The sequence below is a fragment of the Zootoca vivipara genome, chromosome 3 (assembly GCF_963506605.1).
Source record: "Zootoca vivipara chromosome 3, rZooViv1.1, whole genome shotgun sequence".
NCBI classification, from domain to species: domain Eukaryota; kingdom Metazoa; phylum Chordata; class Lepidosauria; order Squamata; family Lacertidae; genus Zootoca; species Zootoca vivipara.
The window spans coordinates 72,337,180-72,461,622 of NC_083278.1; the positions used below are offsets into that span (position 1 = coordinate 72,337,180).

At 42.1% G+C, this 124,443-nt stretch overlaps 5 protein-coding genes across 7 annotated transcripts; 3 read left to right on the forward strand and 2 right to left on the reverse strand.

The window, feature by feature from the left end:
* Positions 1–3,782: 3,782 nt before the first annotated feature.
* Positions 3,783–5,906, reverse strand: LOC118081910 (rab proteins geranylgeranyltransferase component A 2-like). Its single transcript, XM_035108492.2, has one exon. It carries the CDS (start codon positions 5,898–5,900, stop codon positions 3,915–3,917), a length of 1,986 nt encoding a protein of 661 aa, XP_034964383.2. The 5' UTR covers positions 5,901–5,906; the 3' UTR covers positions 3,783–3,914.
* An 8,588-nt stretch (positions 5,907–14,494) lies between these two features.
* FAM89A (family with sequence similarity 89 member A) lies at positions 14,495–36,509 on the forward strand. The gene is made up of 2 exons (XM_035108487.2): positions 14,495–14,904; positions 27,554–36,509. The coding sequence occupies exons 1-2, from the start codon at positions 14,623–14,625 to the stop codon at positions 27,710–27,712; spliced, it is 441 nt and encodes a 146-aa protein (XP_034964378.1). The 5' UTR covers positions 14,495–14,622; the 3' UTR covers positions 27,713–36,509.
* Positions 36,510–36,946: 437 nt separating this feature from the next.
* Positions 36,947–51,209, reverse strand: ARV1 (ARV1 homolog, fatty acid homeostasis modulator). The gene is made up of 5 exons (XM_035108486.2): positions 50,895–51,209; positions 43,090–43,209; positions 42,331–42,484; positions 40,723–40,947; positions 36,947–39,482 (listed from the first exon to the last, which is right to left on the reverse strand). The coding sequence occupies exons 1-5, from the start codon at positions 51,207–51,209 to the stop codon at positions 39,376–39,378; spliced, it is 921 nt and encodes a 306-aa protein (XP_034964377.1). The 3' UTR covers positions 36,947–39,375.
* A 73-nt stretch (positions 51,210–51,282) lies between these two features.
* Positions 51,283–82,473, forward strand: TTC13 (tetratricopeptide repeat domain 13). Of its 3 annotated transcripts, none has more exons than XM_035108483.2 (23): positions 51,283–51,535; positions 52,796–52,890; positions 53,364–53,439; positions 55,047–55,117; positions 57,692–57,757; positions 58,879–58,971; positions 59,697–59,813; positions 60,780–60,890; positions 61,608–61,690; positions 62,204–62,345; positions 62,837–63,011; positions 65,302–65,458; positions 69,342–69,472; positions 69,900–70,032; positions 71,114–71,206; positions 73,287–73,370; positions 75,138–75,222; positions 76,590–76,699; positions 77,595–77,730; positions 79,804–79,883; positions 80,386–80,464; positions 81,521–81,600; positions 82,320–82,473. In XM_035108483.2, exons 1-23 carry the CDS (start codon positions 51,283–51,285, stop codon positions 82,429–82,431), a joined length of 2,562 nt encoding a protein of 853 aa, XP_034964374.2. In that variant the 3' UTR covers positions 82,432–82,473. The 3 variants fall into 3 exon arrangements, with proteins under 3 accessions (XP_034964374.2, XP_034964375.2, XP_034964376.2); XM_035108484.2 differs by having other exon boundaries at positions 76,593–76,699; XM_035108485.2 differs by lacking the exon at positions 71,114–71,206.
* A 2,983-nt stretch (positions 82,474–85,456) lies between these two features.
* C3H1orf198 (chromosome 3 C1orf198 homolog) lies at positions 85,457–113,484 on the forward strand. The gene is made up of 4 exons (XM_035108482.2): positions 85,457–85,936; positions 99,363–99,413; positions 108,328–108,855; positions 109,913–113,484. Exons 1-4 carry the CDS (start codon positions 85,589–85,591, stop codon positions 109,967–109,969), a joined length of 984 nt encoding a protein of 327 aa, XP_034964373.1. The 5' UTR covers positions 85,457–85,588; the 3' UTR covers positions 109,970–113,484.
* The last annotated feature ends 10,959 nt before the right edge of the window (positions 113,485–124,443 follow it).

The window sequence follows — 124,443 nt, forward strand, 5'->3', positions numbered from 1 at the left end:
TCAGTCGGCTTCAGGCCTGGGTATGCACTGAAACAGCCTTAGTGGCTTTAAATGATTACATTTATCTGGGAATGTTGCCCTGTTAATTCTTCTTTATCTTTTGGAGGTATTTGCCAATAGTGTCCTTTTGGAGTGCCTCTGCAGATTGGAAGTTTGCACCTGTGTGTTACAGTGGTTCCACTCCTACATACAGAAAGTAGCATTTGGGGACACCTGCTGGTTTCCTTGGTGTTTATGGTGCAGGGTCCCACATAGTTTTAGTCTGCCCCCCTTGCTGTTCAACATTTATGTGAAGCTGCAGGGAACTGTCATCCAGAGATGTGGGGTGTCATCAGTATGTGGGTAACAGCCAAGATCTCTTTATTCCATCTGAATCAGGGAAGTCTGTGAAAGTGTTTGACAGATGCCTGGAGGCAGTGGTGATCCAATAAACTGAGGCTGAATTCTGATAAGATAGAGACACTATGGATAGGAGACTATTTGAGTTCAGGAATTAGGGAGATGGCCTGTTCTGGATGGGGCTGAAGGAACAGCTACATAGCTTAGGGCTATCCTCAATTCAAAGCTGTCGCTAGAGGCATAGGTGGCCTTGGTAGAAACAAGTTTGTTTGTCATCTGTGACTGTTCCTGGACAGGGATAGCCTACCCTCAGTTATCTATGCTGTAATAATGTTATGAATGGATTATATTCAATGCACTCTATGTTGGACTGCCCTTGAAGATAGTTCAGAGGCTGCAGCTTGTGCAGACTGTGGTTACCCAGCAGTTAAGCAGGGCAGCTAGATGAGATCACATAACACTGACAGCATTGCTGTGGCTGTCTGTCCTCTTCCCAACCCTCTTTCTCACTTCCTACTCTCCCAGTTACTCCCACTGCTCCACTTATTAGGCAGAAGCAAGAGTGTGTTCATTTTCTCTGTCTCTCTTTTTCTGGACAGCTGGGTGCTGTCTGCAAGTGTTCACTATGAAATACGGTACCTCTGAGCCCAAATGGGTACAAGAGCATTCTGGGGATATTAGCATGCGGGTGGTTGGAGGTCAGCACTTTGCTTTGAAGTGAGCCCAACTCCCAGAGGTGCTTTTTTTTAAAAAAGGGGGAACCTCAGCTGGCATCTGTGGGCCCCAGGCTTACAACAACTGATCCAATTCACCAGACATTTCTCCATAAAATATGACAAGTGGCAGTTAAACATCACCCTTGGAATCATTTACCTTGAGCCCTGAATCTATGCTGCACAAGAGCTGCAGTAAATTTGGAAAGGAGGGAAAACCTTTTGTAAACTGTAACTCAAATTTATGATTTATTTCCCCCCTTAATATTTATAAGTGAGTTGTCTGCTTCAGCTTTTGTTTTCTGTCTGAGGAAATTTCTGTAGACATGAAATACTGCATTTGTTTTTGTTTGTTTGTTTGTTTTCCCGATGGATTCATTTGACACAAGTTTGACTCCAACATTCTAATAACTTGTTCTAATAACTAATCCTAATATGTAAAAGAATTACCTATTTTTCAAAGGTAATTTTTTTACCAAGACAAGATAAATTAAGGGACTGCCTATGCAAATAATTTAGCTAGCTTCCTCTGTGAAGGGAAAAGCACAGCAGCTGTGACTTGATTCCAAAGCCGGCACATTTCCAAAACACACAGAGAGAGCCCAATAACAGCAAACCATGTCCATGTCAGGAGAAAAAGATACATAACCCAGAATGAACTGAGATGTCTGCATATAGAAGTGATAGGACTGAGGATAACCAACCTTTAATTCTTAAAAGAACACTTTCCCCCTCAATATATAATTTGGGAATGTTAACTGATATTTTAAATCTGACTATCAGCAACATAAATATATAGCTGACAGTGATTAAAATAATGAAGTGTGCTATGTTTCTTTTAAACAGATTTATTTCCTTTTAGATTTTAAAAATTGTTTTTAAGTTTCATTCATTTGATTTCTTCTTCTTCTGTTTTTAATATTTTGTTGGGAGCTGTCCAGAGTGGCTGGGGCAGCCCAGTCAGATGGGTGGCATATAAATTTAATTATTGTTATTATTATTCCTGTTGTTTCAATTACAGTATTAAGCACCTGCTGAAATTTCATCTATTGAAATGAACAAGGCTTGAAACTGCTTAACTTCAGCTGGATCAAGATCATGAGTTTTAATGACAGGTACTGTAGAGCTGCATGGCTCTGTTCCACAATATACATGGTGTTGCTTCAGTTGAAACAGCACAAATCACTGTTTGTGCTGCTCCAGATGAAATAACTTCTCTGGATCAAGCCATTAGTCCTAATGCACACAAACCAACTCAAATCAAGTGCTTCAGCATAACTGGACTTAGGATAACAGTCTCTGATTTGGGGCACCAATCATCCTTCTACTCCTTTATGGGTCAGCAGTTACCTTGTTCTGTAAAATTTAATTTCTGGCATGTAATTTATCTACAGATTTAAGAGATTATGCTTCTACCTCAGATAACCTCTGCTCAGCATAGAGGCCTGGTCCTTGCTACAGACCTCCCTGAAGAGAAAAGTCTGCTCAGTGTCACTAGGATAATGAGACAAATACCTTTTTAAACCCTGCAGGTCTTATCTTTTTGCTTATCTGCTTTCGGTAATCAGATTCTCCAAGTCTGCTACTGTAAATCAACCTGTACTGTTGACAGCAAAGAAGCTTGTTGCTACATAGCTAGCAAACTAGGTCCTGCAATAGCTGTCATTTTGAAGAGGAAAATAGTTGGTTTCCACCAAAGGTTCTGGAATGGGCAGACAATTCCAGGAAGATTTGAAACATCCCTTAGAGTTGTGTTCAGTCGAGTCTTGCTCAGACCCACTGAAATTGATTAACCTGAGTTAGTCATGTCCATTAACTTCAGTGGATCTACTCTGAGTAGGACTAGCATTGTAGGACTAGCATTGATTACCACCCATAATGTTTTCATTTCCAAAATAGCAAAAGAGGCTTAGTTAAAACTGTTAAATGACCAATTCCTAATATTGTGTTTAGATGTTGTGCTGTCACTATGCAGTGGTGTGTCTCTCTCCCCCCCCCCCAATTTCCTTCTGAAAGTAGGGCAGGTTTTTTTTCCTTGACTATTTTCAGGTTTGTTTTTTTAAAAACAACAACAACCAGAAAGTACAAATGATAAAAAGCCATGAAACAGAACATCATATAAACAGCAAGAATAGCCCATCTGAACTCAGAATTTTAAAACCATTAAATGGGTAATTCCCCCCCCCCCAGTCAGAAACCAGAGTTCTGACCATAGGATGTTATCTATCTCCTCCCTTCGAACTCTATGCCTATGAGGTGTGTACAGGTTTGCAGCAGCAAAGAACATTGCTGCTGCAAACCTATGCTGTGCACACTTTCCTCGGAGTAGTTCAATGGAATACAGTAGGATTTACTGGGCAAACGTAAATAGAACTGTACTGTATAAACAGTAAAGAGACTATATAATGACTTTGATAGAACTGCCACCAGCTTCCTCTCAAAACAGGAAAGAGATCAAGTTTGAGTTGAAGTACCATATTTCCTATGGAATAAGATTAAGGCTTGTTTCCCCCCTGAAACCACCCAACTCTTCAAACCATACTTTTAAAGGCTACTGATAACATTGGTAATGTATGGCTCACAACATTTTTATGGTGTGGAAAATTCCATTTCCATTCAGAACAAGATAATAATCCTTCATGAAAAGCAATCTAGTTTAATACAATGAAACTTAATTTCCAATGCTGACAGAGAATTAAGGTTTTTGTTTGTTTGTTTGTTTTAATATATCCCCTTGTGTATCTCAGTTGCTGGGGTTACATTTTGTGTATGAAAAACTGGTTGGTTGGTTGCACTTTGGACTGGGTCAAGCTTCCCCAGATACCATGGTGAAATGAGTTCAGTCTTGGCCTTGCCATCCATTCACTCTTCAGAGGGTCTTTCACTCTCTTCAGTGCTTTTCTCAGGCAAAGTCTCTGGATTGGCCTCAGATGGATTACCAAACCCAAAATCCTCTGGCTGAATCCCATCTCCATCGTAGATGATATCTTCTGGATTTGGGGGTGGTGGTGGGCAGAATTCCTCACTGGGAAACAGCTCTTGAAAAATGGCCTCGGCCTGTTTGACAGCACAGTCATTTCCCAATGCGTTGTCTGGCCCAGAACAAACATAGATGTTGGGAGGCAAATTGGCATAGGATGTCCTGTCTACACCAGATGAATCTCTCATGTTGAAATATACCAACCAGAGAATCTGAGGCTTTTGCCCTTCTCCTGCGCCTTCACTTTCTGTTTCTATACTTTCACTGAACAACTGGCCCACAACAGGCTCCAAATCTTCTTTAGCAGTTTTAATGGATGAACAAGTTAAATGCACCAAATATGTATTTTTCATGCATGTCATGGTTGAAGAACACAGTTCTATGAGGCAGACAGCAGACTGACCTGCCTCCATAGGTGGGACAGTCAAAATAGAAATCTGCTGATCTGAGCTTGCCTTCAAAATCGACCGATCAGTAATAAGAACTGCTCTGGAGATCTGCCTGTAGGACACATTTGCACAGGTTTCCTCTGAAAAGTAACTATCTTCCACAACAAAATAGCTGGCACTTATTCTTTGACCAAAATGATCAATGACTGCCTTGCACCTTCTAGTTTCTTTGTCCACCACAAGGCACTGCACAGGATGGCGGAGACAATAGACACCGCCAAATACAGCACACATCCGGCAAAAGCACTGTGGGATCTCTCCTTGGCCATACAAAGGAAACAAGAAGGGAGTGTTTCCATAACGCCCAAGGCATTGGAGGAACTTCTGAGTCACCTTCAGGCCATCTATGGTGTAGCAGTCGGCCTCCGAGACCATCGCAATGGAATGCAAGATGAAATGCTGCAGATTGGGAGTCAACTTCTGGGTTTTTAAGTAGTCTGAGAATATACAGTCCTTTTGACCTTGATATTCATCAGGGTGCTGCTCATAATCCAGACAAAATGTAAGAAATTTCATCAGCATTCTTTTTTCCACCAGGGTCAACTGTTTGCTGTTGAAGACGTCCGCTCTAGAACATGGAACCTGCTCCACTTTGCCTTCTCGAAATGCAAGAATCCGGGTGACATTTTTGAACTCAGCATAGCGACTAACATTTGACTTAATTAGGAGGTCAATCAACAATCCTCGGGAGTACAGTAACTTAGAAATTAAATCAATATTAAATCGTCTCCCTTCTTTAACAATTTGAGAATAAGTAATTTTTATTGGATCAACTGCAGCTTCCACTATTGATGCAGCTTCGTTGTTTTCCACTTCCAGTACTGACTGACCAGGTGTTACATTGCCACAGGGTTTCTCCCCCAGAGAGGTCACTTCAACAGCTTTGTGGTCAGCTGTACATTCTGGTTCACTTCCTGCAGCACCGCTAGGGAATGTTTCTTCACCTTTGGTCCCCGATGATGGCTGATCCTCCAAAGGACAGCACTCTTCTTCAGCCTCTGGGGTGCCAGAGACCTCCTCTATAACATCACTAGAAGCAGAAGCAACAGAGGCAGGGGCCTTCGGAAGTGCACCAGCTTCTTCCACATCTTCAGCAAGATCCTGACTGGCATAGCAGAAATCTTCAACATGCTGAATTGTTTGATCTGCCTTGTTCAGAGGAATACCTTCTTCATTTTCAAGGATCAGTTCTTCCCAGGGGGTATTTCCCTCACAGGGGTCAGCCGTTTTCTGGTTCTCTTTTATCCAAGACAATAATCTAGAGAAACTAAAACTTGCCCAGTTCCCTCCATAGTATTGTCTTGAATCCACATGGAGAACCCGCTGGCCACTTCTTGAACATGCGGCTGCTATGATAGATTCAGGCAAACCCGTTCCTATGACCACCACATCAAACTCCGAGGGCAAGTTATCTGCCATCTTGGGAGGAAAAAAAGAAGAGAGAATTAAGGTATTTAGAAAATAAAAGTGTGTGCAAGATGCCTAATAATTTATTTGGCAGAGTATTACCAGGTCTTGAAAAAAAAAAGGAGGGGAACGTGGGATGGAGAGAATGTGTGTGTTCAGTTACTTATCCCTGCCTCCTGATCTCCAATTTGCATGTCTTGAAATTATCCTAGTTGGTCATGATGCTGTAATTACTAGCTTGCCCCTTGAACTAAGTAAATATATATTATGTAAACAATGTCCTTATACTGTCCTAGTCTAAGGAGATGGTGGGCCAAGAGAGCATAGCAAGAAGGCAGGAAGGATACAGATATGCTAACTGGAGTTTTTGATGGCTCATTTGCCTCTATACTAACAAACTCACTTGAAATAAAGTGAAGGATCCCTGCTGCTTCTGCTGTTTAAATGCAGCCAGACTCCGCCCCCCCAGCGAGCCCTATTGGCTGGCTGAGGGGTATGACGAGGCGGCGAGGGGGGTCTGATGCAGGGGGCCGAACTCGCCCCCCTGCAGACGCGGGAAATGGGCCCTGCCCGCAAACCCTCCCCTCTGGGAGGAAAGGTCTCGTCTCACACTCTCTTGACTCAGCTCGTTAGCTATCAATAAGACTGGCTCCACAGACAAGAGATTTGGACAAAATTTGTTTGGACTAAATTAGTAGTACAATGATGCCTCCTGTTACCAAAAACTTGGATAAAGACAATGCTTGGCAGGCCCTTTAAAATGAAATGTCCCATAATTCTTGTGCTACAACAGAAAGCGATCTCATCTCATCTTACAGAAAGACTGCACTTGGAACACGCCCTACTTCTTGATCTTCAAGTTCATGAGGGTTCAAGTGTGCGCAGTCCCATGTTGCTTTGGTTCTATAGTTCGCTTCTGCAAGGTCACCTAAAATTTCTGTAGTAACCCTGGATCTGAGGGTCACTTCCCAAGGGTGGGAAGAGACCAACAACAACTCCTATATGCCAAAAGGCTGAGGAGGAGGAGACAGATCTGGCTTCCAAGGTGCATGCAGCAGTGGCAGTGGCAGTAGCAGCGGGCAATGAAGCCTGAATTTGTTGCCCCTGTGGATCTTGCCATCTAAAGTGGTCCCCTCAACTTGCCTCATGGGTGGGCCGGCCCTGAACCCTACACAAAACAGAAGATATGATAACATGTCTAGGCATGAGCGTCAAATTTTCAGACACCCTGGATTTTCCCAGTAATTCTCCTGGCTCCATGGAAATCAATGTGGTGCACCTATCTCAGGTATCGTATTGCACAGAATGGAAAAAGCTAATTAACTTTTGCCTTCAAAATCTTTACTGCATTATGTTTACGGTTACCAAAAAGTCAGACAAGGAGAAAGGTACAGTATATATCCCTTGCTATGCAAAACTACGAGCCCACTCATCTATTCCTACCCTATGTCTTCTCAGCAAATGCATGCTATCTCAGGAAATGCATGTTTACTGCAGGGCTCAAATCTCCATTTACTAATGTTTTTCACTGGGTGACCTTGGGCCAGTCACCATATCTCAGCCTACTCTACTCCATGGAGTTGTTGTGATGATAAAATGGAGAGGGGGTGAACCATGTACGCCAACTTAAGCTACTTGGAAGAAAAGTGGGGTATAAATGTAATAATAGAAATCATTCTTTATTATTATATTCATATCCCACCTTTTCTCCAAGGAGCTCAAGGTGCCATACATAGGTCTCCCCCTGAGTCTGTTATTGGTTCTACAGGTATTTGTCTTCACACACCCACACAGGCAGTCTAAGGTTCCAGCAAAAACCCACTCACTTTTCCCAACTACAATCCAGAGGTGCACTGATTCACAATAGATTCACACACTCTGAATCATGCTTTTAGAGTCTGCACTGAATTAGTAGCACTGCCAACGCCATGTTAGACCCACACCACACTGAGTATACCATTGAACTGGCAGGAGCCATTTATGATCATGATGATAAAGCCTTCATCCTTCACTCTTGTTCTTAGTTAGTGACATGCAAAAATAGGTATGTACCACCAGATTAAAAACCACTAAGAACTTGATACTTTGGGCAAAGGATGTAGGACATAATATTATGTTGGAAGATTGGGAAAGGTTGTGGAGACAGAATATGAAATTTACTGCGTATAATCTTTTAAGAGAAAATTTAATGAAGATGATGTATAGATGGTATCTTACACCAGTAAAATTACCTAAGATTTATCATAATCATGATAATAAATGTTGGAAATGTAAGAAAGATGAAGGATCTTTTTATCATATGTGGTGGACTTGCCCACTAGTAAGGGATTTCTGGGAGAAGATTTATAACGAGTTAAAGAGTGTGTTGAAAAACACATTTATTAAGAAACCAGAATCCTTTCTACTGGGTATAGTTGGAAAAGAGATTCCCAAGAAAGATGTAACTTTCTTTTTGTATGTTACGACGGCGGCAAGAGTTTTTCTAGCTAAGAACTGGAAGACTCAAGAAGTACCAACAGTGGAAGACTGGCAAATGAAAATGGAGTACATGGAACTGGCTGAGATGACCGGGACCCTGCGTGACCGGGGAGAAGAAGTGATAGAAGAAGATTGGAAAGATTTTAAAGTTTATTTTTAAAAATATGGTAAAATTGTATATTGAGATTAGATTTAGAAGTCTATAGAAACTGCGGGTATGAGAATTATGTTAAATAATTTGGAGAAATAAGAGATTTGAAATAGAAGTTTTAAATAATGAATTGGAAATTGCTGAAGATGAATGAGAAATGAACCGCAGATGGGGGGAATTCGAGGAAGTCCCCTTTTACAATGTTAATGGAAAAGGATTCATGGTATTTTGATGTATGGTATTTTTTCTGTTTGTTTTCCTTATTTGTATTTGTTATTGTTGTTTCTTTTGTTTTTTCTTTTCTGTATGTGTATGTTATGTTTTATAATTGTAAAATGAATAAAAATTATTTCAAAAAAACAACAACAAACCACTAAGAACTGTTGTGCTTGCATTGCTCACATAAACACTCTTAGGGTAGAAATGCACCTTAGAAGCCAGTACTTTCTCAGAAAATGTGCTGAATTATCCTGCTCCCACTCTGTAAACAAAGTCCTGTTCCTGACAGAGTTATCTTGAGCACTTCCTGCATCTGCCAGTGACTTTCATTTGTGTGAAGTGAGACTGCGGAAATGGAGAGGGTAATGATGTCTGGACAGAAATTATACTACATCATAGAATCATAGAACTGTAGACTTGGAAGGGATCTGGAAAGTCATCTCGTCCAACCCCCCCTGCAATGCAGGAATCCCAACTAAAGCATCAATGACAGATGGCTATCCAACTTCTGCTTACAAACCTACAATGAATGTCCATCACCTTCCGAGGGAGTCCATTCCACTGTTGAACAGCTTTTACAATCAAAAAGTTCTTCCTGATGTTTAGTCGGAATCTCCTTTCTTTTAACTTGAAGCCATTGGTTTGGATCCTAGCCTCTGGAGCAGGAGAAAACAAGCTTGCTTCTGTCAGTGTTTGAAAAAGCAAAGGTTCTGACTTCCTTTGTCTCCTCAGCCTGGTCCTCAGACCCTTGTCAGCATGAAAGAAGAGTGTACACCAACTGTACACACATCAACACTACCAGCTTTCTCCAACCAACCAGTATACCTGAAGGAGCGTCTCCACCTCCATCATTCTGCCCGGACACTGAGGTCCAGCACCGAGGGCCTTCTGGCGGTTCCCTCGTTGCGAGAAGCCAAGTTGCAGGGATCTAGGAAGAGGGCCTTCTCAGTGGTGGCGCCTGCCCTGTGGAACGCCCTCCCAAAAGATGTCAAAGAGGAAAACAACTACCAGACTTTTAGAAGACATCTGAAGGCAGCCTTGTTCAGGGAGGCTTTTAATGTTTAATAGATTACTGTGTTTTATTTTTCTGTTGGAAGCCAACCAGAGTGGCTGGGGAAACCCAGCCAGATAGGCGGGGTATAAATAATAATAATAATAATAATAATAATATATTATTATTATTATTATTATTATTATTATTATTATTATTATTACCACCCACCACACAGTACACAATCAATGATCACTCTATATATACAGGCATATGTAGGTAAAAGCTTGCATGAGTCATGCAGGCTGTGCCGATTCATTGTAGGGACAGTGACTCGTGCTGACTCAGTTCCTTTTGTATTAAAGAAACAGCAGCTAATTTTAAGCCATGACAGCTTCATCTTCCATGTGACAACCCTTCAAATATTTGAAAATGGCTATCACATCTCCACAGTACATGGCTGTCATGAGCCAGTCAGGAGTAGATCAGCAATAAAAAACCACTGGTGTCAGTGAAGTTAACTCTTTATTGAAAGACACTAAAACAGTGCAGGCCTAGTGATCACAGCAACTCTTCCCAGTAGGTCTTACTAAGGTTCCTCCCCTGGTTCCTTCCCCAGCAGCCTAAGGCTCTGGCATCTTGCCTCTCTTTGCTCCACCCTCTTCATTTCTCTCTGTGTTCTGGGAGACGGGGTGGGGTGAGGGTGGGGAGCTGGTCATAGCAGGAAGGGGAGACTCCGGCTTATACAGCAGCCTGCCTACACTCAGCCTATTGACCCCTCTTTGCTTCTACCTCAGAAATCACAACTGCACTCTGCCAGAGCCTGTTCCTGCTCACTAAACCTTGTTACCTCTTCAGCTTCTGACACTCCTCATCCCAATCTTCTCCACTCATCGTTGTCCAACCACCAATCCCCTGGCTCTGAGCTTTCTTCACCTGGAGGTTCCCTTGGGGGTTCTCCAGCTAGTGCCTCCCACTACTTCTCTGCATCTAGCCAGCTCATTACAATGTCCAACTGCACTCAGCTTCCCCCTGCCCTTGTATAATGAAACCCAGGAGCACATGATCACTTCCTCCCAAGGTTCCTAGTACTTCCACTTTATCAATCAGTTCTCCCCTGTTGGCGAGAACCAGGTCCAAGATAGATTATTCCCTTGTCGCTTCTTCCACCTTTTGAGAAATGAAACTGTCAGTGAGGCAATGGAGGAATTTGTTGGACCTTACATTCTTGGCATAGTTTGTGTTCCAACAGATATGGGGTAGTTGAAGTCTCCCAAACTACTGTATCTCTCCTTTTTGAATGTTAGGTAATCTGCTCCAGGAAGGCATCTTCTAAGTCTCCAGTCTGGCTTGGAGGTTTATAGCAGACACCCACAGTAAGGCTAGTGTTGTTTCCTTCTCCTACAAATGTTACCCATACACCCACAATCTGCCTTCCATGCTCCAAGTCGTGGATCTCTTCACAAGTGTACACATCCTTTACATATAATGCTGATACTACTCCCTTCCTGTTTAGTCTGTTTGTTCTGATATACTGTATACCTTACCATTTCTACATTCTAGTAATGCCTACTAGGTCATATTTGCCATACTGTATTGAGAGCTCAAATTTGTCCTGCTTGTTTCCCATACTCTGTGCATGGGTATAGAGACAACTGAAACCATGAGTCATTCCCTCCAGCTGTTTCCTTCTTGTAGTTTCTTGCCATTTATCAGGTTTCTGTAGCACTGCCTCAGTTTCCTGTGCATCAATGAAGCTATTATCTCCAGTATCAGGTGATTCCCTGTCATCTGTAATATTGTCTCCATCCCTCTCAGGATTTAGTTTAAAGCTCTGAAGGGAATGGGAGAACTCAGTTGCTCTTTGGAAAGTAGTAATTTTTCTGCTCTGAAGCAGTTGTAACAACTACGCCTGAGTTGTAGGAATGAACACAACACATAGAACTGCATAGGTTGCATCAAGGTTATGTCTTGGACCAAAAATGGTAATACAAATGTTTTTATATCAGTTAATATTAACAGCCAATCCACATGTTCCTTTGATGCACTATGGGTGCAATCCTATACTTGTTACACTAAATGAGAGGTAATGTGATATATTGGAAGCCTCACTATGCCTACACAACACTAGATGACAGATACAGCTGCACAGAGCCTCAGATATAATGGTGGGGCACTCTGTCTGTCAATACAGATGTAGCATTGATGAATGTTGTTAAAAATGGAATAACTAAAATAGGCTAGAATCATGCTTAGAATAGTGGTGGCACAGGGAAGGAACTATTTGGAAATGGTTTGCATAAAACATTTTGCCTCCGGAAAATCTGAGGAAATTGCTAACATATCTCACCTTGGGATGAGACACAAATATCAAACAACAAACTTGGCTTCACCTTCACTTTTTTCTATTATCTTGCATATTCCATTTTCTTAACTATTCCATTCACAATATCCATTCAATCTAGCTGCTCATTTAGGTATACTGAAATGCCCAGTTATGAAAGTACTATGTTGCTGCATGCATATTTTACTCAGACTAGAAAACAGTTTCCTGAACTTTTATCTATTTCATGCGCCAAAACATCTGGGCTCCAAATGTGTCATTGAAATCCTGTTTCCGTTGTTTCCTGTGACTGAACATTGACACTGTTGTCTCTGGGATTGCTTTCAGTGACCTAATCCAAAATTATTTGTTGTAAGATAAAGTAAAATGTATTTTTGAATTTTATCATATTACAGTTTACATTTTAAAATTAAAAAAACAATGAGTAAACACAGCAGATTTTAAAGCAATGCAGCAAATTAAAAACAATTTCAGCTAACAATTTAAAAAGCTTTTTCAGTGGTGATGCCAAAATAGTGGAAAGCCTTCATAAAGACTTACTAGCTCCGTTTCATTTTCTGTTTAGATCTTTTCTTAATACCTTTTTATTTTCATAAAAGTTCCCCATGTTAAATAATTTGCTGCTTTTAAACAGGATGGGGAGCAAAACAGGGCCAAACATAAACAATTTAAACTTGGATGACATGGTACTACATTCAACTACTTTAAATAATACAGTATACAAATATTTTCACTTGCCTTTCCTTGGACAGCTGCTGCCAAATTAGGCAGTACTTGGCTAGTAGAACAATGGCATGGCTCAGTCTAATTTATAAGGAAGTTTCTCACACCCTAATTGTGGGATTAGTCAGCAAATGTGACAGTGTCCACGTGGTAGAAAGATGATGCAACATGGTATCTTTAAAAGAAAAGAAAGTTGGGTCCTGCTTCACATACAGTACTTACAACTGAATGCTAAATGTGCATAAAAAGATTCAGAGTTACACTTGCCCTTTTATTTCCCTGAAGCAGATGTAAATGCTTCTCTTCTACAAACATTTTTAGTTGGAGCATTGCATGTTGCTTTGTCAAAGGCAACATACTTTAATTTCTTACCCACAGCATGCCCTGCTTCAAACACTCCCTTCTAATGGAATAGTCAGTTTAGAATAATCCCATTTCTCCCAGTACCATTCATTCATTTATTTAGCATTATTTGTTTGGTTTGTTTGATTATTTATATTAGTTGTTAATGTATTGTTTATTTATACACACATCAATACTGAAGGCATAATGCATATATAACATTACCCATATGCATACAGGCAACACCTGTTTAATTTTATTTCTCTCTTTCCCCCCCCCCCCCGCCCCACAACCCCAATTTCTAAAGGAATCCTTGCTAAAGGAAAGTAGCTACTCACTTATCACCTTCATGTGTTTTTGGTACCATTACATCTCATTTATATCCATCCCCTTTGATTTACCTCAGATAGGCCTATGCCCAACTGAGGAAATTTTTTATCAGTGTTGCATGCATGCCCCTCTGCTGAAGAGAAAGAGCTGCTATCTCTGCGCAGGATAATCCCTTAGAGATTAATCTTCCCCAACCTGGTTCCCTGCAGATGTGGCTGGATCAGATGAGTTTCTAGTCCAAATTATCTTGAGGGTGCGAAGGTTAAGGAAGGTTGCCTTAGATATTTATTTATTTATTTTAAAAAACCTTTCCCTCAGTTTTTACTTTGGATCTGCCTGGCCTATATTTTATTTTGTCCTTACTGTGTTTTTTTTAAAGCAATAAAAACAACACCACATGAGCCACCTTGTTTAAACATAACAAATAATAAGAAAACGTTTCACATTCACATCCCCCCCCAGCTCTTAATTTACCTCAGACTCCCCACATTGGGGCAATTTGATTTTTTTGGGGGGGGGGCAATTCGAGAATGAGTTATTAACAGTGAATGGCCTTTTAAGCTTCCTCCACTGAATAGGCGTTCACTTTTTGAATCATAACAATTATGTGTCGGGGGGGGGGAATCAGGATTTTAGAGATGCTTAGGTGGGGCATGGCCAAAAAAGGCTTGGAACCTTTTTTGGAACTTATTTATTTACGACAGCTCTTAATTTACCTTGGACCAAATTGCCTTCCCCCCCTTCTTTTTTTTTTTTTTAAAAAACTGCACTCTCTTGCTAAACTATTCTTTCTCAGCAGCCCCGAATCCCCCTTCCTCTCTCCTCCGCTTTATGACTAGGTGAAGAAAGCGAACCCCTCCCTGCCGCCGCCGCGCACTCCCCTAAGTGTTTCGGGTACCATTTTGCGTCTATTGTGCCTCCTTCCCTCCTTCATCTCCGCCCGCCCTAAGCCCGCCTCTTTCTCCCTTTCGCGGCCTGTCCCTGTTGCGAGGGCGGGCCGAGCGGGGCCGGCAGAAGGGAGGCGGGGCCCGAGCAGAGCCGAACAGAAGAGAGCCTTTCTCTGCGAGGGAAGGAGGCGGCTCTTGTTTTCTTTCGCGGCAGACTTCGCTCAGCTGGGCTGAGGTGACCGGCTGGCCGCCTTGCCCCGCCGGGTGCCATGAGTGGGTCGGGGCTGCCCGGAGGCGGCGGTGGCGGCGGCGGGTCTGGGTTGCCTCCCCTGCCGAAGAGCCTGAGCGGCTTGTTGAATTCTTCTTCGAGCGGGGTCGGCCCGGGCGGAGCAGGCGGGCGCTGGCGGGACCTGGAGCGGCTCTACGCGCAGAAGTCCCGCATCCAGGACGAGCTGAGCCGCAGCGGAGGCGGCGGAGGGGGAAGAGGATCCCCGCGGCCGCCCAAGCCTCCCAACCTGGACGCCGCTTTGGCCTTGCTGCGGAAAGAGATGGTGAGAGCACCCGCGAGTTTTTGCTTCTCTTTTTGCGTGTTTGTGCTTGGTGCGAGTATTCCGCCCCACCCACCCCCTTTCTAAAACTGCTCCATATTTGAGTCCCGGGACCTGGCTCGAGAACATCGCCTCTGAGCGCGTGCAGAGTTCAATTCCGGCGCGTTTGCAGGCGCCGGGCGGCTGTTGGCGATTTCTGCTCCCCTTGCGTGCATGCCGGTACGATGCACACGGTGGAAAGAAAACCTTTTGTCTGTGGCAGGCAGGATTCGAGTTTTCATCCCAGCTCCATGCGCAAAAAAGGCAAATGCTCTTCTCCCCTACTGTAATAGCAAGAGGTGGCACCCCAGTTGCTGGATCTGCTTCCCAAAGGAAGTGAGATTGGCCTCGTTTAGTTGGGCAGCCGAGGGGGCAAGTCCTAAGTCCCCTTGCCTGTGAGTAAGCACATGGGTGTGGCCAGTGCTTTTTTTCCTGGGGGTACGCATACCCCCTGAACATTTTGTGAATCTAAGTTTGGCCTCATTGAGGGGCAGTATTTCAATAGGAAAATGAGAGTACCCCTAAACATTTTTTAAAGAAAAAAACACTGGGTGTGGCTGGGAGGGCAGCTGCTCCCATTCAACAACAACAACAACAAAAATAACTGAGGTTCTGCCCCCCCCCCCAAGCCTGCCCTCCCAAAGCCTGGCTATGTCCATCAGTAAGCACCATTCAATTCTGGGGAGATACGGTTAGGATTGTGCAGTAAAACACTTTTCCACCAAACCCTTATGTTTACCTGTTGCAGACTCGTTTTTTTTGCTTTCTTCTTCTTTCTTTATTACTGTTTTTAGTTGTAGAGTTTTTAATTCTTGTAAATTCCATTTGGGGCTCCCTCTTAGGTCTGAAAGGCTGTATATACACATTTTTAAGGGATAAAGATATAAAATCTATTTTTAGATTTAAAAGCGATAAAGGTGGAAACTGGAAGCTGTTTTGCTTATTAATCACTATGGCTACCTTAGCTGTGCTGAAGACCTTGGGCGGACCATGTGGAATTTTTATATTTATTTATTTACCTTTTGAACAGTTGCGAAACTGAGGAGTTCAAATGGAGAATTGCCAGGAGGTAAAGGGGGGTAGGATGGGGGCTGCCATTCTAGAATGACAAACCAAAAGGATGCATAGAGCTAGTTGTGCATTCTTTGGGCCTCAGCCTGTGATGGTTACCCAAGTTGCAGTTAATGGATGCAAGACCTATCTAGGGATTGTGACTGAAACATTCCTCACGTGAGAGAAAGAAAAAGAAACTCAAATGAAAAGATTGGCAAACCCAAAACCAAAACCTCGATAGCATCTGAAGTATGTCACTATTATCTTCCCTTTTAAAACACTTTTCTCATTCTGTCCTTCTCTTTATTTCCTTCTAAAATAAAGTACTTAAAAGCTATTTCCTCTAAAAATGATGTTTTTCATTCTGCGCTCCTCTAGTCATAGTTGCATATTGTACAAGCACACACCTGTTCTTTATATTCACTATTTGGATAAGAAGTATTTTGTTCTGTTTCAGAACGTGGAATGTGACTTCTAGTAGGCAGGCTGCTTCTTTCCCACCTTTAACTTGTCTTCTTAAATGTAGGTTAATTGTCTTAATGGGCTTTTACTTTGCACAGGATTGGTACTTGGGCTGTGCACCAGATTGCTTACAGCAGCAGATTCACATTGGTTTTTAAATGCAACTAAAAACTGAAGTGCTTCAAATATTGTTACACTAGTAGATCATGTAAGCAAACAAAGTATGGGCTAGTTTCATTTTGAATATCAAGCATGGCTTTTTGTCTTATAAACCTATAAATCAAGTTAAGAATGAAGCCTTTCATTGTCCCAGAAAAGCTTTTGCAAAACCCACAATTTAAAAGGTTTTCCCATTTTAAGTGGTACACATATGCCTTTAATGAGACAAAAGCTTCAGGTTAAACAAGCAACATTTCCCTTAGTGAAACATGACCGAATTATTAGGTATACAATCTATATGATTGTAAATTATGGTTTTGTATGTCGTGCCTTTTTTCCTTTCCTTTTTTCTTCTTTCTTGTTCTAATTTTCTTTTTTCCCTTTTTCTTTCTTAATCTTATGTATGTATGCATATATATTTGTATTTTAACCCAATAAAGATATTTTTTATATAAATCAGAATTATTAGGTATGCAAAACCTTTCCTTTGAATCCGTAACATGAAACTTCCAAAGGCGGATGTGAGGGACAGGGGATATCGCGAAGTCCCTCCCCTCCTGAGTTCAAGCCCGTCCCCGAGCAAAGGGGAAAGCAGGGAGAGTTCCGATTCCAGTGGGGAAGCAGGAAGTCGTGTCCGAGGCTCAGGCAAGGTAGAGGAGCCAGGGTCCCAGGTGGGACAGGAAGGGGCAAGCAAGGGGGGAAGACCCATCCCTCCAACTCCAGAATTACGCAGGAAGAGGAGGGGCAAGAGGATGGGTCTGCCAAAGCTTTTGTGTTGGAGAAAGACGCGCCAAAAGCCATTAGGAGGTTCTGAAACCGACTGACAACATCGCTCCGTGTAAATAGCAATGACTTGAGCACTGTAAATACGCAGCACCAATAAAAGAATAAAATGCAGAGCTGCGTAGCGTCGTTACTCTGAAGTAGTCCACTCCGGCCACTGTGACAGCAACCTCCTAATCATTTTTGGGCTACTTCGGAGTTGCCGGGATGAGCGTGTCCGAGGCGGAGAAGTGGCGGCAGATCGCTGAGCAAGCCCAGCTAGAACTGCAACAGCTGTCGCTGCAGGCGCAGGGAGAATTGAAGGCAGCTAAAGAGGAGACTAAGAAGGTCCAGGACGACCGGCTACAACTTGCGGAACAGGTGAGAGAGCTCCAGGAAAAAGAGCAGCATTTAAGGGCGGTGGCGGTAGACCTCCAAAACAAGCTGGATGCAGAGAAAAACAAGGCGGGAGGGGCTCCCCAAGTCCAAGTGCTGCCAGGAAGGAGAGCAGGGACCCTTGTAAGCAAGTTCAATGGAGACCCGAAGGAGTTTCAGGGCTTTGAGACTGAGATCGTGTATGCTCTTGAGCTGCACCAGCATGAGTTCCCCGATGATGAGCACAGAGTAGCGTTTATTGTGGAACATCTCACCGGAGCAGCCAGGGAGTGGCTAAGACCATTAATCGCAACCAAGAATCCTTGCATGAAAAATGTCCAACAATTTCTAGAAGGTTTGAGGACGATGTATTCGTCCGATAGTCATTTGGACCAGACTAAGGAGGAACTGCATAATTTACGCCAAGGAAATATGACAGTTCGCGCATATTGGGCGAAATTCACCATGCTGGTGCACAGACTGGGGTGGGTTTTGGATTCGCCTCCCATGCAAGCTGCGTTTTACTTGGGTTTGAGCGAGGAGGTGAAGGATGAACTCTCGAGAGGTCCAAAGCCCAGTACTATGGATCAGCTGAGCAAAGCAGCTCTGGCGGTGGGGGTGAGGCAGGAATCCCGGTGGAACGACAAGCAAGCGACGCGCGCAAAGCGGGCTTGGTTCCCACGGTCGCAGGAGAAGCCACTCCCTCAACAACCCTTTCAGGCCACGCCTGGAGCCAGCCAGGACCAGGAGCCCATGCAGATTGATAGCGCGCGCGCGCGGGCTTTTCAAACCCCAGCGGCGCCAAGACGCAAGGAGGGAAGGGGCGAGAATTGCTTTCTCTGCAACTCACCCCAGCATCTCGTCAGAGACTGCCCACATCGCAGGGAGTGGCAAGGAAAGGCGGGAACGGTGGTGCCCTCCCCCACTGACGCAGCACCACAGCAGGGAAACGGGAAAGCCTGGCTGCAGGAGACAAGGGGCAGCAGCCAGGCACAGTCAGCAGACAACAGCCCCAGCCCGCCCACCCGCACAGAGAGGTGCAGAGCCAGCCCACCCCTCCCAGAGCAGGAGTGGTTCTAGAAGTGACGCTAACGCTCCCAAATGGCTATCCCCTGACGGTCCTCGCCTTAATTGACAGTGGGGCGTCCGCCAACTTCTTCTCGAGAAGCTTTGCAGAAGAGCACCAAATCCAGCTTTTGCAGTTGGATTTTCCTCTGCACGTAGCAACTATTGACGGCAGGGAGCTGCTGGGAGGGGCCATCACACATCAAACCCCCCCCATGAGAATGACGGTGGGAAGGCACTCAGAGACACTGGCGTTCAACGTCACCACCATCTCAGACCCCCCCATCGTCTTGGGCATGAGCTGGCTGGCGCGCCACGACCCCTCCATCAGTTGGCACCAGAGGTGCATCACGTTTGGGTCAGACTTTTGTCTGGAACATTGCATGCAGCACCAACCAGGGGAGGGGCCTCCGATAGCCACGGTGGCCACCATGCATATCAAAGGGGGTGAGGCAATACCCAAGCAGTACTGGGACCTGCAGGAGGTCTTCAGCGAAGCGGAGTCCGACCACCTACCCCCGCACAGGCCTTTTGACTGCCAGATCAACCTGGTGCCAGGGGCGACGATACCCCCAGCCAAGCTGTACGCCATGTCAGACCAGGAGCTGGAGGATCTGCGCGCTTTCATCGACAAGAACCTCAAGCGGGGGTTCATAAGGGAAAGCAAGGCAGCAGGGGGCAGCCCGGTCTTCTGGGTGGACAAGAAAGACACGCAACAGCGCCGTCTTGTGGTGGACTTTAGACGGCTGAATTCGGTGACAGAGCCCGTGGCTTTCCCCATGCCCAGAGTGGATGATCTCCTGACAGCGGCACGCAGGGGCAAGATTTTCACCAAGCTGGACCTAAGGGGGGCGTACAACTTGATCAGGATCCGGGAAGGAGATGAATGGAAAACCACGATGTTCACGCCTCTGGGCTCTTTTGAATATCTGGTGATGCCCTTCGGTTTGCAAGGGGGCTCAGCATGCTTCCAGGCCTTCATGCACCACGTCCTGGGGTCCCTCCTCTTCAGGAAATGCTTGGTCTTCCTAGATGACATCCTTATCTACTCGAATGACCCAGTGCAGCATGTGAAAGATGTCAGAGAGGTGTTGCAACGCCTGAAGGAGAACCACCTGTATGTGAAGCTGGAGAAGTGCAAGTTTCACACCAAAGAGGTGGACTTCCTGGGCTACAAGCTGTCAGACAAGGGGCTGGCGATGGACAAGGACAAGGTGCAGGCCATCCTGGACTGGCACAGCCCCAGGACGCGCAAAGATGCCCAACGCCTACTAGGCTTCGCTAACTTCTACAGGAAGTTCATCAAGAACTTCTCTCGCGTTACGGCTCCCATCACGGACTGCCTGAGAGGCAAGCAGAAGTTCAAGTGGACACCAGAGGCGCAAGCAGCGTTCGAAAGCCTCAAGAGAGTGTTCGCCTCAGACCAAAACCTGTTCCATGTGGTGCAGGACGCGCCCCTACGCATTGAGACAGATGCTTCTGAAAAAGCTGTGGGCGCAATTTTGTTGCAACTGGACGCCAACAGGGAGTGGAGACCCTGTGCCTTCTTCTCCAGGAAGCTGACACAGCCTGAACGCAACTACACAGTGTTTGATAGGGAACTTCTTGCGATCTACGCTGCGTTCCAGCACTGGCGACACTTCCTGGTGGGCGCAAAGCACCCCATCCAGGTGTGCACAGACCACAAGAACCTGGAGTTCTGGAGAACTGCCAGGGTGCTCAACCAGCGGCAGATACGGTGGGCAGAGTTCTTCTCGAACTTCAACTTCTCCATCCACTACATCCCGGGGGAGCAGAATGTCAGGGCGGATGCCCTCTCCCGCAAGCCAGAGTACATGGAGGAGGAGGCGCCACCAGCCCCAAGGCACATTTTCCCCCCGTCGGCATGGTCCTGCGGAGCAGCTGTGGTGAGCGAGGCAGAACTCACAGCACTGACGGCAGCGGATGAATTTGCCAACCGCATCTTCAGAGAACTGAGAGGGGGGAGGGAGCAGGCAAAAGACTTTGCAGAACGCAGAGGGCTGCTTTTCTACAAGGGTGCGCTGTACCTACCCACCACCCAGCTTCGACGTACGGTCCTCAAGCAGATGCACGACAACCCTACAGCGGGGCATTTTGGAAGGGACAAAACCGCTCACCTAGTCATGAGACACTTCTGGTGGCCAGGGGTGCGGGAAGATGTTCGAGACTATGTAAGGGGCTGTACCACCTGCCAGCGGGCGAAGGTGGTCAGAGCAGCGCCACCAGGGTTGCTGGAGCCCTTAGCCACACCACACAGGCCGTGGGAAGTGGTGTCCATGGACTTCATCACAGATCTGCCTTCGTCCAGGGGTAAGACTGCAGTGTTGGTGGTGGTGGACCTTATGTCCAAAATGTGTCACTTTATACCGTGTGCCAGGGCAGTCTCGGCAGAAGAGACAGCCAAACTGTTTGTTGATCACATTTTCAGACTGCATGGATTACCTTTAAGGGTTATTTCGGATCGTGGCCGCCAATTTGTTTCCAGGTTCTGGCGGCGGCTCATGAACCTCCTGCAGGTGGAGGTCAGCTTGTCGACGGCTAGACACCCGCAGACCAACGGACAAGCGGAGAGGGTCAACGCCATTCTGCAGCAGTACCTGAGATGCTACGTCAGCCAGCGGCAAACGGACTGGGTGGATCGCTTGCCACTAGCAGAATTTGCCTACAACAATGCAGTGCACGTCTCCACAGGGGTGTCGCCCTTTAAGGCCAATTACGGGCGCGACCTCAGATCTTTCCCAGAGAGGGAGAGGGAGGAGGAGGAGGAGGAGGGCCCACAGGCTGAGGATTGGGCAGAGGAACTGGAGACGGTGCACCAGCAGCTCAGAGAACACTTGGAGAGGGCCAAGGAAGCGTACAAAAAGGGGGCAGATCGCCACAGGCGACAAGGGGAGGTCATCAGGGTGGGGGACAAGGTGTGGTTGTCCTCGGAGGGCCTTCCCACCAGAGGGAGGTGCAAAAAGCTGGCACCCAAAAGGCTGGGCCCCTTCACGGTCACGCAACAGGTAAACCCGGTGGCATACAGGCTGGCACTGCCAGAGGACATGAGGGTGCATCCAGTGTTTCATAGATCGCTGCTGTCGCCGTACAGGGAAAGCAGCAGGCTCCGAGACAGCGAACAAACCCCCGAGGGAGGGGGGGAGAGGGAAGGCAGGGAGCAACTCCATGAGGCCACGGCCATCCTGGATTCAAGGTGGGGGGTGGGGGGACTGGAGTACCTCATGGCATGGGAGGATGCTCCACCGTCCCAGAATGAATGGGTCCCAGCCACTCAGATACAGGAGGAATTCTTGGTGGAAGAATTTCACGCCCTCTTTCCCCACAGACCCAAGCCCTGGCACATGGAAAGGGAGGGGGAGGAGGAGGAGGCACGGGAGAGCAGCTCACCATGGCGCTGGGAAGCGGAGTTTGAGGAACCAGAGGATGAGGTATGGGTGTCACCGAGATCCACCCAGTCAGAGGAAGGAGCAGATTGGCAGAACGTTTTTACCCCCACCAGCTCTGACGCCACGGACTTTTTGGGATTCCCGTCCGCCCAGGCGGAAGGGGGGGGCTCGCAGGACTGGGGGGAGGTATTCACACCAACGGGCTCGGAGAGCACTGAGTTCTTAGGCTTCCAGTCGTCACCGACACATGGGGGGGGCCTGGGGAGGGGTGAAGGAGAGCTTGGGAGGGGGGTGGATGTGAGGGACAGGGGATATCGCGAAGTCCCTCCCCTCCTGAGTTCAAGCCCGTCCCCGAGCAAAGGGGAAAGCAGGGAGAGTTCCGATTCCAGTGGGGAAGCAGGAAGTCGTGTCCGAGGCTCAGGCAAGGTAGAGGAGCCAGGGTCCCAGGTGGGACAGGAAGGGGCAAGCAAGGGGGGAAGACCCATCCCTCCAACTCCAGAATTACGCAGGAAGAGGAGGGGCAAGAGGATGGGTCTGCCAAAGCTTTTGTGTTGGAGAAAGACGCGCCAAAAGCCATTAGGAGGTTCTGAAACCGACTGACAACATCGCTCCGTGTAAATAGCAATGACTTGAGCACTGTAAATACGCAGCACCAATAAAAGAATAAAATGCAGAGCTGCGTAGCGTCGTTACTCTGAAGTAGTCCACTCCGGCCACTGTGACAGCAGCAGAGATCTGTGCCTATCTGGCACACCCCTGATTAAGTAATCTGGAGCTATCTTTTTTCCTGCTGGAGGAAGGAAGCTGCAATGGTTGACAAGTTTTTGTAAAATTAGGATGTCAGCTCACAAATACGCACAGCATGTGATCACCCTAAATCTGGCTATTTTAAGATGTGATTAAAAGGTATTTTCTCTTTGCAGTATTTGTAGGATAGTGGTGCTGTCAATCTGCACATGGTCCTTGGAAAGAGAACATGAAAGCATCATAACATTGTCTAGCTGGGGCCACATGTGGTGTACGTATAGTGCACTGTAAGTTAGGATCCCGAAAACTCCCTTCAGAAAACAGTAAACTATCACTTTAAAATACATAGTATTAGAGTCAGACACCTTCTCTTACACATGTCCTCCTTACATTCATGACAGTGCCCACCAATCACAATGTGGCATGCTAATGACACTCTCAGCTTAGCTGCACAAGGAAGAAATCATGTGTGGTGATGGTGAAACATCAACATCACCTTGCCCAACGACAGATAAGATGCAGTGAGGCAAACACATACTAGAGTGCCCTTATCACTGTGAACCACTCTGGTGCGTCCTGTCCAAATCCCATAACTCGGATCCCTGCAGGTGCCCTTGCACCATGCACATGTGTTGGAAATCAGCCTTAGGACTGGAAAACATACAGGAAGGATGGGCATTCCCTGGCATATCACCCAGCCTCACTTTTGCATGGTGAACCTTTGGCTTCCCCTTGGCAACCGTTCAGCCCCTGATGGGGAAAGAGTGCCTTTGTGAGAAAGAAAAGAGATATTTTGCATGGTAGGCGGAATGGAGATACCAGGTGGTGGCTATGTAAACAGAGTAAGAAGAGCTGGGGCAGTGGATTTTAGCTCTCCATTAGCTTCAGTAGGAATGTTTTTAATTTACAAACAGCCAAGCTTGGGAAAGATTCGAAAACCTGTTGTTCCTCCTCCTGGCGCGCTGCCCATTTTTTATCACTGTGCTGGTGGAATTGCACCTCGTAAGCCTGGTGCCATGCCAGTGTCAATCCCCATCACCACTGTTCATCATCAGCTAATACAAAGAGACTGACTGGTATTTTGACACCCCTCTGATCTGCAGTACATGGTGCATAGCTTATTACCGTAAGTTTGGCTACTACAATTTGAAACTCTAGATATTCCTGACTAATGCCTTCCTAGTAAGAAGGTGTATTTATGGAATCTAGAGCCTGGCTGTGTGGTTTCTATTTAATGTTGAGATTATATGTCAAAGTTAAAAAACAAACAAACCCTAATTTGATGGTATCACACCCTCCAACATAAATCTTACTTGTATCTTTTGGATAGAAAATGAAATTGTATGTTCTGGTAAGAGATATAAACCCAATTGTTCAGATTGCTTTTCTGATGGTAACTAGCCTGCATATTTGTCTTGCTCATCCTTCGCCCACTTTTACTTATTATTCTTAATCTTGCCAACCCCACAAATACCTGCAGTTGTTGTTTACCTGTGATTCATTTCTTTTTTCCTTATGAATAACTAGTTGAAATGTAACACAGCTAGCCTTGCAAGTTAGTTTTGCCCATTAGTGGGATGTGAGTGTTTTGCTTTGAATGGCAAATGAGAAGTCACCACTAGATCCACCTTAAGGGAAGAAAAGCAAGCTTAATTTCTGGTAGTAATATCATTTTTTTAAAGACAGAATAAAATAATGTGCTATGATCTTGGACACTGCAATGCCTATGCTACTTTTCTTTCTCTACTTCCGGGGGATTGGGGGAGCCTGGCATCAGTTGTGTGAAAGGCAATAATGAATGTGGTGAGGTGTTTGATTATATTCATATTATTTTCCTAAATGTCCTTGTGAAAAGCTGCCCGTATAAGATGAAGGTAGTTGCATATGGCTAAAAAACAGAAGTCCTATGGACCAAAAAGTTAAATACATTAAAAAGAACATTCATGGCATAGTGTAGATAATACAAAGTACTCTTGTCTTCCACATTAATTCAATTCTCCATTACTGTGTACCGGTAGGAAGGAAGGAGGCAGGTAATATATGATGAAGCAAGCCCTGAAAGAAGTTCTGTAAAATGCTCAAAGACTCTTGTTATACCTTGGGCAGTTCCTGTATTTAATTCAAGAATTTAAGCATTCAGAACAACCTGGCTTTGTACTTAATTCCTGTCCTTTAAGCTACCCAGATTCTGATGGAGCAGAATGCTCTCTTTTAAAATGCTTGTGTGAAAAGCTGGGAGTAAATAGGATGGAATTGTTGTAGTAGTTGGGTGCCCTCCACAAGTGTTATAGCAAGCAAGCATCAAACTGAGTGTTCTGTTCTTCGAGGGGCAGACACGCCCATCCAGGATTTTCTGGGCCCATGTGGATTATGTATTTTGCCTTACTTGCAAAAGGGGGCATACATTTGCATATGCTTTGTGTCATACACAAATTTGTTTTTTTCTTTTGTGGGGTGGAGGACCATAAGATAAATCGGGGGCCATACAGGAATAACATGTCTGTCCAACAGAATGGGTGGTATCCAGCTGACTGCTTCCATTAATGCAAATATTTCTCCCTTTCTTTCTCCCCTCCCCCAATTTGCTTGAGGAACCCCCAGAACAGATATGGTGTATGGGGGGTGTAGGGAAAGGAGATGGGGAAGTTCTGGATTTCTATATAAGGAAATGCATAACCTGTTAAATAACTGCTTGCCATATAGCTGTTAAAGGCACAAAAGCTCAGTTCTCCCTCAATGCTAACCCTAAACCATGCAAAGAACTCATGTTCCATGATTTGTAAACCACTTATGTTACTGTATATCTGTCATCAATTAATCTTAGGCTAGCAATACCTCATTCAGTACAAGACCAGACATGGTGTTTCAGCTGGCTGGTGGTGGGGTCACAAGAGATTTTAAGTTTACAGTACAGTTATTTTGGTTCAGATGCCTATTCTTGGGTAAAGATTACATTGTTTCAAAGGAGGAGTGTCTTTTAAGAGCATATGTTACAGCTATTTATTTGTACCTAGTAAGCACAACAGTATTACCACCCAAGGTGAAACAGCCATCTTTTCTTCTTTTTAAGCAAAAAGGAGTAGTTGATCCTTTGACATGAATATATACTGTACACTTAAAGTGCAGCACCTTGCTCTCAAGAATCCCCCCCAGTTTCTTTCCCCCATGAGTAGAAAAGCAATCATCTTCCATGTTGCTGCTACACCTCCCCAGCTTCATTTCTGTAAAAACAGAAGAGATTAGAAAACACTGAACTACACTGCAGGGTTGTTATACTGTATTAACTTCTGCCTCCCCGCTGTCCAAGCAATAAAAAGTCAGCAACATGACTTTTTTTGCAAGGATGCTATAACCCACACTTTCCCAACCTTACCACACCCTCTCCCTGAAGCAATATGGATAATGATGGGTTGTATTTATATTTGCATTGGTAGGATTTTTTAAAGTTTGCATACTGGATGGAAAAAATAAACGAGTTCAAAAGAGAATGGGCTCCCTTCTTTGCTGGTACTTTTTGCTTTGGGGTAGACATGTTGTTGCCCAATCACAGCTATGCTAAAATCCTGGATTTCTCAGTTATTTTCTTTGTGCAACAACCACTTATTTACCAAGGAAGATGAACAGGCACCCTCAGAATGAACCAGACAGTCCCTGGGGAACAGTTGAGTCATACAAGTACTAGAGAAGAAAGACCCCAACACAGCTTCAAAATGAATGTGGAAGTCTTTCCCCATCGACCCTCAATTTCTCAAGAGCACTTGTCAGTCAGAGCTCTGTTTCATGCATTGGGTAAAAAAAAAACACACCACTGAAAGGCAGGAATAGTATCATATCTCACAAAGCGATTGTTTTGAATGGTACCTACACACTTTGCTTCATCGTTTTCATTCTACAAGGGCTAGAGACAACCCTCCCCCCAACCAATCAAATGGAAGTGTGGAGCATGGGCCTGATGCAGCAATAATCCCTGCACCAGTTTGTCAGAATTAGGTTCTGTTGATTTCATATGAAGTAGAATTCAAAGCATATCCGGGAGGGGGGGGCGGCAGGAACACTGAATGTTTCCTCAATTCATGCTCTCCTTCCCATGAAGTTGCTTCTCTCCGATAGGGACACACTGACTAGAACCTTCCCCCAGGAGGGAGTTTCAGTCCCCCTTCTCCCACCAGCCCAAGGTGCACCTTAAACTACATTTATTCCCCCACTTTATAAGAAATTGGCAGTGACCCACTTCTGACACAGGTCTGTGCTAATGACACCTGGTTTCTCCTTAATGCAGCATCAGCCTATGGTTACACAGATCGTATGCTATTAAAGAGGGCATGGTAACATGACTTAAGCATCAGGAATGTTTTGCCACGCTGCCTCCTGCATACTCCAGCTTCCCCCACAGCTGTTTCTTCCTTACTTTGGCAGGGTGGAATCTCCCAAGTAATTTAATTATCCTGCTCATATTGTGTAATTGTCAGGTACAACACTGATCTTCTGGGTGAAGTCATTGTGGGGAGCAAAATGTGCAACTACCAGCATTTTAGAAGTAAAATTAAGCCATAAATACTAATATGTGTGTTCTCTTCTACAAGGTTGGTCTCCGGCAGCTAGATATGTCATTATTATGTCAACTATACTCCCTTTATGAGTCAATTCAAGAATATAAAGGTGCCTGCCAAGCTGTATCAAGTGCAGACTGTGCATATGCTCTGGAAAATGGCTTTTTTGATGAAGAGGAGGAATATTTCTAAGAACACAGCCGTTCCCTGGAGTAGAGCTGAGATCATCGGCGTCTAATTGGAACTTAAAGTGCATTCCTGCCTTGTGCTGAAGAAAAGACTCTCTGCTACTTTGCAGCCCATTTATTTCTGGAATGCTGTCAACCCGAGTTACACATTGTGTGAATCCCCCTTTAAGGAAAGCCATGTGCAACAAATTTTAAGGCGTCCTCAAGCATGTTTGACAGGCCATGTCAGTATAATTTGTGAACTGGGTGTTTCTAGTTTGCACATGTTGGAAAATAACTTTCTATTAACCGTTGCTTGGGATCATGTAAGGAAGAAATGACATCTGGAGTGTTCTGACATGTAAAACATTAGTAGTTATTATATATGTATTTTGTAAACATTTGAATAGTCTTTGAACTGATTTAAACTTTTTTTAAAAAAGTCTTGTTAAAAACTCAGAGCTTTGAGGACCAACATCTACCTTCTCCAGTACTGTACTGTATTAGATACTTTTCAAAATCTCAGATACACTTCTAAAAGCCTCTTACCATATTTTTTCTATCCCAAAGTTTACAAATGTTAGGACTCTTACCCTCTTTCCCCAGTGATCCAGTTCACTCTTTCGCTCACGTAAGTTTTAGCTATTTTAATCCAATCCATTTAAAGTTTTGTAACACTTGGTATATTTTTACACAAATACAGTGAAAGCATATGGGTCTTCCTTATTGTGAGCTTATATAAGTGTAATTAGATTGCTTATTCAGTGAATAGTAATATAAAGTAAATTTGACAAAAATTGAGACCAACAGCAGTATTTTATACTCCTTAATGCTTGGAAGAGAGCTGTGAACTTTGTATCTTTTAAATCCAAAGGATGTGTACAAATTATTTGTAGGTTATTCTATGCAGCTTTGTTTTTTTATACTATTGTAACAGAAAACTCAAGCTTGACCTGTAATTTATTAAACTTTATACCAAACATGGTGTGTGTGTAAATAAGTAAAATTATCTAAGTACAGGCAAGCCTGCCTCCTTCACAAATAAAACACAAACTGCCACCTCAATCATGTTGTCAGGTTTTGCACAGAGGGTGCTTCCATGAAGGAATTTTCAGGGAACCAGTACAGTTGTACCTTGGACCTCAAACACCTTGGCTCCTGAATTAAATTGGCTCGCAAACAATCAAAACCCAGAAGTGAATATTCTGGTTTTTGAACGATTTTCGGAAGTTGAACGTCCAGTGTGGCTTCCGATTGGCTACAGGACGCTCCCGCAGCCAATCGGAAGCCGCACATTGGTTTTCGAAAGGTTCCAGGAGTTGAACGGACTCCCAGAACGCATTCTGTTTGAGAACCAAGGTAAAACCATATCAGGATGGTCACCTGTGAGACTAGATACAGAGTAAGTCTGTTTCAATGGGACTTAAGTGTAGCTATTTTAATCTGGCTGTAACTTAGAAATTCTTACTACTATACCGGTATGTGTAAAGGTGGTGGAATTTGCTTGGCTTTGGTTTTCCACCATGTACTCAAAATATATAGCAGCATGAACACTTGAATAGCTAGTTTAACTAGTGATCCTGGAATCGCTATCAAGTAGGGCCTTTGTTGGTGACAGTGCCCACATATGGATGCAACCAATGAATTTCTAATAAAGGCACAGCCCTAGTGCAGATTCTTGTATTGCAGACACCACAGTGTCCCCAATCCATCAGTAACTTGGATAGCAACACGTTCCCAGGGCTACCTGCAGACACTGGTCTGAATCTCCTTCACGCTTCACACAAGCATTGTTCTGGAGCACAATTCACACAGCAAGGAAGTGGAGCCCAAGCAGCAATGCACTTACCATACATAGTTTCCTGGGACAAAGCCTGAAGTTCTATCCAGGGAGAGAAAGACTTGTCAAGTAACCAGAGAGGTGCAATAGCAGCTGTAGACACATACTAATGGTAACAGCCTCTAGTGGCTTTGCTGCTTGTTGGGAAGCAAGAATATGCATGCTTAGTTGAGCCAATTGGGAAGATTGCTGCATAGACCAATAGCCTATTGTCTGCTGCATTTGGCCCATTCCAACCACGTCAACCCATGTGATGAATCTCCCCACTACCCTTGCTATTTTGCCTGATAGGTGAGCCTTGCTGGATAGCAGTCCACATTTCTCCATACAGTACTTCATTCCTCCCTCCCACCCACTGCAACTGCTTCCTGAAGTCTGACAGCAGCATACACCTTATTTACACATTCTGAGATAAATGCCCCTTCACAGGGAATCTGCATGTTGTTGCAAGACTGGGTTTGGACCCAATCTAGCTAAGTTTTCTGGATAGCCAAAGGACATTGTGGGATTTAATCATAGAATTGTAGAGTTGGAAGGGGTCCCCCAAGGGTCATCTAGTCCGACCCCTACAATGCAGGAATCTCAACCAAAGCATCCATGGCAGATGTTTTACATTTACTTACAGGTATATATACCCCACTCTTCAACTCTTAAAAGGCTTCCACTTGGGAAAGAATGCTCTTTCCAGAGTTGTTGATGGGGAATTTGGTATTCTGATGCACTTTACATATGTATATTCAACCAAGCTGCAGGGGGATATAATCTTTTAACAAGATAGTCTTTTTAACTAGACTATGTGCCAAGATACACACTTGTTTACTTAGGAAAGCCTTGAACTTATGCAGGCTTTTGCAATACCAAAAAAAAGCAAGGGAACTGTTCTCTTTAACAACATATCTGTAAAATGTAAATCCTGCTGTTGAGATTCCTATGAAACTACACAAAGTTCAGATTGCTCAACTTTGTTGTTTTGGTCTGTTTCCACATATATTGAGCATTCTTTGGAGATTCACAAAAACAGCAGGATCTCAGGAAAGCAACAAAATGGCTTCCTGCTGTGGGCTTCCCTCTGTTGTCCAAAAAAAGAAATCAATATATCTTGTGTCAATATTTTGAAATGTAGTTACATTTATTTGGGGCGAGCTACAGAGAATTCATTGGGATAAGCTACATTTAATGGCCTTATTAGTGTCTTCGGCAGTTAAAAGACTTATGAAGATGTTTTCAATTTAAAAAGATGTAAACTCCAGTTTTTCTTATGAAGCAAAAATACAACAGGGAAAGTGTATCATTCAATGCCAAATTAATGTTCAATATCACCCAGCAGCCTGCCCCTCCCACCCAAAATATTGCTTTTAAGACTACAATATTATACACATTTTTCTGGCAGGCAATCCCCATTAAATACAGGCCAGGCAAACACCAAGGCTTGGAGACCAGTAAACTGCTCACTGAGCTGGCTATGCTACCATTTTAATTTTGCATGGGATTCCTGGCAAAGCCAGATGCCATGCATGTCTGTCTCTTATTCTGGCCTCCCCAGGAGCCCTGTTGAGAGAAAAGAACCTGTCTGTTTTCTCCTCCATTTCTGCAGTGCACAGATGAGTTGTCATGGAATGGCTGGATGCAGAGGAGTTGTCTGGGGAACCCCCCTAGGGAACCCCCAGGGGAAGAAGGCTCCAAGCTAGGGGATTGGTGGTGGGAAGACAATGTGTGGTCAGTGGGAGGAGAAGACTGGGAGGAGGAGTCAGTGGCAAAAGAGGTGACAAGGTTTAGTGAACCCAGGGTTTAGAAGCTGTGGCAGAGAGCAGCTCAGACTGACTCTACAGTGGAGGCTGGAGGGGAGAGTGGCCAAGAGGGATAGTAGAGACAGATTGCTGATGAATCCAGGGAGTCTGCCCCTCCTGCTGTGACCTCTCCCTCCTGGTCTCCCAGAACATGCAGATGAAAAGAGCAGAGATTGATTGCACACATACACAGTATCAGATTGCTTGGGAAATAACCTGGAGAGGAGGGAACTCAGTCCTCGCAACTTCCTCACTGGGGCAAGACTTGCTGGGAAGAGTTGCCAGGATCACTAGGCTTGCTCTGTTTTGGTTTCTTTGAATTAAGCGTTACCTTGCCTGACATTGTGTTTTTTATCGCTGACCTACATCTGACTCTGGCAATGCTCTGTATAGATTTCATAGAGTGTCGATATTTGACATTGTATTGTTGTACTTGGTCATCGTGTTGCCTTGGATATTACCTACATCTGACTCCGGCTCCTGACAGTATGTGAATTTTACCTTTATAGTAGGCTAGTTTCTATACACATCCATCTCTATCTTCAATCTAAGACAGCAAGAAACATCAGAGTTCAAGGACACATCCCAGGCAGGAAAAATACTGGAGGTACAAAGCAGGGCTGTTGAGGGATGTGGCTTGGGGAGAGTCCCAAGGACCTAACAGCCCTGGAAGGCCACATTTGCTTCTGCAGGGCCACTAGATGTTAGTGGACTACAGCTCTCTTCACTGCTGACCACTGGTCATGCTGCTTGGGGCTGATAGTTCAGCAACATCAGGAGGCCCACAGGTTCCCCACTCCTGGTTTAGTATTTCATGCAAAACAGGCCAGTGTTAACTATAGTACAAATTAATGTACTAAGGCTGAATTCCTATACTTGGGAGTAAATCCTCATAAACTCAGCAGGATTATTTCTCAGCAGTCATGCATAGTATTGCACTGCACTTCCCCTTATTTGGAAGTAAGTTTCATTGCACTCAGCAAATGTTTTGGAAGGAGAAAGTGTTTTGACACTAAATGCTATCTTGCCCCTTTTTGCAAAGTCAACTTTTCAATATTTAATTCATGTTTTATTGTGTTATGACCTCTTGCTTATATATAAAATGTCTGCTCTTAAGTCTGTGAGGTTTTATTTTGGGCAGGATCCCTCCCTCCCCTCACAAAAATGTTTGTTTATCTCATCAGTCCAGTGTCCAAGCACACAGTGCTACCCCTCAAGGGTCAAAGAGACCATTCAGTGGAGTTGAGAGGACTGGCTCATGTGCAGTAATTCAAGGGTTCATTTTAGACTTCCGGAGCTAGGCTCTGTCACAAACAATAATTATGCCTGTCTGAATTGTGCCAGCTATTGCTTAAACTGTTTTGACTGGTTAAACACAAGAGCCTTTTGAATCATTTAGAATCCGGCAGAGCCAGAATGGCTGTATCAAGATTCCAAGAGAAGGAGAAATATATATTTTAAAATCCATCTATGGCTCTTTTTGTTCAAATTCATTCAGCCTAGTCACTTCTGATTTAGAATGTACTTAATGGGAATCAAGCTGAAGATTTTAAATTAATCCAGTGGAATTTTGCTAGATTGGTAATTAAAACGACATGTTAGGATATATTAAGGAATGTAAGATTAATACACTTACACTTGGAACTTCTAGTATGGTACTAAAAGCAACCCTTTCAAGAAGCTGAAATGCAGCATAATTGATACAATGCCTTTTATTGAACCAGCTAGTCTATAAACCTGGAAGAAAGGATTAGAACTCCATACTTTGAAGTAAGTTTAGGTGTCCAAAGGGGTGGTGGTACGGAATAATATACTGTTTTATGCCAACAGCAATGATCTGTCCTTGTTGGAGGAAATTAGGTCATAAGCTCACCCACAAGTTGGCAAGCTGGGGGGAAATTCAGCAAACTGATAATTAAATATGGTTTTGCTTCCTGTGCAATTTGGTTTGAGGTGCAATCCTAGGCACACATACATGAAATAAGTTCACCTGAACTTTGGATTAAACATGGGTAGGATCAGGCTGTAGGGATCCAGGTAATTTGTAATTCACTTAACATGTAGCTTTAGATCTTTGGTAGGCAGTGGTGGGAATGGCAAATGGTGGGAAATTTGATTGAAAGCGGCGCTGCTAGCAGAGGGACTCGGGAGCAGTGGCTGTTTCACCAGTGATATATCGCTGAGTGAAACCACTATCACACTCTGCCTTCATATGATGCTGTTATAAGAATTTTGAGGTCATATATATATTGTTCATAAAACATGTACATGAATGTACAGAAACATGTCTGAAGCAGCACAGGAGGACAGGCCTGACTGACACCATCTTGACTCTCTCTCTCTGACCAGGTGTTCCTCTGCAAGGAAGAAGGGGGGTGGGGGGAACCTTCTCATTGTCTCAGGAATTAAAGTGATAATCCCTGGCATCCTGATACCTGGGTGCCAGACAAAAGGGTGTGATTAACTTGGCTGGGAAACAGGGAAATGTAAATATCTCTCTTTTTTGTTGATTAGGTTTTGGGGGCAGGGGGCAGGGTCCAGACTGCTCAGATTACTGCCACCAGACCTCCCCTTTCATGATGTACCTATGATGAATCTAGGGAGGGGGGTCTTGGGCTACACCCCTTCTGTGACATATGGATGATGCTTCTGGGGGTGGGCTGAAACCAATTTCAAATTTCTTTTTAAGGGCAAGACACCTTTGTTTGGGGTTCCTTCCTTGTTCTCCTGTGTGAGGGGAAGGACCCTGTTGCAACAGTGAAAATAAAGGCTTTGCTTCTCAAACTTCTCTGGTTGGCCTCTGTTATATTCTCCAACCGATGGAGAACCCAATAAGGGAATAAAGGCAGATTTTTGCCTAAATCAATGCAGAGGGAGAAACAAGATGTATTGGCGAGGCTTGTTCCTCCCTCTGCATCTTTTAACTACTCCACTGAGGAGTGTGCAGCTGAGCAGTTAAAGGAGCCCGCAGCCCAGCGCTGGCTCCTGTGAGCTGGCGGTGGGGTGGGGGCTTTATGAAGCGGCTCAGCTGAGGGGCGTGCAGTTGGTTCTGCCCACTCGCCCGTGAGTAGGGGGAGCACCGGGGCTGTCTTAGCAGGGAAGGGGGAACCTTCCTGATCCCCAGCTGAGCTGCGCAAACAAGCTGTGTTGCCCCAGCCTGTGAGTGCCTGGGTGAAACCAGTTCCCAAGGTGAGAGCTGGGGCCTTTTCACCAGGTGCCCTGGTGCAGGCCAATGCAGCTTGCTTTTTCAGTGTCGTGGTTTGTCGACAAACCAGTGTTTGGCTGGCGATATTGTTGAAAAGCTGGTATTGCCCAGCCCTAGTGGCTAGATTATAACCTTCTTCCTGACATCTACTTAGAAGGGGTTTTTTCAATATGGGGGCTTTGAACTCCCCCTCCCACTTAAACAGCAAACCTGCCCACCTCCATATCACTGAGAAACAGCTTTTGAAACTGAACAAAGCTTCAAAAGCAGTTTGGACAGCAAATCAGGTCAGGTTAGCATATCTGAAGGTTAAAGATTATACAGGGTCGAGGCTTCCGGGTTCAGCGCCAGCGTCGATCGGCGGGGCTTTGTCTCGTCTCCGAGACGGCCCGTCTCTGCTAGGAGTGGGGAGGGCAGCGAGAGCGACGCTGCGCCCCTTAGAACCTCGGGAAGGGCGTCCCGAGGGCAATTTGCTCGGCACAGACCCAATCCGGACTCCCCAACTCTTCGGCTAGCTCTAATAAGAGCTCCGGAGCGAGGAGGGTAGAAGTCGCGGGGGCCATTTTGAGCGGCAACGTTATTCTAGCAGGGAGAAGCTTCAAGCCGAAGGCGGAGAGCGCTGGATTCTTCCGAAAATAAAACGATTGGAAAAGACTGTAAGTAACTTCATGATTTGGATTATTATAAAACAATTTGGATCTGGGAGAGAGGGGAGAAAAGAGGAAGCCACCCCCCCCCACGGCAACAAAAGAGACAGTAAATAGAAACCCGAAGCCATAAACAGAAGATTTACAATTCAAAGGATCCCTCAAAGGCATCAAAGAGAATCTCCCCTTTGATGCAGGGTGAAAAGGGGAGAGAGACTGCGGTTTATGACTGCCCTGCAATTAGAGGCACAGCCTAAGAAAAAAACCTTTCCACTCGGGAGCCGGCAGCCCAGACAACCCAGTGAGTTGTCAGGTTTTATAAGTCAAATTTTACTTCACTTTGTATTTCTGGACTTTGTGGAATTTCTTTTTTGGCTTAAGTGTTTGTGAAATGTGAGTTCGAACTTTATTGTCAATAAGACTTGAAGAATGCAGCCAGCTTGTTAAAATGGAGTCGAAAAATAAACTGTGATCATATTCCACCCCACGTGACAAGTTTTGACCTTGGCAGGACTGAAATATGTCAACAAAAAAGTGTTCCCCTGAGTTCCAGCGGTCTGTTTTGACCTTAATGTGGGAAACAAGAATAGAGTTATGTCAAGAGGAGACACGACGGCAAGAGTTACAGGAAAAATTCCAGGAGGTGATGGCGGAATATGATTTTTTAGGAGATGAAGCTTTTGACGCTGAAAAAGATGAATGTGAGAATGACAATGATGGGGAAGGAAAAGAAGAAGATGAGGATTGTGATGATTCAACACAAAATGAAGCACACCACGAAAAAAATGATGACTTTACTCTACAAAAAGTTGGATGGAGTGCCCTGCTTTTGAGGGGGGCACGATTGGTATCATTGGAACTCCAGAACGCCCACAGGGAAGAAGGAAAAAATATGCAGAGAAGAGAAGAAATTCAGGGGTCCTGTATGGTGGCCTGGATGACAAAAGACTGTAAACAGGGGGTGGGGTGAAGGGAAAGTGATGTTGTGATTAAGGATGGATTAACAGGTTTATAACTGGTCTGCTGATTTTGGAATTTGCTGGATTGGGGGGGGAAGCCGGCAATCGGGGATGTAAGGTTAAATTGAGAATAGTTATAGTTTTAAAAGTGAATGGATTTTGGAAAATGTGAAAATATGGAGGCTTATAGAGGGAGAAAAAACAAAAAATTAGGCACGGGAAGAGAAAATGGGAGTTTGATTTCTCAGTGATTTGAATATTAGATGAAAATGTTAACAATTGATTTATAAGTTGTATAAGATGCAAAGGTGTATTTTTATAAAGTAAGAAACTGTTGCAGATGATAAAAAAGGGATGAAAACCGGGGAAGGGGGGGGAGGGGAAGCCCACAAAATATGGTTTTACAACTATGAATGCAAGAAAAATTTTTTGTTTTGTATTGTTTTTTCTTTTTTCTTTTTTCGCCCTTTCTTTTTTTTTCCCCTTTTTTCCTATTTCTATTTTTCTCTCTTTTTTTTTTTTTGGTATGACAATAGATGGTTGGATGGATGTCCTCCTGCGTACTGCCCTGGTTTGCTGGAGCTCCCTGGTGGCAGGGGGGGGCTTTGGGGCCAGGGGAGGGGGGGGAGGACAGAAACCCAAGCATAAAATGGACCATCTCTGACTGTTCACATACATGGGATACTTCTGTGGCAGGGGAGGACCCATGTGGGTGGGTAGGAAGGAGGTGGAAAAGGGGTTTAAGTATGTACCTTTTTTTTTTGCTTTTTTGTATTTCGTAAAATTAATAAAAAGTATGTTCAAAAAAAAAAAAAAAAGATTATACAGGGTCATCACAAGTCCCTTGAAGGATACCAACCATTTCTTAGATCCCAGCAAAAGCTTTTACAGTTATGTGCTGAGGAGAGATAGGACTGATTGTGATCTTTTACTGTTTGATTTTATATGGCTTTGTTGTTATCACAACTTCTTTCTTTAAAAGAAGTAGTGCTGTGTACTGTTTTATATATTCTGTTTTGTTCTTTCAAAGATGTAGGCCATGGAAAGTTTCCAGCCCAGCATGGGGCTGACCGAGTTCTGTCCTCAAAGCTGCTGAGGATGGAACAACAGATGGGAGGCTGGGAAGATGCATTTTGTTGACACAGGCTAGAAGCGGCAGTTTATCATTGGTTTAAAAATATTTGTGACATTTTCAAATAGTAGTTTTTAGCTATTTTAAAGTGACCATTTCATTATTTTATTCCTTTTGTAAACCACTCTTTTTTTTTAACAATCAAGTGGAATATACGTTATGAAATAAATAATAATAATGGCATGGACACAGATTATTGCCGTATGGGCTGTGGATATCCTATCTACAGAAAAATTCCCTTAAGTTCAGTGGTAAAAAGAGGATTCCTGTGCCACTCTAGATACAGGGACCACCAGGAACATTTAGTCTTTAGCCTAGTGGTTGCCTTTAAGCATAATAGAGAACAGCTGACATTTGTGTCTACGTGAGAAGATCATAGACTCATGAAGTGTAGAGTGGGAAGTGCTGCACTTGAGAACAACACTGCAATGGGGCAAAACTTCTGTGATGAACCTGCCTCTGACCAGGTATTGGCTTTCCATTTTTTTCTTCTGCTTTCTGATTTGGTTTTAATAATTGAATTTTATTATCTTAGCTTTTATATGTAACTACTTGATACTGGTAGTTCATCATAGAAATGACAAGTGACATATAAATTCTCAAAATAAAATATTCTTTGAAATGAAAGGCAGTACAGAAATGTTACCCCAAAAAGCAAGGGTATATAAGGATATTAAACATCAACACAAATTCCTAATACATATACCTCTAGTTCTGAGTCATCGAGTTCACTGCAAAGTTTATCAAAGATATCAGAGGGCTTCCTGTTGAACACCAAAATTCACCTAGACCATCTTCATATTTGAACCTCATAATTAAATATAAATAAAACAGATGCCTCAGCTTCTATGAACACAATTCCATGGAACAGAACTGCAAAGCTATTGGGTGGGCAGCTCCAGTCATCCTACCTAACCAACGTGGTTTGGGGTAAAAAAATTAATACCATATAACTTTCCAAGTACAAGCTATTGTTTCCCAATGTGGCAGTTAATTACAATTAATTTTGGGAGACAATTATCTATTCCAGCTACCTCCTGTTACCATTGCCCTAATTAAATACGGTATGCTATCGTTCACAGAATGAAGTTTTACTGTACATTCCAAATACTGTACACTTAAATCATACATAGGCTCCACTCATATGTACCCAGGTAGAGCTTACTTTTGAGTAAACATGTGTAATAAGGCTGTCAAGTTCATTTTCAGGGAAACATAAGAACAGTACAATTCTTTATGCACTTCCAAGTTCATTTTCAGAGAAACATAAGAACAGTATGCACTTACTCAGAATTAAGTTCCATCACATTACTCTCAGGTAAGTGGGTATAGGATCACTGCTTAAACCTTTCAATAAGAACTTTAAATATGCCTCTTACATCAACATCAAAATTAAGAGATTTAGAAATGAAGCATCTTCATCATTTGAGAATGTATCACCATCAAATTAAAAATGTGATTATCCCTCAAATAAGTAGCACAGCGGCCAGCAATATCGAAGCAATGCCCTTGCAAAGGAAGCAAGTGCTCCAGGCTTATACTTGTCTACTCAGAAGTTAGCCCCACCAAATTTAATGGGGCTTACTCGAAGGTAAGTAGAGGATTTCAGCCTTAACTTTAATGCAATCTGTGTGCCATGTCATAAGCATTGCTTTGCTATTCATTCTGATGTAATAGCTTTCAAAAGGTGGTCAGACTAGGTGTCATAGGGTATCATTTTGTCTCCATTTCCACATATGCTCCCCCTGCCCTCAATAATGAAACTACTAATCAAGCTTTTTAAAAATACAAAACACTAAACAGTGTAGTAGAAAAATGGACCACAACTGGATCCATAAATATCTGGGACAGCAGTACCACCAGTCCAATACATTTTTGACAAATGAAAAATACTGAAGTATGTTATAGAACTAACTACATTCCATCAGTGCATCATTCCACTCTTCATATTACTATCTCCTCTTCAGCATGGAACGTTTTCTTTATGTTCACTGTCTCTTTACCACTGCATTAATAACAAACAGGTAGTAAACAGTGGCAAAATAAATGACTCAAAAAACATCATTTCCTTTATATCTTCAAGTAATTCAGCCTAAAACAAACTAAATCAAGATTGCTTCAAACATTCCATCCTATCCTCTGGAACAAGTTGATGATAGCATTTTCAAAAATTAATCCACTCACAATAGCCACCAGACAAAGTTTTCGGCTTGTATTCAAGGTAACTGCAAAAGAAAGGAAAAATGGGATGGGTCAAATTCCTAGTAGTTTTCCAACTGTGGTTATGAATGAATTAGTCTGGACAAAAATCACATTTCTAGTTAATGAAATGGCTATATGAATGATTATATGAATAAAATATGCAGGACTGGGAGCAGTTGTGTTAAACATTATCACAGTTGCAAACTAATCATTTAAGCAGGAGTGAGCAACCTTTGTTCCATCAAAGGCTGAATTCTTCTGGAGCTAATCTCTCAAGGCTGCATGCAGTGGGGGTCAGGACTTATCACCCCCCCAATCTGTTAATACTATCACCACCCCAAAACCTCTCTATCCCTCCCCCTCCAATCTCTCTCCCTCTCTCTGCCACTTCACTTTTGCCTCCCAAGGGACCACAACTGCACTAAGGAAAAATGACACAATTTTGGCCCAGCATTCCTTTCTAGTAATCTAGACATTTCTATGAGATCTTTTGCAACCCAGCTCCTTCCCAGTGATCCAGCCTTCACCTTACTGACAGGAAAATGAGAAAGAGGCAAGCCAGACTGACCCCAAAGCACAGTAGAAAGAGTGTCTTTGCAAAGGAGACTGTATTACTCTACCTACCATGCTCTGCGATTTGGCCCCTGCCTCTCTTTTGTTCTTTTTTGTGGCAATTACCGGTATATGATTATGAAAGAACTGCATTATTTTGGGGGTGGGTGAAGAAGCAACACTGTCCTTGTGCCACCAGCTAGATCACTGGGAAGGAACCCACTTTCCCTAAAATACTGGATCTGTGATACAGAACACCTCTATAGTTGCTAGAACAGACAAGGGCAAACAGACTGGTTTACCCAAGTATGGGATGTCATGCATATGAACAAACTAACATGATATTTAGTACATGTTCAAGGAAAAAGGAAAAACTGTTATTTCTTTGGATCATTGTGCAACTATTGTTGTAATGTCAGTCTTGCTAGAACAAAAGATTAAGCTTTCAGTCTTTGCTATCTTTTGCACACTGTACAGATTTCACAATTATTCAAGTCTGCTGTCAGGCACTCCAATCTCTCTTTCTAGTTTCCACTCTTCGAATGAAGTTTCCTTCTTTGATGTTTTACATCTTAAGGCTGAATGCCTGCCTCATGCAGTCAAAACCAGGAAGCTGGGGGGGGGGGCACTTCTATGTCTGGACTGAACAAATGTCCCAATCCTGACTTGCTTTACAACTTAACTATACTACAAGAGTAAAATTAGGAATACCTCTAATTGCTTGCAAGTTTGATGTCAAGACGAACACTTTAATGAGCAAGAGGCACAAATAAGTATAGTCATGTTCCCAAATAACAGCTGGAATCAATAGAAGTTTTCCATAGCTGGATAGCAGCAATGCTTTCAGAAGAAAGGTGAAATCTGCCTTGGTTGTCAGAACTACAGCTCTTGCTAGCCACAAAGCAGTGAAGATGCCAATCAAAAAGGCAGTTTGTTCTGTATGAGAGAGAGAGAGAGAGAGGGAGACAGACAGACGTAGGGAGATTAAGGCATTTCTTAAATAGTTGGTCATTAGAAGGTATACCAGACATCTTACCACATAAATTTGCAAGGTGCCTTTAAGTAGTTTTCTGTGGAAAAGAGTACATTTTGGATTGGATTAGATGTACTGTAGCATGATGTATGTGTGACATTTGTTAGTTACCGGTACTTTACCTTGCCCAAGGCAACTCAAAGCAACTTGCAAACAAATGAACAAAAAACCCCACATAGATACATTAAAACCAGTTGCAGAGGGGAGGGGGAAACCCCAACAACTTCAGAGAACAAGCAGAGTTATGGGGAAGGAGGCAGTCCCTAGGCATCATGCTTTGTGGAAGTTTAAGATGTGATAACCAACACTTTGCACTGTGCTTAGAAATGGGGAGCCAGGCATGACTAAAATCAGAACTGGCCAGAAACATGCGCAAATGACACACCAGCTGAAGCTGAGCAAAAGTACTCCTAGTCACACAGTCACGGAATATCCAGGAGCAAAGCTGGGTCCATGAGCACTCCAAAACTATGAATCTCATATTTCAAAGGGAGTGCAGCCCCATAGCACCTCTGTCATGTCCAAACTGAGTTTCAGCTTATTTGCCTGTATGTAGCTTATCAGTAACCTCAAGAAATGGTCCAAAGCCTCCACAGCCTCCCTGTGAAACGTTAAGCTGATGAGAGAGCTGCACATCATTCACACACGAGTGACAACCAACTTCAAACCTCTGGGTAACCTCTCCTATGAGTTCTAAGGTGGATATTAAAGAGCATAAGGCACAACCATGAACCCTATTAGGCACCACCAGTCATCCCAGTGCATGTCAACCCACCACCTAGTTCTGCTCCCAATCACAATTTTGCAACTGGCTTCAAATGGTGGATCCTGGGATTCTAGTGGGAAAAAGTAGAACTGGAAGCCTGAGACCTGCCCACCTCAATGCAGGTCGCTATTGTTCCAATTTGAAAAGAGTCTGAGAAACAAGTAATTTTCACAAGGCTAATTAATAGGGGCTTTGGGCTGAAAATGGATTTGGGCTCTGTCTCCCAGACCCAACCTCAACATTCTCTGCTGTAAAATACTTGCACTCACAAGTGCCCTGCAATACTTTTTCATACATAACTACCCATTCAGATTGATGGAATACAGTCAATTCCTGATTGTTGAGCATCCTCCAAGCAGATTATGTGAAGTCAAGTGAGACATTATGGAAAAATAAACTAACAATGCAACACATCCGTTATACACTAATAATTACAATGCATTCAAACCATTAAAAATGTTTATATAAAAAGAATCTAGAAATAATATTTGCAGCAATAACAAATTATACTGGATCTTACCCAGAGACGCTATCCCAAACATTCGATAAAAATCCCATTCCTTGGCATATCTAATTAAATCATCAGGATCAGTGCTTTGGCTTGAATCCTGTAACTGCAGCCATCTGATATAAGCCTCACAAAGCAAACAGAATATGCAAAGCTTCCCATGAATCTGAAATATGAAATAGCATTAGTTTCAGAGGCCCATGGACATCATGACTTGTAACACTATTGTTTACCGTTACAAACTATGTTGTTTTTGCAAGTTTTCTTTGGTGTTAGATGCATATGTCATCATAGAAGTCAGCTCTCTTATACTATAAGACACAGAATGGAAAAAGAGATGTGATGGTGCACACATCTTTCCCATCCAGGGACTTGCAACATACATATGGAAATGCACTGACTGCAAGAATAACTAAATGTTACTTGGCTCATAATCAGACTTCTGAATTACAGAACATCTTCCAGAGCACTGCTGCTCACTGTGCTGCCCAAGGAGCTCAATTATTATTCATTCAGTTAATATGTTATATAGGCTTTAGAGTGACTTTCAAGAGTTGTAATTATTTTTTGCCGTTGTGGGGAACAGGACAAGACAAAACTTCCAGAAAAGGATGCAAGCTGAAGTTAATATTAGTACTACGGCACATGGAAAGGAAGAAGGAAAGACCAGTTTCACACCAAATATTTTCATTATGCCTCTCATAACTTTCTAACAAGAACCACATATCTTACACTAAATTAAGATAAGACGGGAAAGCCCCAGGAACTTACATTTATCTTCGTATTGAACAGTATATGTCTATAAGCCTGTGCTTTGCATAAGATAGCATTAATTAAGATGATAACAGGATCATATTCGATATACTTGTCCACTGGTTTCTGACAGGATTTCTGAAAGTAACAGAGCAAAAGCAAGTTAAAAACATCACACAGTAATATTGCAGTGATATAGATATCATTCAAGCTTGATGTATGTAGCCTCATTTTCAGTCTAATACAACAATAAAAATATTCATCTGAAAATGTTGCCTTTATAGCAAAATATTACCTTCACAATTCATCCAACCATTAAAAAAAAAACAACACCATAGTGTTGGCTATAGTGCATGTTTTTGACTCAGCACACCAAGTTGCAGTGAATTGCCATAGAAAAATAAATAGAAGCTCATAAAATATTACCACCAAGGCTGTCTATTTTTATCCACGTGAACAGGAATTTACATTTCAATATTTCATCATACACTGTTGAAAGACAGATATTTTAGGCTTAACTCTATACTACTTATTAGATCGAAATAGAGCCATGTGGTATACAAGATGATCTGCAAGGACCATAAAAACATCTGCAAGCTTCTTTGAGTCCTTGTCAAGGAAAAAGGTGGGGCATAAATTAATGATGATGATGATGATGATCCAGTCCTTCAATGCTTGGCACAGATGCATTCCAGAATTTCAGTAGTCATAGCCCATGGGGTGATGGTGTGTTGTCAGCAGCAGCACTAAAGACAAGCTTAATGTTAATAATTATTAGAAAGGGACTAAAAAATAAAATAGCAAATGCCAAATTAATATTATATGCTTGTAGTATATCCACATACAGTTAATCTGTTCCTGATACCATCATCTCAAAAGTATTGCTGAGCTGGAAAAGACGAGTAAAGGCAGACTGATAGAGGCTCATAAAATTATGGACGATGAAGAGAGAATGTGTAAAAACAAATTATTTTCCCTCCCAAAACAAAAGTCTGTGTTCTTCAGTGAAACTGGCTGGGGTCCACAAACACCATTACCAAGTAGCTACAGTGAAAACTATAACCAGTGACAGATTATACTGCCATGTATACACTATGACTGAAGTATCTACCGGTACATTAAAAAAAAAAAAACCACCAGCAACAAAGCATAGCAGACAGTATTTTTCCCCCAAAAATGCCAACAGAGTGCTTTGTACTGGAATTTTTTTTATTAGTGTCATGTGCTGGAGGAGAAGGGTTGTTACAAACCCCAAATGTGTATATACTGCCCAACGTTCTAAAAACTCCTTGCCAGGCAATGATAATACAGAAACATTATATTTGCCTCCTTGCATCAGGAAGCAAGGATGCCTCACCAGTCACTAGAAATAATGGTTGGCTGCTGTATTGTTGGATAAACTTATGACCATATCACAATGTACATTGATAGGAATAATTTCTCTCTGGTGGCATTGCTACTTACTAAAATTTTATTTGATGAAGATGTTAAATTGTACCCAGCAAAACAGAGAGAGAGACACTTGTTACCTGAAAATGGAAAGTATGTGCCAACAGCAAGAACAATCAGTCATATCAAAGCATTCATGTTCATGCAAAATTTATAAAATCTGTCAACTTCTTTTATGCAAGCAAATACTGGTTTTCATATACTTTCTGTTGAAGGAATTGCTTTTGTCCAGAAGACAGTTAACATGTAGCAAAGACTATAAAATAGCACCTCCATTTTAGTTTTTATGTGAGGAAAATACATTTTTCTAGTGGTTAAATGATAATAAAATGCTGCCAAAGGACAGTTTGACATTGAAAAGATGTGACAGTAGTTAAAATGTGTTTTATTACCGTCTTTCAGTGCAGCTTCTTTTATCTAGCTTTCCCATCAACTACCTTGGCTGCCAGTTATTATTAATAAAAAAGTGAGCTTTACATCATGCTGTAAGCCTTAAGGACATCCAGTTTGCAATTTATATTATGGTATGTACTGAGCAGGACCTCAGCTAGCTAGGTTCTACCCTTCCCCCCATCCAAATAAGTGCTTATTAGCCTCAACTTGGTGTCCACACTATTCCTCATTTTCAGAATGGTGGATCACTGTTGGGGTGATGCTTAAGTGGTTTTAAACTTGTGCTCTGAACTTCTGAAAATTCTTCAGTAATTAGTTAGCAATGGCTGTTCCATCATTTTGCACATTCTGGAATTTTCTGCTATCTGAATGTTGGTCATGTTCTAGGCCAAAACCTCATTCCATGCAAAAAAATCAGACCAGGACAGCACCTATGTTTCTGCCTCCTCTGTCAATGTTTCCCTTCTCAATGTAGTCAAATAAGAAAGGATATGAGGGGAAAGCCCCTCCATATAAAAACTCCTATTTTTATGACTATTTTGCAACCTATTTTTGTGTTGTCGGAGCTTGTTTCCCTGTTACTTTTTTATTCCACACCACATACTGGAACTTAGAACACTTCATAATGGTCATCATGATAAATATATTTAAATGCCATCATAACCCTAGCCATACAATATTCTTAAATACATTCTATTTAAAATTCTATTATTGCTTGATGTTTTCAGACCATAAGCTGCACTCAAGTTGATGATGAGATGAGAGTCATTTGTTAAATGTCATACAATACAGGGAAAGCAGAGTGTTAGAATGTGAGGAAGATCCAGAAATAAAGGGAAGTACAGGAAACAGCCAGGAAAGCAGGAACACAAGAAAGAGGAAATGGAGCAGAGCAGGCGAAGGTTAAATCAATGGGAGGTCACATGAAAAGAGGCAACATCAAGAGAAAGAAACTGAGACCCCATTTGCACTATACAGCTCTATTATACCACTTTAAGTAGTCATAAAAAGGTAAAGGGACCCCTGACCATTCGGTCCAGCGGTGACTGACTCTGGGGTTGCGCGCTCATCTCGCGTTATTGGCCGAGGGAGCCGGCGTACAGCTTCCAGGTCATGTGGCCAGCATGACAAAGCCGCTTCTGGCAAACCAGAGCAGCACACGGAAACGCCGTTAACTTTCCCGCTGTAGCGTACCTATTTATCTACTTGCACTTTGACGTGCTTTCGAACTGCTAGGTTGGCAGGAGCTGGGACCGAGCAATGGGAGCTCACCCCGTCCCGGGGATTCGAACCTCCGACCTTCTGATCAGCAAGCCCTAGGCTCTGTGGCTTAACCCACAGCGCCACCAGTGTCATACCTTCCCTCAAATAATCTGAGAAGTTGAAGTTTGTTAAGTGTTTGGAGAGGCAAACCCCATTTTCCTTACAGAGCTACAATTCCCAGAGTGCTTAAACAATCCAATCATCTTCCCTGGGAACTCTGGGAACTGTAGCTCTGTGAGGGGAATAGGGTGTCCCATCCACACTCTGAACACTTAAACTGCAGTTCCCAGGATTCTTTGGGGGAAGCCATGACTGTTTAAGGATGTTTGCACTACTTTTAAATGTGCTGTTCAGTTGGGGAATAAATAAGGATACATAAAGGTAGGAATTTTAATTTCTGTCATTAATTTTCTGCGCAAATGGTTCATCAGGACAATATTTTCAGACCCTGAGAGGCAGATATTTGTTTAGACAGCTCTTAACTACAACTAGGTTCATAGAGAAAATGTGCACAAGTTACACGGGTGTCTTTTTTCTTTTATTTTTTTACAACGTTTCAATAAAGAGGCTCTCTATGTTCATGGTATGTGCCTTCAAGCTCTACAGAAGAAAAAGCCAGTGTCAACTCTACCTTAGAAACTTGGTGTTCAAAGTGCACAGTGCTGACAACAAGCAACACAACAAAATTCCTAAAGTAACATGCAGAAAATGCAGGATCAGATACCATGAGAAGTACAAGAGGCAAGTGAAAGGAAAGCACAAGGCATGGGCATCCTGAAGCCCCACAAATCTAGCTAGAAAGATGTCCATAGATGAGTACAGCAAGGGACAAGAGAGGATTTGAAGATCCTTTGCTTTGCTAGACAAAATGAGCTGCAGTTTATATTAAATTTTATTTCTAAAAATGTTTGTAGTCAACACAGATAATGAAGAATGCTTGGATAAAAATTCATTGCAACACTCAGCCTTTGGGAGATAGAAACAGGAAAGAGTTAAATGAAAGCCAATTAGCCAGGCTCTTGATGAGTCTGAAACAAGTCAGAGAGATGGACTAAGGACATCTTTAATTAAATATAGCATGAACTCTATTAAGGAACAGATTATAACTATAATTAAATGAAGTCATGCTGGTTTTTCAAAACAAGAAATCAGAAAGTGTGTTCTAAGAACAACAGATTAAAAACAGGTACAGGATGCAAAACTCAAGAAGTCCTTCATCCTTATTCAGCTTCAGATCCTTTATTTGCATTGTATGTTAAATATCTGAAACTGAATAAGCAAAAATTCAAATATATTTTGACAACCAAAGTTTAGCTGTTTAGTTATCAAAAATTATCCTATGTGAACTGCCCTGAGATGATTAATTATAATTATAATTATTTATTCAGGTGCTTTCGGAATACACTGGCATAAAGCATACTTAAGTACATACACAAAGTTACATGGTTTTTCATAAGCCTTACAAGTTGAATGAGCCCCCTCTCCCCCACCCCTTTAAACACACAATAGGGCATTCTCTAAATAACAGTGCATTAAGTACATTCTACAATTTATGGAGACATATATTACAAAGGAATCCCCGTTTTGTGTGTAAAATCAACAAAACAAAATTCATGCTGTAAGCCTGTCAGAGATATATTCTGTCTTTATATATTTGATAAAGAACTGCACTCAAATAATTGTGTAACAAGTATGTCAAGATGAACCAATACCCCAATTTCTTTTTCTGAACTGCAGTCATGAACAATAAAGGTTGTTCAGCCAGTGATTTGATTACCAAGGCAAACCACATTGAAGTTTTATTACAATCAAGTGGTATATGTATCTAGTTAGTTAGTTAGTTAGTTAGTTGAATGAATGATTTTTAGAAGATACAAAAAGGATGGGGGGGAGAGAGACCAGTTGTATCTGAGCCTTCCATCAGCAGAAAGGCTCCTCAAGCTTATGGAATTAATTTTGGGGGCACACAGAGCAGGTTGCAGGGAAGTGGAACAGGAAAAAACTGCTTCTCTCCCCATTACACTGTACAAAAGAGCCATTCATCAGCACAAAGAATGTCATTGGATACAACCCATTGTAACTGCAATACAGTGCCACTGGAGCTGTACCCTCAAGTCAGCATAATGAAGGAATTGCCCATTTTGGGGGGCCTATGGACATATCTGCAAATTGGAAAAAACTGTTGTTAGTGTCATATACACTGCTATCTATATTACTGGTTACAACACAATGTTTCCTCCAAGTCTAATTTCACACAGTGGGCAGCTGGAAAAGCCTCTGTGAGTGCATGTGTGCCTGTGGGTACCAAATTCCTGGCATAATGGAAAGCAGCGGATCTAGCTCAAGGCCAGTGGATCATCTTTTATCATTTCTACAGTGTTTCTATTTATAAAAATAAAACCAAAAATACAGCCACTGTCCACAAGGTTACAAACCAGTAAGATGAAAACATAAAACAGGATATGGCAAGAAATAGGAAAGATTTTGATTGCTTTCTACACTGCCTCCATATGCAGTGATGATTTATTTCATTTGCACAGAGGTACAAAGAAAGTAGGAGATAGTGGAAGAGCTTCTGTTGTATCTTTCCTTCACCAAACCACAGTACAAGTGAGAGAGAGTCTTCTCACCAAAGGTATGGGGCACTCCTGATAAAATGATTTTTGTATTCTTAATCCAAAATATAAAAACTAGAAAACAAAGAAGAACTAGATACAATTTCTTTAAAAATAAATTAAGGCAAAAAAGAATAGAAACACATGGATCAGAAATGGCTAAAAAAATGGAAATGAGAAGTTTCAGATATCAGAACTCATCAATGCCTCATTAAGAGATTGGGGGGGGGGTACTTCCTATACTCCTGAAGGAGTCAGTAGTGAGACCACTGTCTGAAAAGCCTGGTCTAGATTCCTTGGCTTTGAGGAATCCATTCAGTCCCAAACCTACAATATTTGAACAAGGTATTGGAGGACACCAATATCAGTTCTATTCCAGGCCAAACTGAGACAAAACCTGCCTCAAATGACTTAAACCCACAGAGGATGATGGAGAGCCCAATTGGACTTAAAGACACAATCTTTCCTGGGAGGACAGACCCAGAAGGTAGTACTAGGGGACTTTTTTGCTTCATTCTTTGGCCACTGAAATTTCTAGTGCCTCAAGTTCTTTCTTCTCCCTCATGCTTATCAACATTTATATGCAATACATAGGCTTGGGCTGATAGGCTATCAGAGGAAGCAGGACTACCTCTCTTCCCCACCGCCTAATATGACAGTTTCAACCCTAAACAAGTGTCTTGGGTTGATAGTAGGCTGCAAGAGAGCTAACAAGATGAAGCTTCATCCACATGGAATGATATGGATTAAGAAACATGCTAATTTTGATGGAGGCTGAGATCTGTCTTTGGCCTCAGTACTATCTATTGGGGCACTGGTGGTGCTGGTTCAGCAACTATGGCCCTACCTAGAGAAAGCTGACTTTGTGGCCTAGCTGACCTAGCCACATTGACTGCATACATGTTGGATTATTATAATGCACTGTATGTTGTTCACTCCCTTGATTACTGTTCAGAAATGACAACTGGTACAGAATGCAGCAGCTAGAATGTGAAAGCTGAGTGTGCAGATCGTATAACAACAACAACAACAACAATTTATTTGTACCCTGCCCACCTGACTGTTGGCCCAGCCACTCCAGCATATATAAAAACATAGTAAAACAGTAAACCTTAAAAATATATATACAGTGGTACCTCGGTTTATGAACTTAATCCGTTCCGGAAATCCGTTTTTAAACCAAAACTGTTCTTAAACCAGGGCACGCTTTCCCTAATGAGGCTTTCCACTGCCGGTGCCCTTCCACCATTCGAATTCCGTTCTTAGACCGAGATAAAGTTCGCAAACCGGGACACTACTTTCGGTTTTATGGAGTTCGTAAACTGAATCATTCAAAAACAGGACTGTTCTTAAACCGAGGTACCACTGTAATTACTCATCTGCTTGACATCTGATGGGATGGTATTCCACAGGGTGGGCACCACCACCGAGAAGGGCCTCTGCCATGTAAACACAGCAGCAACCATCCAAATTATACTGGGGTTTGAATGACCAAGCTGTACTAAAGGTCTAGGTGAATAAGATACATTTTTACATGGCGGGCTGAACAACCCAGAGACCACCTGTGCCTTGAAAGGGAGAGAATTCCACTGTCAGGTGACAGACAGGGAAGGCTGAGTTCCATGAACCACACTATGAACTCTGCTTGCTGGTGAGACTAAAAGACTCCCTCCACCCATCTCTATCTAAGGGCTTGCCCTTTCATACTTATACAAAGTCTAAACACCTCACTTCAGTTCCACGCACGTGGACAGCCACGTGCAACCCCCCACGTGGACCGCCATAGTACCACCCACATGTCTTTTCCTACTTGCAGAATTAGCAATCCTAATACCTACCCATAAAAGGCGGGTACAAGTACGTTATTATTGTTATTATTTGAAGTGCAGCCAATCCATATTCTAGCTACTGAAGAGTTCGGGATACTATTCGCATACTTTGTAATCTATTACTATCCCCACCCCCGTCTCCCTTCCATGGGCAAGTATCTCTACCACCCCGATACATTCCTTTTGGTCAGTCAGCCCCGCCCCCGCACCCAATTTCCTTCCTCGATCGATCTCCTCGCCCGGCTCGATACTTCTCTCTCAAAACATGACTTACGCAGATAGAAATACGCAGCACGCCACGCTGGTAATCCTTGTACAGCTCAGGAGCCTTCCTACTGCACTCAATGCACCTATAAACTCCGGGTTCTTCCATCTTCCTCGGTAGCCCTGAGCCGCAAGATCCCGTTGCCACAGAAACGGCCGTCCCCTCTCCTCGGCCTCGTTCACTTCCGTGTTCCGCGAGCAGAGGCGGGGAAACAGGAGCAGCCGCAGAGGATCTTGGTCTTCGTAGTTCACGAGCAGCGCGACACTCAGCGGAGACCCGGAGACTACAAACTACAATTCCCAGAAAGCAACCCGGTCCACCCATTCCTCGCCGGATCCCAGCACAAAAGAGGGAAACGTAAAAAAGTTAAGTTACTGTGCGCAGGCGCGCTGGGAAGATGGCACCTGCCGCTGCGTTCGGGGGCTGTTGGCCAAGTGTCAGTGCGCCGTCGGGGCTGCTCTCGACGCTGCTGTGGCTGCTGGCGGCGACTCGGCCGGCGCTCGCCCTGACGGAGCAGTACCCGCCGTCGTTATCGCTTCTTAGGCAGGAGCAGCGCCATCAGCAGGGCCAAGGGAGCAGAGGCTGCCCGGAGTTCCTGGCAGCTGAGTGGGGAGGGGAACAGCACGCGGCGGCCGTAGCCGGCGACTGTGGTGAGTGACGGGAGGGAGAGAGGAAAGAGCCAGCGGCGGTTGCTCGGCTTTCTGGCGGGGAGGGGGGGGGAGCCACGCCGCCGCCCTCCTCCCTCATCGGGTCCTGCCTGAGGCGGCGGAATCCCGAGGTGGCGGAGTGGGCTGTACCATTTCAGAGCGCAGGTGGGGGGGGAGGATAAGAAGCTCTCTCAGCCCAACAGGCAGAGGGGTCTCTGCTAGACCCTTCCATGCTTTGCGTTAGCTCTTATCTACCTAGAGGACCACCCCACCTCCCAGCAATTTCATATTCCGCGCCTGCATTTTAAAGTGGTACAGCCCGGCTCTCCGCCCCCTTAGGACTTGACACTTCATTCCACTGCATGTGTGGACCGAGCCTGAGGGGAGGAAGGGCAGCAGGGCGCGCCCTTCGCTTCTCTTTCCTAAGTGTGCTCCGCTCCGCTTGCTTACCCTCGAAGGGAGAGGCGGCAAGTCTCGGCTGGCTAGAAAGCGGCTGTGTTGAGTGATGAGCTGCTGCCGCCGCCGCCGCCTCTCCCAAGAGGCCGAGCTGGCTCGTGCAAATTCGCCTGTCAAGTTCTTTTGAGTAGCGGCGGAGGAGCGAAAAGCTCTTCCTGGCTCTTCTCTTCGCTGGCTGCTCTCTGTAAAGTGTCATAAACCGAAGCCAAGTCCCTGCCCTGAGGCGCTTTCAGTGGAGCGAAATCCAAGTAGGTGCACTTTAATTTGCCCTTGCCTTCCCTTTCTGATGTTTCATGATTGCGGGGACCCAGTCTACAGTTAAACAGCAGAAGAAGAAGGGGAAGGCAAGGGCAAATTAAAGTGCACCTACGTACTTGGATTTCGTTCCATTCAAGGGCAAGGAACTAAAGTTTCTTTGCACATTTTACCTCATCTAGGTGCACACCTAAACATGTAGAGTGAATGCAGCATGAGTGTTCTTTATTTACCGTATTTTTTCATGTATAACATGCCCCCGTGTATAACACGACCTCTATTTTTTGGAACTCCAAAAATATAAATCCCCCATATGCACTACCCATGTTAAACTTGAAAAAATAGGGGAGAAATATAGTCTTATACATGAAAAATACAGTACATTTAGCAGCTGTATCCCATAACACAAGGTGCAGTATTTGAACGATTAGCCTAGAAATGTTCTTTCCATATGAACTGTGGTATAATTAGCACTGCCTTCCTTAGTGTCCAAATTCTGTAGCCGTTTTAAGCTGAGCATACCAATTAACAGTGAAAATGTTTCCATTTTAGATTCTTCTTTTTTGCACTTTCATGACTCAGACTGTGAACTACAAAGGTCTCCCTCTTGTGAATCCCTGCTTTCCCTCAATACTGAAAAACTTCTGGTATGTTTGTTCACTGTGTATTGCAAGGAGACTGCTGATGAATTTTTGCTGGTGACAAATCTAGTATTATAATGATCATAATACTTAAGAAATGTATTTATCAATCCAAAGGAAAGGAAATCAAATTTATTAGATAACATACACTGTTTGAAGACTGCAGATGTTAAGATGCTAACAGCATTTTAACTATGAATATCACTGAAACTATAAATATTTTAACTTGTTTTAAAGAATGCATGTTATTTTCCAGATCCATTAGAACCAACTGTTCTTGCATTATCTGGTGTTAAATTTTGATGTGATAAGCACTTTGGACCCAATCCAGCTAAGTATTTTCAAGTCACATGATTTCCATGGTAGAATTAAGCTTTTGCTTGACACTGTTGCAGGGAAGTCATTGAGACTTAATGGTTTGTTCATGTCCTCAATTTTTATTTTGGTGGTGTTAGTTTAATTTGGTAAATGTTTTGCAGAGTCAAGCAAAGTCACTTGCAGAACAAAAAAGATTTCCATTTGCCACAGATGATGACAATACCAATGAAGAATTAGGTAAGAGGTTCTGTGTGTGGTTGGTGATCAGTAGTGGCTATATATAATTGAATTATATCACTTATGAGTGCTGCAAAATGTTCTGAAAATAATAGTACTGAGATCTAATAATCCTAATTCATTTTTAAATACTTGACCATGACTGTCTACAGAATAAAATTAAGCTGCAGATCATTAGGTTGTATACAGTCCTGTCTGTGTGTGAGTGGACCGGACTATTGTTTATGCAGTGGGACTTCATGGTCCCCTCATCCCTCTTCACCCTGCCTTCCTGGCAGCCCTCCACATACCTGAAAAATCTGCTCTAGGAGGTCGGTGTGCTTGGAGGATGGTGAAATTCCTGTCACAGGTTTGGAAGGCTGCTTGTGTAACATTGGATTCTGCCCATTGACACTTATAAAATAATTCATTTTTGCATTCTGTCCTCTTAACCTGAATTCTCCAGTGTTATACTCATGCTGAGTCTTTATATAATACCGGTAATTACTGTGGGTAGATTCACACATGCAGTTGGATGTGTTAACCATTTGACTTTTATCTTGTCTTTATACTATAAAAGTGAAGCTAGAGTCACAAACACAGGCCTGCACATGTGACTCCAGCTTCACTTTTAACCTGTCCCCAATCTTGCTTGTTCCAGCTGGTTATAGCATCCATCCTGGAGTTGGTCTTCTAGTCTAGTGGCATTCCCCTGCCATTATCCTGTGAGCATTTTTATTTACACATAACACTGGACTTCTCTGCTTTCAGTGGTACTTTAGTCAATTAGTTGTAAGTATGTCTACTTGGAAGCAAGTCCACTGACTTCAGTGGGACGTATTCCCAGGTACTGTAAATGTTTATAGACTTGCCTTCTGGAGCAGATTTACAGGGCTCACAGGGGATGTACAGGCAGGGAAGGTCCACTCCACATTGGAGTGGTTTTCCAGTCTTTCTCAGGCCTATGTGGAGAAGCCAGGTTAATAGCTGTATTGAATATTTCAATGGCTTTATCCAGTTTGCCTCTTTGCACTCTTTTTTACCCCCATAGATGCCAGAGATTGAATCTGGGACCATTTACATGGGTGGGATTGGAATGTTTTTCTTTGTTACTTATTGCTGTCAAGTGGTAATTTTAAATTACCTAAAATTGTACAGTGATGCAAAATGTGGTTTCAAGCCTTGGGCTACTCTTTACAGGAAAAAAAATATCATTGAATATATTAAATGTTGATGTTTTAATGAAACTATTTCCTGATTATTATGTTGTAGTATTTTATAAGTTATGAAACAATGTATTTTCAAAACTATGTTTTCAGAAATCACACCCCTCAATTAAACTCTTTGGCAGGTACAGGTAGGTAGCCGTGTTGGTCTGAGTCGAAGCAAAATAAAAAAATTCCTTCAGTAGCACCTTAAAGACCAACTAAGTTTATATTTTGGTATGAGCTTTCGTATCTGAAGAAGTGTGCATGCACACGAAAGCTCATACCAAAATATAAACTTAGTTGGTCTTTAAGGTGCTACTGAAGGAATTTTTTTATTTTTCTTTGGCAGGTATTCAGCAATTCTTATATGCATGGCAAATGTGGAATTCATAACACTAACCCATAACACTATTTCGACAGCTATCGCTTATGTATTGATTGGCAGTGGCCTTTACGATGAAGCTGTGCGGCACTTCTCCACAATGCTCCAGGTGATTTTTCACTCCTATTACATTGTAATTTTAGACTTGGATAATGGAACTCCCCAAAGTAGAATACCTGCCTTCCTAGAGAAGAGTGACAGAAGGCAGTAACTTGTTAGCCTATATACTGTAATATAATTGAAGATGGATGGAATGGAAACTTGAATATATAAAAGGGAAATGGGCCTGAGGCAGAACTCCATGAAGGTAACAGTGGTGCATTCTTTCCCTTGGGCATAAAGATTTATGTGATGGGAAAAGCTCATACGCAGCCAGAGAAAAGTCATTTTAAGAATAAGAACAGAACTATTCTTGCAGAGAAAAGTTGCGAAATGTTTTTATATTATGCAAATGGTAATTATTTCCTTAAATAGTGAAGCACCTTATTGCAAATATTTTCTGAGCAGTTGGCCTCATTATAATAATAATAATAATAATAATTTTTATTTATACCCCGCCCTTCCCAGTCAAGACCGGGCTCAGGGCGGCTAACAGCAAATAATATCAACACAAATATAAAAGAAACATTTCAGTTAAAACAACAGAATAATACAATGTTAAAATTCAATTTTAAAATTAAAAATCTACGAATAAGATAAAACCATTATAAATAAAACCTTAGGGGAGGGTAACCGTGGGGTCAGACTGCGTCAGTCCGAAGGCCAAACGAAACAGCTCTGTCTTGCAGGCCCTACGAAAAGATGACAAATCCCGCAGGGCCCTAGTCTCCTGGGACAGAGCGTTCCACCAGGTCGGGGCCAGTACTGAGAAGGCCCTGGTCCTGGTCGAGGCCAGCCTAGCCACCTTGTGACTCGGGATCTCCAATATGTTATTATTTGTGGACCGTAATGTCCTCTGTGGGTCATACCCACAGATGTATTCTGTGATGTATTCAGGGATTTAATATACTTCTGTATAGTTGAGGCGGGTTGCTTTGGCAGGCAAGGATTTCTTCCAGACTACTGGGCAAGGGAAACTTTTATAAAAAACTGGAAGCGTTTGTTTACTTTCTTTCAGGACTATTGATGTATCAAAAATGATTTATTCAGTTGTAATTTGCTTTGGGTTGCCTTGGGCTATTTAAACTGACTAAAAAATTTAATTAATAATAATAATACTGTAACTTAGATATGCATAGTCTGACTGGCTAGTAAAAAATAATAATATGTGGGCTAGAAACCTGTGTACAGTACATGCATTCAGGTTGAGTTTACTGAACAAATAGCAATCAAATATTAGTCATTAACCTGATACCAAACTGGAACCTATTCAGTTGTTCCATGCTATCTACAGCTTTGCAACTTAATACATATATTAGTAAACCTAGCTTACATTTGAATAATATTGATTTAACAATAACCTGATTGTCTTTAATATTGTTAAATCAGTAGCTTTCAATAAAAGAGTTAAAAATGTCAGCAAAAGGATATAGGTTGATGTGAAGAGGGATATGGATGTTATTGGAAATGTTATATGGGAAAGCAACTTAGCTTAACTTGACATGTAGCTTTTCTTGGGGTCACTATGACAAGAAAATTCTACAATCTATAATTGAGCAGGCATTTCTACTCTGAATCACAGCCCAAGATGATTACACTATTGTAAAGGTTCAGGCTGGAAGGTTTTGGTAGGAGGACAGTGTTAAATTCCTTGGACCAGAACTGCTGCAAGTCCCATACTAGATATGACATGTGTCCATGTATGATTTTGAGTGGAGGAAATGGCTGGCAGAGAAAGAGCTCAATAGTACTACTATTCTTCTACTCAAATTCACAGCCACCTAAAGCTGTTTTTGGTGGCAGTGGGAAATGTCAGCAGAACTTGGCACACACATATACAGTAAGTTGAATTCCTTCAGGCCCAAACTTTATGACTTTGAAAAGCAGCTCTGCTGCCCTAATCACCAGACCACTTTTCACTTCTCCTGCTGTATTATGGGAATTTTGTGTAGCTGTAATTTATGCATTCATGTACTAGAAAGTATTATTTAATATATGAATATGAAATGAGATTTGTAACTACAGTACATTGGTACCTCGGGTTACAGACACTTCGGGTTACAGACTCCGCTAATCCAGAAATAGTACCTTGGGTTAAGAACTTTACCTCAGGATGAGAACAGAAATCGCATGCTGGGGGCACAGCGGCAGCAGGAGGCCCCATTAGCTAAAGTGGTACCTCAGGTTAAGAACAGTTTCAGGTTAAGAATGGACCTCCGGAATGAATTAAGTTCTTAACCCGAGGAACCACTGTATAGCAAAGAAGAGGCCTGAAATGAGCAATGGTCTTTAAAGTAATAAAAATGCAGAGGTTAATAAGGAGTTTACAGAGACAGTGCAAAGACTAAAGGAGCACACACACTCCACTCCTATAGCAGTTTCCCCTCTTGAGCATCTTCTGTGTAAAACTGCCCACCAAGCTGCTCTTTAATTGTGTGCATAAACCCAAAGTAACTCCTTAGAAATGCAAATGAATGTGGGTGAAATGCATGAATTTTGGCTTTGGTTATGTATGATGGAATGTAGCATTCACTATTAGGACAAGTGAAACCTTCTAAAGATTATTTTGTTTTGCTTCAAATAGGAGCAACCAGAGCTTGTTAGTGCAATTTATGGACGAGGGATAGCATATGGAAAGAAAGGGCTGCATGTGAGTATAACATTTTTAAAGCCACACAGGATAATGAATGCCATAATATACATATATGCATTAGCCAGGGCTGGCCTAAGGCATTTTGGTGCTTGAGGTGAACAAAAAAAAAGTCACCTCACCTGGTACTCAGAGGTAGACTGCTCCTGAACCTGGGGGCTCTATTTTTTTCTTACAGTAAACAGGGTTAGAATTGCAACTTTGCCTAAGACAGAAGATTTGAAATAATGAGGCAGGGGTTGGTATTAGTTGGTTGCTTCATGTTGATCTAGGCAGCCGTGTGAAGGATTCTCTTTTCCTTCAGGATTGTTGTAATCAGACACTGCTGTCTCCCTCTGCACATTTTTAATGGACAACATCAGTTGTGTGAAGTTTTCTTCTATTCCACTCCATGACTCCATACTCTCCACTTCCAGGGAAACAGTTCCCCCAGCCGAAACAAATTTTAAAAAATCCTTCCAGTAGCACCTTAGAGACCAACTAAGTTTGCCGTTGGTATGAGCTTTTGTGTGCATGCACACTTCTTCAGATACACGTGTATCTGAAGAAGTGTGCATGCACACGTAAGTTCATACCAATGACAAACTTAGCTGGTCTCTAAGGTGCTACTGGAAGTATTTTTTTGAATTTTGTTTCGACTACAGCAGACCAACACGGCTACCTACCTGTAACTAGTTCCCCCAGCAGCAGTCATGGCACTCTAGCCAATGATTTTTGCTCAGGTGGAATGTACTTATTCCAAACCCAGAAAGTTATTTGTACAGTCCCTTCACTTCCCATTGCTTCAAGGATACATATTATTTTTGCAACGACAATCATGACAAAGTATAAATGATGAAGATTTTTACTTCCCTTCTACCATCTGAGGCAGTTGCCTCATGGTGCTTCAAGGACAGACCAGCCCTGGCAATAGCAGATTCATGGTGGTCCCATAGTAACTGGAATACTTGGCCTTGTTTGTTCTGATGTTGCATCTATGTCACTCTTAGCACACATCAAAATGATGAAACCAAGAAGTTTGATTCACTGAGTGTTGTACCATTTAAAAATTGTCACCATAACCTCCCTATGACTAAGGATACATTGTTACTTACATATTTTCCCCCACCCCCATTTTTAAGGATATAAAAAATGCAGAGCTAGCTTTGTTTGAGCTGAGCAGAGTCATTAGTCTGGTCCCAGATCAAGCTGAAGTGTTTGAACAGCGAGCAGAGGTATGCCCTTCACTTTTAAAAGACTTTCTGATGTCTATACCTTATCTAGTTGTTATTTTGTTTATCCAGTTATTTTCTGTATGTTTCTATATGTTTATTGTTGAAAGTTCTTGGTCATATTCCTAATAATATATTATATGGATTAAGATTTGATGTTCATCAATATACAGCTATCAATACATTAAAACAAAAATAAAATAGAATAAAAATACCAAAGCTACTCACAAAACCTATTCAATTATGAACATGAATACACAAATTGAAAAGCACAATTGCACTAGTGTTTGTAGCTGACAGCCTTCAGAGGGTCCGTGAATATCATCAACTCTTCATTTTCTTCGTTAATGTATATAAGGATGTTTGTAATAATAAATGCAACAATTTTTTATAAGTTATACAGATGCGCTTAGAAAAAAATTAGTAGGAAGAAATATGTCATTTCAGGAGAACTCAAACCCACTTTTTCTCCTTCAGCCCCTTAATACCTGACAAAAAGAATAGGTCTTAGCCTGCTTTTTAAAGTTAAATAGATGTAATGCAATATATGCATGTGCTCCAATCAATTTTAATGTACAACTTTTTTTACATAAATAATGCACTTGTTTAATTACTCAACACAAAATTAATTTTTTGTGCATAGTTATTACATATTGCAACCTAAAATCATTTTGAAAATGAAGGATTATTTGTACAGTCTTGCTCAAAGTATTATCTTGGTTTTACAGATACTGTCACCTCTGGGTCAAATGAGTGAAGCGCTGGCTGACCTCACTAAAGCTATTCAGCTAAAACCCTCCGCACGACTTTACCGACACAGAGGTACTCTTTACTTCATATCTGAGGTTAGTTTTCAGTTGAGCACCTGCAGAGAATGAGTTGGGACAGGTGTTTAGTCCCAAGGGTCATATTTGCAATGTATTATAACTTACAAGCTAATCTATCTATCTCCTTTAAAGAGAACTGAGTTTGGGAGTGGGGGAGATCTCCCACTCTCTTGCCTGATCTCTTGCAACCAGATAGCTTTACAGAAGCTGTCTGAGGAAACAGATTCAAGTATTTTAGACTGGGAGAAACTGCTGAAACGTATTTTTGTTCAGCACCTATTTTTGCAGGAAGGGTGTACAAAAGCAATTTTCGTGATGATTTTTTAAAAAGTATTTAATTTGTTTATTTAAGGGACGTATACACTACTTCTTTAAAGAGTTCAAGGCAGAACACAAATTTAAAAAGCACATTTTTTTCATTCTTTTAGAGCACCAACTTAGTAACAAAGATTGCTACTTTAAAAGTAGAAGAAACAGCTGATGTCTGTAGAGATTGTGGCAGCAGATTATTTCTAGGGACTTTTCTTGACTTATTATCACTCCAGTTTCTTCAGTTGCGTGTTGAGACCCCGTAACCACCCCCTCAAGGAGGAATAAAAATACTAAGACACAGATTATAAGGTTAATGTTATTGGGCAAATTTAGGCCACAACTTTATTGGTTACAGAATGTGAGCGGTATTGGCTTAGGCATTGAGTAGATCAGGCTTCTTCAGTTACCATAATTTAGGTTGCTTTTCCCCTGGAACTGTTATAAAAATAGAGGGAACATATTTCTTTTGCAACCTACTGAATTCAGTGAAGCTCCCAAGTAATAGGTCTAGGATTGTAGCCCAAGACCCCCATAAACTGTTCTTCTCATTTTAAGAGTTAATAGTTTTGTGGTATGGAAGGCTTAGTATCCTGTAACTACAACATTATTTGTGTTGCCTTTGTGTTAGATCGAGCAGTTTTCTATCTGATGGAAGTTGTTTTTCTGTCACAGGACTATTCAAGTGCCCATGAAGACTTTCAGAACTCCCTTGAACTAAACAAAAACCAGCCTATAGCTATGCTTTACAAAGGTTTAACATTTTTTCACAGAGGACTTCTAAAGGTAATTATTTTGAATAATTGTGCAATTTCTACTATATGTGTGATGCATGCATATGTTTGTTTGTTTGTTATTTATTGAATTTATATACCACCCTTTGGCTGGAGGTATGTTACCATTAGCCATTAACAAAGTCTGCTTTATGAATGTACAAAGCCAGAGTGTTTAGCCTTATCTACTCCAAGTGTCTTTCCAAAGGTCCAGGCAGGGGCCTTTACACAGCTGTTAGTTGTAACCGAGTTGTTTAATGAGAATGCAACACTTTTGACACGTCAGATTCAAAATGTTTCAGCAGTAACTACCTTAATTTGTATCTAAGAGACTTCACAGTAACATAATTGTATCAAATAATTACATGTATCTAATTTATCAGTTGGCATTCCCTCTATTTGAGTATTTGGGTTGGTGCTTAAAATATCTGATAGATAAATATAAAACAATCTAGAGAGATTTTAAAGTTGTTTAGTTCCCCCACTCCTTAGTAGATTGATTGTGTGATGCTAAGAGAGACTAAGCTTTTTGGACATTTCATATTTCAGTTTCTGAGGACATTTTTGCACATGCAGTAATAAATATATTGTCCAATGTATTGCCTTGTGTTTGCCTGTACAGATCTTCCACAAAGTATTTACATAATTATTCAAAAATCCCAATAGAAATTATTAATCTTAATAGCACAATATTTTAATTAACAAGAGTAAATGGTTGTGTTTTACCCAGGAAGCTATTGAATCATTCAAAGAAGGCCTTAAGCAGAAAGCAGATTTTATTGATGCGTATAAAAGTTTGGGGCAGGCCTATCGGTAAGCAAAAAGCTTTTCCATTTCACTCTTCGATCCTCAAATGTGAATTGTGTAAGGAACATACAGAAGGGAAGTTTTAATCCAGACTGTGTTATGCTCGTTTGTTAAAATGTTTGGATATCACTTTAGTGATATAATATGAGATTGAAACTTAACTCCAATAATTTAATGGGGGGCAAGTTATTTTAAGATTACTTTGGAGTAAAAAGACTTCCTTTGCCTAAAATAATATATACTTTCAAAGTCATTTTCCTGACTGGTCTTTTTATAACTTAAACAGATTAAATTAGATAATACAGTCAGATACATATCTACTAAGGAGTAGGAACAATTGCGGTCTAATCTTCAGTACATGCATGTAGGATTGCTGCTTGAAAAAAATCACAGATTTATTGTTGAACTTGTTTTTGATATACTGATTTTTAGAGCCTATGTTGGTTAATTGCAGTAAATAGGAACCTTATTAAATAAACATTTTAATTACTGGCTTTTGCTATTTATTTATCACTTTAGAGAGCTTGGTAACTTTGAAGCTGCTACAGAAAACTTTCAAAAGGCACTGATGCTCAATCAAAATCACGTTCAAACAATACAACTTGGGGGAATGATGTTTTATCATCATGGTAGCCTGAATGAAGCTCTGAAAAACTTTAAGGTAAGCAATTGTGACGAGTTACAGCAGTTGCATCATATATACTCATTATATCTGTCTGTGCTGTATGCGGTTATTATATAAGCAAACAAACATACATAAATCAGACACCTTTAGGCTATTAAGCTCTCAAATGCACATGCAATCACAAATACTTGCATGTTCCCTGTCATATATATATATATAAGAAAAGTTACAGCTTTTGTGAGGGCTTTCCTTAGACTGAAAGACTGTCTTGATATTTCTGTCCAGTGGATAACAGTAGAAATGGGCTGAATAAAAGCCTTTTCCCTGTGGAAGGTTTCTGCTTGTTTGTTTGTTTTAAAAACTGGCACATCGCTTCTCCTTTTATAACTTCCACATAGACTCGAGGTGGCTGGGACGAATTACTTTTCTACTGTCGCGGATGTGTGGATAAAGAGTAAATAAAGACCTGTGGTTTGTTTATCTGCAGTCTCACAAATGTATTGATTATTCTCTTTTCAATTTTCCAGAGGTGTCTGCAACTAGAACCATATAATGAAGTGTGTCAGTATATGAAAGGTCTTAGCCATGTTGCTATGGGGCAATTTTATGAAGGAATAAAAGCTCAAACTAAAGTTATGCTCAATGATCCTTTGCCTGGTCAGAAAGCTAGTACAGAGTACCTGAAAGTGAAATACCTCAGAGGTAAGTTGCTGCTAATGAAATATTAATTGTTTCATACCCAGATCCAGGACTTTTTTTCAGCCTGAACTCAGTTCCGGCACCTCTCGGGTGGGTATCATTGCCATTATAAGAGAACAAGGTTCATGGTGTGTTCCAGCACCTCTTTTTCTAGAAAAATAGTACTGCTCAAACCTATGTTAACTTAAGTATCAAATTTGTGGCCATTTTTTTAAAAAAATTGCTGTACTGTATTGTGAAATTCTTTACAGCTTTCATACCTTAAAGAAGTGCCCTATATACTTGAGTATAAGCCGACCCGAATATAAGCCAAGGAACCTAATTTTACCACAATAAAACTGGGGAAACCTATTGACTCTAGTATAAGCCTAGGGTGGGAAATGCGGCTCAACTGCTGCACAATATCTTTGTCATCAACAGGACAGGGAAATGGCAATACAGCACAGGTGCTGCTAAGATCATGAGAAGACTAACTAGAATTAAATGTTTTGGTTCTTACTAAGAGAAGCAGGGGAACTCTATCCTAGACAACATGGAGTATCATTTTATGTTTTAAGGTTTGTTTTATGATTCAATTAACACAATTTCCTGATTCATGAAAAACATTAGGGTAGATGTAACCCAAAAACATTTGAATGTAAATAACTTTGGGAAAGGCAGGAATAACGTGTATGTGTCTTATGGGATAGATTCAGAGAAGAGTGTACAGTGTCTGCTCATTCAGTGGGGGTTTCCTGGCTTCACTCTAAAAAAGATTACTATTTATTATTATTTATTTAATTTCTATACCACCCTATACCCGAAGGTCCAAAGAAACATAAGGAAAAACTTTCTGACAGTATGAGCTGTTCAGCAGTGGAATGGACTTCCTTGGAGGGTAATGGACACTCCTTCCTTGGAGATTTTTAAGCACAGAATGGATGACCATCTGTCATGGATGCTTTGGTTGGGATTCCTGCATTGCAGGGGGTTGGACTAGATGACCCCCTTGACCCTTTGAAATCCTTCAGTTCTGTGATTCCTCCAATCAAGCCCAATGGCAGGCAGCAATCTGCACTGCAGTTGGGGCAAGGAAGCCATTCTAACATCCACCCAATTGGTGCTGTGTGCATTACAGGCGAGTTTGGTAACATCATGCGAGTAGCAGAGGCGGTGGTGGAGGGATGAGTGGCAAGAAAGGAGCCCTTTCTCACTGCTGGTCCCTCTGCCGCTCGCAAGAGCAGATATAGGAGCTGCGGTTGGGAGAGGAGCAGCGCAGGGAAGTACTGGGTTGTGGGGGAGGGAGGTGAAGGTATTAATTGAAATTGTTAAAGATTGGCACTGGATTTAAGAGACTTAAAATAAGGAATTAAAATAGGGAACGATGCAATAAGGAAAGAAGAAATATAAAGTAAAGGTATCGGAGAGGAGATCAGTGTAAATGAAAACATGAGACTTATGGTTTTGCTATATATTATTTTATTTTGGATTTGTCTGTTGTAAAGAATGTACATTATGTGAATAAAACAATAAAAAAACCACAAAAAAGTACTTATTTAGGCTTGTACATTAAACCTAGCTATCCATGAAATTGGCATGCCCTTTCTGTAGATTTGTTTTTAAGTGAAAATATAAAGTTATGTATATGACTACTGTACTTACGTAACTATTGGCTCAGGATATTTTTTCCTTAATAAAAACTGAATTTGTGCAGCTGTCCATATGTACCCTGATCAATTGGATATGGTTTGCCAAAGGGGAAAGTAAGTATTTCAAGGAAAGTGAGACATATTATTTTAATTATTTAGAAATTTTACCAAAAGTTAAAAAAAATATTGAAGTGGTGTACATTGAAATGGCATTGTGAAGTTGTAAGGTTTAATGGTTGCAGTGATGAAAATACCTCACTTAAAGAATCTCTGCTAATGGAAGAAATATTAGGGAAATGATCCACAAGTTTATACTACTTTAAGGAAGTACAGTGCTTTTGTATGGAAATGTCCCCAGATACAACATGTGAACAGTGAACAGTGACATGGTTGTAGTTCGTGTGTGGATTTGGGGGAGGGCCATAGATCAGTGGTAGAGCATCTGCAGGAGGTCCCAGTTCAATCCCTGGCATCTCCAGGTCGGGCTGGGGAAAATGCCTTTCTGAAACCCTAAAGAGCCACTGCCACTTAGTGTAGACAACACCAAGCTAGATGAATCCAGCTCAGTATAAAGCAACTTCATACGAGCGCCTAGCATTTCGCCTAGAGGTCATTTAAGCTGACTTACAGGAAAAGGGGCTAAATTATATTTACTTCCTTCACAGAATATTCTCGCTATCTGCATGCCCACCTTGATACCCCACTTACAGAATACAATATAGATATGGATCTTCCTGGGAAGTTTAAAGATCACTGGGCCAAAAATCTTCCTTTTCTCATAGAAGACTATGAAGAGCAGCCAGGATTACAACCACACATAAAGTAAGTAACTAAATTTACCAATTCTTGGGCTCTGCTGGAAATGTTTGTTAGTGCGCAGTTTAAGGTTTAACTTTAATCACATGGCTTCAAATACAGTCTATGGTTTTATAGTATGTGTTTGTAGCAGGTACAAGTTGAATTCTAGCCTGCACCCACTCCAAAAATGTGTTCTGCTCAAAATGGACCTATTGAAATAAATGGACTTGTTAGTCTACTCTGAGTATGACTTAGTCATAACCCTTTATGGTTTTTGTTGCATTTTAGATCTTTAGCACCAATTTCCCAATACTAGTTTGTTGCTGCTCTATACTGTACTGGTTTTGTGCTTGTGTTGGGTTTTATGTTTTACTGAGTTAGTTTATGATATTTAATATATGTTGTTTGGTTGTATTATTGATCCATAACTTTTTAACCTGCCAAGGGGACTTAGTTGGTGGACAGCACCTTCGTGGATCACTGCCTTGTTGTGGCGAAGGGGCTTGAATAACTCAGAGAAGCTATGAGCTATGCCATGCAGGGCCACCCAAGATGGGCAGGTCATAGTGGAGAGTTTTGACTAAATGTGATCCACCTGGAGCAGGAACTGGTAAGCCACTCCAGTATCTCTGCCAAGAAAACTCCATGGACAAAGACAACAAGCATATAAAAGTTATGACACTGGAAGATGAGCCCTTCAGGTTGGAAGGTGTCCAACATGCTACTGAGGAATAGCAGAGGACAAGTACAAGTAGATTCAGAGCTGATGAAGCGGCTGGGCCAAAACCGAAAGGTTGCTCAGTTGCGGATATGCCTGGAAGCGAAAGGAAAGTCCAATGCTGTAAAGAAAAATATTGCACAAGAGCCTGGAATGTAAGAACCATGAAACTTGGTAAAGCTGGATGTGGTCAAAAATGAGATGGCAAGAATAAATATTGACATCCTGGGCATCAGGGAACTAAAATGGACGGGAATGGGCAAATTTATTTCCAAGACCATCATATCTACTATTGTGGGCAAGAATTCCGTAAAAGAAATGGAGTGGCCCTCATAGTCAACAAAAGAGTGGCGAAAGCTGTACTGGGATGCAATCTCAAACATGATAGAATGAACTCAATACGAATCCAAGGCAGACCTTTTAACATCATAGTAATCCACGTTTATGCACCAACTACTGGTGCTGGAGAAACTGAAATTGACCAATTCAATGAAGACTTACAACACCTTCTAGAAGTGACACCAAAGAAGGATGTTCTTCTCATTACAGGGGATTGGAATGCTAAAGTAGGGAATCAAGAGATAAAAGGAACAACTGGCAAGTTTGGCCTTGGAGTTCAAAACGAAGCAGGGCAAAGGCTAATAGAGTTCTGTCTGGAGAACAAGCTGGTTATCACAAACACTCTTTTCCAACAACACAAGAGATGACTCTACACATGGACATCACCAGGTGGGCAGCATCAAAATCAGATTGATTATATTCTCTGCAGCCAAAGATGGAGAAGCTGTATACAGTCAGCAAAAACAAGACCTGGAGCTGACTGTGGCTCCGATCATCAGCTTCTTATAGCAAAATTCCAGCTTAATCAGAAGAAAGTAGGAAAAACCACTGGGCCAGTAAGACACAATCTAAATCAAATCCCTTATGAATACACAGTGGAAGTGAGGAACGGGTTTAAGGATTTAGATTTGGTGGGCAGAGTGCCTGAAGAACTATGGCAGGAGGCCCATAACATTATAAAAGAGGCAGCAACAAAAACCATCCCAATGAAAAGGAAATGCAAGAAAGCAAAGTGGCTGTCCAATGAGGCCTTATAAATACCAGGGGAGAGAAGGCAAGCAAATGCGAGGGAGATAGTGAAAAATGCAGGAAATTGAATGCAATGACAAACCTAGACAGCATCTTAAATAGCAGAGACATCACCTTGCCAACAAAGGTCCATATAGTTAAAGCTATGGTTTTCCCAGTAGTGATGTATGGAAGTGAGAGCTGGACCATAAAGAAGGCTGATCACCAAAGAATTGATGCTTTTGAATTATGGTGCTGGAAGAGACTCTTGAGAGTCCCATGGACTGCAAGAAGATCAAACCTATCCATTCTGAAGGAAATCAGCCCTGAGTGCTCACTGGAAGGACAGATCCTGAAGCTGAGGCTCCAATATTTTGGCCACCTCGTGAGAAGAGAAGACTCCTTGGAAAAGACCCTGATGTTGAGAAAGATTGAGGGCACTAGGAGAAGGGGACGACAGAGGACGAGATGGTTGGACAGTGTTCTCGAAGCTACTAACATGAGTCTGACCAAACTGTGGGAGGCAGTGGAAGACAGGAGTGCCTGGCGTGCTCTGGTCCATGGGGTCACGAAGAGTCGGACATGACTAAAGGACTAAACAACAACATAATAAGTAATATTAATTTATGGTCCATTTTGTTCTTGGAACTGAGGAAAACCAAATACCTCAACAATCCTAGAGGTCCAAAATAATGAAAAGCTAGTGCAGAAAATGGCTTCATTGCTCTACAGTATGCCCTTTAGTCTGTATTATAAAGAACAGTTTCTGCAAATGTTCTGCAAATTTATTTTTCTTCTTTTTCACAACAATTCAAATTTTATGGTGTCTTGTGGCTCTGGAGCTGTCATTTCACTTAAGAAAGGCAACTCTGAATTATTCATTTTTTCCCCAGTTGTATTTCCTCAGAAGCTGAGGACTCTGTATAGTATGTGACATTCCTGCAAATGAAAGAATTCTGCAAAGCAACTCGATGATATCTGAAACAGAATTTGTTAGATTATTTGTTAGAGGCTGCTTAACTATTGGTTGTTCAGAGGGCACTTGGAAGTTGTGATCTTGGCATTCTTGCTGGCAGGATAAGCAGCAGTTAAGACTCCTTTAAATGGATGTGAACAGGCAGTCCTTGACCTTACAATATTTCTGTTGGACTCCATCAGATCCCATGACTTCTATGGTTTAAATACAACAGATAACAGGGTCACTTATATTACAGAATTAATAATTCCAGTCCAACACAGGGCCTTTATGTTACCCCGACTGAACATTTCCCCCTCAGCTTTTGTCAAGGGCAGATATTCAAACATCCTCAGAAATGATAGACATTGCAAATGTTCTTTGAATGTGCTGGACACTGTCCATTGTACAACCAGCTATGTAAATGCTTGCTATCCCCCCTCCCCTTTTTTGGGTAGTCTAACATCATGGCACAATGAAAATATCAGATTCTATCGGTCTGACATTAACTCAGAAGTAACTGCCAGGGTGGCTGTATTTTTGTCAATAGTATCTCTTAGAGTGGTGAATGCCACTATTTAGCGGGAAGAAACTCCAATGAAAATCCTCATTATTACATATTTTACATGCCTCTTTATTTGTATGTATATATATTTTAAATATATATATGGATGTTTTATGATGGCCTATATTTGCAATGCCTAATAAAGGTTTGGCGAAGTAAGTAAAACTCAATCAGAAAAGAAATAGCATAGTAGTTTTCCTGTAGGACTAATTGCAGTCGTTAACAGTTGTCAACAGGTTTACCATACCCATTGGGTCAATCACGCATCTCTTACTACCCTTCTGAGAAAAACCCCACCCCACCCTCACGTCTGGTGACGTCTGTTTCAGTGCATCTGAAGAAGTGTGCATGCACACACAAGGTTATATCCAGAACAAACTTTGTTGATCTCTAAGGTGCTAGTGGACAATTTTTTATTTATTTATGCCCAAATAGAGTTATAAAAAGGAAAGCTGCAATAAACCTTCCATTATGCTGGGCAGGGGTCGGTAATCTTAAACCATATTTCTAATGCTTGTCTGTCTCACTGGCTGCTACTAATATAGAATCTATGTAAGAAATCATCCTGATATTTTATACTGGCTCTATTTGTGATTTTAAGGGATGCGTTACTTCAGAAATTTGAAAACTATAAACCCGAAATGCAAGAGATGATATGTGTTGCTGATCAGTTGGGTTCCCTAATGCAATATGAGACCCCTGGATTTCTTCCAAACAAGAGAGTACATAGAGGTACACTGGAAAAACTTTATTGGACTATGGAATTAAAAGTACAATGGCGCTTGCTATGATTAGCATTGGATATTTTAAGTCCTGCAATAAAACATCCTCTATTCAGATTGTAGTTCAGCTTATTCAAACATAAAAGAAAACTAATAATAATTATTACAGTCCATTATGTACTATAATGTGTAAATACTTAATGAGGCAGCAACCTCCAGTGATATTAAATATTAGATCCTATGCAGTCATCCACTTGCATCTCTTAGACTGCAATTCTATGCCCACTTACTTAGAGAGTAAGCCTTACTGAACATAGTAAGGGACTTGAATGCATAGAATTGCACTATTTTGATGCTTCAGCTTCTGCCTCATGTTTAGATTTCAAGTATAAATGTGAGTGGGCTTCAAAGGTAACCTACTTTTGTTTGTTGTTCAGCAATGGGTCTAGCTGTGCTAGAAGTAATGCAAGCTGTACAGAGAACGTGGGTGAACTCGAAAGTACGAATTAATGGAAAAACCAGGCTGATGCAGTGGAGAGATATGTTTGACATTGCTGTGAAATGGCGAAGGTAATAAAGGAAGAAATCTAGTTTGTGAATTATCCTCATTATCAAGAGTACTAAATTGTAGGCTAAGCAAGTATTGACTTTATAAAGGCAGAAGCAGAATGAACTGAGGAAGTATTTATAGATTTTGGTGGTTCCTACATCATTACTTCTGCTGTTGATTGCATGATTTATAGCCCTGTCTGTGTGACTACTTCACAAAATCTATTTAATTCTTCTAATAAGGGCCATCTCTGGAGACTGGAGGTCACAGGGCAAATCATAGTGTTGGAACCTTCTCTTACTGCTTGATCCAGGCATGCTGGGTTTTTCTTTTCTCTCCTTCACAAGCTTTCCTCCCCCTACTTCACCCCTTATGCAAATTCTAACTTTACCTTTCATAGTAGTATACACATTGTGTATAATATAGGGCGATGTATAACTTAAATCTTTAATCCAACTTCTTAGATCAAGAAACAAAAGGTATTTTTCCTTGCAAACTAAAGTAAATAAAGTTAAGTCCATTATTTCATTCCTCTTAACATTTCAGATTTGGTTATAGCAATAGTTAAGTTTTGGTTATAGCAAAACATCACCAAGATTAAACTTGATTTCCTGAAGAGCTAACCAGTTTTGTAAGATGTAAAGGCTCAGTGATTCTCCATTCTCTCTGTTCTTCCCATTTCCATTCTCTTCCTTGGCAGTGTTGCCAGCGGCCTTATGAATGCAGATGTGTTGCGGTCGGGCCCAAATCCTCCCCCTATGCCTGTTTTCACAACTGTAAGAGGGCTTCCAGGTCAGCATTTGGGATGCATTCCAAGGCAGTGCTGCTGGCCATGAGTGTCATTATTGTTGCTGTGTAATGGTGAGGTGCCCCACAAAGTCCAGATTGGATGCCCAGATTCCCACCGCCGCCACCCCACATCCCTTAGGAATTAGTTTGATTCTGATCTCCAAGTTAATTTGCTCTAACTCTTGGGGTTAGCACATTATTGTAGGTGGAAGAAAGCAATAAAAAGCTCTTTAAAAATAGATGAAAAAATTAAACCTGAATTAATAAAACTACCAAATCTGTAAGCAGTGTTGATGCAGTGTCTCTTCACAGGATAGCTGACCCAGACCAGCCTGTACTATGGTTAGACCAAATGCCACCTCGAAGTCTTAGCAGAGGCTTTAATAATCACATCAATCTAATCAGGTATGATGCTTTAGTGAAATCTTGTTTGCATCAGAAATTGTGCCAGAATCGCACATTTTGCACAGAGGAGTTCTCGGTGTTGGGATTGCTGAACTTGTATTCTGACGTTTTTTTCTTAAAATGAGTATGTAATGTATTGCATGTTTTATAGTCCCCTTTAGATTTTCCTTTTCCTGAGGAGCTGGAATTGTACACTTGCACTGTTTTGGAGTCAAACAAATAATTCCCATATCTTTCAGTACTGCCTTCTATTAGTTATTTTTCCTACACAGAAACTCACAACTGCTCTTAAAATCTTGACAGCCATTTCTGAAAGGTAATATATCCAGCACAACTGATTCATTATTGCATTATGCTCCATCACAAGCCCACTTCTCTTCAAAGCATAGCTTAGCAATTGTTGTATGTTCCCTCTTCTCCTATACTACAAAACAAGATACCTCGTATTAGAGCAGCCACAAAGAAGAAAAGGCAGAGAACACAACAAAAATATTGTCAATCACAGGGGTTTAGACTAAGGAGCATATATTTAAGCTGCCAAAGTTTGTAAGTTTCCTAGTAAGAACTTGTTGCATTCTTGCTTTGACCAATTACTTCTATTTCTTTGTCCAATCTTTACCAATAGCATCAACCTTTCACAGTACAAGCTGGATATTTTACACTCAGTTTGGGTCTTTCCGATTTTTATTTCCTTGACTTCATTTATATTCCTTAACTAGATTCATATCAAACTTTTCTGAAAATCTGAAGTCAAGTTCTAAAATCTGCTGACTACATAACTACAAGGCCTACCTATAGACTCACTGCATTCTTACTAGATCCATCATAGCTTATTTTGTAGTGTGAAATGTCTTGTCGTCAGCATACAAAGTGTTTGACAGGCAGCAGTGGGTTGTGCTAGAAGTGGAAAGTTTGAATAAATCATTTGGAACTATGATTTCTCTGCTCCTTTTAGAAAAAAAAATCTTCTGCTAATATGATCCTTGCTTTTTCATATACAGTACTGCATTGGTGAATCTGCCTTAAGATGCCACTTTTTTCCAGGCTTCTTTTCATCGCTATTATTATGCAGTTCTTGTTTAGTCATAGCAGGTTTAATTAAACTAATTAAGCACAATTGGCTCAGGTAAGTGAAATTAAAGACGAGTAGCCTAATTAACCCCTGTGATTGACAAGTAGCTTTGTCTCTTGGTATTTGCGGCTATAAAGCTTGCTCTATGAAATCTTGTTTTGTAGACTTGGAAACGAGAAGGGACTTCAACAAGTGCAATAATGGTATGTAGTTTTGCCTTTGGTGTATGTGTTTGTGTGGCTAGCTGCACTCTAGACATACCTTTTTACTGTTCATGAATGTTTGGACAATTACAATTACGCAAACAACATTCTAGATGGAAAACAAAAAATCGTGTTTGCAAGCATTACTCAGAATGAAAATTTAGCTGGAGAGTTTAAATAGATATAAGCAAATATAATCCAGTGGGCATAAATCTTGAAATGAATGATCAATGCATGAGCTTACATTCATTTCCTTTTAATGGCTCTGGTTTGGGGAAAAATATCGATGAATTATGGGCAGTCTGTAACCATATCCTGAGCAGGGCTAAAAAGTTGTATTAGGTGAAATATTCCCATACCTAAAATGATTACAGCTTTCCAATGCATGCATAATGTTGAGTAGCTCAATAAGTTCAAAGGGCTCAAGTTTAAGACTTCAATATTATAAATAATTTTTATAGATGTAGGACCTAATAACTATTGCTCCCAGTTTCCTTAAGCCTGTAAAGACAACCATAGTACAGAAACAAAATAAAACTCAAATTCCTTTTATATAGTTACATCCTTTTTCTTCTAAATGCTAACAATGATACTTGTTAGTTTGATATTTTTAAAGAGAATACATAACATGTCCATAATGCTTTGCAATGCACAAAAGTTCTCTGGCAGGTAGAGTCCCTTGAACAAAGTTTGAACTCCAGTGTTTTACCACATAGAAATCATATATGGTATGTACTTTCACAAATGGTATGTAAATGGTTGCTATTTGTTTAATGTCCTGTTTTTAAAATGTTCTTCTCTGCAGGGGACAAGTTATTAACATAAGATATCTGGAATATTTTGAAAAGATGCTTCATTTTATCAAAGACAGGATCCTTGTTTATCATAGGTAAATAAATTCTTCCTTTTCCTGCATTAATATGGTAAATTTTTATATAGTGTTCAAGAATTAGGTGCTGCACAGTAATATTTAAAACATCCTGCCTGCAGGCTTACAATCTAAACAAGATGAGACCATGGGGAGGGAAAGAAGAGATTAGAAACCAAAAATTTAGGAAATGGTTTAAAACATTGCATAAACAATTGAAAAGACAGAAGGGTGCAGATTTCCGGTGTCAGTGAGGTTCAGAGAAAAGAGACAGCAAGAGAGTGAGGATAGAAATGTGAAATAGAAATGACTTGGGATTTTTCAAAGAAAGCATTGGCTTAGCAAAGATAATAATGCAGTGGGAGAGAAAGAAAAAGGGTGACAGATAAGGAGGGGCCAAAAGGTAAAAGCATAGTAACGAATAAATTTCTGATAAGGAAATGAATTTCAATAACACAGGAAAAAGATGGGCAAATTGAGATACAGTACAGAATAAACCAACGGGCAACAGAGTTAAGAACAGAGAGGAGAGGGTGAAGCTAAAAAACTCCCAAACCAAAAAAGAAGCATGAGAGAATAAAAAACAACCATGATTAGTTGAAAATAGAAGCAAATGCTTTCAATCTCCTTGCAGTCACATCAGAGAAGGGGACATGGGCTCATTATATCATTAAACTATAAAGAGTGGTGTGAAACAGGGCTGTGTTCTCGCCCAACTCTCTTTGGCATATTCTTCTCCCTGTTGCTCTCATATGCATCCAGCTTGACTGAAGGCGGTGTGTTCATCCATTCAAGAAGCAATGGGGCTCTGTTCAACCTGGCATGTCCCTGCACCAAGAAAAGTGCAGTGGGTCCTTATCCGAGAGACGTTGCTTGCAGATGACACAGCCTTGACAATGCACTCTCAGGGAGTTCTACTGAGACTCATCAACCATTTTGCCCAAGCCTGCAGGGAGTTTGGCCTTACCAGGCAAAGACCAACATCCTGGGTTAGGACGTTGCAAATACCAAGATGAAGGTCTACCAGGCTTGCGTGTTGAGCATGCTGCTTTATGGAAGTATGTTGTGGGCAACTTACAACCATCAGGAGTGATGCATCAATGCCTTCCATATCCACTGCATCAGGAAGATTTTGTATATCACATAGCAGGACAGATTTTCAAACAAAGATGTGCTTTCCTAAACCCACGTTCCGAGCATGTTTAGCACTCCTGTCTCAGCAGCGTCTACGCTGACTTGGTCATGTCCACAGAATGGAAGATGGCAGGATCTCCAAGAGGTGCTTCAGGCACTAGGCCCATTGGCAGACCAACTCTGCCAACGTCTACAAAAGTGACATGAAGACAGGCGACATCAACCCTGCCATGTGGGAATCCCTTGCAGATGACAGCAGTGCCTGGAGACAGACAGATAGGTCAGTATCCATAACGATGATTGGTGGAGGAATGAGACCATTGGGAAGAGCGCAAAGAGAAGAAATCCCATGGTGCATCTGCATCAGCACAACCAGACACCTTCATCTGCCCCAGCTGCAATGAAACATGCCTCTCCTGTATCTCTACGCTCACAGCATACTCTTCCATTCTCTCCCAAGACAAACGGATGCCAACCAGGTTTAACTTCATATATGAATAGGTTATATTGTATAGGTTATTTTCTCAGTAATATAACTTAGGTATGCTAAAAAGCTATTGTGCTATGTTGTTAGAATATTTTCACATTAATATAGAAACTAGAACAAAATATTTAATTGAAATTCTATTTAAACCCTTTTGTCTAACCATTTAGTGCTAATAACCACAAAGAACTAGTAGATGTTCGAGAAGCTCTGGAGCAAGTGCAAAAAGTAGAAGACCTTCTCCCAATAATGAAGGTAGTCTTTCTCCCCACCCCACACCCCCAAATCCCTCTCCCATCCAGCAAAACAACTGTATTTTTGGTAATATTAGAACTAAGATCATGCAAATAGCAATAGTTAGTGATGATCCTTCAAATTTCATGTGAAAGTGGAAATGGACTTAAAGCTACCAATTTATACTTGGATATTCTTATTTTTCTAGTACGCCATGAGGGTTTGCTGAGGAAGGTCATTTTGCAAGGGAAAGCACACTATACTCCAAGCTAGTTCTCTGTGTATTACAGTGTCTTGTAACAAATTGTGGGTGTGGGTGTTTATTAGTGTCTCTTGGAATGATGATGGGGTTTTTAATTGCAAAATTGTCCATAGTAAAGAAAATAAGCTCAATGGATCTTACTGCGTTTTAAGTACTCATTACAACGCAGACTTAACAAATACTGCATAAATGAAAAGATACAAATAGCATGAAATGAAAGAGGTGAATAACTTTGAGCAGGAGGCCAACACTTCATTTTGTCACAGTGGGTCATGTGTTACTTATTCATAGGGTCAAACTGGAAGAAATTCACAATTTAGCAACCATTTTAGCTAAAAATAATCCCCTCTGAGATAGAATGTATAACCTTGAGAGTGCTGTTTTCTATTAGTTTAAAGCAGTTAGCTGAATTCAATAATTCTCTAAAGACTGTTGACAAAATGGTTTTCCTGTGCAGGTCCTGACTTCCATGTCAGAAGAAGAATGCCAACATGCACCTGATATTTGAACAGGAAAATATAATAAAAAAATTCCTTCAGTAGCACCTTAAAGACCAACTAAGTTTTTATTTTGGTATGAGCTTTCGTGTGCATGCACACTTCTTCAGATACTTCTTCAGGTATCTGAAGAAGTGTGCATGCACACGAAAGCTCATACCAAAATAAAAACTTAGTTGGTCTTTAAGGTGCTACTGAAGGAATTTTTTTATTTTACTTCGATCCAGACCAACACGGCTACCTACCTGTAACCAGGAAAATATAAAATAGCCCAAGTATCAACAACTAGGGGAAACTATTATCTCTTCTATGTTTTTAGCACATCTTTGTTGTGTGGTATGCCTAAAAAGAGCTCTAACATATTTGCATATGTTTAGGGAGGCCATAGTCCACAAATAGCAAACCTTTCTTACTTTTAAGAGCCCCCCTGAGTGCGATAGGTGAAATTCTTTTAGCAGTGAGAGATAAAAATGCATGTTAGATGTAAACTTTAATGGGAAAGAAACCTTGCCATTTTTTTTATTATAGCCATGCTAGTTACGGTATGTAGTATAAAGGAAAGCTGAAATTGTCTTAATTATAATAAGGAACAAACAAACAAAATCCACTCTTTGATATGTGTTTGAAAGCAGCTCCACAGTAAAACAAGAGATGGATTCACGGTCAACACCAAAGTCCCAAGCCTCAAAGATCCAGGAAAAGAGTATGATGGATTCACTATCACCATAACAGGAGATAAGTAAGCTAAGTTTCTATTTTATATCATGTAAACTACAGGCAAAAGCTTCCTAGGCTTTATTTTAATTATGTTTTAAAAAAATACATTGAAGACAGTGGTATCGCAGTCAAAGGTTAGGCAGATTTCAAATATGCTTGGTTTTCCTTCTGTCGTAAACTTTGTCAGCAAAGCTGCATTTTATGTGCTTTAATGTGGTATTAAATTAATATATTTACACCCATATAATCCATGCAAACATGTCCTAACACTTAGACAAAATATGACTTCACTAACAGCTTGTAAGTTGTATGCACTTATTATAGTTTTATCCTTATCCATATTGGAAGTTTCTCAGGTATGCAATTTGGATGGCACATGTTACCCGCCATTGTTCTTGCTGCTTATGCCCCCCAATTTATATACTAGTATAACAACTCTTCTTCTGTGAAAAAAGTGGGGGGGGGAATCAAAGCAATATTCTGTATTTTTCCTTTTCAGGGATACTCACTAAATTTTTATATGGGCAATGTGGTAGCTAAAGGGTATGTTCCACCAGGTCCTGCTTCTGCCCATTCCTAATCATCTCTCCATATTTGTGCAAGTGTGTGTTTAAAAAAAGATTTAAAATATTACCAACTAATTAACAAAAAATCTGCTTTGTCTCTTTATGTTGCCTTTTCAGTTTTGATGTTTGGTCTCTGAAGCCAAAATAACATTGCATTCATTTCTATATTCAACTGGAAACTATTGAAATACATTTTAGAGCAATTTACTTGAAATTATTGAAATACATTTTAGAGCAACTTTAGAGCAATCGTATATAATCTGTATGCATTTGTATGTGTTTGTTTATGTATGTGCTGTTGAATGTGTGTTTATTTTAAAACACGTCTCTGATGCAGACATATATTTTCAGGATTGGGAACATACTATTTTCAGTTGAAACGCAGACAACAGAAGAAAGAACACAACTGTATCATGCAGAAATAGATGCTCTTTATAAAGACTTAACCACCAAAGGAAAACTACTTGTTTCATCTGCAGAATCTGGGGTAAGATCTTCCATTATGTAATTAGTTTTTAGTATCGTGAGCCCAAAAGGTCTAAGAGCACAGGCAGGCTGATACACAGAGAGATGTTTCTTCAGATATTTGCATCCCAAGGCATTTGTGAACCACCCTGTGATCATTGGTTGAAGGGTGGTATGCAAATTGTCATCATCATCACCATTATAGGCTTGGCAGGTCAACATCAGCACCTTGAATTTTGTCTCAGAAGCATATAGGCAGCTTTTCAAAATGTTTCAACAAACTGTGCCAGTTCACATTCTGTCAGCCACATTCTACTCCAATTATAGCTTTTGTATCCCTTCAAGGGCAACATCATGTAAGAGCAGGTTATAACCAGGAAGTTATCAAACCAGTGACCATCATGGCCAAGCTATTCTGATCTGGTAACAGCTGTGCTGGTGAATCAGATAAAGTGACCCTTTTGGCCCGTTCATCAAAAGACTCATTAGCTGCTCTAGAGAGCAGTGCATGAGGAGGAAAGGTGTCATTTGAAAGGGATTGCCATATTCTTTCTGTAAAAGCAAATTTTAAGGTTCCACGTGTCAGTGTTTTTTGGACCAACATTCTTAGGGCCAAACTGGACACAATGGGTGGGTGGGTGGGGGGTTGTTGCTGTTATTGTTGCTATTTTTTTTTGTATCTTTATTGTAGATGTTGTTTATGTGGAAATTGTTTCAATTTGGTTGTTTACTTTTTATTTTATTTTTTGTTTATGACTACTTTTGTTATGTTCATCATTATGTGTTTTTTCATGTTGTAAGCCACATTTAGCATGGTTTTAACTCTGGAAAGACGGCATGCAAATAAAATTATTTATATATGTTAGTCCAAGCACACCACTGAAGTCACCTGAGCCTCAAGTGACAGCACTGGGTCAAGCACAACCCCAGACTATGCATCTAAAGCTGTATGTCCAGCCAATTCTCAGACCTGAGAACCAACCTACCCATAGGACCTGTGTCTTGTCAGGATTCAGTCTCAGTTTATTGGCCCTCATCCAGCCCATTACTGCTTCCAGGCACCAGTCCAACACAAAGTATTAGTTAAAACGCATGCCATCACTATAAAATATTTAAGAGATTACTCCTATTTATGGTTAAATGCATAGTATTGTTTAAACATTTTAAAATTTATTTTTGTTGGGCTGGAGCCAGAGTGTTCTTTCTGTGAACTGCCTTTTTCCATTTGTGGAACACACTGAGATACAACAGAAGCTCCCTCAGAAGGAAAGAGGGGAGGCTCTTTTCTCTCATTCCCCCCAAATGCCACCACCCACCTCCCAAGAGCAGCTATTGGTTAAAATCTGATCCCCACCCTACCTTCTTCTAGCAGGAATTCTGCTCACAGGAGCTCTGGATCCAACCCATTTTTTAAATCTCTGATCTATCCTTTCTGTTCCATTACTATTCAAGGTGACTCACAATCTGACACCCCCCAAAATTAACATGGCAGATAATTTTTTTTTAGCATGGCTTGGGAGACAACCACATTAGCTACAAATCTTAGAAAGCCTTAGCAAATGAAAACATGTCTACAGTGGTACCTCGACTTACGAACGACTCGACAACTGAATTTTTCAACTTACGAATGGGGCAAATGGCCGCATGCTTACGAATTTCTCGACATCCGAATGGAAACCACGGCAGTTTTAGATAGGGTTTTCTCGACTTATGAATTTTTAGATGGGGTTGCTTCAACTTATGAATTTTTCCGTTTCCAATCCATTCCTATGGGAAATTGCGTTTCCAATGGCGCTTTTCGACTTACGAATTTTTCGACCTACGAAGGTGCCTTCGGAATGGATTAAATTCATAAGTCGAGGCACCACTGTATATGGCTCACTGTCCTATATACACCTTTTCCTGCTTGAATGCTGCTTCTTGTCATGCTACAACTACCAACTTAATAAAGAATTATACAGATAATAAAATACTGCATAATGAAAGCACTGTATTTCCATGTATTCCATCCATTGAATTTAATTTGCCTAGTGCACGCTGTTTTCTATTGCTATTTTTATTTTTCATGTTAAATACATGGTTTTATTTTTCTTAGGAGTCGGATGCTGTGTGCAGTCTAATCCTGTCTCTTGTATATTATTTCTATAACTTAATGCCTCTGTCCAGAGGGTCCAGGTTAGTATCTTTCTTCATATGTAATAACTATCCGCAAATATTACATTGTGCACAGTGATACGAGATCTTACCTTACCAGTTCTTCTTTTACCTGTCCCAAGTCCTAAACACTTTTGCATAAATGTTGTCAGTCATATTATTCTTGTGTGCACCTTTAATGATAGAACAATTTCTCCATTTTGTAGTATATAACAGTATATTTCTCATTTTGTATTTGACATTTAAAACTTGTCTGATGCTCTGCAGTTTTTTTTTTTAAAATACACTTGGAAGTAAGTCCTGTTGCACTCAATGCATCTCACTTCTATACAGGATTGCACCGTTAAGCATGATATAGCAATATTGAAATTAATACAGCCGGGTCACAAGTACATTGCATTGATTTTAAATATTTATGAAAATGGAGAGTCTCTTAACCTTTAAAAGCAGTAAAATATGTTCTTGTGTTTCCATAAAATGCTTTGTGTGTATTTTATTTCTTCTGTTTTTGTTTGTTTCTCAGTGTGGTGGCTTATTCAATAGTCATGGGAGCCCTAATGGCAAGTGGAAAAGAAGTATCAGGAAAAATTCCAAAAGGAAAGGTACACTCTGAATAAAATGCGCTGAAATTTAGAAAAGAGCAGCTTGTGACAGCCAAGTTTTTCTCTGCAGCTCACACCTGTGTCCAAAAGGTTATTTAACGTGTAATGTGAGGCAGGGTATGAGGGAAGTAATGCAGATGTTCAGGAAGCAGCTTGTGAATATCTGCAACCTTTCAAAAGATAAAGACATGTTATTTTGAAAAAGAAGCGTGAGAGAGTATTCTTGTTTCAAAGTGAGAAGTAGCCCTACGGACTGGAAACTGTTGGTGTAGCAAAATAATTAAATAAAGCAGCAATCCTAATCTCAGAGGGTGATGTCCAGTGTTGCCTACCTGCAAATGGAATGGACACCATTTGCAGAAGTTCTCCACCCTACCCTTTAACCCTGACCTGCTCTGGAGGGTTAGGGTACCATCTAGAACTAACTGGAAATCTGCATTTGGCAGTGGGGTGGGGAATAGGAAAAGAAATTCCACTGCATTATTGAACTTTCTCTCGTGCAATGTTGGATAGATCACCCAGTGGAACTTGCTTCCTAGTAAATCTATTTCCTAGATTTAACTATCATTAGGCAATGTTCCTGTTATTGTTCTTGGCAGGTGTTAGAAGTGATGGAGTATGTTGTAAATGAGATGAAAGTTTTTATGCGATTAATAGTAACTTCTCTTTATGATCAAATGACATTTTTCACATTTTTTTGCTTCAAAATAGTCTGGGACTTTGTGTCTTGCAACAGGAATCATCAATAACAACAACAACAACAACAACATCATATTATTTATACCACACTCATCTAGTCTCTTGTGTGGTGGTTTTCTTAAAATTTTAAATCTCCCCCCACCCTGAAATCATATTAGCAACTTCAGCCTTTCATTGTTGTACCACAACTGCTAAAATAGCATATTTAAAGCAAACAAATCCAAAGCATACAGTTCAGCTCTGCTTGTCTTCCAGCTTCCATTACAAATACCTTTTTGATGGTGCTAAATGTGAGAGTATGTTCTGACAGTGCACTTATTTTTGCATTTAGTTGTTTATATTTAATGTGTGTTCCAGCTGATTGATTTTGAAGCTATGACAGCAGCTGGATCAGAGGCCTTCAGTAAAGTGGCAAAAGATTGGCTGAATTTGAAAAGGTAAAATTGTTAATGTTGGCTCAAGGTTTTGCATGTCCTAAAAAAAAAAAAAAGTCCTAGCTTTCCTCAGAAAGGCAGTCTTTGTTACATTGAAAAGTTGAGTTAACAGAAGAGTGCTTTCACAAATTCAATCTTATGGCAGCTATTGCATTTCACCCTCTGCCCATATATCTATGCCTGCTGCTTGTGATAACAATGTAGTTCTTGTTAAACTTAAACCACCACATCTAAAAGGCCTGGTTCCTATTATAATTTAAGCAGTGCTGAAGTTACATGAAGCAATAGACTCAAACGAGAAACTAACTATTTGAATTTGGCACACCATAGAGGTCTGCATGTGTGGCATTTTACTCTCTAGCAGAAGGGGAAAGTAACCTAATACATTTCTTTGTGGTTTTCTGAATTAGAACCATGGTGATAATTAGCTTCCTTCATTTATAGTTATCATTGCAATCTACTTAACAGTTCTTATACAATATATGTTGTTGAATGTCTGAAATAATGAACCATACTATTGTGAATCTTGGTATTTTAATGCTAGACCATTCTGAAGACAAAATGCATAGGTAGTCACTTGCCCAAAAACTTGAGCAATAAATTTCCAGCTGAATTAAATTAGCATTTTTAGAGCTCTTAAGCAAAAATGCAAAATATCAGGTTTATTTCAAACTTAAGTCATGGACTATATTTCTATTAATATTTGCATTTTCCTTTTCCAGCATTTCGCCTTCTTACAAGAGTCTTCCACTGGTATCAGAATACTTTCCAACATTAAGAACCATGATCGAAGCTTTAAGTACAGATTCAGCTCATTGCCTGAAAAGGCTTTAGTTGCTGTGTAACGTACCTCAATAAAGAGCACTGACCACTTTATTTGTATGTTGTTGATGGTGCAACTCCTTTGTTCCTGATTATTTTTGTGGATTCTAAATAATTGAATCACTTCCTTTTAGGAACCCAAAAGAAAACAAAAGCCTTTTCTATAACTAAGAATTATTGGATATATCCAGAAGAAATACAGCTGATTTCAGCAAAGAACCAGTTGCCAGAAGGCAAAAGGGTGCTGCTCAACTAAGATTTACTCAGAGTAGACCCCAATTACTGAACATGGCTTGTTTATTTCATTTGGTCTACTCTGAGTAAAATTTAGTTGAATACCACACATACACTTCTGCCACACATTATATGCACTGAAGTGTAATTTTAGCCTGTTCCCTGCAATGGTTTAAATTTCACAAAGTCACCCAAAAGAATGATTTAATAGGTTGGCAAAAAAGCCTGTTTTATTACTTGGATGTAAGGTCTAAATATCTATAAAAGGGAGGCATGGCTTATTAGCCCTCATTCTGTCAATTACTGCATACAGGCACTGATCCACTTCCTCTCCTGTATTTGATGAAAGTGCTGAATGTCACCTGCATATTAGTGACACCTCCTCTCCCAGTGATTTCATGTAGATGTTAAATAGCATGGAGATGAAACCCTGTGTGACGAAAGTGTAATCACCACCACTCCTTTTTGGAAGTGGCCTCTACGTAAGAAAGGAGCCACTGCAAAACAGTACCTCCAACACCCAGCTTGGACATCCTATCCAGAAGGATACTATGGCTGGTATCAAAAGGTCCAAGAGCATCATCAGGATTACACTCCCTATCTTTCTCACAGCAAAGCTGACCAATAAAATGTGTGTTCCAAAACCAGGCTTCAAACCCAACTGAGATGGAGCCAGGCAATCAGATTCAGGCTGCAGAAAGATCTTTGGCAAGTAATTAGAGTTTTCCAAGTCTTCTGACACCCTTTCATCTGTCATAATATACTCAGTTTGCTTTGTTAAACCAGTTTGGTTGGTTCTCTCTACCCATTAGTCAGCAGGTCTAGTAATAAAGGTCTAGTAATAAAGAAGTCATTGTATACTGTTATACTAAGATTTATGTACTGGAACAAAATACCTGGCACTTGCTAAGAATGAGCACAAACATTTTAATGTAATTCTGGGACTAGCTCAGGAAGAAGATGCATTTTGGATTACGACCAATTCAAACCCGGAAGTGCGCGTTCCAGTTTGCGAACTTTTTTTGGATTACAACCTGTGTTTTTTTTAATTACGAACATTTTTTGTTGGTTTACGAACAATTTATTTTTAATTACGACCGGGGTTTTGGGGGGAGGCCCCATTGGCAAAAGTGCACCTTGGGTTACGACCTGTTTTGGTTTACGAACAGACCTCTGGAATGGATTATGGTTGTAAACCAAGGTACCACTGTATGAGGGAATAAACAGTACAGTGGGAAAACAAGATATAACGGAAAATGGAGCATCTTTTTCCATCATGTCGAAATCTAGAGTCCTTGGGAAGAGTTTTAGCCACAAACACCTTCAGGGATTATATCCAGTTTCTTCAAATGCATCACTGACTGATGAATCTTTTACCTGCTGCTTTCTTGTTGAGAGTGCTCATAATAATTCTACAACAACACCCTTAACAACTCCCAGGCTGTTTAAAGTGGTATGATACTGCTTTAAATGTATAGTTCAGATGGGGTCTGACGGTTGCTTGAGTGTCACAAGAGGTCTCTCCCTCACAAACAAATAATATAGGATGAATATATTAAATTACTAAATTAGTAGACTATAGGATTACTTGGTAATTTATTCATAAAGCATCTGGTTACTCATATTGCCTGACAATACAATAATTTCAAATATGCTCTACTGTACTAAAGTTTTGGTTCAAATACCAAAAACCCGCCAGAGTTAAGTCCATTCAAGCACCACAAAATTGGGAAGCCTTAACCCCCATGCCCCACGATCAGCAATGCTGCTGTACACTATCACCAATTACCCTTGCTTCCATCCTACCCTACACACACAAACCCTCTCCCTTGGTCTTTCAGGCCCAAACGCAGAAGGGAGGATGGAGTGTTTGGGACCACCAAAGGTGCCCTATGTCTTCCTGGTCCTGCCTTGCCTTGCCTTATGGAGCATCTGGACACAAGGATGAACCCTTCCCATCTGTCACAGAGCTACCCAGACAGTAAATTACACAGTTCAAAGTTGGTGTTAACTCTTTATTAGCAAAAACACTAGTCACAGACTTGGCTGTCAGGCCTAATGAGCACAGCAGCTCATTTCCAGTGTGTCTTACCATGAAAGTTGCCAAGAGTAAAGATCCTCACCTCCCTACAGCCACCTGTGTCTCCTCCTCTCCAGGGCTTTGAGAGTGAGCCTGTATGTTTGTCTTTGCTCCTCCCATTCCATACCTCTTCTGGTTCTGGGAACAGTGACGGCGGCAGGGAGACACCCCTGCTTCTTCAGCAGTCTGACTCATCTCTGCCTCTTGGCCTCCCTCATTCCACTCTCCTGACTCTGCTTCTGGACTTTTCTCTTCCAACTTCCCACACCTCCTCTTCCCAGTCTTCTCTTTCTGACTACACACCGTCCTACCTCCACTCTCCAGACTTCATCCTTTGGTGGTTCCCCAGCCATTCCTCGGCTTCCAACCAGGTGACACCATCCCTCTTGGGCGAGGTGGATCCAGGCTAAAGCCGGCAGGGTGCTAGATGCAATCCGTCCACCACAATCGCTTAGTAAGTCTGATTTGATCACCGCCCCCCCACCCCCGTATACGTTTGTTACGCGTAATTTTGTGCTGTTAATGGCAAAGCGCGCTGCTTTGGAAAGGGCTCCTGGGTCTTTACGCGGCGCAACACCCACGCGGCCCGCGTTGGGAACAGCATCGATACCTCGTCCTGAACTCGTGTGCATGTGTGTGTGTCTGTTGTGTGTTTGTTTTTAAGGGGAGGACGCCTGGGAGGCGGTCTTAAGAGCAGGGGCGGAGCCAAAGGCTTCCGGGAGGCGGAAAGCGGGGCTGTGCGCGGAGCCGAGGAGAAGGAGGGCGCGGCGGCGGGCGAACGAGTTATTTTGTGCTCCCGGCTCGGCTGCGCTCCACGCCGGCGTCCGAGCGCGCGCCAGGGCCCCGGGGGCGGCGATGGCTTCGATGGCGGCGGCGATCGCCGCTTCCCGCACGGCGGCCCTGAACGGCAACCGGCCGCTGGACGAGCGGGAGCGCAAGCGCTTCAGTTACTTCTCGTCGCTCAACCCTATGGCGCGCAAGATCATGGCGGAGAAGGAGCGCATCCGCGAGCGCTACGGGCCCGACTGGGAGCGCCTGCCGCCCCGCCAGCAGGACGAGATCATCGACCAGACCCTGGTGGAGCCCCACATCCAGGCCCGCTACGCGGCGCACCGAGGGGTCGCCCGAGGACCCCCGCCGCCGGTCTGCTACCCGAACCTGCGCCTCAACACCGGCCAGAAGGTGGTGCACTTCGGGGACGAGGTGAGATCCCGCTCCGAGCGAAAGGACTCTCTGCACATGCTCAGGAGCACGGTTTGTTGTCGGATCCGGGCCTGCGTTGCAGGGATCTGCTTGGCCTCCAAAGTTACGCCCCCTTGCGATGGTGTCGAGGGGGGTAGCCTCTGGGGAAAAGAGATTTGCAGGGGGAAAGAATATAAAAGCAGAGGAAGGGTTTTTCCCTTTTAAAAAAGCATATTTGTTTATTCAAGGCAGGGGTTTGAAGAATTCCTCTCTAGAAGTAGTTTTCAGTGCTAGTGGAACATGTGTTGCAGGGAGAGATTTCGTTTAGACATGTACAGAGTGCAGGTTCCACTCCTTACTTAGCATAGCCAGATCCCCCAAGCCTGAGATTTGCAGTGACATGGCAGAGAATCATGTATCACTTCTTGACAGACTTGCGGGTTGAGTATCTCATGTGGTCCAAGTACTAAAGGACTTCTACCTAGGGCTGCAGAGCTTTTGGCACTCCAGATGTTTCTGGAGTCTGAACTCTCAGTATTTCAAACTATTGACTCTGCTGGTTGGTGCTGACGGGAATGGAGTTTAACAACACCTGGATGACTGTGCTGTGACCTAGGCTGTGCTCGCGCTACCATTTACTCTGCATCAAGCAAACTGCCACAAACACACAGAGAGAAATGATATAAGCCACAATTCTTTATCCTGTTGTTTCTTAGGAAATACCGTGTTTTGATGCATTTCCCCCCAGACTAGCTTCGATCTGAATTGAGAAAAACCCAGTCATGTGTACACAGTGCTAGGCATGCTTACTTGGAAGTAAATACTACCGGTACGGCGTTCAGTCAGATTGACTCTGATGAAAGGGGAATTTAGGATTCCAACATAAGACATTACAGTGGTTGCTTCTTCAGTTTAACATGGTTTAAATTTCTTCTTTTACAGCAGAAATTAAACTGCATTTTCAGTAGCTGTTGAGTGGGGTAACTGAAGTGTGTTCTTTTAACCACTTAAAACTGGTGTGGCTTTTGCTGCTAGCTTTCTGTTGTTAGCTTTCTGCTGCTGTTATTTGGAATTGTGGTTTTTTCAAAAAGAATTGCGTGTGCAAATGTATATTATTATAATATTAGCTTTATGCTTCAAAATATGCTTTAAGTTACTTGGAGACCAACTCATCTAGTATTTTTGTTACTGCTGCTGATTTTTATTGTTGGTAAGTACTTAGCAATGGAACTGTTCCTTTTATTGTCGGTGATGTAGGTGATGTGCTTTTACTTGTGGCTGTAGAGCAGGGGTCACCCAACTTACCGGGCTTTGGGCCGGTGCCTGCAGCGCCTATCGCGCGGAGGGCAGGGGAGCGTGCAGGAGCGTGTGCCCATACGTGTGCGCACACGCTATTTCCGGTGCACGTCCGGGTCGCAGGAGCACCAGAAATAGTTTGTGCGCATGCACACGGGCCTCCGACCTGGAAGTGCACCGGAAATGACTATTGTGCATGTGTGTGAACTATTTCCGGTGCTCCTGTGGCCCAGAAGTGGGCAGCCACGCCGGTAAGAGCGGGCGACAGCGGCAGGGGTCGCCGCGGGCCGGATAAATGAGTCCTTCGGGCCGTATCTGGCCTCCGGGCCGTAGTTTGGGGATCCCTGCTGCAGAGTCTCTTTTCTCATGCATCACAGCTGCAGCTGTCAAAGCTAATAGTAGTAAGACCAGCACCAGCAGCTGGAAAGTCCAGGAGGCTGGGGAGAGGACTCTTGTCTTCATTGCTCTTCCCAGCATTTCCCTTTTGCTGCTTTTGGGCTCCCCTGCAGGAGAGGTGCGGGAGCCAGCTGCAAATCACCTAACCTGGTGAGAAGACCTCTTCCCCTCTGAACTGTATTGAAACTGGACTGCTGAAGAGACCAGCACCAAGAACTTCATTCATTGTTGACTTTTTCTGCTTTGAACGTACTGTATGTTTTTGGGTCTGGATTATTTTTTTCATAATAGGGAATTCATTCCATGTGTGCTGAATTGTTTATTTTTGTCCAGTTAGAATTACAGAGTCGGAACAGACCCTGAGAGTAGGGATCCTGCCCGCAGCCGTCCCCGGGTGGGCTCAAACCATCAACCTTCTTGTTAACAGCCAGATGCACTGACCCATTGCACCACAATGCTCCCCCTAACCTGTTTTGTATTTTGGTATCAAGTGGATGCTTGTTGTAAGCCGCTTAGGGCACTGCTAACTGTGGAAAGGTAGCACATAAATAAATGAAACCAGTCAATCATTTGTGCAACATGCCATTACATCACTGTAAAAAGGCAGTTCATGAGGTCATAATGAGAACATAATGAGAACATTTCTGCTTCTGCTTCATTGACTATGCAAAAGCCTTTGACTGTGTCGACCACAGCAAACTATGGCAAGTTCTTAAAGAAATGGGAGTGCCTGATCACCTCATCTGTCTCCTGAGAAATCTCTATGTGGGACAAGAAGCTACAGTTAGAACTGGATATGGAACAACTGATTGGTTCAAAATTGGGAAAGGAGTACGACAAGGTTGTATATTGTCTCCCTGCTTATTTAACTTATATGCAGAATTCATCATGCGAAAGGCTGGACTAGATGAATCCCAAGCCGGAATTAAGATTGCTGGAAGAAATATCAACAACCTCAGATATGCAGATGACACAACCTTGATGGCAGAAAGCGAGGAGGAATTAAAGAACCTTTTAATGAGGGTGAAAGAGGAGAGCGCAAAATATGGTCTGAAGCTCAACATCAAAAAAACCAAGATCATGGCCACTGGTCCCATCACCTCCTGGCAAATAGAAGGGGAAGAAATGGAGGCAGTGAGAGATTTTACTTTCTTGGGCTCCTTGATCACTGCAGATGGTGACAGCAGTCACGAAATTAAAAGACGCCTGCTTCTTGGGAGAAAAGCAATGACAAACCTAGACAGCATCTTAAAAAGCAGAGACATCACCTTGCCGACAAAGGTCCGTATAGTTAAAGCTATGGTTTTCCCAGTAGTGATGTATGGAAGTGAGAGTTGGACCATAAAGAAGGCTGATCGCCGAAGAATTGATGCTTTTGAATTATGGTGCTGGAGGAGACTCTTGAGAGTCCCATGGACTGCAAGAAGATCAAACCTATCCATTCTTAAGGAAATCAGCCCTGAGTGCTCCCTGGAAGGACGGATCGTGAAGCTGAGGCTCCAATACTTTGGCCACCTCATGAGAAGAGAAGAATCCTTGGAAAAGACCCTGATGTTGGGAAAGATTGAGGGCACTAGGAGAAGGGGACGACAGAGGACAAGATGGTTGGACAGTGTTCTCGAAGCTACGAACATGAGTTTGACCAAACTGCGGGAGGCAGTGCAAGACAGGAGTGCCTGGCGTGCTATGGTCCATGGGGTCACGAAGAGTCGGACACGACTAAACGACTAAACAACAACAATGAGAACATTGGAAGCAGTAGTGAAACAGGGTGTCATTTGTTCTTCATGGTTGCTACCTCATCCTGAACAGGCGAAGGCAAACTTGCATATGTTCAAGCATGGACATTATTTTCTCAAAGTAGCATTGTCTAAGCTGCCACTGTTTTTAACAGTAGCTTTTTTAAAAAAATGCTGATTTGGACTAATTAAATTTGGCCTGAGATTTCAGAGGCATAGGCAAGACCAATGTAAGAGACATGAACTGGGCTGAGAAGGTGGTAGGTGTATTTACCCCATGTTTAAAATTTGCCCATTGCCTGTTTGTAGAGATGGAGGGAAAAACCAAAACGTTAGGCGGCAAACCTAACTTGTGTCAGGAGAGTCAAACACAGCTCAATAGAAGTTTCAAATAAAAATATATACATGTCTGTTGGTTCTTTAATAGTAGTCACCCCATACACTTAATTCTCTGGATGGTGTACATATTTGTTTAAAAAGGCCACATAAAATCACATACTGATTTTAAAAATTCAATTCAATAAAGCAGTGCAGTACAGAAACAATGTAAGTGATAGAAAGGAAACTTAAAACTAGAATAAAATAAAATCATACCAAGCCACACATAATACAGCCAGAGGATAAAACGACGACTGTACAACACCAAATAACTTATCCATTTAAAAAGCTTGTGGGAATAAATAGCGCTTTCCCTGATGTAGAAAATATATTAAAGTAGGCACACTTTGTCAGTTTAGTACGGTAACTCAATTCCTACAGAACCCACCCTGCCAGAAAAAAAGGGGAGTCAATTACCTCCCCAGGGGTTCTGTCTTAAGTCAGGCATCCCCAAACTGCGGCCCTCCAGATGTTTTGGCCTACAACTCCCATGATCCCTAGCTAGCAGGACCAGTGGTCAGGGAAGATGGGAATTGTAGTCCAAAACATCTGGAGGGCCAAAGTTTGGGGATGCCTGGTCTAAGTGTTGGACAGCTCATACTTTCTGGAAGTTGTTCCTTATCTTTATTTGAGATCTACCTTCTAGAGCGACGTAGAATAAATGTGCCCCATGTCACAACCCTTCAAATATTTGTAGATGCCTATCGTGTTGTCTCTTGATTATCTGTCCTCCAGGCTAAGTGTGCACAGCACCTTCAACCTTTCCTCATAGGAAAACGCTTGTTGTGGTTGCTTTCGTGAAAAACAAAGGCTCTGAGGAGCCAGCCATTTCTTTCGGGTCTTTTGGAGAATTTGACCTAGTTTCAAGATGCTGTTTTCCACCAGATGTTTGGGATTATTGAAAAGGAAGAGGGATTTGTTAAATTTGTATACTGCCCCTTATCCGTAGATCTCAGGACGGTTCATGACATGAAAATACAAGACCAAAAACACAAAATGCAGAATAAAAAACAAGAAGGAAAACGTGGTGATTGTTGAGTGGACAGCCTTGGTTTCACTTGTGCTTGTGCCACCATCTCAAGCCACTTCTGCCTTGAGTAAAAAGGCAAGATAAATAACGAAGAAGAAGAAGTAGAAGTAGAAGAAGACTTGGCCTATTGCCAGTTTTGCCACCTTTCCCTGATGTACTTCCATCCATGTGCATTTATAACCCACACTATTTAATGTTTTTGCAGGCAGAGAGAATGTACATTACTTTTCACGGTGCCACATAACTCTTTATCTTTTATTTTCCTTTTTTTTTGGCTGCAATAAGCTAACATGACTGACTGTCCACAGTAAATATATTCTGAGGTAGTCTTGAATAGTCAGGGTCAAGCTATTTTATTTATATTCATAAAAGCCCCGGCTCATTCAACAATAACAAGGCAGTGTACAGATATATATAGGTTAGAGGATAGGAAACAATATTAACTCCATCACACTTTTCCTTGGGTGGAAAGTTATTCTGACACTCTCCCCTCTTCACTGTGTTTTAATTTTTTGGAAGTCGCCCAGAGTGGCTTTATTATGGGCGCCAAATAAATAATAAAGTATTGTATTTTTTTTGTATAAAATATGTACAAGAGACGCAGGACACATATAGCCCGAACATGCGCACGCACGCACGCACGCACACACACACACACACAAGCATGGACTTCATTCAAGTATTCCTAAATCAATACTGGGGCAGCAGGGTAATCTCATAGAAATTCCTCAGTGTACCATACCCATGGTTCAAGGGTTTTTCAGATGTCAGGAAATTGTTCATTAACTTGCTCTGAAAAAGCCTTATGGTCTGCCATGTTCTCTGGTGCACTCAGTTTGTGTGGGGAATTGCTCACCTTTTGGGGTCTTGTGTGCTGCTGAATGTGACTTAAAATTCCCAATGCTCTCCTATGGCTCCGGGGGGAAGATACCTTTTCACAGAAACTTGTCCACTGGCATTGGCCTCATCACTTGAAGGAGCCCCTGAGATTCCAAGTAATCTTATGGCTTCCCAAATCACAGTTTGAAAGTAGCTGTCTTCTCATTAGGGTGTTCTTTCTGTAGATATGTTTGGATGTTGGAAAAAAAGGTCTACGAATAATGGTCCATCAAAACAGTCTCATGATTAGCTGTTAGAGAATTGGCCGTCGTCTTATGGTTGTTGAGTGGCAGATAAACTAAGCCAGCGGTTTTCAATTAAGGGAAATACTGAAGAGAAAACAAACATCATAACCAGGAAACAATGGAAGGAATGCAAAGGCACCCAAGGAAATACTTTAGTAGGCCTGTCCTAAAAGTTCATTCATAAAAATGACCTGTCTTATTTTAGAAGGCTATGTGTGTGTCTTTACTAACAGCTAATAAGTTTAGCAAAAGGCAGTAGGAAGTTACTGCTAAAATAAGAATTGGAGCTGAGGAAATGTTTACATTCAACTCACGGAATCTGGCAAGCCGTTCCACGTATCTTGAGGGAAGTCTGGTGGTATAATAACTCTGTCTATTCCAAGAGTTGATGTTTTTAAGACACCTTCTAAAAAGATTAAATCTGGTTTTCCACTGCTGCTGTTGAGCCAGGAAAAACAAGAGTGTGGAAAAATAAAATTTAATGGTCCTAATTATAACTGTTTTTAGGTTTTGCTAATCTCTTGGTGGTTGATACACGTGGCAAAGCAGCTGGAAAATGGAGCAGATGCTTAATAGTACTACAGTGGTGCCTCAGGTTACAGAATAATAAAAAAGGTAAAGGACCCCTGGACAGTTAAGTCCAGTCAAAGGCGACTCTGGGGTTGTGGCGCTCATCTTGCTTTCAGGCCGAGGGAGCCGGCATTTGTCCACAGACAGCTTTCTGGGTCATGTGGCCAGCAGGACTAAACCGCTTCTGGCGTTACGGGACACCATGACGGAAGCCAGAGCACAGGGAAATGCCGTTTACCTTTAGTAGTAGTAGTAGTAGTAGTAGTAGTGTAAATAAAAAGGACACATTCTACTCATGCAAAAACATGCTGATTCCCGGACCGTCCGCAGGCCGGATTTAGAAGGCGACTGGGCCGGCTCCCCCCCCCCCCGGGGCCTTAGTTTGCCTGCCCATGGTATACATGTTGGCAGTTCTTTCCTAATAGCAAATGGTTTCATGGGGGATTTTATCAGTTTGGAAATAGCATACAAATTAAACAACAAAAAGGATGCAAATTTGTCCATCTGGCATAGCTTTTTTTTTAAGTGTTACCACTAAAATGCAGAGCATGAATTTGAATACAGTATGCCCTTACTGCGTTCCCTCCACCTTACAAACACACCTTCCTGGTTCTCCAAAGGCTTAGAAAGATTAATAAGCTTCCTCTCTGCATTCTGTATACTGGATGCCCCAAGCCAGCTGCTTGGCAAAGAGCTTTTTTTTTTTTTTGCACCTTTATAGGACATAACACATGTATTTATGATGTTCATTTTTGACGTCTTATCTCATTGAAAGTTCTGAAATTATCACATGAATTGTGTAAAGTTGGCATTATTGTACTGTGCAACTTAATATCAAAATCAGTTTAGTGTGTTTCCTGCTTTATTTGTTGAATTTACATACAGTACTACCCTTTCTCCCCAAGGAGCCTAGGGCACACACAAAAAATTACATGTCCCTGAAAGAACAGGTTTTTTTTTTACAAAAACTTCTAATCAAAATTATAGTAAAAAACAAACAAACTACTGTGCCCGGAAAAGTTTTTTTTAAAAAAAACTGTTGTTTTGAGTCCTAGTTCACTTGTGCCCCCCATCCTGGCCAAATGCCGTGGAAAGAAATAATAAATCTTTCCTCCTTGCATTTACAATTTTATGTCTATATAGTCAATAATTAGACAAAAGTTTGGATTAATGGTACCTTGTTTCACAAACTTAATCTGTTCCGGAAGTCCATTCAAAAACCAAAGCGTTGCAAAACCAAGGGACGCTTTCCCATAGAAAGTAATGCAAAATGGATTAATCCATTCCAGACTTTTAAAAACATCCCCTAAAACAGCAATTTAACATGAATTTTACTATCTAACGAGACCATTGATCCATAAAACAAAAGCAACAATCAATTTACTGTACTATAAAATAAGACAGTATTGTAGATGATAAAAATTAAAAAAAAATTCCCTTGCCTGCACTGATGATAGTCATTGTTTGGATGGGGGGCTTTTATCCATTTACCCAGTCACACGATCAGTCAATCAATCAATAGCTGAACTGGGTTCCACACAGTCACAAAAACAAATGAACCGAAAAGTCTCAAAAGCAAAAACGCAAAATAAATAGCAAAAACAAAGGCTCCAAACTTAATCCGTTCCGGAAGTCCGTTTGACTTCTAAAATGTTCAAAAACCAAGGCACAGCTCCTGATTGGTGCAGGCACACCGGAAACAATAGCCGACAGCTGCATCGAATGTTCGGCTTCTGGAAAACGTTCGAAAACCGGAACACACACTTTTGGGTTTTCGGTGTTACGGAACCAAGGCATTTGAGAACCAAGGTACATCTGTACTTGGGAGCAAGCTGATAAATTTCTCCTCCCTTAAAATGCTGGCATATAATCCAACTAGGAATTGGTAGTGGTGGTGGGGAGACACATAGGGCTGGGAGAGACCACTGTCCGTAACCCCAAAGAGCTCCTGCCAGTCAGTGTAGGCAGTACTGAGATAGGTGCACCAGTGTCCTGACTAGTATAAAGCAGCTCTCTGTGTCCTTTATAGAGAGAGAGTCACAGCACCATTGTGGAAGATCTCTGGTTCAATCTCCAGCTTGGACTGGGAGATGCTCTTGTCTGTAGCCATTGGGAGCCACTGCCAGGCAGCGCAGTCGATGATTCTGAGCAAGATGGGCCAATGGTCCCTGTACAGGGCAGCTTTCTGCACTCCAGAGGGCCCAGGCCATTCTCTTCCAGCTTAGAGCTTGTGAAGCATGCTTAAAGTGTGCTGGCTTTCTCTGCGTCCACACAGTGGTTGAAGTTCTAGCAGGTACAGAAAGAAGCCAGTGAACCTTAGCCAACCCTCTCTAGCTTGGAGCCAGTGAGATGCAGAAGAGACTGGCCTTTGTTGGGGAGCAACAGGGTGGGGAGGCAGAGGTTGGGTTTGGTACTCTGCTTGCATCCAGGGAGCTAGCACAGATTACAGGATTCCACCCTTATTTGGAGCTGCGGAGGAGATTATTTACTCCTCCAACGCTGGGAGGAATGACTCGAGCGCCTCTTGCTTGCAAGATAGCAGGGCTGTTGTCCAGCCCCTGCTTAGAAGTATATTTTGAATACATCACATGCATACACATTTAATCCATTGGGCTTCTTGATTATCTGCATGCTGCACAGCATCATGATGACTTTGTTTTCGTAACTCTTAATTCCGCTAGGCAACCACTGTCAAAACTATTTTTCCAATTCTCCAGTCGCATGGCAAACTAATCTGCATCTTGTAGCCACATGTGATTTAAAGTGAGTGGAGCTTGAATTAACTCCAAATTGGTCTCCCCTTTAAAGTGCTGCTTTAAGTATTTAGATCAAAATTGAAGGTCTCTAAAAAATGAAGCTTTAAAAAAAAATCTGGAATATTTTCTTACTTAGCTGAAAGTCAAAACCAATATGGAACAAGTACTTCCCTCGCCTTCCATGATATGAAGAACTGAGGAGAATTTGTTTTTTTCCATTTTAAATAATTCATGTTTAAGGCTAAGTCTCTGACAGATGGGCTGGTTGTTGTTTTTTAGAAGAGATTGTAGAACAGGAGGACAACAGAAATGATCATCTGGTTGGACTCTTCAGTGGGGAAAAGATACATTTTTTTCGAAACTAAGAAGCCTTAAATGTTGTAAGGTGGGAGAACATGATAGCACATCTCAAGCTTGTACAGCTAAGGTGCACAAACACCTTATTTGACCATATGTGGCAAATCCATTTGTGGTACTCTTAAATGTTCAATGAGCTCTTTGTGATCCTCAGTTGGAACGCAGTGTAGAAAAATATATTTGGGTTGCCCTGGGGATTTATGTGGAGGCAGAAAACCAGCAATTCTTGCTTTTCTGTTTCCACAGAGCTTATTATTACAAATTTAATATATTCTTACTTTTGAGTTTCCAAGTAGGGGTAACTGGATTGAAATAAGATTACTTTGGAAGCCGTCCTCTGAAAAAAAATGAATGAGGATATTCCATTGCGTGATGGCCTTAGTTCATGCTGTGAGTTCTGCTAGATTAGGTGGGTATAGGTCAGAAACTCTCTGTGGTGAAGGTTTCAATCTACACCAGCTTGAAGATTTTTGTGTGTTCGTATATTGTTCTAGGATGGTTATGTTGTTTTGGTATTTTGCCCAGATGTTTTATATCAGACTGGGGCTGATGGGAGTTATAGTCCGCCACTCTGTGAACGGTGCAACATTGGCTATGCCTGTTCTTAACTATCAGTCAGTAGAAATGCCCCACCTTCCACATACAGTATCATATTGCTAACTCGTCTCTTCTGGGTCTGTTACTGTTAACTATTTGTTTTCATAAGATGGAGAAGGCTTTCATATTCTAGATGCAGTGGTACCTCTGATTATGAACTTAATTCGTTCCGGAGGTCCATCCTTAAGCTGAAACTGTTCTTATCCTGAGGTGCACTTTTGCCAATGGGGACTCTCGCTGCCACCGCTCCACCAGCGCACGATTTCCGTTCGCATCCTGGAGCAAAGTTCGCAACCAGGAGCAGCTACTTCTGGCTTCGCGGAGTTCGTAACCCGAAGCGTTTGTAACCAGAGGTGCCACTGTACTGCTTTCAAACAGGTAGCAAGTACAGTTACTTAAAATGCATTTAGCAGTCTGTGGTCTGCACAGAGCATCACAGGGGCCAACAGTCGTGCCCATGTGGTCAACAGGGGAGTACTTGCTCAAAAAGAGCAGTGAAGGCTAGGTAATGGAGTGTTAAGGCTTATACTCTGGGATAGCTCAGTTGGTAGAGCATGGGACACTTAATCTCAGGGCTGTGGGTTCAAGCCCCACATTGGGCAAAAGATTCCTGCATTGCAGGAGATTGGACTAGATGATCCTCGTGGTCCCTTCCAACTCTACAAGTCAATGCGTCTAGGCTCATGCATGTGGCAAAACGAGCTCATGTGCTGAGAAGTTGTAATAATGCTACACTTACTGCAGTTTCCCATTCAAGGGACTCCTGGCAAGCAGGGACTTTCATAATCGCACATGATGATAGACACAGCCTCCCGCTCCCTCCAGGGTTTGTAGTGAAACCTGTGTATGTAACAACCAATTGAGTACCAGGAAAGTAAGTTTTGGAATAAATTGCCTTTTTTTGAAAAAGAGGAGACAGAAGAACCCTTGGCTTCTGCTCTCTAGACTCCTTTGTGGTATTTTCTTTTACATTTTCTCAATATTATTTTTAAAAATACTACTTCTCATTTATAAAATTGGTCCTTTATTCTGTTATGAACTGCTGCTGTAAGGCATTTATAGGCCGTGAGCACATTGCTGGCTTAAAGCACAGCTTAGTCATTCTTTTTCTTAATTCAGATTGAAGCTGGTTTGGGGGGGATGTTTCAAAATGCACAATTTCGTAAGAAACAACAGGATGGATACGGATTGTGGCTAAAGTAATGCGTAGGCTCCTTCCGAAACCAGTGGCAGGGGTACACTGGATGCCGGGTAAACTGGCGTGTGTGCACAGCCTCATTTGCCAACAGAGTAATCTTTTGTGCTGACTTGGATAACAGAGCAGTCATTTGGTTCTTCAGCGCTGATAAATGGTCAGATCCCTGCTTATGTCATTCGCCATCAGGAACGAACGATACCAGTGTCTCTCGCATCTTAGAATTCCAATGTCTTTTTCAAAACAAGCTGCTTGGAATAAGTCTCTGTTAGTTGCATACTTTTCTGCATTTGATGCTTTGCAGCTGGCGGCTGAGGTTAGCTCTGTGACCGAATTCTTGTTTGTGGATGGCATTTTTGTCCTGAATTCAGATGAGCAGAGGCCAACAAAGTCTCCCGCTCCTTAAATGCGCTGCCGGGTGAACAAAAGCCTAAATCCTTGGCATCTCTTTAGAGAAAGTGCTCCATTTCTTGAGCACAGTGGGGGAGGTGGGGAAAGGGATTCAATTTTGATGGCTTATACTCCTCCCAAGAGACTTATTCTAAGCTGGGCTGGAACATGAATCAAAACATTTATATATTCCCCTTTCTCTTACTCTGCTAATCATCTGTGTGCTGTGTTGGATCTCAACGCATTTCCAACAAATAAATAAATAGCATGGAGCTAGCACACCCAACCCAAGAGACTACCATACATCTGTGTCTAAGCATGACCTCTAAAATAGCCAGGAATACAATTTTTAAGATTATCGTCAGTGTACAAAGTTGGGATTGTTAAAGTGCAGAGAGGTGTTCCCAGTGGCTGCCCCATAACGTTGGCATTCCTTTTCCCTGGAGACATGCCAAAACCTGAATAATCTTTCGAAGGCTATGTTCTGTCAGGGGATAGGGTCTGAGCCCACGATGGTGAAGTCAGCACAAGAGTGTTTTCATCCAGAATAAAGATCACCTGTGATTAGAATCCCCAAATGTGAGCAGGTCTATGCAGAGGTTTGGTTAATCTCAAACATAAATATTATTTTTTTCAGTATGAAAGTCCAATACAAAACACACACACACACACCCCTGGCAGAAGCCTACCCATTTGCTAGTGTAAAGAAAAATTACTTTTGCCCAACCCATACAACTAGGGGGGTGGGGGTGGGAAACACAATTTTTTAAAAATCAAACATAATTGCCCCATCCTGTTTTGAAACGTTATGCACTACAGTGCAAAAATGGGGCTCCAATTCAGCAATTGTACACATTCTCACAGACATACACTGTAGCGCTGTGTGTAACAGTCAAAATACTTCAATAAGCTAATGCAACAGGGACAGTATGCTAGATCCAGGCCAAAATAACATTTCCTGTCAGTGAAGCTAAGCTAGAGAAGAATTCTGTTCTGTTTTGTAGATCAGCAGCAGAAGTTCTAACTGGCTTCCAGCTTTTTATTTTGAGTTCACATGAAGGGTGACATGTGAGCCAGAAATAATCCAGATGGGCTCTGCATAGAGAGGCTAAAAGCAAGGGGAATAATATTTGCTGCTTATTAATTGAGTCATTTTTGAAGGGAGCATCTGAGGCAGTAAACATGGAATGCCGGCTGCATCAACATCCTTCCACAGTTTCAAATCCCACAATTCTTTGAGTGTATAAAGTTTTGTGGTTTTTTTTTTAATGTAAGATGAATCAGCAAGTGTCTCTTTAGATCTCCACTTTAGAGCAAAGGGAATATTCTGTCATAAAAGCACATTCAGATATTTGTGCATGTGATGTTGTGGATTTATTCTACAAATCAGCATACGAAGTGAGAGCCTGTGCCTTTCAGAATTTTCATCAAGAGAGTGCTTCTTCTTATCTTACTTCTTGTCTTTCTCCATCTGTTAGCTGATTAAAGCAGACATTTTGTTAAAAAAAAACCTTCAACTGTATTACATATTATTAAGGTCTACTATAAAATGCCATCTCTTTGGCGTTTAAAAGTCTACATGCTTACTTGTGCATAATCATTCTTCCATTGTGTTCCAGGATATCACATGGCAAGATGAACACTCTGCTCCTTTCTCATGGGAAACCAAGGTAATTTTGCTAATTTATGTTATTCTCATAACTCATCTCTCATTGGAAGTTTAACCAAGGCTAATTGACACTCCTGAGTTTTGCACATGGTTAGGGTTATACCATGCTAATGGTAGTTTAAAAGAAGAGTAGGGGTTTTTATTTCTTGCAGTTAGGGTGCAGGGCATTTAATATTGTGTGAGCTCACTGGATATCACTTCTTGCAACGCTATACAAAAATGGCTATTGATTTCTTAATAATGCTGCATTGCAGCCAACCAAGTCAGAGTTAGACCCGCTAAAGTAAACATAATCCCCTGCTTTATCCTCGCAAGAACCCTGCAGGGTAGATTAGGTGTGGGGCTAACTAGCCCAAGGCCAGGGAATTTCAAGGTCGGGCAAAAATTTGAACCCAGATCTCAAAGTCTAACGCTATCTAAAGCTGTTATCTACGGTGTCTAGCTCTCAAAACTGAATGCTGTTGAGTTCAGTGTGAACAGTTATAGCTCTTAGAATGTGCTCTTTGAAATGTAAGTAGTTCAGCTGTGGTTTAGAAAAATGTGTTTGGCATAACGGGCAACCTGCTCGCAACTTAAACTGGTGCAGCATGGTGGTTAAAATGGCAAGCTGTGAACAAGCAGGGTCCCTGGTTCGAATTGTACCTTGGGCAAGCTTCTCCTTCCCTCTGCTCGGTGATCGCAGTAATGCCTGCTGCGCTTTAACAGGCTGTAAGGATCACTGAGAGAATAAATGTGGAGAGTTTTGGGCATTCAGGAAGCAGCATCTAAATGGCAAGTATATTACTATTCAGTGGAAACATTGACCTGGAAAATGACTGCATAATGTTAAGGATGTGGGAGGATAGAATGAATCTTGTTTAAAGGTCCCTTTAATGGGATTCTTTAAAATGGAAAAATAATATAGCTCTAGTTGTAGACTCCTTTTTGCCGTCCTTCCTATGAAGCTTCCCCCACTAACCAAATGGAAGAAAGTTCTGGTGTCACTTTATAAATACCATGTTGACAGCAGGTAGCTGGAATGCCAGGGAATAAATAAGCTGACTTCAGCGAAGGTGGCATTCAACTGAGTTTTATGCAGAGTAGACCCACTGAAATTCATTAACACAACTACAGTAGATCTATTAATTTCTGAGCAATATTTAATTGAATGCCACCCTGGGTTTGGTTCTCAAAGCAACTTACACCTCGAGTGAAAAGATCAAATTATTATTATTATTATTATTATTATTATTATTATTATTAATACTCTGTCCATCGGGCTGGGTTTTCCCAGCCACTCCGGGTGACTCCCAACAATAAAAGCACAATAAAACATCAGACATTAAAAACTTCCCTAAACAGGGCTGCCTACATATGTCTTCTAAAAGTCAGTTTAGCCTCTTGGCATCTGATGGGAGGGCGTTCCACAGGGTGGGTGCCACAACTGAGAAGGCCCTCTGCCTGGTTCCCTGTAACCTTGCTTCTCGCAGTGAGGGAACCACCAGAAGGCCCTCAGCGCTGGACCTCAGTGTCTGGGCTGAATGATGGGGATGGAGACGCTCCTTCAGGTATACTGGGCCGAGGCCAGTTTGAGCTGTTTCAGCTGCCATGTGTTGTTTCCAGGTTGCCATCAGCAGAATGTAATTGCTTAAAATTGCCTGATATAGCTGGAAAGAGGTGGCCACAATTCTCCCCAGTTCGCCTGTTAGTCCTGTTCTGCACTTTGCGAGAGCAGATCACCACCGGAAGGGTGTGGGTGGGTGGTCACAAGGCTAGGGGAAGCAAAGGGTGGAAAGGGCCATGCCTGACTTGTCTTGCGCCATCATATCGGGCCATATGATGAACCCAGAAGGCGTATTCTCCAGGTTGCAATCTGCCAGCCCACCTTTGAACATTTGTTACATACCATTGTTGTAGTTGTAGTGGTTGGGACAGGTGGAGGACCCCAAAAAGCCACTGGGTGTGAAAAGTTCTGCTCTACCTTTCTTACCTTTTTAGGTGGTACTTTCCATTTATACACCAAGAGTTCTTTTTTTGACGTTTCTACAGAACGCATGTAAGAGCAGGCATAAGGAGCGCCAGTATGTCCTATTCCATGTTTGTTTCGTTCCCTCCCTTTGCCTTTTATAAGCAGTGCTATATATGTAGCTCTGCGGCTGGTGCAGTTACTGTTTTTATTTTTATAGAATTGTAGAGTTGGAAGGGACCATGAGGAATCTCAACTAAAGCATCCATGACAGATGGCTATCCAACTTCTGCCTAAAAACCTCCAAAGAAGAGCGTCCCTGGGAGTCTGTTCCACTGCTGGAACAGCTTTTACTGTCAGAAAGTTCCTCCTGGTGTTTAGTCAGAATCTTCTTTCTTGTAACTTGATTCCATTGGTTTGGGTCCTACCCTCCAGAGCAGGAGAAAACAAGCTTGCTCCATCATCCATGTGGAAGCCCTTTAGATAATTGAAACTAAACATAAACATACACAGGCTAAACATACACAGCTCCTTCAGGCGTTCCTCATAAGGCTTGGTTTGCAGTCCCTTGATCATCTTGGTCACCCTCTTCTGCACCCGTTCCAGCTTATCGGTATTATTACTTAGATTTCTTACCAGCCCTTCCCAGTTAAACCAAATCACAATCAAGAGAATAGGGTAGATCCTAAACTATATATCTTTCAGGGGCCAAAGACCAGAGTGAAGGGGTATATTTTCTATATACAGTGAAGACTACATAATGAAGGTACCAGACACACATCTGTGGGGAGGAAATTCCACAGAGAATTTCCTCCCCCCCCCCATCCCACAATTTCTGCTTGAATTGAATCCATTTTGCTTGGGGGGAGGACGATGGCACAAAAGACCTCCAGTTTTGGAGCCAAGCTTAGGGTTGCCAGACTCAATAGAGGACAGGACTTCTGTGCCTTTAATTGCCCTGCTCTAATTTTTAGAGTCTGGAAACCTTAAAGAGAAACCAGCAGACCCTTTGTTTAATTTCCAAGCAAAGGGTCTGCTGGTTTCTCTTTAAGGTTTCCAGACTCAAAAGAGAGCAGGGCAATTAAAGGCACAGAAGTCCTGTCCACTATTGAGTCTGGCAACCCTAGCCAAGCTTCACATTATAAGCAGTTGCATACTCCCCCCCCCTCCCCCAAGAAGCAGCCTTGGAGAGTACAGCCAGGAGCAGAAAAGCAGCAAGCGGGGAAGGTCTCCTGAACCCCTTTCCCCTTTGTGCCATTTGTCCTCCAGAGCAGTGTTCCCCAACCAGTGTGCCTCCAGATGTTTTGGGACTACAACTCCCATCATCCCTAGCTAGCAAGACCAGTGGTCAGGAATGATGGGAGTTGTAGTCCCAAAACATCTGGAGGCACACTGGTTGGGAAACACTGCTCCAGAGCATGTAGTTCTAACACAGCAGGGCTTGGGCTGCAGCAAGTCACGACCCCAAAGCCATAATTTCCTACAGCTGTCCATATTTTGGGAGCTTGATCATGTTACTAAACCAGCACGTTCAAAAGAGAGCTGGCCCAAAGATAGAGCCGTTTCTTTGTTTTGAGAAATGTTGGAATTTTCTTAAAATGCATTTCTTTGCTCCTTTTACTGCAAATATGTTTTTGTCACCCCTGCTTTCAAAACATAATGCTTGGCCTACCTGGTTGTTAGCTGTGGTTATACGTGTCCAAAAATACGAGCAGCAACGTCCTACAGTTTGGGGAGGCTGGTGTAGACTGGAGGTTTCTAAAAAAAGAAGATGAATGACACTTTGGGGGGGTGAAATGGAAACATTGGTTTTGGCTGTAATTTGGGCCCATAGCTCAGTGGTAGAGCATGAGCTTGGAATGAGGCTTCAGGATTCAGTTGCTGCCACTTCCAGTTAAGTAGCAGGGCCGGGAAATCGACTTAAAACTGTGCCAGAGAGCTGCTGCCAGTCAGAGCGCACTCTCCTGGGTTAGATGGATGAATTATTTGATTTGGTAAAAAGCACCAGGGTATTTAAATCTTTTCCTTCTTTCAAGTTCCTATTTCTCTGTGGCATGCAAGCTTTTCTCTGATTTTTGGAATCTGTTTGAATTCCCACATGTGCAAGGCGACTTAGCATCCCCAATACTATTGCCCATTTTTCCTGGCAGCAGCTTGCCTCAATATGGCCACAAGCCACGCAGGCAGTGGTATCCGGTCTGCGTGGTGAACATTAGACCAGTTCACATCATAGGGAGGCAGTCTCAGCCTGGCAGAAACGACTCCTAGATTCACATGAATAAGCATCGATAGCTGCACGTCTCCATCCTGGTATCACCTCAGTGCTTATCCCCTGTGCTCACATTCATACAAGGAGACAGCATTTGGTTGGGGAGGGGGGTTTGAGACTCCCAATGCCCAGTTAAATTTCTGGATCTGAAAGGCAAACAGCCTAAGGAGCTGCAATATCATCTGGTTTGTAGTCTGAGTCTGTGGCTCAAACTGTCTGATGGCCTGCATATAACTGCCTGAAGTGATTGACGAAGGGGTTCTTCATTCTTGCAGCAACTGTTTGAGAGCCATTGTGGTGTAGTGGTTAAATTGCTGTACTAAGAACTGGGAGAACAGAGGTCAAGTCCCCACTCGATCATTAAGCTCAGTGAGTGATCTTGAGCCAGTCATAGTCTTTCAGGTTAACCTAGCTCACAGAATTGTTATATAAGGATAACAGGCAGGGGAGGGGACCATGTCTGTCCGTTTGAGCTCCTGGGGAAAAGGCGACATAAAATTATAATAAAAAATGTAATGAAATACAGTCGTACCTTGGTTTTCGGACAGCTCAGTTCTCAAACATTTCGGCTCCCAAGCGCGGCAAACCCAGAGGTGACTGTTCTGGTTTGCGAACTATTTTTGGAAGCCGAATGTCCGGCGGGGCTTCCGATTGGCTGCAGGAGCTTCCTGCAGCCAATCAGAAGCCGCTCTTTGGTTTCCAAACATTTTGGAAGTCAAACGGACTTCTGGAACGGATTCCATTTGACTTCCAAGGTACAACTGTATGGAGCTAGAAGCAAGTCAGAGGCTATTTTGTGTACCCTTTTGGTGATGCATTGCAATCTTGGTTTTGTTGAAGTTCTAAGGTGCTGGGTGTTGGTGTTCTTTGCAGGAAATCCTGATACTTTAGTGGTTGTCCAATCAGCTGAGACTTAGGCTGCAATCCTAGACACATCTACTTGGAGTAAGTCCCACTGAACTCTGTGGGGTTACTTCGGAGTAGACACATATATGATTGCACTGCAGGCGTACTCTTGTCAGTTAGCCAACTTTAGGTTCTTCTCTTCCGTCTCAGCAATTTTGTTTCTTGAAATACTACAGGTTATGCTTAAAGGAGTTTTTAGTGGGTGTGGTAAGCTCTTGTCCTACAGGCCTTGTTTCAGTATTTGCCGGTGGGTTTTTTACTTGTTCTATTTTGAGGTTGCCAAGCCAAACAGCTTGTTTTGGCTGTGCACGCTATCTGCTTAACGAAATACTGCACATTCCCAACCAGTGAATAAGCTATAAAAATAACTCTGTGAATTCTTGTGGCCTTCTCTGCTTTTAGTGCTTGGTTGAGAGCTGGTTAGCAGAGTTCCAGTTTTCATTCAGTTTGATGGGGAAGCCAGCCTTATAATTTAACACTCACCTGATCGCTTGGGGCATTTGCCACCATTTCGCAGTGAGGGCGAAAGAAGCTGGCCACAGAAACCTCTCTAAGAACCCGGGCACAGCTTCCACAGTCTCCTTTCTAGCCATTAGAACAAAGGAAGCAGACTCTGTGGCACTCCACGTTGCTGGACTACAACTCCCATCATTCCTGGCCAGTGGCTGTGCTGGCTGGATCCAGTGGGAGTTGGTGCCCAACAACTTCTGGCATGCCACAGGTTCCCCAATCCCACGTTAGAGTTAGAGGGTGTAAACTACCCTGAGAGTTTTATTAAAAGGTGGTATAAAAATAATTATAAAATCAGTAAATAATGATTAAGTGGTACATAAATGCCTTAACTAAATGAATACAATAATAAATGGTTGTAGATGGCCAATATTGGAATAAGCCTTTATCTGAATAATCATTAATGTACAATGAAGTGCAAGATCATTTAGTCAGATCCTGCTGTTCTCCCCTCTGCCCACAGAACCTGAATTGCCTTGGGGACAGAGCTTTCAAAATACAGTGGTACCTCTGGTTAAGTACTTAATTGGTTCCGGAAGTCCGTACTGAACCTGAAGCGTACTTAACCTGAAGCGAGCTTTCCCATTGAAAGTAATGGAAAGTGGATTAATCCGTTCCAGACGATGAAAAACACCCCCTAAAACAGCAATTTAACACGAATTTTACTGTCCAATGAGACCATTGATCCATAAAATGAAGGCAATAATCAATGTACAGTGGTACCTCAGGCTAAGTACTTAATTGGTTCTGGAAGTCCGTACTTAACCTGAAGCGTACTTTTCCATTGAAAGAAATGGAAAGTGGATTAATCCATTCCAGACGGGTCCTCGGAGTACTTAACTTGAAAGTACTCAACCTGAACCCGAGGTATGACTGTATTGGCAATTCTTCATTGCCAGCAGTGGCAACTGAAGCCCGTTGTGCCTTTCCATTTGCACTGGGTCACCCATTGCCAACTTGATGCCCTCTGGCTGTTTTGGACTGCAGATCTAAATCAGCGGCCTTGGGAATAGGCCAGAAATATGAGAGGGAAACATGAGAGGAAGGGATAAAGTTGTGGATGAAATCAGTGTTTAGGCAGATTATTTTGAAGAAGACCAGAACCGTGACCTTGAATTTTGTAATTTCAGAACTCAGCAATACCTATAAAGCTTTTGGTCTGCCAGAGCTTCCCTACCCCATAGTGCGCAGAATCCCAGACTGCCACTGCATGGAAGTGTTCCTGCTGGCCAGTTAGTCAAGTGGAAATAATCTTGCCAGGCCGGAAACTTCATCATCCAAGCCATACATTACCTCCTGCTGCTTGAACAAATGGCCAGAAACAGGACATGTGGTTTGTGTGCTTTCAGTTCAGAATATCTGGAAGCTGTTGAAACTCATTCTGCCAGGGAACTAACTCATCCACTCCTTCCCCCTCTCTATGCTTTGTTTCACTTTTTAATTTTATTTGTTTCTTTCTTTGGTCTCTGTTTATGAATCGCTTCCCATAAAATATCTCTAAAGTGATTTCAGATATTTCTAATATGGTATGAGATAAAGATACCCACTTAAGAGGCTTCCTGAAGAAGGAAGGTCATAATAATAATAATAATAATAATAATAATAATAATAATAATAATACCCCACCCATCTGGCCAGGTCTCCCCAGCCACTCTGGGTGGCTCCCATGGCTCCCAACAGAATATTAAAAACACGATAAAACATTGAACATTAAAAACTTCCCTAAACAGGGCTGCCTTCAGGTGTCTTCTAAAAGTCAGATAGTTTTTAGTTCCTTGACATCTGATGGGAAGGCATTCCACAGGGCGGGTGCCACTACTGAGAAAGCCCTCTGCCTGGTTCCCTATTCTGTGTTGTGAGCCGCCCTGAGATCTACGTTAGTATACAAAAGGTGGTATACAAATTCAATAAATGAAATAAAAATAATTCAGTAGGGGTAAGAAAGACAATAGAGATGGAACTCTGGGAGGAAGTTCCAAAGGGTCGGTGCCACAACACTAAAGACCCAACTCCTATATCTTACATTAAAGACCTCCTGAAAACTGAAACATAATAATGCTGGTGGGATAGGAAGCAGGCTTTGCAAGGGAAAAGATGATGGGCAGCAAAAAGGTCCAGCATTCTCCATCGTGTAAACCTAGACTCCAGAAGCAGAAGTGAGCCTGGTTAGAGTTGGAATGGGTGTGAGTCTCCTCTCCTGCCTCCTCTCATTCTTCCTTGAAGGCCATCTTAGAATTTCTCCATTACTGAGCAAAAGCTGGGCTTGAATTGCCTCTTTGTTAAGAAAACACCTCATTTGGCCTCTAACGTTACAGGCCTCTGGCACAAGTTTTCTCAAGTTACTTTATACTGGGGATGACTATCCCGTGGTCCTCCAGATGTTGTTGGGCTCCAACTCGCATCAGTCTCAGCCAGCATGGCAAGTGGCCAGGGATGGTGGGAGTTGTAGCTCAACAGCATCTCGAGAATCACATGTCAGGCACCCTATGCTTTAAGCTTTGGCCCTCCAGATATTTTGGACTTCAATTCCCATCTTCCCCGACCACTGGTCCTGTTAGCTAGGGATCATGGGAGTTGTAGGCCAAAACATCTGGAGGGCCGTAGTTTGGGGATGACTGCTTTAAGCTACTGTATATCTGTTTGTTCCTGCATGTTCTCAACTAGGGTTTGAGCAGTGCTCCTACAGTTGTGAAGCCAGTCAATTCAAGCACGAGGGAGAGTGTCTTGATGACTAGATTTGAAACCTGAATCGTGCAGTAGTGCACATGGCCAACCTTGCGTAGGAGTAAAATGTTTTCTCTGTTATGTGTGGTGTGTTTTTGTTTGTTTGTTTGTTTCATGCCCCTTTATTATAGTTCCTTTTACGCTGTGTACTTTTTAGATACTTTGGGCCATTCGTCAGAGCAAGCTAAATCTGTAGTATCTGGTATCCCATCTCTAACTAGCTGCTTGGCTCTTTGTTTGGCACAATGGATTTCATCCTATAAGCAAGTGCATTGCAAATCTTTCTTATTTGCACAGTTTCTACGGGTTGCAGAATCCCCCTTTACTTGGCACAAAACCTAGACTGTGTTTGTGCTCACCGTCAAAATTGTGTGCCCATACCAGATTCTCCCCACAGCTTACCTGCAGCAGGCAGGAAGTGCCAGGTAGCTGTGGCACAGTCTGCCAAATCCTCACCCATAACCTCTAAACCAGCCACCACCACCCCTCTATAAACTTCTCCACTACGTGCGTTTTCTCATGCAAAGAGAGTTGACATTAATTCTTTCTAATCCCCAACAGAGTCAGATGGAGTTCAGCATTGCTTCTCTGTCCATACAAGAGCCAAGCGCAGTGGCATTGCAGAGCGAACCAAAGCAGACCACCAAAACCGCTCCAGGGCCCCCAGCCCCCAAGCCCACACAAGGTGCTAAAACACCTAACTCAGAGGGGCTTCTGCCGGCTAGGAAAGAGGAGGAGTCGTCATTCTGGAAGATCAATGCTGAGCGCTCGAAGTGTGACGGAGAACAGTCTGAATTCTGTTCTCTGACTCCAAGCCAGATCAAGTCCATGGAGAAAGGAGAGAAGACCCTCCAGCCTTACTACAGGCAAGAATCTGGTCCAAAAGAGGCAACCAAAGCAGAGAAGCCTAGTGCCAGCAAACCTGAAAAATTGACCGCCCCAGTTCTTGCTGCAACTTCAATAGAATGGGAAAAACCTCAGCCTGGCCAGCCAAGTCCTCCTGATGTTTGTCCTGAGCCAGTGGAAAAACTCTCATCAACTGGGACCAAAAGTGAGGAGTCTGATAGTGGTTTCCTTTCAGAATTGCAGGTAAAAGCTGTTCTTTAATCCCTTGCGTTGTCTATTAGAGTGCTTTGCAAAACAAAAAAGTCCACCCTTCTGGAAATGTTGCTCAAGAAGATGAGCGGTTCATACAATTCTAAACACTAAACTTGTTTCTTTTTCTTCTGCCAATTGAATCCAGCTCCTACGTAAATGCTAATGCATTTTCATTATGTTTTTAATATACCGTGGTACCTTGGTTGTCGAACGCCCTGGAAGTCGGACATTTTGGCTCCCAAACGATCGAAATCCGGAAGTGACTGTTCTGGTTTTTGAACGTTCTTTCAGAAGCTGAACGTCCAACGTGGCTTCCGCAGCTTCTGATTGGCTGCAGGAGCCGCGATTTGGTTTTTGAACATTTTGGAAGTCAGACAGACTTCCAGAATGAATTCCGTTTGACTTCCAAGGTACAACTGTATATATAGTAGCGACATTTGCCATTTGAATCACCTGAAATCCTGTATGAGTCCCTGCATGACTTGGTTTAGAACAGGGGAGCGGAACCTTTGGCCCTTCAGATGGCTAAACTATAACTCCCAGGAGACCCAGCAAGCATAGCCAGTGGCCAAGGATGATGGGAGTTGTAGTTCAGCAGCATCTGGTAAGCCTAATGTTCCCAGCACCCGGTTTTGAGGTTAGTTTTTTCTGCTAGCACACACACACACAACCAGAAATTTAAATCTTCCTTCCCCAAATCCAGCCCTGTAAGATTTTTGATGCGAATTTCAAATTCCATAGCACTACATGCGGTGATGGGGGCCTCTGATGCTCACATGTAATTTTGGGTGCTTTTATGGGTTTTGGGTTTTTTGTTTTTGTTTTACAGTGTCCATATAATGCTATTAAAATGCCAGCTACCCCAATTTAATCTAAATTTATGCTTTCTGGGGGAAATAAAAAAATGGGGGGGGGAATCTGTTTGCCAGGAAACAACCTGCTTGCCAGGAAGCACCTTTTATTGTATATATGTGTATGTTGCTGATTAGGGTTAATTTAGTTTCAATGATTTAACTATTCACCTTGTCTAATTTTTGTGTCTCTGCAGAGCAATGCAAATAACGTTATCTTGAAGACAGGATTTGATTTTCTAGACAACTGGTAAAGGACCAAAATAGCTTCAGCTCAGTTTTGGAGGAAGAGAAAAGGAACATCTCTCTTCCAGGCTACTTTATTTTATTTTATTGGTATTGGCTTCTATTTGATCTTTAAAACTAATATTTTTTCCAACTGTTTTAAATGTTGCCTTTGTATTTACACTTTTTTTGTAAAACCATATGGATATTTGTATTTTGGAATTGTCCAGTGTTAGAAGTATGGTTTTTTTCCCCCCTTTATGATTCTATAGGGTGAATTGTTATATTGGAGATGGGACAGGATACATTTCCTAATTAGTGTTATGTGTTTTAAGGACAAGGTGGAGGGATCTGATCTAGAGAGAGAGAGAGAGAAGTTGAAGGCACCCGACAGAGGCACCTATTTTCATTTCCTATACAAATAAAACCACACCTTATGGGCTGCAACATAACTTAAAGAAAGCAATTTACGTGGAGATGGTGCAGCGGCAAAACACCGTAGGCCTAGGTTCTGCTGAAGCACAAAGCTCGAAAACCCAAATTAATCTTGTCTGTTTCAAATAAACTACACAGAAATTAAGGCTACAGATTTTTACACTTTTATTTTTGTATAGGTATGTTTAGTTTGACCAACTTATTTCTAATGGTGGTATTGGTAATGTGGTCTGAAATGTTTTTGAAATGGAAAAGCTTTGACAAAGGAGGCTGTTCAAACCAGCACCATAGCTATACTTGGGAGAATAATTTGCCTAAATGCAAAGCCAATGTGGAGAGGGACATGGCAAAAGAGAAGACAAAACCCCACAAATACATTGCAGCGAAGCTTCTCTTTTATTTTATCTTTGAAAAATAACTCAGTAAGAATATTTTGGGTGAATACAACCTTGCAAAACAAACGGTTCTCGTGAGACCTCTTAGCATTCCTCGTAACAGTGGCATTGCAGTAAGGCACACCAATCTGTAGGATTGTAAATTGCCTCTTCCCTGCCCCTCCTGCAAAAGAAAACTCTACAGTAATCCACCATGTTTGAAACTTGTAGGGTGACTAGGCTGTTAAAGGTACAGTGGTGCCTCGCTTAACGAATGCCCTGCTTAACGAAATTTCCGCTTAACGAAAGGATTTTTCGAGCGGAGGTTGCCTCGCTAGACGAATTCATTTTATGAAAAATTCGTCTAGCGAATCGCGGTTTCCCATAGGAATGCATTGAAATTCAATTAATGCATTCCTATGGGCAAAAAAATATTCAATGCATTCCTATGGGATTCGCTAGACGAATTTTTAGTTATAAGAAAAGACCCGTGGAACGAATTAAATTCGTCTAGCGAGGCACCACTGTATTGGCATTCTGTCCTCTTGAATCCAGCCACTTTATCCGAGAGGTTGTTTTTTAAAAAAACTGTTTCAATAATAATATTAATGGTAGTAGTAGTAGTAGTAGTACTGTAATAAGTTTCTCTTGAAGGTATCTTGACTAATTTCTGGTGCTGCATCCCTTAGTGAGGCTAGAATTCCCAACATGTCTCTCTCTCACACACAAACCTTGATGTGCTAAGTTTTGTTAGTTGCTTTTTTAAAAAACTTGCAGAGAGCTATTTATATGATGGGTTGGTCATTCCAAAAATGGCACCCCTCCGCTATAGCTTGAAATTATACAGTCCAATCCACCACCTCAGGATTCTAGCACCTCCTTCTTTCTGCTGCACGTGTAGACCAGGCCTCATTGTTGTCAACTGTTTAAAATGTACGTGTGTGAGTAGAACTGCCACCTGACAATGCGTCATGGTTTTCCATTTTGCCTCAATGCTATACCTATCACCTTCAAGCCTTAATTTCCCTCTACGCACAACTAGTGATCCGTCCAATCCAAAGCCAAAGGTGACTGACCTTCTGATTTTAAACCCCAATAACTGAATTTCTGGAGTATTGACCCAAGGCAGTGGTTCTTTGTGCCAACTCTTGGCTGCCTCATGGAGATCCTACAAAGTTTGCATCAGACTACTTCTACAGGACAAAAAAAAACACAAACCCAAATCTTACACCCTCTCTTTTTTCCAGTGCTTTTTTTGTAACAGCATGTGCTAGTAGCCTCCTCCGGGTAGCTTATCGCAACCTCTGTTTGCTCGACCTCACACTAGTGTATAAACTAAAACCTGAAAATTCCTCTTCATCTACATAAGCTCTACTTCAGTCCACTTTCTGTACATCCAACCTCCTGTTCTCTCAATGTACTCTGCAGGAAAAATAGATTGCTACACTTAAACCAAATTAAGAGACTTCTTCTCTGTCTTTGTTCCAAAGACACGTTCATCTGTGTTGCAGTGGAAGATAAGAAAATATGGGGGAACACCAAAGGAAATGCTGCTTCTGTGTCCCCATCTCTCTCACACATGGGCGTTTGGGGTAAAACAGCGATGTAGGCAGGATAAATATGTGCATCTCTAAACACTCAAGATGCACACTCCAGAGCTCGGGATAACTTGTTCCCTGTGGCATCTTTGGGGATGCATCTCTCCATCACACTGTGTTTACTGTAGCAGTACCTGTCATGCCGCGTCGCTGTGCTGCCATGTTCAGTGTGAATTGGCTCTTGAGTAACAAGCAGCTTCCTGACACTGCTAGTTATTCAACTTGGGTTACTTACTGACAGTTCAAAATGGCAAGAGGCTGAAGAGATTTTCGCAACAGAAAGCCTCTTGCCGTTCTGGTAGCAGTTTGTGAGCAATCTGTTTATGGCTACGTTTACAGGTTTTCTGAGTCACTTTAATATTTGTAAAATAAATTCAGGACGGTTTTTTTAAAATTAAAAAAACATTTGGTATTTAAAAAGCAACAAAACACTATGATTGAGCACAAGTTCTACATGCATGAAGGCATTTCTGATTCACATTTTGGCATTTGAAAGGGAATATTTGCAATCTTATAAAAGCTGAATAATGTGAAGTGTGACTTTCTTTTTTTAGTTCAGGTCCTCTTCTCTGTGCTGACAACTTCAAGAAGCAGATGTTTTCAGTTTAACAGACAAGTAATGTCACTTTCCATATTTTTTGGCCCATGAAAGAAAATGCCCTAAGGCATAGCTGTCAAGTTCTCCCCTTTTTTTAAAGGGAAATTCCCTTATGCTGAATAGGCTTCCTCGCGAGAAAAGGGAAAACTTGACAGCTATGCCCTAAGGCCTAGAGAAGCATCTTTTTAAAATCACTGCTTTCATGCACTGACAATGGATAAACGGATAGAATCTGTGTTATTTTCTTCTTCTGTTCTCTTGTTTCGGAGTCTTTCATCTTATACACTTATGGTTTACTTCCTCTAAAGTGTTTGTACACAGCCAATTCACTACAGTGAGGCTTACTCAGAAGATGTTGATGGATTGTACTCAGTGCAACCAGAAACCTTTACTCTCCCTTTCCCTTTACTGTGCTTTGATGGCTAAATCGGATGCTTCTCCGTTTCTTAGATACGTTTTTATTGAAGTTCGTATTCAAGATACTTGGTCACATTTTGTATAAAATTACTTCTTAATTAAAGGCACCTGACATAAACCAGTTTCATTGCCTCAATTGTTTTGATGTCCTTGCCTATTCCTCCTTGCCTGTCATGGTTCTGACATTTTGATATGGGCTTCATCTGCATTATACATTTATTTTTTATTATTTCATAAAAATTATTCACATCTGATTATTTTTTTAAAAAAGACAACAACCTCAAAGCAGTTCCCAAAAAAGAATTTAAAGCAGTATCATACCACTTGGAGTCCCCCAGAGAATCCTGAGAACTGTAGTTTGTTAAGGTTGCTGAGAAAACGAAACATTACTATATTAGTTATTTGTTGCAAATCTTTGCACAAAATTGGCTCTCATGGGGGTGAAAGCTGGTTTTTACCATGTCAGACAAAAATTTTAGATTTAGAATTGTTTCTACATCTTGAGCTTAGAGTGCTAAAGACTATTCCAAACTCCCAAAACTAGAATCAAAACTAGAATCAAACTCAAAGTCTAAGCATAAGGGAGCTCAACATTTGTAGAGGGGTGTGTGTTTTATAATATACTACTGTATTTTTCCATGTATAAGATGCCCCCTATTTTTTTAAACCCAAAATTGAGAAATGAAGTTGCTTAGCTTGGGGGGGGGGGAGGTCACTTCTGTCAATCGCTCACCCGCCTGCCCTCCACTGCCGATCGCACACCTTGCCGCAGCTGCCTTGTCTGCCTGCTTATCGCCACCAACAGCCCACCCGCCCACTTGTCACAGCCGCCAATCACCTGCCCACCTTACCACAGCTGCCAATCGCCTGCTCAATTGCCACAGCCAATCGCCAGCAGGGCTTGCCACAGCCACCAACCACCTGCCCAATTGCCTCTGCCAATCTCCAGCTTGCTGCTGCCATTAATCGCACGTCCCCCCTCTGCATTCACTATCCGTGTATCAGACGACACCCAAATTTTGCCTTTTTTAAAAAAAGAAAAAAGCATCATCTTATACACGGAAAAATACAGTAATTATCCATTTGTAGCTTGCTTGTCTTTCGTGGAGCTCATAGGAGATTCTCTCCTGACCTCCCTTTTGAGTTAGCAGCTGGATCTCTTAGCTCAGGCATCCCCAAACTGCGGCCCTGCAGATGTTTTGGCCTACAACTCCCATGAACCCTAGCTAACAGGACCAGTGGTCGGGGAAGATGGGAATTGTAGTCCAAAACATGTGGAGGGCCGAAGTTTGGGGATGCCTGTCTTAGCTGCAGAATGGAATAACATCTGCCTCCAGACTACTATCCCATAATTCCAACTTAATTCATGGTTGGTAAAATTAAGAGGGTAATCTTGTTGCTTTTTAAGATCTCGAGAAAGGAAACAGGCTTGTCTTCACTTACTTTTCCTCTGCTCATTCCAAGCCCGGCCCGCTCTTTGAAGCTCAATCGAAGCAAACAGCGATCCACAGAAAACCCTAATTGACATTTGCTCCGATTGAGCACTAAAGACAGAGATTTTGCAGGGGAAACCTCCAGAGCAAAATTCCCACACAAAAATGCTCTGACACAGACCTGTGCCTGGAAAGAACAGGGCAAAAGGTAAGTATGGATGAGCCCAAAGCTGTGCAAAGCAATTCAGGTTGAAAGTGTTCAATGACCTTGAACAGTGCCAAAATAATAATAGCCAGGCACTGAGTAATTTGATGCAATCTTACAGCATTTTCAGATGATCACTATTTTGTGAGTGGGATTCAATCACATACTGGCAGATTTAAGTTGCTCGATGGATTAAAGCTGATTTGGAACTGGTTCCCCCCCAAAATATTGAATTTTTGGGATAAGGAAAATGATGGAGAAATGCGCTGGGAAAGTGATAACACTTGCTATGAGATGTCATCTAGCCTCCCCACAGACAAATCAGAATGAATGCTATTTAAGCAGGCAAGTTGCCTAATCTCCCTGCAAGCAAATCAGAATGGAAACCTAGTAAGTCTTCTGGAAGCACCCTTGATGACAAAATCCCTTTAGATCATATGATCCCCCTGAAGGTTCTACATGGCATTCTATAACATGTTTTAATCCACACTAGTTCCACTAGCATACCATGCTATGTTTGTCATATTGGTCCATCCATCTGAGCTTATAAGAAATAAGAAAAAATAAGGTAAAAAAAAGTTTATAAGAGAGGCCTGCTGCATGTAGGATTCTCTTCTATTGCCTATAAATAGAACTGGCTAATTCTTTACCTGAATTATTTTACATCAATACCCATCCATGAATCCGTATCTCTGGAATCTAATGAAAATAACTTCCTTGGTCAAACTGATCAAATCACTCCATAAATTTCCATGATGAAACCCAGACAGTGCACTGCTTACATCAGGAGGAGACACAGAGCTGAGTTTTATCTGTCAGCTTAAATTTGTTGGGACTTTATAGTGCAGTGATTTTAAGGACAGGTTCTCCAAAGCCCTCAGATATGAGTCAGTTGCATTATGAGACTACAAAGCAGTCGGGTTCCATGTTTGTAGATAGGGCTGGTGTGGGCTTGAGAAGGGAGATGAGCCAGAAGATGAGAAGAGAAGGGGGGTTGAGAAGGGAGATTGTGGAGCCACTGTTCTCCAATCGCTGGAATCCCCAGTTTAAAGGATCAGTAGGCAACGGATGGAAAATACTTCTGCCCATCAGAATGGACAATACTGGACAAGCATTCTGAACTGGTATAAGACAGGTTCTAAAGTCTGGCTCATTTCTACTCAAGGTTTATCAAGTCTTTGACAACTCCTAAGAGACACATAGCAGTTTTTGCTTCGGATGCAGAGAATCAAGGCCGTAGCAAGATTAGGCGCGAGAAGGTGTCAGCCAGGAATGAGGGAGAACTTTGATTCATATAAAGGCGAATCTATCTGATTTGCACTTTCTGAAGCAGTATATGAACTCAAGAACAGCTGCCCTTCAAAATTTGCACATAACAAATTTTGTGATGTCTACCAATGTGCACATATTAGGCAAAAGTGCACTAAAATGAATATATTAGTGAAAACAGCATGCAAAAATGTAGTCCTCCAGATATTGGAGGACTTCCATTGGCCCAAGCCACCAAGGTCAACTATGATGGAAGTTGTAATCTAGCAGTGTAAGGAGGGCCCTGGGTCCTCCACCCCTAGATGTGTGACCGTTTGGGTGGGTAGCTTTGTTTACAATTTATCTCAGTGTTGTCTGAGAGTTAATTCAGAAGCATCTTCACTCTTAAACTGAAGATACCTTGGTCTATATTTCAAGCCTGTGATGAGCACCTGGGGGTGGGAGGAGGATTGTTTCCCAAAACATTGCCTTCTCCATTTTTATTTATTTATTTGCCTTTCTTAAAAACAGTACCAGTGGTTGAATTAAAAAAGAGTGCCACACATTTCTACTATCCAATAAGGCTGAAATTACATATTATTAACAACATAATACAATGGAGAAGAGATTTGAATAATCTCAGTGCTTCTGAATAGCCAACTGAGAACAAAACCACTTTTCTTCCAAGCTATTAAATGGATTGTGGTCATACCGGTAGGATCGAAATAATATTTTATAGGTTTATTTAATTTCCACTTTTCTTCCTGCTCAGCAATTTTAGAAAGCCGCCCCCCCCCCATTTTTGGATCATTTTGTAAATCAAACAAAAACACATTTACAACAGGGGCGCCAAGTGTCAGCCAGATGCGAACTGGAACTTCTTACAAAAGATGGGGCATGGGGTCAAGAGAATCCAGGAAAGCTGTTTTTAGAATGGGGGAAAAGCCATCTTATTTTACATAATACAATGAAATCCCCTAATACAATGTCAATCTGCTGTTGCTTCCACTTTTAGAAAGGCTTGAAAATATGTGTAACTGCCCATCTGGCAACCACTTATCCAAAAAAATAGCTTTGCACGTTATTTGGGTGTGTGTGAAAGAGATGTACTTCTGCAATGTCTCTTATAGCACCAAACATCGTAGCCTTCCTCATATGTAGCCATATTTAGCTGTTCGAAGCAAAGACAGTTTTCTACGGGGCTTAAAGACAATTCCACCCAAGCGGAATCCTGGTCACAACAAATTAGTTTAGTTGGGAAGCCTTCTTTCTGTAGGTTTGTTTATATTCACTGGCAAAAGTTCAAATAACAATGCCAAGAAAACTTAAGTTTCCCCAATAAGCCTCAGTAGCGAAAAGGTACTATTAGCATCTGTAATAAAATAAAATAAAATTGTATAACTGTGCTGATTTTGCATAAGCAGGCTGACTTGAATATTTTATTCAGCGACCCTGACATTTAATGAAGTTTGTTATCAGCTTTTTTAAAAAAGAACAATTAACATGACTGTTCACTTGGAGTCGAATGGATATTGACTCCCACTTTACCACTTAAAGAAACAGCAAAGAGATATTGAGAGGTTGCTAGAACATGAGAAAACAACAACAACAACAACAAGCCAATTTAAATTTAATAGCACTCACTTGCAGTGCTTCCAAAATGTATTAGGCTCCTTTAATGTTTTCAGCTGTGGCACCCAAGATTTGGAAGTCTGCCTGGCTTTGTCACTGTCCATTTTGATTCTCTCCATTTCTCATTTTGCCCACCTTAAATTCAGTTCTCTGCATTTCTGCAGCAATTTATGTTTGTTTGTTTTTTTTAAAAAACAATCCTCTTGAAAATTAATCAGCATTCCTGTTCCTAATAAACACTTTCCCCTAATATATGTATATTTTTTTTTGTTAAGCATTGTTTGTTTGGAGAGCTACATGGCAACATTATTGTGCTTTAATGTTTCGTGCTAACTGGCTTTCCCCAGATAACAACAGATACTTCACAGTTGTGTGTTCAGACCTTTTAACCTCCCCCTTAAATACTGTAAATTCAGACAAGACTCAAATTGTGGTTTGGTTTTTGGCAGAATTTAGGCCACAACTTTATTGATTACATCAGGTGAGTGGTTGCATAGGCTCTGGTTTGACTAGCTCCCTGCACCGTGGCAGGTAGCGCTGACCCAGGGCACCAGCATAGGTCAGCCAAGGGTGAACATCTGGATAGACGGAAACCCAGGGACTTGTTATGCCCACCACCCAGATGTCCCCCTGGACTCAGGCATGGGCACAACCCCCTCTCAGGGGTTGACCAAACCATTTGAGTCCCTGGATTCCTTTAACGGAATACCCTTCACATAGGGATGGCGAGAGCATTCTCCCATCCCTATCACCAGTGCCTCTCCGCAACCTTACAAGTTGTGACAATTTGCTACATGGCAGGCGAAACCCAAATGGCAACAGCCAATCAGCCAAGTGGGGAAAATTCCTGCCATGCCCTTGTCCCAACGACAGACGACACACACGACGGCATAGCAAGGTCAAGCGCAACAAGCGCTAAAAGTAGGGAGAGGTGGGCGGGTGTTCCGATGCACTATGCCAAAAGAGGAAGCTCTGGGTCACGTGCATAGGTATTTATAGGTCCCTTGATCTGTTTAGGCTGCATCCCATTGGCCTGATTACACCCTGCATCAAAGGACCTACCAACTGGGTGTTGTGGCTGTCAATCATACCCACCCCGATGTACATTGTTTTGTGTTGATATCTTGATATGGGCCTATGGCCGTAATAAAAGTACTGAAAGGACTGAAATCATACCCACCCAAAACACAGGGTTTGGTTGCCAGGTCTCACCGCAACACACGCCCTCTTTGAGGAAGGACCCAATTTGTGTTAGATGAGCACAAACAAAAATAGAATAATAAGGTCTATCGATTATTGGATTCTTCAGAGCTGCTATGAATCCAGACATTAAAAGCCCGTTTAAAAAACAAAAACAAGGAAGAAGATGATTCTGTACTCTAATATTACAAAGAATATGCAAATTGGTGTTTTTCAGCATAGGATTGGACCTGGTGAAAGCTCTCTCTGTTAGGGTGAAAACAGTTTGCATCTTGCCCAAAGGATCCCCTGTGCTCCCTTTCAGTGATGTTTTTATTTCTTCCAGATACTGGAAATTTTAAGCACATAAAAGCTTCTTTTCTGAGCCAAGGGAAGCACAGTTTCAAATGCTTGATCAAAAACAGGTGCAAGCCTGCTTGCCTTAAACAAAAGGCTTTCAGTCCACTATGGATAAAACCCTTGGCGGGGGTGAGGTGAGTGGAAGTAAAGTGCAAAAAAGAAAGAAAGAAAGAAAGAAAGAGGAATACAATGTTAAATTTTGCATGTCAAAAGAGAGAATCAGGATTTCAGCAGCTAATTTGAGTAGTGCTTGACATTACTGTTTTTTAAAAAAGTGTTTTAACGTAGGAGCAGCGTGTATTTTGGAACACATAAATCCTCTTGTTTCTTGCAGACTCAGCCAGGCGCTCACAACTGTCCTTTTTGCAGCAGCAGCAGCAGGTTGGTTTATGTATCCCTCATTGTGGCAAATAGATAATCCAACTCATTCCCCATGAGCAGCAGAACCGGCAACTTTTCAGAATGGAGCCCCAAGCCTCCCCAATGTAGCACACATCCACCACGTACAACATTGGTTTATAAGATGTACTGGTGGTGACCCCAGAACCCCTGGGCATTGCGATGGAGCCAGGGGGTTGAGGTGCACCTCTGAATTTCATCTTGATGTAGCCATGTTAGAAGTAGAGCCCAGATTTCCACACTATTTGTGGCATGGAAGATTCGCGGTGCAACAACTGGAATCTGGTGGCGGTGCCCATTAAACAGTCACACAAATCCCACGTCTGATGCTATGCCAAGTAAATCAGGAATGAAGAATCCATGACCCAGATCTTATTTGACTCCAGTTTCCATCTGCCACAGCTGTCGTGGCCAATGGTCAGGGCTGATAGGTTTTGTAATCCAATGGCAGGTGGAGGGCCAAAGGTTCCCCATCCCTGAAGCAAATTGCACATTACAATTTTGCTTCCAAATTAAGTTTGTGCTACGTTTCAAGTCTGGTTTGTTTTTTCATTTTTCCCTGCATAACCTACTGCCAAATGTTCATTTGTTCTGTATAAGCTTTTGAAATTTGCCCACCAGTACTTTTCATTTATTTTTACCCTAAGATAAGCACAGGGTTCTTCCGTACAGCAATAGCAACATATAGAGGATATTATTCTGACAGGTCACTGTTAATCTGACCTCCTTTCTATTTCAGTTACACTTGTCCTCTAGGAAATGAATCAGATCAGGGTTACGAAATGGAAATTCACTTCTTTCTGGCACCAGGCAATCTGTTTTCAAGCTAAAATGGTCTCAGGCAAGACAGCTATTATCTGTCTGCAATCTGTGTTTCAGAGGTCAGTTAATCAAGGCATAAAGGCATGGTGAGGTATTCATCATAACTTTGATATTTCATCCTTTGGACCTGGGCCTCATGAAAGCATGATGGATAATGATGACAAAAATTGTGGGGTTCACATATCCATCTACTGTGAAGCCCAAAATAAAGAGGCAGCTTTTAATGGCCGAGCAGAATGATGGACTTTTGCTTTCCTGTAAACAAATTAGAAGGAAATCCTTCCATCATACATCTCCCTGTTTTTTGTGGAACTGGTAAAAGGAGTGGGTTTGAGTGATATAATCAAGATACTGTCAGGGCCAGTGTTACCATCAGGCAGTCTGAAACGGTTGCCTCAGGAGGTGGAACCCTGGAAGGATCCAGGAGTGGTAGATTCTGCTGCTGCGCCTGCTGTTTCTGAAGCCTGCAGCCTTGGCGCCAGTTTTAGAGGCAGCCATGACAACTACTTCTCCAGTTCCCTCTGGTGTTGAAGCAGCCACTGTCTCCAAAATGACACTGGTGCTGAGGCCTGGGACTTCTGCTTCAGCCGTGGTCATTCTCTACCCCCAGTGGCAGCGCTGAGGATGGAGAACAGCAGCAGGTGGAGCAGAAGCAGCCCAAAGACCAAGCCACAGCTTTTTCAATGTCTCCTGCTTTTGGCTCTTCTGATTGGGTCTCTTTTCCCAGGATTCCACCCATTTTGTGTTTGCTGCTGCTGGGAGCAACAAGGAATTACTTTTGTCTTGCTGTTCTTTTGTTGCCATGCTGCTCTCCTGCAACCATTTTGTTCCATTAATGTAAATTTTGCTGTCTGCTGGCTCTCAGCCAGCAGCACATGAGTTCAGTCTCCATATGAAACAAACTCACAATTTCTTTATGTAACTACCAAGTAAAGCCTGCCTTTCAGGGATCATATTGTGAACTGAAATTGAGTAAACTTTTTGTTACTTTACTCAGAAAGACTCTCGTGTCTTTATTCTTTTAAGAGGGATCAAAAGGGACAATAGGAAATAATCTTAACTAAGAGATTCAAACAAATCTCCAAACTAGCTTCCAGCTATTTTAAGGAGAATTTGCTCTGCTACATCACTTACTAGCATGTATGAAGGAAGCATAATATTTGTTCAAAATATCCGTTCCTCCTATCCTTAACATTCCCACATGTCTCACCCCTGGTTCCAATACAGAGAGAATTACCTGGACTTCTTATTCTTGTGGTTCAGGGTGCAGTGCGTGTGTGCTCAGTTCTGTTGAAATGACAAAAACCATTTCTTTTTCATCGTTTAATGTATTCCACAGCCAGAGCTAGTGAGTAACTATGTGCTTTGGACAGGCTTAGTGGGGACAATTTAGCACCAGCACTGTGGGTTAAACCACAGAGCCTAGGGCTTGCTGATCAGAAGGTCAGCAGTTCGAATCCCTGCGACGGGGTGAGCTCCCGTTGCTCGGTCCCAGCTCCTGCCAACCTAGCAGTTCGAAAGCACATCAAAGTGCAAGTAGATAAATAGGCACCGCTCCAAGCAGGAAGGTAAACGGCATTTCCATGTGCTGCTCTGGTTTGCCAGAAGTGGCTTTGTCATGCTGGCCACATGACCTGGAAGCTGTATGGCGGCTCCCTCAGCCAATAACACGAGATGAGCGCCGCAACCCCAGAGTCGGTCACTGGACCTAATGGTCAGGGGTCCCTTTACCTTTAAGTATTAAGTGTCCTCAGGTCAGTTTACATTATTTTTGTCTGCTTTATTTGCAGGGGGGGTGAGCTACAGAGTGGTGTGTATTGGAGTCGTTTTTTAGGAGTCTGGTTTTGTGCTTTTCCCAGATAAAACCATTTTTCTTCCACATCATCACCTCCATCTCACTAAACTGGCAGGGGGTGTGCCATTGTGTGGTTTGCCTCAGGTGCCAAAATGTTTTCAGCCAGCCCTGGATGCTGTTATGGCATAGCTGCCAAGTTATCCCTTTTTTACAGGGATTTTCCCTTATGCTGAATAGGCTTCCTCGCGAGAAAAGGGAAAACTTGGCAGCTATGTGTTATGGGGCTCTTTGGTTGCAAGGATAACAGAATGCCAAGAAGGAGAAAGAGTTGAGATGAAGAAGAAAAAATCCACGGGAGATCATTTATTCTCTCTGTTACTTTAAGATGAACTTTTACCACCAATCTTGATGAACGCAGCAGAAATCTGCTTGACTTTCAGTCCTCTGGTATTATAGACCTGGAGTTAGGAAGGCTCCATTTGGCTGCTTTGTTATGCTATCTCTGCCAAGAAAGCACAATGCGTCTTGCAAAGCTGGGTGACAGCCCCTGATGCACAGCACTCCTGTCCTGATTTGTTTAGAAACAGGAACAGCCAAGCCCCAGGGGCCTGCAAAGATGAGCTAAGTGCAGATGAGCTAAGGAACTCCAGCAGGGTACATTGACATTTTTAAGGTTCTGATACTATTCCCGTTCTTGCTTGAGGAAACCAAAACTACATTTGTAATGCCTGTTTCCTTGAGGAACTTAAGAACGTGAGCCGTGCAAATGAGAGGGTCACAGAACAATGAAGAAAGAAAGCCAGAATCAGTGCCCCTCCAGCCATCCTTTTCATTGTGCATTCATGATTATTTGTGCTCATGATGGTCTTGGAGAGGTCACACGCGATCCTGCTTTCAACACGGTTTGTACCTGCAAATATTTTGGGGCAGTCACACTGCTTTATTTCTAATCAGTAGGTATCCCAAAATTTTCTGCTGAAATCCTGGAAAATTTAAAAACAAACAAACAACAACAACCCCACAAGTGTTCTGGTTTGTTTGTTTTTTGTTCTGCTTTTGTTTCACTATAGCCCTTCCAGAAGGGAAAGAAGCAAATAGAAGAGAGAGCAGGAAAAGGAGGCAGGCAGCGGCTGGAGGGTGGATCCTCCAGTGGGGAAAAGGCGGAGGCTGGACCCAGTGCCTCCCGGCTCAGCTGGCTGCTTTGTGCCGCGGTGGCCACGGCAGGCAGCACACCGAGCGAGCGGGCCTGCGCCGAGTGAGCAAGCATGCGCCACTCCTGCCAAGTGTCGGCTCAGTTTTTTCCCTTTTAGCCTTCTGGCACCCCGCAGAATTTGGCGCCTGCACGCTAAAAGTGAAAAAAACGAGCCGACACTCAGAGGGAGGAGCGCATGCACCCTCGCTCACTCAGCGCGGTCGTTCAGTGTTCCCTGGACTCTTGCCTGGCGCCCTCCAGAACTTGGCACCGTGGCGCCCCGCATCACTAGCCTCTATGGGTAAGACGGGCCTGGTGCCTGGTGCTGAAGGGAAACATTTCCACCATGCAGGCCCGGCAGCGCCTGCTGTTGCCGCTGCTGCCTCCCAAGGTAAGGTACTGGCCTTTTGCTCACCTTTGGCCAGTCTTTGTTGTGCCACTAGGACTGGGGGCATTCTTTTCCCAAGCCCATGTGGGGCAGTGTGAGGAGGAACCTCTCTTTGGAGCAGCTCAGAGACCAGGGGTAGCAACAGCAACTGCCCAGAGGTCTCCCAAGGAGAGGCGAGAGGAAAAGAGGCTGAGGTAACACTCCACAAGGGAGGGTGTTCAAAAATGGGTGAGAGGCTGCCAGCTCTGCAAGCAAGGAGTGGGGCCCTGAGCCCCACAGGGGTGCCACAGAAAGAATGTTGTTGGTCAAGGGAGCCGAGGACTCAAAAAGGTTGAAATCCTCTGAACTACAGGTTTGACTTATTGTGGGCAGTCTTTTTACAATCCGCCAGCATCAAAAGTCACCAGCCATCAGTGACATAGGCATTG

Excerpts from the sequence above, each read along its gene's own strand:
- TTC13 (XM_035108483.2), top strand. The coding sequence starts at position 51,283 with ATGGCACCTGCCGCTGCGTTCGGGGGCTGTTGGCCAAGTGTCAGTGCG. Across the intron at positions 59,814-60,779 it reads CTCTTTACTTCATATCTGAG|GACTATTCAAGTGCCCATGA; the intron begins GTTAGTTTTCAG and ends TTTCTGTCACAG. Across the intron at positions 69,473-69,899 it reads AAACAAGAGAGTACATAGAG|CAATGGGTCTAGCTGTGCTA; the intron begins GTACACTGGAAA and ends TTTGTTGTTCAG.
- FAM89A (XM_035108487.2), top strand. The coding sequence starts at position 14,623 with ATGAGTGGGTCGGGGCTGCCCGGAGGCGGCGGTGGCGGCGGCGGGTCT. Across the intron at positions 14,905-27,553 it reads CCTTGCTGCGGAAAGAGATG|GTTGGTCTCCGGCAGCTAGA; the intron begins GTGAGAGCACCC and ends CTCTTCTACAAG.
- C3H1orf198 (XM_035108482.2), top strand. The coding sequence starts at position 85,589 with ATGGCTTCGATGGCGGCGGCGATCGCCGCTTCCCGCACGGCGGCCCTG. Across the intron at positions 85,937-99,362 it reads TGGTGCACTTCGGGGACGAG|GATATCACATGGCAAGATGA; the intron begins GTGAGATCCCGC and ends ATTGTGTTCCAG. Across the intron at positions 99,414-108,327 it reads CTTTCTCATGGGAAACCAAG|AGTCAGATGGAGTTCAGCAT; the intron begins GTAATTTTGCTA and ends AATCCCCAACAG.
- ARV1 (XM_035108486.2), bottom strand. The coding sequence starts at position 51,209 with ATGGGTGGACCGGGTTGCTTTCTGGGAATTGTAGTTTGTAGTCTCCGG. Across the intron at positions 40,948-42,330 it reads GTTTGGGATAGCGTCTCTGG|AACAAACTGCCTTTTTGATT; the intron begins GTAAGATCCAGT and ends TCTCTCATACAG. Across the intron at positions 39,483-40,722 it reads AAACTTGCAAGCAATTAGAG|TTACCTTGAATACAAGCCGA; the intron begins GTATTCCTAATT and ends TTTCTTTTGCAG.
- LOC118081910 (XM_035108492.2), bottom strand. The coding sequence starts at position 5,900 with ATGGCAGATAACTTGCCCTCGGAGTTTGATGTGGTGGTCATAGGAACG.